At 38.6% G+C, this 144,179-nt stretch overlaps 1 long non-coding RNA gene across 1 annotated transcript; it reads left to right on the top strand.

Moving 5' to 3' along the window:
- The first annotated feature begins 36,657 nt into the window (after positions 1–36,657).
- LOC110286196 (uncharacterized) lies at positions 36,658–109,018 on the top strand. The gene is made up of 5 exons (XR_003835720.2): positions 36,658–36,809; positions 38,861–38,960; positions 41,402–41,491; positions 100,551–100,718; positions 108,516–109,018. It is a non-coding gene; the product is annotated as an uncharacterized LOC110286196 (long non-coding RNA).
- The last annotated feature ends 35,161 nt before the right edge of the window (positions 109,019–144,179 follow it).

Below are 144,179 nucleotides of genomic sequence, written 5' to 3' on the forward strand. Positions count from 1 at the left end.
ACAAACTTAGTTCAGAAACAATGATAACTCAATCCCTGGGTGCAACAAGTAAAAACTAATCTTGTAAGCCTTATTACAATCTGATTCCTCCATTGCAAATCCTTGTAGATCCTCCATGATACAGGGAAATTCTAGCAGCTACATCTTACCCTTATCCTCTCCCCATTCCAAAAAGACTTAACTCTCTCCTGCTTCCTTTCTTCCTCTGTCCACCCCAGAACTTTGCCTCCTCACCCAGTGATTGGCTCCTTTATTCATTAGGGGATTGGTTCACAAGAAGCCACCTGAGTACATGACTCATTCCTCATCCCAGAAACCCATTCCCAGGAGAGTAGTATTAACATAAATACACAAGCTGCAAAGAACCATTCACAACAACAGCTGTGACCAGTTTGTAAAAATACACTAGCTCCTGATAGCATCATAAAGGTACTTCCCCAGGTCAGAGAGGTCCCCCTCCTGCTGCATGAATCTGCCCTGCTGTCTGAACAAACATTATCAGGTTTGAAGGATGGCTTCCCCCTTGTCACCTCCCCAGTCATGTAACCCCAAAGCCTGAGGATTCCTGTTTGCACAAGTGCGTGTATAAATACTCCAAGCCCCTGGACATGGGCATTGCAATTCTAACCTGTGAAGTGGGAAAGGCTTGCAATCTGGGTCTGAGTCATGAATGAAGGCTGTCTTTGTTATTACAGCAGACTTGCACTTCTTGGGGGTCTTCTGGGGTTCCTGAGAACAGGGCATAACACTCTATAGAGAAAATGAAACTGGCTGAGAAACACTTAATGTTCAACATCCTTAGCCATCAAGGAAATTCAAATCAAAACTGCTTTGAGATTTCATCTCACACCTGTCAGAATGCCTATGATTAACAGTACAAGTGACAGCTTATGCTAGTGAGGGTGTGGAGAAATATGAACGCTCTTCCATTATTGGTGGGAGTGCCAATTTGTACAAACACTTTGGACATCATTATGTCAGTTCCTGAGAAGACTGGCAATTGACAAAGCCCAGCTATACCACTCTTAGGCATATACTCAAAGGATGCTCCATCCTACCCCCAAAATACTTGCTCAGATATGTTCTTAGTGGTTTTATTCACAACAGCCTAAAACTGGAAACAGCCTAGATATTCCTCAACAGAACAACAAATAAACAAAATGTGGTACATCTACAATACGGCATATTACATGAAATTTGCAGGCAAATGGATGTAACTAGAAAAAAGAAGTCAACTTAAGTGAGGTAACCAAGACCCAGAAAGACAAACATGGCATGTACTCATTTATAAGTGGATATTAACTATTGTGTTAATCACAATCATGCTACAATCTATAGACACAGAAAGGCTAAGTAACAAAGAAAACAAATGGATCTCCTTGGGAAGAAAAAATAGCATAGAATTGGTAGATATACTGAAAGCAGAAAGAAATGGTAACAAGAAGTATCAGGTGAGGGGGGTAGAGGGAGTGGGGATAAGGAGAAATGACTGGTGTTGGAGAACGTTTGGGGGGCAATGCAGAAGTATAGTAGAAACTCCCATCATTCTATAAGAGTGACCCTAAAGAGGACTGCTAGTAATGGAGAATATGGAGCCTGCACCAGCTATCTTCTGTAACCAGGCAAGGTTTCCAGTGGTGGGACTGGGACATGAATCAAGCCACATACCCTTCAACCTATAATCTATCCTGCCTACAAGATGTGCTGCAGCAATGGAGGCACAGAACTTGCTGGAGTGCCCAACCTATGACTTCTAATTTGAGGTCCATGCCAAATGAGGGAACCTATTTCTGACCCTGCCTGGATGGCCAGAAACCAGGATCTGTATAGTCCAGAGACCTAGGATAGATAATAATAATAATAATAATAATAATAATAATATTCTTAATGATATTCTGCTATACTCATAGCCCAATCACCATCAGAGAGGCTTCCTCTGACAGTTGATGGGAGCAGATGCAGAGACCCACAGCCAAACATTAAGCAAGAAGGGAGTCCAAATTTGAGATCTCTATGGGGTTCCACCCCCTTGGAGCTTTTGGAACCCTATAAAAATGGAGAAGAGCTTTAGAAGCCAGAGAGGTGAAAGACGTCAGAATATGGCCCGTAGAATCAAATAAGCAGGGCCCATTGGTGCTCACAGAGACTGAAGGGGCAGTCATGGAGCCTGCATGAGTCTGTGCTTGGTCCTTTTCATATATGTTATGGGTTTTTTCTTGTTGATTTTGTGGAAGTCCTAACAGTGGAAGTGGGTGGCTTATTTCACTCTTTTGCCTGCTCTTGGGACCTTATTTCTTCTACTGGGTTGGCTTGCCTGGACTTGAGTGTTTATGCCTAGTCTTACTATTCCTTATTATGCTGTATTTTGTTAATATCCTTTGGAGGCCTACTATTTTCCAAAGGGGAACAGAGAAGGAGTGGATCTGGGGAAAAGGAGAGGTATGCGCAGAAAAACTGGGAGTAGGAGGAGGGGAAATACAGTCAGGAAGTATTGTATTAGAGAAAAATAAATTAAAAATACAATTAAAAAGAAAATAAAAGGACATGTCTGTGTTCCACTGCAACAAATTACTGAGAGTCCTTGCTGTCAAAATGTACAAAGCCGTCCTTTAAAAATTATTATTTTTGTGGGTATATGTGTGTGCGTGAATCTGTGGAATCCAGAAGAAGACATTGGATCTCCTGGTACTGTTAGAGGTGTTACAGGTGGTAGTTAGCCATCATGTGGGTATTATGAATTGAACCAAGGAATTCTGCAATAGTAAGCGTATCCCTATTTCAAAGTAGTCCTAAAAAACAATGTACAAAATTATAACTGTTCTGTAACCTTTACAATTTACATTGAAATCTAAAAGGTAAAGAATACTAAAATTAAATATTTGTTTAGTATACTGTAATTTTAAATATTGAACACTTTGAAAATTAAATTAATTCCATTTCTTTATAAAAACATATTAAAAGATAGCTTGGCACAGAGATGTTCACCTATAACCCTAGCATGCAGGTGACATGATAGTTGGGTGAAGACCAGCCTAAGATATAGCCAAGACTGTCTTTGAATCAAAACGAGGGGTGGAGAAATGACTCAGCATTTAAGAGCCTCTTCCAGAGGACTGCAGTTTAAGTCCCAGAACCTATCTATATAGCAACTTATAATTAGTTTTATCTCCAGTCTTAGGGAGCTCTGGATTCCACTGGTATTGTGCTCATGTGGTATACATAAATACATGCAAAAATAATAAACAATAATAATAATAAATCATAATGTTATGCTCAGATTGTTAAAACCCCAAAGAGACCATCAGGAACCACAACTCCCAATGCAAGCATATGAGAGTCTTTATTCAAGGAATGGAAAGGAGAGTAACCCCCAGCTCTAGGTGAAGGGGACTTATAAAGGAAAATAAAAAACAAAAACAAAACACAGAATCAGGGGGTTTCAAGACTTGGCATTAATGAGAGGGTAAAGGAATGTTGATTTCTTTCCCAGAGCCCAAGGATGGGGACCATATCACTCCAAGGACAGCAGACAATAGCTTTCTAGACAGTGGCTTTTTTCAAGAACAGTAGCTTAAAAATAAAATTGGAGAAGATGGAATCTGTCCTGTTGCTTTTTGTCTCCTCAATAAAATTAAAATAAAACAAAATAAACATACAAAAAATAAGTTTACCAAATTTGTTCAAGATATACTTGGTACTTTCTTATGCAAATTACTATATGAAGCAGGACCTTTTCTGCCCACTGGTAAATTGGCATATTCTAAGACTGACCGATCTTTCCTACAACTTGCTTCCTGTACTTGTAGTGTTGTAAAAATATCTTACACGGTTTTGTAGTGATTACTTCCTTGCAGACATCTTTAATTTTCCATCATGACCACTTTGCTCATTTATAAGTTTGATATAACTCTGCTAAATATTTTGAAAATGGTAGTAGGACCAATATCCCCAAAGTCAGCTTTTTGCTTTGTAATATTTGTCAGTTTTTTTTTCATTTATGTTCACGTGGACTTAAATTCCAATATTCCCACTTTTCTTCGCTTCACTTTCATTTCTCTTAGACAACTTCCATGGTTTATTATCATATTTTACATAAGGTCACTGATATTTGTCACTAAGAGGCAACAAGGCAACACAAGTTTCCCATGCATGAAGTGAATAACAAATGCACGGAGACCAGTCACCAAGTTTTGAAAGAAGTGATCTGACTAGTTCCTGCTTGTGATACTCATCTCTTGTTTAAGAACATATTTGTGGTCCAAAGAACTAAGTACAAATTAATATTTTTTCAATTAGTCAGCATTAGAATTATCATGATGACTGAAATTTGAATTACATCATTATGGGATTAGTGTTACTTAACTAAACTAAAGGATCTGGAATGTTTGAGTGTTCAAACAAGGCGAGAATTGTCTGTAGAAAAGCAGAGAAGTTACATAGTCTCCCTCATACATGTTGAGTAAATCATCATTCTCCAAAAGTTTGCATCCGAAGTTAATCTGCACAAATAAGTTGACAAATTGAAATGCTCATGATGTCTCTCAACCATTGTTTTATAGCAGTTTCCTTGAAATTGATTCACTTTATCCTGTAGCAAAGCTCATTAAGACAGGAAATAAACAACTTAATATGGCTTTAGGAAGTCCCTGAAACTGACTAGATTCACTAGGCTCCTTCATCTCCCAAGAATATATAAACAGTTAAAGCTCTTGAGAGTAGTTTTCAGTCAAGTCCAGTTGCCTGGAAGAAACAGAGACCAGATTCATTGCCTAGAAGGAACATAAATCAGTCAAGTTGCCGGGAAGAAGTTAAGACCAACTGAGTTACCTAGAAAGGGCACCTTCCAACCTGTTGAGCCACCTGAAGGCTCTGTAGTTTGTTCCATATTTCCAGCTTTTTTGAGCTGCCACCCATGCTAGCATGGCCTTTGGTGGTCTTTGTGTTATTTTTGCTTTTATTATGCCTTACCCACATTCCTGCAAGTGACCCCAATAAAACTCATTGGTTCACCAAGGTAAACTTTGATAATATCCATATTTTGGTCTTTTGTGAAATCCCTATCTTGGGTAAATAGAGATGTGTGTTCTGTCTCCCAAGAAGTCTGTCACACAACACTGACATGAGTGTTCCTCCACCCCAAGAAAAAAGGAAAATGGCTGGATTTATGGCCAAGATCCTTAGACACCTGTAACTAAACACTCCAAATAGGTAGAAAAGTTAAAGGTTCAAAGCCTGTTCTAAATAAATTTTGGTAAAGTATTGGGGCCTACCTGAGTCAAGTCTCTGGTGAGAACTGTTACCCAGAGAAAACAGGTTTCAATCAGTGTTCAGAATTTGTGTTGCTCAGTGTTACATTCACCAACCAAGGGGACTTCCTGAACAGCTGTCAACTACAGATGTAGCTGAGAAAAGCACTTTGCACTGCCCAGCATCAGAGGGAGCTGGGCCCCTCTGATGATACAGAGAGTTTCAGAAAAAACAAAAACAAAACAAAAACAAAAACAAAAACAAAAATACAAAAAAACAAAAACATTGCTGAAAGGACCACTAGAGAAATCAGCTAGGAGAGGTTATTTGTGCACATCTTTGGCTAACATTTATTAGCGCACATGGTATTTTACATACCTTTCACAGCAATGATTGGCCTTCCATTCCACAAATTACTACCTAGGCTTGACATATGCAAGCAAGGTCCTTGCATTATTTGGGGAAAGTGTGACACCTCTCAGGAAACTGGCTACCTAATGACTAAAGACTCAGGTAAATGTGTCATTGAAACTAAGGTAGCAAAGTAAGTGCCACAGAAGAGATTGCGATGATGTCATAACAATGTAGAAAGGAAAAGAGGTGCCTCGGGGAAGAGTGTTTGATATTCACATTTGAGCTGAAATTTTTAATGACAGGCATGTTGGGTTTTCTGTAGATTGCCCCAAGATTTGCAGGTTTATGACTTTGATATACAAAACAACTCATTTTTTGCTATTCTTTTCTGGGTTAAAAGAATGCTGTTCATCTAAATTTTACATACTTAACACTAATTTTCAGAACCAAAGTTTTTAAGCCAGTATAGCATGCTCTGGACATGACTTGTCAGCTTTTCCAGCTCTAAGGTTTTTGTTTGTTTGTTTTAAATCATAGCAGGTACCTGCCCTGGTCTACTTGCCTGGCCCATAGTCTGACTCTCACAATACTTCCTCAGTTTTCTACTCTAGCCTTGACTTTCCTTATAGATTTGACATATCCTTTTTAAAATTTTCTTCGATTTATTCATTTCACTTTATATGTGTTTTGCCTGTGTATGTGTACCATTTGTGTGCTTGGTGCTTACAGAGGTGAGAAGATGGCATCAGATCCTATGGAACTGGAATTATGGATGCTTGTGAACCTCCATGAGGGCTCTAGGAATCTAATTCCAGTTCTCTTCAAGAATAGCAAGTACTCTTAACCTCTGAGCTATTTTTCCAGCCCCTTAACATATCTCTTGACAATCTCACTATAGCATTGGCTATCCTGAACAGTTTTGATTCTTTGCTTCAGTTCCTTGCTACCCTGAACTTGCATGCACAAGTGTGGTTGCCTGTGACTGACCACAGCTTCAGTGGGAGGACCAGAGTTTCTTAAGTGTATCCTATGTGAACTCCAAGATGCTCTACTTGAGTCATATTAAAACTGTGAAGTCCACAACAGCAAAGTCACCATAGGTAGAACTCTTAGTAAACTCTCTAAGAATTAGGTGGTTCTCTGTGAGTTTGAGGCCTGCATGCTCTACAAAGTGAGCTAGAGGAAAGCCAGGGTTGTTACACAAAGAAACCCTGTCTGAGAGTAAGAGTTGAATAATAAGGCCAGAGAGAAAGCTTAACAGGAAGAAGCAGTAGCTGTGCCAACCAAACATTATTAGTTCTACCCGACAACCTGCACAAAAAGCTAGATGTAGCTATGTATGTTTTTGATCAAACCACTCATATGATAAGATGGAAACAAAGCAGAAAAATCATCTGGAAGCTCCATGGGTCAGCTAGCTTAGAGTATACAGTGCAGCAGCAGAAACCACAAGATCCTGCCTCACCAAGGTAGAAGGTCAAAAACTGACTTCTGAAAGTTTTCCCTCCACACACTCACTGTAGCATCTGCATGCCCGCACTCACTCACACACATAGACACACAGAAGCACTCATGTGTATGTACACACACACACACACACACACACACACACACACCAAATAATGCATAATTGTGTTGTTATAACTCTGTTTGTCCTAGAACTCACTATGTAGACCAGGCTGGCCTTGAATTCACAGAGATCTGCTTGCCTCTGCCTTCCAAGTGCTGAGATTAAAGGCATGTGCCATTGAAACTGCTTAGTAAATAATATGTTAATGTATTCTAAAATATATGAGCAACAAACACAGTATCTCCCCTGTCTGGCAGTGGACACAGTTTTGAGATGTGTGCTGTGCAGTTTATGAAGATCATGAAGGGTATGAACCCCAGCTACCCACAATGACTTCATTGATGACATACTGTATTGACTGGTTTCACTTCTCTAACTTGTCTCCACACTCTGTTCTCAGCATTCCCTGGGACTATTGGTCAGACAGACTATTTATATATGAATCTTTTTCCCAGGATCAAATTCTGGAAAAAAAAGACTTGGTCAGCTGCCAATGTACAAGCTACTTTTCTGACAAGGTGCTAAGTATTTTATATATTTAATTTCAATCACCCTTCAAGACAACTTTAGGAGATATTTGAAGTATTTCTCTTGTCTTATAGATAATAAATCATGACTGCAAGTTAAGTAATTCCACCAAGATCACACAGAAAATTCTAACTGTGGAGAAAGGATTCCAAAGAAGACAATCTGACTCTAACACTGTGTCCTTAATGTCAACTTAAACTTCCATGTTTTAGAAGCACCCCTCCCCCAGCAATCAAGTAGCTTTATTAACTTAAACTGATCTCATCAGGTGCCATTAGGTCACTATTCATCAATATTTTCAAAATAAGATTTGCATTCAGTTTGCTTAGGTTTAAGAGCAATTCTTGCTGGGCATAGTGGAATATGTCTTTAATTCCAGCACTTGGGGAAATCTTAAGTTTCACAAAATCCAGAGTTCAAATAAATGAGTAAAGTTTGACTGTAGTTTGAAATTTGTGAAAGTAGACCCATCTATAAGTTATGAGTATAAATCATACTTCATTTTGGAAGATTGGGTCAATGAAAGATGGTTAAAAGGGAAAGGATATTTCCCCCCTGAAATACAGAAAATAAAAAATAAACAGAAGGAGACAAAACTCCAAAGACAATTGAAGAAATTCTGAATTATAACTCCCAGGGTTTTAAGTGTTGGGATGAGTTTTCTTCATGTGCAACAAAAGCCAAATCGGTTAATGAGACTGAAGGTGGAGTGTTACAAATCTGCAGAGAAAGCAAACTGACAGCTTGATTGGCATTTTGAAAGAGAGGAGGAGAATGAAAGGGAAATTTATCGTTACCAAATTTACAATTGCCTTTTAACCTCAGAAAATGAGCAAGAGTGAGGGAAGAAAAAATAAATACTTTTAACTTTAAAATAAATGACTAAGAACTATGGATTTTTGGACATAAAAAGGGTTTCTTTAAGTGATGTGAAATTTCATTGGTACAAGAATGAGATTTAATCATGAGAATAGAATATCCATAAAGAAGAACTGATCAATTTCTAATGCATTCAAGGTATCCACTAACCCCCACCCCCACCCCGCAGTATCATGAGGACTTTCCTGGAACCAACAGAAGCAGGAATAACTGTGTTCAAAGGTTCACAAACTGTTTAAGTTGGAGATTATTGCCCTTTCTTTGTGTTATTTCCCATTTGGAATCCTGATCCATAGACCAGGTGTTATGTACCCGTTCTGTTGGAATTAAAATGTTCCTTCCTAAGAGGAGCAGAAGAGCTCTCTCTGAGCTTATATAACTAGCAAACAATTGTTTGTAGAGCAAAAGGAATTCAGCGGAGCACCCTGAAAGATATGCTACAGTTTTTATGAACCATCAGCAATACCACAGTGGACTTTTCAGTGATGCTGCTTCATGGGACAAACTTATTTTCCTGTAAGTAATCTCAACAAACCCATCAATTCACCACACTGGTCATGGATGAAATAGTTCCCAAGTTAGAATGAATATGTGTTGTTGCCTTCTATATCTGGACTAAATAGAAATACACTTCCCAGGAAAACTCATACAAGCCTAGATTAGCTCTCAAATGTTCCTCTTTGATTTGTGAGCTGTTGTTCTGCCTCTGTCTCCTAAGTATTGGAACCACTAGCTCTATCACTATACCTAGATTCCAAGATAGAGTTTATTGTGTTTATTTATTCATGTTCTATAATTTTGTGCTTTTGTAGTGCTGAGGATGGAAACCATGACTTTTTGCATGCTGGCACAGCATTCTATTACTGAGCTATGTCTCTGGCACTGAAATATATTTGAAAGTCTCTTCCTTAAGGCATTGTCACAATTCCTCAACTACTCTACTTGGAATTTTTTTTCTCATTGTCTACTACCACTCAGCACAACTAAGTAATAATTTTGCATTCAAAGAAATTTTCACAATATTAATGTACTATAAAATAAGCATAATGGAAATGCATTGCTCTATAGTAAATAATTAATATAATCTTATTTCTGTCTGTGAATTCTTTTAAAAACATGGATAAATTTTCAGTAATAGTAAGTTGATGGCACATTAAAAATAAAACAGGAACCATTTATCTGAAGTATCAACAATATTATTATTATCATATGTTTTAAAAGGTCATCATTTATTTAAAACATAATTATAGAATGACACTATCCCATATAGAGACTTACTTTTTAAAGCACACATTACATTTTCGTACAGTGGTGGTTGGATTTTTGAAGGCAGGAAGCTCTATACCATTATTGCATGTGTTTCCTTTGAACAAATTTGGACCATAGGTCACTGACCTTCTAAAATCAAAACCAACAGAGCCCACATCAATGAATCAATAGTGTTAGATCTAATCTCTCTTCTTTTGCCCTAGATTCATGTTGTAGAAGTTATGTGAACTTAAGATAAAAGGGAGTATGAGGAAAATAACTGGGTTACCTGAAAAGATTCACCTGGAAACAGAGCAAAGCAATCCACAGCATCTAAAGAGCACCTTTCTTTCTGGTGCTACCTCTGCAAGATTATGATACTAATATGGAATGTGTTGGTGATTAACTATTGAAATGTGTGGATTATCTAAAAAAGATGTTTCTAAAAGTCTTTTTTACTTAGTATTATTGTCTTGTCAAGACAATTTTTTGACTGTGTTAAAAAAAATCGTCTGATTTTATCCTAGAAATAGTCACAGGCTTCTTGGGATATGCTATGAAGGAAAGATCCACGGATGCGATAGTTGCTACAAGAATATTTACCAATAAAAACCCAAAGTAAAAATTAGCATTAATATTATAATATCCAAAATAATAATATCCAAATAATAATATCCAAAATATATCTTGTCTCAAATTTCTCAGATAAGGGATACTCAGGTTGTAATGTTGTTTTATTTTTCAGTTGTTATATAAACAATTAAATTTCACATTAATGCAAACTCTAGTTGCATCTTTTGTCATTGCCACAGATAACTTCCTTGAATGTTACTGACACAGATGTTGCAAGTTAATTTCACACATTTTTTGTATGAAAAAAAATCTCTACCAAGAGTGTCATCTAGCAGCCCTATGGGAGGAACAACAATATGAGCCAACCAGTACCCCAAGTATCCCCAAGGACTAAAGCACCAACCAAAGAGTACACATGGAGGGACCCATGGCTCCAGTTGCATATGTAGCAGAGGATGGCCTTGATGGATATCAATGGGAAGAGAGGCCCTTGGTTCTGAGAAGGCCCAATGCCCCAATGTAGGGGAATGCCAGGGCAGGGAAGAGGGAATGGGTGGGTTGGTGAGCAGGGGGAGGGGGAATGGGTTTTCGGAAGGGAAACTGGTAAAGGGGATATCATTTGAAATGCAAATAAAGAAAATATCTGATAAAAAAAAGAATGTCATCTAAACCAGGCATTTGGAGCATACATACATTCGCTAGTGGTAACTAACCTTACAGAAAACAGATTATTCCCAGTTTATTGTCTCCTTTAAGTGCTATTTTGATCAAGATAATATTTTGAAAGAAAAATGTTGACCACTGAAATGTGAATTTACCTGTGTTAATTTTCATTTTTTCCATTAACCCAATGTGTTGAACACCATGGCTTAGTAGTACACACCTGCAATTTTAGCACTTGGGAGGCTGAGGCAAGAGAATGACAAGTTCAAGTACAGTCTCAGCCACAAAATGAGTTCCAGGACAGCCTGGGGAACATATTGAGTCCAAAGTTTGTTTTTGTTTTTTTTTCTTTAATGTATTAAGTACTTCACTATTATTCCAAGAATTGTCTGAGCCATAGGAAATGTAGAGTGGATTCAAAGTGGATCTGGGCTGCAAAAATTTAGACAACACTAAGTATTTAGTTTCTTTCAAGACAAACTGTTTTGTTGTTAATAGCAATTGTTTAAAGTCTTTTCGATTTACATGAGACAAAAAAAGTTATCTTTTAATTTGAAAGACTTGCATCCAATGACTTCAAACTTCAGCACAGTAAAAAAAAAAAAAAAACAAAAAACAAAAAACTGTTCTTATTTTTGGTTGTGAACCTAGCCTTTAATGGCTTAGCCAACCCCATAGGAAAAACAACAATATCAACAACAATATCAATCAGTGAGAATCCCCAGAGCTCCCAGAGACTAAATCACCAACCAAAGAGTACACATGGAGCAACAAATGGCTCCAGCTGCATATGTATCAGAGAATGGCCTTGTTGGACATCAATGGAAGGAGAGGCCCTTGGTCCTCTAAAGGCTGGATGCCCCAGTGTAGGGGAATTTGAAGGTGGGGAGGTGGGAGGGAGTGGGTGGGGGAGGAAACACCCTCATTGAAGCAGGGGGAGGGGGATGTGATAGGGGTTACAGAGGGGAAACCAGGAAAGGAGATAACATTTGAAATGTAAATAAAGAAAATATCCAATAAAAGAAAAGAGAAGAAAATGTTCTTATGAGATGTCCAACTCTGCCCTGAAATATTCTGATTTTAAATCTGGGCTGATGAATTTGACTTTTTGACAGCTTCCTTATCCCCTAACCAGGTGGTCAACCTGTGGTTGTAGGTCATAAACCTTTTGGCAAACCACTATCTCCAATTTAAATATGCATATATTAATAACAATTGTCAAATTATAGTTATGAGGTAGCAACAATTTTAAGGTTGGGAGTCACCACATGAGGAACTGTATTAAAGGTCATAGCATTAGGAAAGTTGAGAACCACTGCGGTAATTGCACACATTCAGAGAATTGGTTTGTAAGGTTCATATCATTCTCAGAATGGTTTGCAAGGAAGTGTTCTCTACTTATGGGCCTTGCAGTCTTGTCATGCCCTTTTAGAGGATGGGGAGACCTGATTTGTAAAAGGAATAAAGAATTAGTCCAAATGCTTTGAATATTATTATTTAGTTGATCAATGAATAACTCCTTTCTATATACAATGAAAATTTCCATCTTTTTTTTCTCTTTTCTTGCTTTACTGCTATTGGAGATGGAATCCAGGGCCTGAACCCTGAATTCCTCAGTCCTCAGCATACGTTCTGTTTTCTGAATGGATGTGCTATTTGCCTTCCTTGAAGAGATGAACAGTCTGCCCTGCAGCCAGGTTTTATTTGTTCTTTCCTTGCACTTGTTTATGAACTTCAGATGATGAAGACTTCATAGTCTACTATCTCTTCCCTTTTCAGTCTTACATATAAGGTATTTGTAGCAAATGTTCGTTTTATTGAATTAAGTGAAAAGGAACTTCAAAAATTAGAAGTGTATGTGCTTTTCTATTTCAAGAATTGCTTGGAACTGCCTGAAGATGATTTGCCTCCATTAGGGAGTAATAAACAGAGGGCCCCCAGAAAAGGTTCTTTCTGCCGTCCAAAGATGCATATGGAAAAAAGACAGCTTTAGAAGACTCCTTCCTATTTTACAGAATTCTTTTGAGCCTACTTTAATCACTAACTCTTGCTTTTGTAAAAAAAAAGCCATTGTGCCACATTCATAAGGAGCAGCTAATTTACTGAATCCATATTTTCCAAAACACACTTTTCTCTTGTGTGTAAGTCATCTTTCTTGGACTCAAATACAAAATGTTCACTGATAGAATGAACCCATTGTAAAGATTTTTGGTGAGGCTTCTGCATAAGTTCCCTGGACTGAGTTTTAAGCATTAATCACAAACTAACACACACAGCCCAACAGCAGCAAAAACACCCATGTACACCAGCCCATCACACCACACAAAAACACCAAAGAAAATGAGTTAAATAAAAACATGCAGCAGTGACTGTGTCTGCTGGGAGTGCTTCTTTGTGTTTTACATTACCACATCTAAACATTAAGTCAGTCCCTTAACTTTATTTTAATGTATTTAAGCAATAACCATCAGGGCACAGGACATTTTCTGGGAATTAATGATCAGCAAGAAGGTTTGATGGTCTAAAGTGGAACCAAGGACCGTTAACCCCAACTGGCTATTAATTCCCTAGGAAGTGGCTGGCAGTGAGCTTGGTATTGCGATTTATAAGGCCTTTGTATATGGAAAAAAGAATTACATACATTCCCCCTGCTGTGCCTTCATTTCACAGAGTGCTATGGGAAAGTGGGGAGTTGAATCACACTGTTGTTGCCACATCAAGCCTTTTTTACTAAATTAAAAGTAATAACCAAAATGAAGGCTTTGGCCCATGAGGAGACTCATGTAAAAGCCTCCATATTGCTCTCATCTTCCTTGTCTACACCACCAGCAAATTAAAGGAAGGGACTAATGGAAATACCTTCCTCGGACATTCATTGTTAATGAGATCCAGCACATGCAGGAGAGTGCATGAGTATAGTGTGATTCAGTTTTCAAATACATGTACACACAAATCAAGGTTTAGAGTATTTCCAGTATGCCCAAAGCCTTCCTCATGTCCTTTCCCAGGCAGCACCCCATCAAAGGAAATTACATTTCTGCTTGAGTTCCCTTAGTGTTTGCCTTTTTTTCCAAATGTCCTATGAATGAAATAACACAGTGCATATTCTTTTGTGCTATTTTTTCTCCACATTCAACATTATGTCCATAAGAAATTCACTAAAGATTTTTAAAAGTCAAGTCAAGCCTGAATGCTTGAATTTCTAGGTTCTGTTCTTGCTGGGAAAGCAAATACATGTTCACAGAAAACGCCAACAACCCTATGTGTGTGGAACTTAAAAATTCCACTAGTGGACCTGGGATTGTAGCTCAGTGGTAGAGCATGTGTTTACCATGTAAAAACTGTCCAGGTCCATCTCTAACATCAAAAATCAAACAAAAATCTTCTATCTGTGGTAAATTGAACATGTAGGGCTAGGAATGCAGCTTATTGGTAGAGCACTTGCCCATCATGCATAAGGTCCTCAATAACTCAAAAATATTTTAATTGTCTATAAATAAGCATTTATAAAAATGCAGTTTAAGTATCTTCCTTATCCCCCCTCCCATGCCATCTCTAAAGGAACTATTATCAAGTGTTATTATGGTAGATTCGTTATCTCTTTCATTCTCACAATACTCCATAAATATAGGTATTGTTATATCAGTATGACCATGGGGAAATGCCAAGTCCTGCTTGGCCATGTGGGAGGAATGGTGTGACATGGTTTTCTGCCCCTGGAATAGAGCCAGCAGGGCGTGGGCCTCCAGTACTATTGAAGGTTGCTGGGTGTGAGGCTTGTGTTTATATATATATATATGTATATATATATATGTATATATTCCTTTAGGAAATATTCTCCCTGCCAAGGTTATCAAGAGCTATTCTCCTTACCAAGGTTATCAAGGAATGTGCTCTCTGCAAAGGTTAATGACTCCATGATAATCAGAGACAGCAAAATGGTGAATGCTGAGACCTTCAGGACAGCCCTTAAAGTGGTGGGAAGGAAATCTGAAAATATTAGTTAAAATATATATATAATTTCTCAACTATGCAAAATATAAGGATGCAATATGAATTGAATAAGAAATTTCACAGACAAAAGAGCATAGGCAGTTGCACTGGTGAGTCAGTATGTGAGAAATATACAAAGGCAGGCAGATACAAAGGCAGGCAGATTCCTGAGTTCAAGGTCAGCCTGGGATAGAGTGAGGTTAGGCCCAGACATGGTAGGAATGGTGATCTCAGAGTAAGATACCACCCAGCTAGCTTATTGTCTGTACTTACAAAGGCAGGCAGATCTCTGAATTCTTTTGCAATGTTAAGAAAGGAAAAAGAAAAACCAAGAATGTGCTCACTGTTTTTTTTTTTTTCCTTCTAAGAATCAGGGGGGCTGGGGTCAGGAGATGCTGATTCATGGGATAATCAAAAGGAAACCTGAAGTAAATGACAGAATTGACATGTATATAAAAGACTGGGCCTTGGTTTGTGAGAACTGAGCTATCTGGAGAAGCTGTCTGAAGATCTCTAGACAAAGCTGTTTTGAGCAGAACACGGGCCATTTAACTTTGAGGCATTCTTTCCTCGCTCCCATACAACCCTTCCTCAGAAGCCCTCTTCAAGCTAAGGCTGTTCCTTGGCAGGAAAACTAGAAACCTAGCTAAGTTGGGAGTACTAATGGGCATAAGTGACAATATTAAGACTCATTCATCTTTCTCATTCCAGAACTGAGTGCTTCTATCATGCTCATAGCTAGGTGACTGGAGAGATGAATGACTTGGGATTTTGTTTAGATGTCAGCATGAAGCCTTTTGCCAAGCCTTTGTTTCTTTCTAATGAAACTGCTTTAGTCAGTATTTGCCTAAATAACCTATGCCTAACCTCATAATCACCCTCTCAACCATTTTTGTAATGGTAAAGTCTGACATTTATTAAGACTTTAGTATGTGTACTTTATCTGATGTGTGTCTCATGTAACCCCATAAACTCCCTCTGAGAAGGTAATAATAATAGTCTCATTTTTCAGATGAGAAGACATAGGTACAAAGTCATTAAGTAGTTTGCTTAAAGGAATACAACCAAAAGGGAAGGGGTCTGAGTCTAAATGTTGGTTCTAAGCTGCACTGTGCTTATGAATACAGTGCCTTACTACCTATGAAGCTAGGTTGGTTGCCTTCTGAAAGGAAATTAGTCTTTGTCTTGTACTTTGTTGCTTGTGATAATAATTGGATGACAAAGTCATTGACTCTTCTGATCTGGATTCATTTGGGGGAAATAAGGTGCATGACAGATAACAGCAATCTTACCTCTGAAATATGTTTGAGGGACACTCTGAGAGCAAAGATTTGACTTAAAAATTTAAATATACAATGTCTTACATGGATATAATTAGTAGGCCACATTTGTTGGTTAATATTCTGATTATCTATTTCTCTGAAGTGTATTAGTCATGCCTAACAAAAACAATAAACATTTTATTATGTTCATGATTCTATGGGTTAATAAGTCACTCTGATGAATGGGAGTGGCTAAGATAGTTGTATGTGGAATGACTTCCTCTTTTTTCTTAAAAGAACCCTTGTAATTACTTTGAACCCTCCTCGATGATCTAGTAAAAATCAAACTTACTATCTTAAAAGTATTTCAAGGGTAATACATTTCCAGGTTGAGGCATGAGATGTTGACATCTTTCTGTTTGCCATTCTATCTCCAGGGAAATGTTTTGAGGAGAGTGGATTGTCTGGCTTTAGAAGTTTAGAATTTTCAGGTTATTTTTGTACTGCATTTTGTAATATTGGGGGGTGGGGCTTGTGAATTGTAGGCTGAGAATAAACTCTTAAACCAAATAAAATACTTTCTCTCAAGTACCCAAGGAGCTAAAGGGATCTGCAACCCTATTGTTGGAACAACATGATGTACTAACCGGAACCCTGGAGCTCTTGTCTCTAGCTGCATATGTATCGAAAGATGGCCTAGTCGGCCATCAATGGAAAGAGAGGCCCATTGGACTTGCAAACTTTATATGCCCCAATATAGGGGAATGCCAGGGCCAAAAGAATGGGAATGGGTGGGTAGGGAAGTGGGGGGCGCTATGGGGGACTTTTGGGATAGTATTTGAAATGTAATTGAGGAAATTATGTAATAAAAATATTAAAAAAAAAATAAAAAAAAAAAAATAAAAAAGTCAAAAAAAAAAAATACTTTCTCTCTCTCTCTCTCCTATATCAATCTTCAGAATACTAGGATTATGAATGTAAGCCAAAATCTTGCTGGCATATGCAATAGTATCTGGGTTTGGTGGCTGATTATGGGATGGATCCCTGGGTGGCGTAGTCTCTGGATAGTCCATCTTTTCATCTTAGCTCCAAACTTTGTCTCCCTTTTATGGGTATTTTGTTCCCTATTCTAAGGTCTTGTATGAGGCTATGCCAGTGCCTGGCAAATACAGAAGTGGATGCTCACAGTCATCTATAGGATGGAACACAGGGCCCCCAATGGAGAAACTAGAGAAAGCACCCAAGGAGCTGAAGGGGCCTGCAACCCTATAGGTGGAACAATAATATGAACTAACCAGTACCCCCAGAGCTCGTATCTCTAGCTGCATATGTAGCAGAAGATGGCCTAATCGGCCATCACTGGGAGGAGAGGCCTCTTGGTTTGCAAACTTTATATGCCCCAGTAAAGGGAATGCCAGAGCCAAGAAGTGATAGTGAGTGTGTAGGGGAGCAGGGCAGAGGGAGGGTATAGGGAACTTTTGGGATAGCATTTGAAATTTGAAATGTATAGAAAGAAAATATCTAATAAAAAAAAGATGGAGGAGAAATCATGAAAGAAAAAATGAATGTAAGCCACCATGTTTAGCTAGCTTTTGAGATTCTTTTATTTTATGTTTTATATGTATTTACTTGTGTACATATATGTATACATAGGTCAAAGGGAAGGTGCAGCAAATTGAATGAGCTCAGTTTTCCAGGGTTGGTGGCAAATTCCTTTACCTACTGAGTCATCTCACTAGCCTTGAAATTAATCTCTCTCTCTCTCTCTCTCTCTCCTGCCCCCTTCGTGTGTGTGTGTGTGTGTGTGTATGCACATGTGCACTGCACATGCTGCATGCACACATACCCATGAGCACCTTGAAGGTCACATCCCCAGGACTGGTGGCTATAAGATTATAAGATACCTGACATAGATAATGGAACCCAAATTCTGGTTCTCTGCAAGAGCAGCAGGCACTCTAAATTACTGAACCATGTTTCCAACTCCATGTTTCTTATTAAAGTTGCATCCTATTATCCATCCCATGACTATCAGTTTAATTTTGGTTTTAGTATAGCTTGGTACAAATTCAAATTGTCAGACTTGTGAGAGATCTCAGATCCCAATTCTTAATTCTTCATAGCAATTCTAGGACAATTTTATTTTACAGGTCATTGACTGTCACAGAGTAAAATTTCAAATAATGTGTGTTAAATGAATTAAATCTCTGTATGACTTCCAAAAACATTAAATATGAATCCCTTTTGATCAAATGATGCCTTCATGCTGCAAATAGCAATCAACAATGGTTTCTTGAGAAAGTATTTGCTTTCTGTGCACAATCATTTGGTTAGTGAAATTGTTGAATGCTGTTGTCTGTGGACAAGCCTTCCTGTTTTTTCTGGAAGGTGTGTGTTTATTTTTTTTAAGGATTGTAAACATCTCATGACATGGTCCTGGTGTGATTTTGCAGAACCTCACTGAAACCCTTGAGCAGGACAGGCTAGAGTCATTGCCTCTCTTCTTATTTTTGTTTGTCTTTAACCTTCTTTCCAGCAACTAACCATAGTAGATAGTTCCTGTCTCACATTATGTTGAGCCATGTTGCATGAATCCATTCCCCTTTTCACATGATAGGGGATAAGTAAAATACAGTATTACATATAGCTGATAAGTGAATTATACTTTTCTCTTTGCCATTACACAAATTTAATAATTCATGTCTCAGCAGAAACATGATGGAGGGTTCTGTAGCTATCTATTCCCACTTCCTAATGGAGGGATACATGTAAAAAAAAGTGTTGTTCTCATTATTTTGCCCTTTAGAAAAATCAGACCCATTTCCTGCCTACATAGAAAAGAAGTTTATTGATGAGTCTACGTTCACTAAAAACATACAAAATTTAGCCTAAGTCCTTTCTAATAAATGACCCTCTTAAAAGCTAAGAATCCTCTAAGTTTGGGCACATGTACCATACTTAAGTTGGTCTACTTGTGTCTATAAAAGTGCCCCATTATTTTGAGTACTGAATTTTTAGCAATGGAACAACTGACTTCAGAGTGGTGGGGTGTGGCACCACAAACCTGAATCAACTGTGAAAAAATTTCTCCTAGAAACTTCCAGAAACACAAAATGAGAGTTGCTCATAGATATCCAGTAACCCAATGACAACTGAAGTGTAATAATCTAGGGAAAATGAAAACATGGGCCTCTGAGAGAAACAGCTTTCATTTTCATCAGATTAGCTGTGCCTACTTGCAAGAGACCATCAGGTGTGGACATGTTGACTGTTGATGTTTCCACAGAAGGTGGCGATGGGCTTTAGACTCTCACCTCAGATTCAAGTTCATCTCTTCTGCATCTCCTAGTCATTTGTGTGTAAGTGTGCCTTAATTGTACATAGGCAGTGGTCTGAAGAGATGCTGGAGAATATGGACCATAGGAAGATATCTGGGGGTAGGGTGGGGAGGGTCTTCATCTCTGTGGCTATGAGGAAGCCATCACCAACAGATGGAAACTTCCCTGTGCTGCAGCCGTAGGCAAACCTTTAGTTTTGCTCTTTAAATAAATCCAATAGATTCATAAGTTTCCCAGAGTGAACTTCAGTGGAATAGTACTTTAATTTGTCACAGGGACCTTATAAAAAAGGGATAAACATAGGAAAGGGATTCTGAAATAATGTCAGATCTAGAAGCAAGAGGAGGTACACAGCTAGGAAAACTGATGTTAAATAATAAATATGAAATATTCTGAGGCAAATTGCTAGAACAAGAGCTAGCAATTATCTATGGCTTGTTTATAATTGGGATCAAATGCCATGCATGGTGTAGGGTTTGAGTTATTGTTCAGTGTTAAGGTTATTTCCCACTTGCCCTTCCAGATTATTCTGTAGCCTTTCCCAATCTGATTTGGACTACTTTTAATTGTCACATTCAAGTCTCCTTGTTGTGTATCTCCTAGTTGTGTTTGCCCAAAGCAAGTCACTAGAAAGAGATCTGAGAGCAGAAAGACGAAATAGTGCTTATTTGTTGTACTTTCATTATGTCGGCAGTGATGATATTCTATTGGAGTCCCTGGCTCCTGTCTAGCAGCACTTTTTAGATTATAGGTTCCCATCATTTCTCTTCCCCCCCTTCCTCTGCTCTAGACCTAAGAATAATAACAGCTTCTCTCACACTTAAGAGTTCCAAAGTACTCGCCTTCATTGTTGGTCCTCATTTCCCCACCTCCACCTGCTTAAATATTCCTTTCTTAAGTTATCTGCAGATTTCCATCCGTCTGTGTCTTCTACTTTCTGTTGCTAAAACCCCAAATGATAGTCAGTGAGATGAATATTTTCTAGAGTTGGTGAAAGTTCTAAATATTTCTCAATGTTGTTATGACCCAGCATATAAACTGTGTTTTGTTCTGTTGTGTAAGGTCTTGTGATTCAGGGAGAAATGCTTTGTACCTGCCTTTAGTGCCTTTTAATCAGCCAAGATGACAATAACTACTGAGCATAAAAATTTTAAAACATCACTGTCTTAGTTCTATTGCTGTGAAGAGATACCATGACCACTTCAGTGCTTATAAAAGGAAGCATTAAATTGGGGCTGGCTTACAATTTCAAAGGTTTAAGCCATAATCATCATATAGTGGAAAGCATGGCATCTCATGGGCTCACACAGGAAGACATGGGCTGGAGAGGTAGCTGAAAGTTCTACATTAGGATGGACAGACAGCAGGAAGAGAGAGACATGGGCCTGGCTTGAGCATTTGTGATCTCCCAAAGTCCACCCACAGTGATGTACTTCCTCTAACAAAGCCACACACATCCAGATCTATGAGCCAATAGGAACCATTCTTTTTTAAACCACCACAACCCCAAAGGAATTGCCCTAGTGTTAGTTCACTTGGGGCTTAAGGAATATTCTGTTCTAGCAACAGGAGGAAGGAATCACTGCTGGACTGATGATCTATTATCATTCTATGACTTTGGAAAGTTGGGTGATGTTTTTCCTTCTCAACAGGCTATGGAAGAATCAGCTTACTTACCTGTGTTTTTACTGTTATTACATATGCCTTTCCTGAATCAAGCTCATGTTAGGTCAAATGCTTCAGAGCATGGGCAAGGATAAAAATGAATTTTGGTACCAGCTAATTATGAAGGAGTGTGTACGGAAACCAGTAAAGTAGTCTGGAGAAGCCAACAGTGGTGAGTTAGATGGTGTCCCAATCCCTATCCCATTCCCTGGTGCATTAGTTTCCTGGTTCCAGAGTCAAAATTCCTGACAGGAGTAATTAAAGGAAGGAAAGGCTTATTTGAATTGTATTTTCAGAAAGACTTAAGTCTATCAGAGCAAGTGGTTCCTTTTGGAGTGGGACATGGCCGCAGGAACCTGTGGCTATTCACATTGGTGACACTTCAAACTAGAACAAGACCTGGGTACAAGCTTCAAGGGTTGGCCAGCTCCTAGGCTTACTTTAGGTCCCATGTCCTAAAGGTTTCAGTCTCACCCAATAGAACCATCATCTAGGGAAGAAGCATTCAGACACAGACCTATAGGGAACATTTCAATGTGAAACTATGCATAGTTAGATAAGAAACATTAATCTTTACCTGAGTTTTGTTTCTCTTGGAATAAGGGTTTGCAGTTTTCATAGTTCTGTACCAGCCAGCTATTTTTTAAAGCTTTTTAAAGATTAGAGGGGATATAGATATGGACATACACCCATCAAGCCTTTCACAGGTTCAGTGAAATGAAATAGTCCAGTAGCCCAATGGAAGTTCCTCAAAGACAGCTACAGGTGTGAGGTATTTGGAGCAAAGCAAAGGTGAACAGAGCACATGTAGGAACATCTAGGACAGTGGTTCTCAGCCTGTGGGGATCTAATGACCCTTTCACAGGGGTCTCATATCAGATATTTACATTATGATTGATAACAGTAGCAAAAATACACTTATGAAGTTGCAATGAAAATTATTTTACAGTTGGGGGTGCATCACCACAACATGAGGTCTGTAGCATTAGGAAGGTTGAGGACCGCTGGGCTAGGGAATCTGGCCAGAGCACCAGCAGCAGCCTCCACAAAGCCCTTACTGGAAGCACACTAAAATCCCAGGGAAGAAGAAATCAGTAATGCTTTCTACAAATACCTGTCTTCAGGTCCAAGATGTAGCTGCAAGTGACATTCTGTGTCAAAGATGAGTGATAATATTCCAAGATGCTGAATTTTCACAGGGTCCTGGTCACTTTACTTCTTGTATCTGAATGGGCACACCATAAGGAAGTAATTGGATAGACTCATGGAAGATTTAGGTCAAGCAGAACCTACCTGTTGTGAATATAGAAACATGTCAAGCCTTCTCTCGTATAGCACATACTTGCTTCCAGAATTGAAACTGGAAACATGCATCATTATCTGTGAAAAAACTGGATTTCCATAGGAGAGAAAGAAGAAGAAAAGGGAAGGGGGTTTCAGTTATCTTCCAGGTATAACCATGACCATCCTAACTCAGGGCAGTAGGGAATATCTGTTCAAGATATAAGATGAAAAGGATCTTAGGTACCAGGACATGAGAGGGCACATAGATTCTTTAAGATGCTCAGGCTGGTTTGGGGGTTGAACCTTTCTTCCAGAAGAAATTGCCAGAGCAGTGTACTTGCTTCTCTTTCGAAGCTGGTTGACAGTAGTTTAATTTTTTAGGTATCATCATGAATTCTATTGCTGTGATAAAAAATTTCCATTTAGCAATAATTCTATTTAGCCTTTTTTTCAAGTTTCATATGAGTGAAGAGCAATAAAACTTCAAATTATATCAATTCTCTCTATGAGAAAACATGACATTTTCATGACATTTTTGGTTTTTTTAAATGGAATCAAAAGGTGATCCTTGACTACATTTTATAATGTATGTATGGGTTGAAAGACTTTCTTATGAATGTTGTCATAATGATTTCACCCTGGGGAGGCTAGAAATGTTTCAGAGGGTTTTGAGCTATTGCACTAGAACAAATTGGGATGCAGGTGTCAATTGCAATTGTAACATATCTTTTGTATTTTCTTTTTTCCTGTGCTAAAATCAAGGTTTTTAAACCTAACTGAATACAGAAAGTATTAGTGAATTTTAAACCATAATCAAACCAAATAAATACTGAATTTAGGGGGCATGCAGGGCTGTTGTCATGGACCAGAGTCCTGTGCAGTTACACAAGGGTCCAATTAGAAGGGGCTCTGCACTTGATTTAATACTCTGATATTTTGAAATTCTTAGTGAATTTTTCAGCAAACAACTCTGCTTTTCCATTTTGCACTTAAAAAAACCTTGGGCTGCCCCCCCCCCCCGATCTCCCAGAGACTGTACCACCAACCAAAGAGTACACAGGGAGGAACCCACGGCTCTGGCCACATATGTGGCAGAGGACTCTGGCATCAGTGTGAGGAGAGACCCTTGGGCCTGAGGGTGCTTGATACCCCAGTGTCAGGGAATGCCAGGGCGGTAAGACAGGAGTGGTTGGGTGGGTGGGGGAACACCCTCATAGAGGCAGGGGGAGGGGGATGTGATAGGGGGGTTTCGAACTGGAGACCTGGAAAGGGGAAAACATTTGAAATGTAAATAAAGAAAATATCCAATTTCAAAAAACAAAATAAAAAAACCAACAAAACAAACCAAAACCAAAACCCCTTGGGTCTGTTTATTAGGTTGTTTTGCTTTGTTTGTATATGTGTTGTTTTATTCCTTCCTCCTTCCCTCCCTGCCTCCCTCCCTCCTCTTTCTTTCTTTCCTTCCTTCCTTCCCTCCATCTTTCTTTCTTCAGAGATAAGGTGGCCATTAACCTATGTTGTAGATCAGACATAAAACCTTGAATCCCAGAGCTTCCTACCTCTATCTCCCAAGTGCTGGGATTGCAAATATAAACCACCATTTTTTTTTGTAATATGATTCTTCATTCAGGGCTGGCCTAAACTCACTATGTAGCCCAGGTTGGCCCCAAACTTGCTTTGGTCTCACAAATGTGTTTGTATCTCAGGTACTTTTTATGGAAGGAGAAGGAGAAGGAGAAGAAGAAGAAGAAGAAGAAGAAGAAGAAGAAGAAGAAGAAGAAGAAGAAGAAGAAGAAGAGGAAGAGGAAGAGGAAGAGGAAGAGGAAGAGGAAGAGGAAGAGGAAGAGGAAGAGGAAGAGGAAGAGGAAGAGGAAGAGGAAGAGGAAGAGGAAGAGGAAGAGGAAGAGGAAGAAGAAAAGAGCTAATGTTGGAGCCGTGGATGACACTACTAGTGGATAACAGAGGATATGTATGGATAAAAGGATCTGAAGTTCCTGAAGGCGAAAGATTCCCAACTTCAGTGATTGTGGGCTCCACTTTCTAAGAGGGTCCTTTTGCTCTGTAAACCTGCCATCTCAATAAAGACTTGCCAAGGGCCCATGTAGTGGGAGCCTTAATGGAGGAGGTGCCTAGCACACCTGCAGCATAGACCCAAGGTTAGAGAAGTAGGTATGCACTGCCTTTTCCTGCTTCATCTTCTGCAGTAAAATAGGCCAAGTGAGCAAGTGACTCTGGTCTCTGCATAGGTGTGAGAGATCTCCTAGTTGAGTGTCTACAGCTAGAGTTTAGTTATTTGTCCTGTTGTCTAGCAGAATGTCAGCTGCTTCTGTGTTCTTTGAGTCAAAGACTCCCTTCCCCATCTCTGTCACTGAATCACCTGGTGTTCTGGCTGGTTTTATGTGTCAACTTGACACAGGCTGGGGTTATCACAGAGAAAGGAGCTTCAGTTGAGGAAGTGCCTCCATGAGATCCAGCTCTGGGGTATTTTCTCAATTAGTGATCAAGGGGGAAAGGCCCCTTGTGGGTGGGACCAACTCTGGGCTGGCAGTCTTGGGTTCTATAAGAGAGCAGGCTGAGCAAGCCAGGAGAAGCAAGCCAGTAATGAACATCCCTCCATGGCCTCTGCATCAGCTCCTGCTTTCTTACCTGCTTGAGTTCCAGTCCTGACTTCCTTGGTGATGAACAGCACTATGGAAGTGTAAGCCGAATAAACCCTTTCCTCCCCAACTTGCTTCTTGGTCATGATATTTGTGCAGGAGTAGAAACCCTAACTAAGACACCTGGGTTACTGCACAAAACTGGTAGAAGAAGCCAGATTGTGCAAAGAGAAGGTAGATACTGCTTATCATTCAGATATTATCAGATAGATCTACATAATATATTCCTAAGTAAGAGCCATGTGTGCTTGCCAAATTACCTGTAACCCCAGCATTGAAAACAGGAGGATCAGAATTTCAAGGTTATCAGCAATATAATGAGTTTGAAGCCAATCTGGCTCTCTCCTCTCCTCTCCTCTCCTCTCCTCTCCTCTCCTCTCCTCTCCTCTCCTCTCCTCTCCTCTCCTCTCCTCTCCTCTCCTCTCCTCTCCTCTCCTCTCCTCTCCTCTCCTCTCCTCTCCTCTCCTCTCCTCTCCTCTCCTCTCCTCTCCTCTCCTCTCCTCTCCTCTCCTCTCCTCTCCTCTCCTCTCCTCTCCTCCTCTCCCTTCCCCTCCCCTCCCCCTCCTCTTCCCTCTCCTCCCCTCTCCTCTCCCCTTTCCTCTCCTCTCCTCTCCCCTCCCCTCCCCTCCTCTCTCCTCTCCTCTCCTCTTCCCTCCCCCTCTCTCTCTTTCCCTCTCTCTCTCCTCCTCCTCTTCTTCCTCCTCCTCTTCTCCCTCTCTATCTATATGCATGCATAAATATGAAGAAATATACATGTGAAAAGAGTACAACGTATTCATCATGAATGTTTATTCGTCATCATTATCAAGTCTTTGCTTCAGTAAGATAAAATTGGTCAAAAGTAAATTAACTTTTTTATCAATAAGTGGAGGAAGTCTGAACATTCCTTGGTCTGACTCAGTGTAACTTATGAACATACTGCATTTGTATCAGGACTGGTGAGCTAGTTCAGTGGGTAAAAGTTGTTGCCACCAACACTGACAATCTCAGTTTGACTGCTGAAACCCATGTGGTGGAGGGAGAGAACTGACTCTTGGAAGTTCCCATTGACTTGCACATGTGGACATCCACATATGTACACAAAATAAACAAATTTATTAAAAACTAACTTTCATACCAGTCAAAATTTCAACAAACACTTACAAATCATCTAGAATGTATCAGATACAACTCTAGGTGCCAGGTCACAGTTATAAACAAAATAATCAAAAGCCCTTTTCTCAGCAAATGGTTATTCTACTGGGAAAGGATGGATGATAAATAGGAATACTATAAAGGGTATTTGATGAAGATCAATGCTATCAAGAAATATAAAGCAGTGAATGTATTTTTTGGATATTGAGGATGGTGGGTGTCTTAGTCAGGGTTTCTATTCCTGCACAAACATCATGACCAAGAAGCAGTTGGGGAGGAAAGGGTTTAATCAGCTTACATGTCCATACTGCTGTTCATCACCAAAGGAAGTCAGGACTGGAACTCAAGCAGGTCAGAAAGCAGGAGCTGATGCAGAGGCCATGGAGGGATGTTCTTTATTGGCTTGCTTCTCCTGGCTTGCTCAGCCTGCTCTCTTATAGAACCAAGACTGCCAGACAGAGATTGTCCCACCCACAAGGGGAACTCCCCCTTGATCACTAATTGAGAAAATGCCTTACAGCTGTATCTCATGGAGGCATTTCCCCAACTGGAGCTCTTTTCTCTGTGATAACTCCAGCCTCTGTCAAGTTGACACAAAACTAGCCAGTACAGTGGGTGGGGTGGTTTGAATAAGAAATGTCCCTGAGAGGCTCAGATATTTGAGTTCTTGTTCCTCAGTTGGTGGTACTGTTTGGGGAATATTCTGGAACCTTTGGGAGGTGAAACCTTGTTGGAGGAAATATATACTGGGGAGAAGTACTGGTAGTTTCACATCAATTCCTATTCTGTTTCTTTGCTTACTACTTGCATTTGAAGATATGAGCTCTCAGCTTCCTCCTGCCATGTCTTCTGCTTGCTGCCAGGCTTCCCTGTTATGATGGAATCTTATTCTTCTGAAATAATAAGCCTAAAACCATTTCTTCTATAAATTGCTCGTATCATAATGTTTTATCATAGCAACAGAAAAATAACTGATAGGATAGGTTTGGGGTTGCAGTTAAGCAATATCTAATAATTGCTGTGCTCTTGGGTGATGGAGAAATTTTGTTGTGTCTCTTGTCTGATATTTGGTATCACTACGCTAAGACTAGGGAAGGTTTTATGAACTGGGGCCCAATTTCTGGGAAACATCTTCACAGATGGAGTCAGCTTTCTTACTGGTTTTCTGGTCGATTGGTTTAATGGTTGGTAGGATTTATATGCATGATAAAGAAGGATTCTTTACTAAAGATACCATATCAAAAGTCCTGAGCACATCCACACACCCTGGATGTAGCCCTTAGGAGATGGATGTAGTAAGATCAAGAGTTTAAAGTCATCCTTAGTTAAATATCAAGTTTGAAGCCATCCTTGACTATAGAAAAACAGTGCCTGAAAAACAAGCAAATAAACCAATAAATGAACAACCCTAAACAGCATAACCTATGAGGGCCGACCACTAAGTTTTGAATTTTTGATATTTTTCCACAGGAACTATTTTGAAAACAAACAAACTAATATCAAATGTATTTTCATTGTACTGCTTTGGATTGACTTACGGCAATAGTTGGAATACCTTTGTACATTTTTGTAAGAGTAAATCCAGTTAAGTTCCAAATGGCTCCTGACTGTTGCAAAGATTTTCACAAGCTTTTTAAGAGTTTAGGTACTAAGCGGTAACAATGGGCATACAGAGAATTATTTCCAGCTTCTTTCTTCAGAGATGTGATTCTTTCTAATTCTCCTAGCACATCTGTCTGAAAAGTCACATTAGTCATCTTCCAATGGTACAGACTCCTTGCAAAAACACTTGGTTCTCTTTTATGGGGAATATACCAAGGAGGTGGGTTTTACTCATTGCTTTTTGGTTTATATTGGGGTCTACACCAGTCATATATTTCAAAATGAATTCTCACTAACAATAGCAGCTCTAGCATTTTCTATTAAAGAAGAGCAAAGGACATAACATAGGAGCTGCATGTGGTTGAAGCTAAGATGTGAGGCCAGCAATTGAAAGTATGCTGCATTTGTATATCACATACCATTATCCAACTTAGATATTTTCGGAGGATGGCTGGAAAGTGGGCAAGAGTTGGTGATGGTTCTAAGAGAAGGTGAAACCTCTCCCTAATGCATACACTATCATGTTCACAAGTGCTAAGTGGATTGGAAGGAGTGAAAAGAATGAGGCTCCTAAGAGACCTCCTGCTCCCTTATTACAGTCCCATGTTTCTATCAAAATCAGCTAGACCTTGGTCTTTCTGAAAGCTTCTTTTATATAAAGCTCTAGGACCAAGTCTGCCTGCCTGCCTTCCTTTCTTTCTTCTTTTTTCTTTTCCATTTCTTTGTCTTCCACCCATGCATCCTCTGTGGTTAAAATGATGCAGTCTCCTCCAAAAATCCCCATTTAATACAAATCTAACAAGCAATAGTATTACAAGAGAAGAGCTTCAGGAGGTAGTTAAACCAGAAGAGCTATGCTCTCATGGATGGGTGTAGTATCTTATAAAAGGGGCCTGGGGTTGTAACTTAGTTGAAAGAGTACTTAGCATACATGATGCATGATCTCAAGCACCACACACACACACAAACCCCCAGAAATGATGGTATACACCTGAAATCCCAAAATCTGGGAGGTGTAGGCATGGGGACCTTAAATTCAAAGTCAGCCTCGGCTTGTCTGGAAGTTGAAGGCCATCCTGAGTTACAGACCCTGTCTCAAAGGGAAAGGGAGTCTAGAAAGCTAGTTAGGTTTTTTTCCTCCCGTTTGCATTTTATCATGGAAAGACACACAAGGTTTCGTATGTGGGCTAGGCCCTCATTAGATACCTAATTTCTCAGCACTTTTATTTTGGGCTTCTTACTTCCTAGAACTAAGTGGGGGAAAAGCCAGGTTCTTATAAATGATTCAGTGTCAAGTATTTTGTTATTGCATCATGAACAGACTAAGGCATACTTACCCTATCCTTCTGTCTAGTTCTTGCTAGTCTTAGCTCCTTAGCTAATCTGGCAGATATTTATGGAGGAGACACTATGTGCTGAGTCTCTTTCTTTAGGTATTGAGACGTTTTTGGTCTTCAGTAAAATGTCAATAAATCTGGAAGATTTCCCAGGCTAACTAATATCAATTGGCAAATTGAACAGTCCTTATTTCATAGTTATATCTCCTGTTGCCTAGGAAAGAAGCTATCACAATCCAGTAACTGGAGATGAAATTGAATCAGTAGGACATACTTTTGGTATTATACACTCTGGGAAGAGAACCTCATTCTATATCTTTAAAGTCATAAGCTCTGCTATGTGTCTCAAGAGAAGAGAAAAATCTCCCAAATCCTTTAAACATGATAAGATTCTGTGATTTTAAGACTCTAATGGAATCTCAGTTTGGAAGAGTCATTAGATATAAACTCTCAAGATTAAAGTTCTGGATGACTTAATACTGTTGCTGTTCTTTGTGAGCAAAATTGTCTCTGTGACTCATCCTTTTGTATGTGTGTGGTGTATACATATGCCCAGTGTATATACATGTATGTGTGCATATGAATGCCAGAGTCACAACCAGCTGCCTTCCTCTATTGCTCTCTACCTTTGTTTTTAAATATCTATCCCTTTAGTCATTAATTTTTTCAATCATACATGTGTTTATGAGTCTGTGCAAGTATATGTACACAATATGCTCATGATTGGGTGTCCTCCTCTGTTACTTTTTCCTTACTTATATTTAGGCAGGGTCTCTTCCTGAACCTGGGTTCTCATTTTGAGTAGGCTAAAAGACAGCAATCATCCCTTAGACTTAGAGTTACAGGATTTTCAGAGATCCCATGCTTATTTCATGAGTATTGGGATATTCATAACCACTGAACCATCTCTACAACACCTTTAGTTTTGAGAACCAGTCTTTTCTTTTAACCTAGTTTTCACCAACTCAACAAGATTATCTAGCCAGTGAGTCCCAAGAATTTTTGTCTCTGCATCCCCAGCCCCAGAATTATAGGTGCATGCATGTCACAGAAATTTTTGTTGATGCTGTGGATTCACATATGCTCATAAAAAGTCCATCTACTTCATTAACTGAGCCATCTTCTTAGTAGTTTACCTAGCTCACTCTTAAATGTGCTTCCCTTAAACTTGTACTGCAAACTGCATATAGATGATGGACAGGTAACACCAAGAGTTAGTTGATGATGATTCCCTGGTGTACTGGTTCCTGAGGGCTACAAACTGGGTGGCTAAACCTAGGAAATGTATTTATTGCTTGACAGTTCTGGTGAGTAGAAGTCTTAAATCAAGGTGCTATTACAGTTGTGTACCCCTAAAGGCTCTTTAAGAGGAGTATCACTTCTTGTTTGCCTGATTTCTGGTTATCTGGGATGTTTCTTGACTTGTGGCAATTTAATTGCAGTCTCTAGTGTTCCTTTGACTAGACATGGGAAACTTCATTCTGCTGCCTCTTTTTGTAAGAGCCACCTGTAAAATTGAGTTAAAGGACCATTTTATATCATTGTGACTTCATTTTAACTTATGCCATAATCACATCTTATATGACCCACTTTCTAAATAACATCACATTCTGATGTACCATAAATTATAATTTCAGTTTATCTTTGTAAGAGACAAAATTCGAAATGCTACATTTATAGACCAACAACACTTTTGTCAACCATGAAAAAGAATAAAGCAGAACTATCTACAAAGGAAAAAATCATAAGTTCATTAAACTGATAGTCTTTGCAGTTGTCCTAAGGAAACATACATGGAACCACAGTGTCACATAACTTTTCCTATGACAGATGAATAAACATGAATAAAGGTCTATTCACTTCAGAGAAGACATCCTCTTGTCTTTCACAATAGACCAAAGTTACAGTTACACCTAAGTCCAGGTTGCTGAAGCAATGAATTGGTTGATTTTACTTATGGTAGCATTCAAGAGGGCTTAATTACAGGAGACTCAAAAGGTAGCTTTATCACCAAAAAGCTCCCCCCTCCCAGCATTTTAAGTAACCCCAAGATATCTATCCTTGGATAACAGGGTGGGGCAGGTGTTCCCCACCCTGAGTTGTTTACCACTAGTATAACTTCAGGGAGGTGCATCTTATTCTTGTTACTTTTGGAGCTTCTAAATCTTGTAAGTTTCCTTAACACCCTGAGACTTTTGGCCTTCCTGTCTCCTGTCAGGAGATAATGTTTTAATTTGTAGGAAACCACTGTACAATGAATAGTAGTTCTCATTGGTCTCTTTCATTTTCTTCCCTTCCTCCCTTCCTTCCTTCCTTCCTTCCTTCCTTCCTTCCTTCCTTCCTTCCTTCCTTCCTTCCTTCCTTCCTTCCTTCCTTCCTTTTTCTCCAAAGCCAAAGAATAACACAGTTAAATGGTGGTGTGAATATAAAGAGGTCTAGATTTAAAAAAAAAGTTTTCATGTGAATAAGATAGTGCTGTATTCTTTAATTTGCCATGTGCATCAGAAATAACAATCAACAAAGAGAAGGGAGAGGAAGGGAAGAAAGAAGGGAGGGAAAAATAGCTTACCAAAGGTTTTATAGGTGAAGGATTTGTCAAAAGTATTTAAATTTACATTTATTTATATATACACCCACTCACACGCACATACTTATATTTTTACTTTAAAGTTTTGAATTTAGTTTTTGAGAATTTTATATGTAAGTACTGTAACTACATTATTTTCAACAGCCCATCCTCTCTGCCTATAATTCTTCTCATGCCCCCACTTGCCTTTCAAATTCATTACCTCAAGCTGGCCATGATAGAGCATACTGTATACCTTTAATTCCAGCAGTAGGGAAGCAGAGGCAGGAGGATCATTATGAGTTCGAGTCGAGTTTGGAGCTTGGTATACAAGTTGAGTTCCAAGAGGGCTAAGGCTACACATAGTGAAACCCTGTCTTCAAAAAACTACAAAATTAAAGCAAAATTCTTGCCCTCTTCTATAAATTACAAACATACACGTGCAAGGGGGGGCGTGTGTGTGTGTGTGTGTGTGTGTGTGTATGCGCGCGCACACGCACGCGCATACACACACACACACACACACACACACATTGATTGTAGCTCTTCAGGGGTAGCTATTGTGAGATTTCCTCCATCCATCCATGTTTGAATGTCATTGTGCAGGGCTTGCTTACGAGACTATATTGTAGAAATTTCATGTGTGCAACTTCCCTGTCACATATATAAGACACTATCTGTCAGCAGACTCCCCTGCTCTTTAGTTCTTAACAATCTTTCTGCCCCTCTTCCCATCCCCTGCCTTCTAAGAGCCTTGAATACAGGGATGGTATGGTAGATGTATCAGTTGGGGATAGGGTCCTCCATGGTCAGTTGTCCACATTCTGACCAGTTGTCAGTCTCTGTAGTAGTCTCCATCTGTTGCTAAAAGAAGCTTCTTTGATGAGGACTGAGGGCTACAATTACCTGTGAGTATAAGAATATGTATTTAGAATCCAGTTATGGAGTATACTAGTTTAAGAAATGGCAGTAGTAGGTTCTTCCCTAGGGTACATGACCTCAGCAACCACTAGTAATTGGCTAGGTTTACAGTGACAGACATGAATTACTTCCTGTTGAGTGAGCTTTAAATTGAATTGTTGGCTGTTGGCTGTTTGTTTGTTTGTTTGTTTTTGTTTTCGAAACAGGGTTTCTCTGTGTAGCTCTGCCTGTCATGGAACTCACTCTGTAGACCAGGCTGGCCTCAAACTCAGAAATCTGCCTGCCTCTGCCTCCCAAGTGCTGGGATTAAAGGTGTGCACTACCACTGCCCGGCCCTGTTGGCTGTTTTTAAGTTACTTAAAAGCAGTAATATTTCAGTTTTAGAATTAGATGGGTTACGGTATTGTTTCTATCCTCATTGTCTTTTGTGAGAACTGTTGACTTATTTTTCTAAGAAAAGGAGACCAATTAAAGTGATTGATATTCTGCAAATTTAAATCAGTGATGTTGCCCACCAATCCTAATCACCCAAAGTAAAGAAATTTAGTGCTTTTTCGCAGAGCCAGAGTGGCAAATGACAAAAAAAAAAATCTGTCCCATTGCAGCCTTGTAAATCAATTCTCAATTACATGGGATAGGTGGGGGGTAGATTTTTTTTTTATTATGTTCAGGTTAACAGCTTAAAAGGCAAATGGACAAAATTTGTTAAAATAATTATCACCTGACATCTTCTAAAGTGGGGAAACCTAACACTCTTGGAAACTTTGTTGGTTTGAGAACTAGAACGAGAAGATATCAGTGAGATGTCTTGTTTTAATCCATTGTTTTGACTGCAAGTTGAGCTCTTTTTCCAGAGTTCTATATGGGATGTTCACATCTGTCCTCACCTATGTTGGAGGCATGTTGAGAAAACTTCTGAAACCAAATGGGGGGTAGCATAGGATTCCTTGAGGACTGTGGAGGTGAGTGCCTAATACACATTTTTACTTAAAACCCAACAAAAATTCTACTGCATAGGAATTATGTAAGAGATATATAATGGTGCTTAGTTAGTGGGGCAAAGGCTTTCTCCTAGTGGAAGAAGACACAGGGAAATTTATTTGAATTGTACCCTTTACATATCATGAGGTCTTAGCTTAATTTTGGCCAGAACACAAGGGATTTGCTGGTGTATTTTTACCTTGTTTCCTTTTATTCAAATGGTCATGCCCTCTTGATTTTGAGAAATTCATCTGTTATCTCTTAGAACTATGCCTGAAGTACTCTCTCCAGATTTACATGTTTAATCATGCTGATGTCCTGCTGATTTTTTATTTTAATCAAAGAACTAAAACCTAAAGGACAAAGACAATTGTCAAGTGAGTTATACAGATCAGGGGTTAATTCCTGAAGATTCAATGGAAAGAGTGTAGGTAAATATTTAATAAGGTAGACAGAAAGAAATGAAAAGATGGCCTAGTAGGCCATCACAGGAAAGAGAGGCCCATTGGACACGCAAACTTAATATGCCCCAGTACAGGGGAACGCCAGGGCCAAAAAGTGGGAATGGGTGGGTAGGGAAGTGGGGGGGAGGGTATGGCGGACTTTTGGGATAACATTGGAAATGTAAATGACGAAAATACGTAATAAAAATATATTTAAAAAAAGAAATGCATTTCTGGAGAATAGACAGGGTCGCACTAGAAATTATGATAGAAGCAGCCAATGAGTAATTGAGAACCAGTATCTGATATATAACTTAAGATTCGAAAGTCACTTAACATTAACTTTCAGCAACCCACAACAAACTAAAGAGTTTGACTTGCAGTTGCTTAGTTTTATCTTAGATGATTTTATTTCTTAAAAGTGTTTCTTTGGAGGCATAAATAAATGTTAGAATAAAATTGAATTTATCAGAGGCATTTACTTGGATTAATTAGGTAATAAAGCATTTTCAAATTTCTAATTTACTAATCAATGTCACCAGAATGTTGAATTATTTTATTTTTATTATGATGATCAAAAGAGATAAATGGAGGCCTAGCTCAAACTGGAAGAAAGAAGAGGGAAGAGGCAGCAGTCACTCTTTGCTTAATCACTGGCATTTGTCATGCTTTCCACAAAAAGGGGAGCATCCATGTTTTTTCTAAAGACAGTTTTCTTCACTTCAGTTTCTCTTCTTTAGGACAGTTTATCATTCACATGGTCCTGATTTACCCAGAAACATGTATAGTAATAATATATTCCATTAATCAATTTAATTAACTTAGTTTGGATTCACAGTAGGAGGAAACTTGAAAAAGCAAAAACAAAAACAAACAAGCAACAAACAAACAAACAAACCAATTATTGGTTCTCTCAGGAGCAGGAGAACCCAGAGTTCAAAGCCAGGATGGGTAAACAGTCAGACCCAGTTTCAAAACAATTAGAACAGAAAAAACCTCGGGTTCCCAAGAATTAGGCTAAGTGAATGACTATAGTCTGGGTTGAAAATTCAGCATCATGAAATTCAGATGGATTTTGATAGTGAATGATCATGAATTTTCCTATCTTGTTTAAGAACACACATGCTTAAAAACATGTTATGTTTGAGGGAAAATTTTGGTGGGGAGAAAAGGAAGAGGAAAAAAAGAGGAAAAAAAGAAGGGATGTTTGCCTGAAGGAGGAAAAAATAAAATAAAAGCTATCAGATCAGCTATCCCATCATTAGAAATTTAGTGGGAATCTTAGTTTTTCTTGGCTTTAAAAACAATTTCATGCTTTGCCAGATCTAAACATACAATTAACCTGGAAGAAAAGAATTAATTTTCCTATATAATGGCATTCAGTAATCTCCATGAAACAGACTTTTTATAACTAAAGAGGAAATCTCTGGGGTTGGTAATTTCAAAATTCTGAGCCTGTTTAAGAAAATATTTCAAATATATACTTTAAATCAAGCCAATTAATATAATTACAGTGGGTTTAAATAACACATATACATTGGTTCTGTTTCTGTAAAACATAGTTGTTCTGTTATTTATATTTTGTTTTTTTAAATTGAGAAACGTGGCATATGTAATACATATAAGAAATGCAACTTTAAAATACAAAGGGAGAGCCTGTTGTCTTCTGCCATCACACGCACACATGTACACAGACAGACAGACAGACAGACACACACACACACACACAGAGAGAGAGAGAGAGAGAGAGAGAGAGAGAGAGAGAGAGAGAGAGAGAGAGAGCAGGAGCCCCAAATCAATTAGTATGGAAATCGTTAGATTTTCTCTGAACATTACTGGGGCTATGGGGCTATGAGGACGGCAGCATATCCAGGTAGTTAATGTAACAGAAACATGAAGCAGGCTGCAACTTGCATCCTTCCCTAGGCAGTTGGCAGGTTTATTTCTTTGCCTCTTCTCACAGGCTCATTCTACTCCTCTTTACTTGATTCCCAACCCCCTAATCCCCACCCCTCACTCCTGCTGCACGACCTACTCAGGCCCAGCTTCCCACAAAAGCATGAGGCAGTAACCCAACTGGTGGTGGAAGGTGCCTGGCTTGGAGTGAAAAGACTGCGGAAGAACAGGGCAGAGCATGCAGTGCCCAAGGCCTAGGAGGCCGGATGGGTACTGGAGGGTTAGGAGGGCAGGAGTCCGGGCTATCCCAGGGCCGCCCCGGAGTCTTCCTGGACCTGGAACCCCGGAACTGCACCGCCAGGCTCAGGGTAGGCAGCTCAGAGCCAGTCCCCGCAGCGATGGGCGGGCGGGCGGGGGCGGAGCGCAGAACAGTGCTGCGCGGGTGGCGGGAAAGGGGCGGGGATGAAGGCTCGGGTTGGGCGAGTGCGGACCCAGTAACAGAACCTGTGAGCAAGAGCTAGGTGAAGGACCAGTCAGTCCTCTAGCTCTAGGGAAGCTCTGTCCACTTCTGTAAGGAAGTGAGGCCACGTGTGGGGTACCGCAACCAATTCAACATTGCCTTCTCCAGCTTCTGGAGACAGGGCGCGGAGGGTGCACTCCACGTTCAGGTAGGTCCACCATCCGCCCCCCACTTCCCCCAGCAACAGTGGCGCACTACCCGCTTCTGGGGTTGCCGCGGCCTGGGAAGCAGGGCTGCTATGGCCAACGGGGATGAGAGCTGGCCAGGTCCCATTGCTAGAGGAGTGTTCTGGGCCCCGTAGGGTGCAGGCTTGGACGGTCGCTCAGGCTAGGTGGAGGAGAGGTGCGGGAGGACTGCCTCCTGTAGGATTCGCTCCTTCTGGTCTCTTGGGGTTGTCCTCACTTCGTCTCCTTCGTAAGGAACTGAACACCCATGCAGCTTCTGGAGACTGCGACCCACTAGCGATCTGGGTGGTAGTTGCCTGTCTTTCCAATCTTCCTGATTCCCATCCAACAGCCACGAGGACGCTCCTGCTCCTGGCCGGCAGGAACCAGAGGGACTGGGTGAGGAGAAACTAGTGGCATGGTTGACCAGGGAGTGCGGGGAAAGCTAGAGTTGCTAGAGTATTGTGTGCCAGCGCCATGCCACACCCGGGGGCTCCCTCCTGCTGTCCGAGCTAGGGTGGGGGCTGGGATTTTGGGTGTGCAGAACTTCCCTCCGAGGGCTGGCTGTGCACACAAGCCTTGGGAGCTCGTGCACTTTTGCACGAGGGCTTCTTGGAGGCATGTGGGAACAGTATTGGTCCTTGGCAGGTACTCAAAAAGGTCTTTGAGATGGCTCAGCGCACGTCCGGGATTGGGAAGTAAAGGGAGAAGGTTTTGGTCGTGTGTGTGTGTGTGTGCGTGTGTGTGTGCGTGTGTGTGTGTGTGTGTGTGCGCGCGCGTGTGTGTACGTACACGTACAGGTCCTAGAAAGGAGGAGGCGAGTGTCCCAAGGAGACTTGAGTTTCCAGGATTTGCGTAGCTTCTATAAACAAAACAAGCTTTCAGGCTTTAAAGTAAATTATGGGTAAGTGGGGTGCATCTCTGGTGTAGGTAAAAAAGCATGGGCTTGGCGAGGTAGCAAGCCAGGCTTCTGCAGGGTCTTCTGCTGTCTACAAGCGGTGGGCGCGGGAAGTGCTTCTAGTGTCTTTGGCTTAAGGCCACTTGTCTTGGGAAGACTGTGGTGATCAGATGAAGTCCAGCTCTGCAACGCAGCTGTTGGGGAAGGTGCTTCCTCTTATTTTCAATTAACTCCAGAATTCCAAGGTTTGTCTTTATCTTTCTCTCCGACTCAAATCCTTCTTTTATCTTATGGTTGCTTGGATTCTGGTGATTGCTTATGAGAAGGGGATTTTAATCAATAGGGTGTAGAGAAGATCTTTTAGGATTTGTATTCAAATAAGGGCCAGAGCACTATGATGAAGACAACCCACCAAAAATCTATTTAGATTGAACTAAGCTCTGTTCAGACTGGAATTATAGTTTTTAAATAGTCATCTTATGACCTTTTGATGAAATAACCCTAGCTTGGGTCCGTTATCTCTTTTTATCTGGTTAATTTATGGAATTCTTTATCCCCAGATTATCATACAGGGCAAATTGTTTTGTAATTTAAAAAGGTAGGTCTTGAAATGGCTGTTAAGTTATGCTGGCATGTGTTTTCTCTCTCTCCCCCTCCCCTTATTCTTCTTCTCCTCCCTTGATCTCTCCCTTTCAACCCCATCTCCCTACTCTCCCTCTTTTTTTGTTTTTGTTTTTTGTTTGTTTGTTTGTTTGTTTGTTTTATTCCTAGGCTAGTCTGGAACCCGATAGCCCAGGATGGTCTCAAATATTTGGTCATTTTCCTTCTCAACCTTCCTGAATGCTCTCTCTCTCTCTCTCTCTCTCTCTCTCTCTCTCTCTCTCTCTCTCAATGAACTGGGGAGAAGGCCATTTAGTTGATGACCTGGGACTTAGGAACATTTCAGTTTCTAAGCAACTTCTTTATCAAACCATTGTGGGAGGAAATGACTTAGGTATGTTACTTGGAGAGAAAGAACACTTGGCTCTTTTGGAGCAAATATTTTTTCACTTTCCCTTCCATTTTCTCTGTTAGATGCCCAGGAAAGATGCATTGCTGATGAATAATACAGGATTTATTTCTCGTTTATGTCTACAGGTGGCAGTGTTGAAGCCAAAAGCTTCTAAAGATGTGGTTTCGGGAAATTAAGAGTTGAATGTATATGAGTAAGCAAACACAAGAATCCAAAAAACCACAGGTATGTAGGACAATTCATCTATCTGGCTTTATAATTATTTCATTTCAATAGTGCTAACCCATTTGTTTTTATGCTAAATATTTTGACATTTCTATAGACTTTTTTGAAGTGAAACCTATTTCAAGGTGCTCTCAGAGGAAAAAGTAAGACTAATTATCTATCTCAGATAGTGCATTTAAATAAAAATATGCAGCATGCCAGGTTATTCCAGTTTACTATTCTAAAAGAGGTGTTATTTTTCCATTGTATCCAAATGGTATATTTTAAAGAGTGATCTGATCATTTCTTTTTAAAACGTTTATCTGCCAGCTGCTCCACACTTCTTTTTTTTTTTAATTACATTTCTGACTTGTCATGTTGAGCCAATATTAGAACTACTGCTGTTAATTCTATATCACATTGATCAGAATATGGCTACGTCACAAGGCTTCTTTGTACTTCACATTCTCTACCTCTGCCTCCCAAGTACTGACATTATATGTGTGTACCTCTCCTGGTTTATGCTGGGGCTTTGTGCGTGCTAGGCAAGCACTCCACCACTTAGCTCGGCCCAGGAAGTTTTTTTCACACTAGCTTCTCTGTGTTTAGAACCTTCTCGTTGCTTTGCAATTATTATCTGGCTGCTTTTTCAGCCCAGCAATTCATCCCTTTGACTAAAATACAGGCATGTTATATGCAATGCAAAGGCAATCAAGTTTGCAAAATTGTAAGAGCAGAAGGATTTGTCTCTGATTATTATTACAGTGTAAGATTTTGCATATGAAGCTCTTTAATATCCACATCATTACTAATGGAAGGAGCCAAGGGAGATGGAGAAGACATTACCTTTATTATTATTATTCTTTTCTTTTCCGAAGTAAAAGCTGTTGTTACATGTGCTAACTGACTGTTTACAGTTAGGCAATAAAATATCCCTTTATAAATAGAATGAACGTTTCTCTTCTCACATAGGTAGATAGCGGGTAGAAAGTATAGGTATGAGAAGGATGCCATATCAAATACTGGAGTGTGAGAACACTGTAACCTGACTGCAGAATTCAAGATATTCTAAAGAGACAATGTGTGTCTCAATCTGATTGTGGGACTATTGAAAGAATAGACCCTGAAGAAATGGAAATTTCCCCAAGAAGAAGAAGAAGAAAAAGCCATCAGCTAGAGGGATAGATTATCTCTGCGAAAGAGATTTCACACAGTTATAGCAATTTTTCAGAACACCTTTCAGTCCAGATCATGATGGGTCATTGGTAGGTGAGACCATACCTTGATCAAGACTGCTTAGATAGGTAAATCCTTGGGCCTATATTTAAACTTTGATTTTGCATTAGGACCTTGACTGGCTTGGGGGATAGTGAGTCTCCTTGTCCTTGTTCCCATTGTGGCTGCATTAGATACATTTGCCCCTTTTGCTTCCCACGTTTAATTTGGCTCTTTTAACTGGCTTTTTGAGGGTAGGTGGCAGGACCTAACTTGACATAGGTATGAACCACTCCAAAGTTTGATAACACCTTATAATATATAGACTCTTTTTGTCTCTGTCTGTCTCTGTCTGTCTCTGTCTGTCTCTCTCTCACACACACAGACACGTACACACACACATACATATACATATTTTCTGGGCATGGGGTGCTGCTAGGAATGGAACTCAGGGCCTTGAATTCATACCAGGTAAATGTTCTAACCCTGACCATCTCCAGTCTTGTGATTTTTGACATTATGCTTTTCTAGTTGGGGGAAGGTGACCATGAGCTAATGGGAATCTAAAATAAAATTCTGTGATGTTTTTGAAAATTAAAAAGGCCATGACTGTCATAGTGGTGTATGATTTTAATCCTAACTCTCAGGAAGCAGTAGCAGGTGAAATCTGTGCTATGTACTGAAACTCCGTCTCAAAACAAAACAAAACTAAACAAAGCACCAGGGCAGGGAGTGGTAGCACACCCTTTACTTCCAGCACTTGGGAGTCAAAGGCAGGCTTGGTCTATAGAGCAAGTTCCGGGACAGGTAGGGCTACCAGGGAAGCCCTGTCTCAAAAAACCACCCCCCCCCCCAAAAAAAAAACCGGAAAAAGGAAACATTGTTAAATTGGACATTTCACCAGTGAAAAGCAAATAGGAAGTATACATTCCAAGTATAGACTAGATCAAAGAAAACCAGGCAATTCTAAAAAGACCCAATAGATAAAGAGTGCTTTTAGGAAAGGGAACAGGAAACAGGTGTATTAGGAAACTGGGAAGTCCTAGTAGAATAGGGTCCAAACCTAAAGAAGGTTAAAAAAAATTAAGGTTATAATTTGTTGGCTTTTAGATCAGAGACTCCTGATTGAAAGACCTGAGATGTTTTACAAATAATTTACCTTTGAGGAATAGCAAACATGTAGTAAAAGGACAAAGTGAATTAATCTAAAGTATACTGCTCATTTAATGTTTCCTGTTTCTATTCAGCCTGTGACAGATCAAGCCTAGTACCTTTCCAGCACTTAAGAAGAGTTCATGTCCAATCTATTCACTATTCATCTTGATTCCATCATGAAGGTAAACTAAATTGCCATTAAACAATAATAAAACTCAATCTACTGCTTTGATCTGGTTTTAAGATCTATATCAATAATATCACACAATAGGAACTCTCTGGTGTATGTCTTGTTTCACAGGCAATTAGTTGATCCCTTGAATACATTGAGTAATAATTTACTTGTTTTTTGTTACATCTTTGGGTAGTATCCAGGATTTGGCTAAAATGAATGAAGCATCTTTGAACGTTCTTGCTTATTTCCTTTGGTGCACATTTCTACTCAGTTCTCCTGACATAAACATAGGATAGAATGTGATACTCATAGATTGATCTTTAGTAGATGTTGCCAAAAGTTTTCCAAAGTGGTAATACCAACTAAAATTCTACTAGTGCCATGTAAAAAATTCTAGTTCCTCTCTACATTTTAAGTGATACTTTTTTATTTTTTTGAGAAATGCTCTCTCTGTATTCTTTATTGCTAAGGCTGGTCTATAATGCTTGAGCTAAAGTGATCCTCAAATTTCTAACCAGGAAGCTGTAGTCACACATAATTTTTATTTGATCTTTACTTATGTTTGATAAGAGCACAGTTATATTTTTGTAGGTTTAAAAATACATACTTTAAAATTGTGGTTAAAAAATATATATACATGCAAATTATTATTTAACCTATTTTCTAGTATGTAGTTACTAACATTTGGTTTGTTCACATTGTTACATATGTATTTCTACTATTCACAAGAAAACCAAAGCTCTGATAAAATAAAATGCCTTATACCCCCTTGCTAATATAGTAACCAACATGCTAGTTTCTATGAATTTACCACTGTAGGTGCTTCGTGAGTAGAATCTAAAGTGATCTCAGTTATTGTCATCTTATTTCAGTTAGAATGCTGCTTCAAGGTCTGCCCACATTGGAACTTTTCTATTCTGTGTGTGTATGTAAAATAATATCCATTTACTTGTCCACAGACTCTTGACTAGTGCCATCTTTTGGCCGTTGTGAATAATGCTGCCGTATACATAAAGGTACAGATATTCTCCTTAAGACTCTATTTTCAGTACTTTCAATACACACACATACATGCACGCATACACACACAGAGAGACAGAGAGACAAGGTAGAGTGTCTGGAAGAATTTATTTTTATTGTTTTAAGGAACTGCTATACGGTTTGTGCTGTGTTTTAGACCCATTTTTACACTGCTGACAGTAGCATGAAGGTTCTGATTTCTCTACAGCCTGACCAAAACTTGTTCATTTCTGTCCCGCCCCCCTCTACTGAGTAGTACCCATTCTAATTACTGTGAGGTGATCCTTGTGAGTTTAAAATCCATTCTTGTTGAATGGTCATGCTGAATGGTAAAGATACCATTGACATTTTTATATCCTTTTTGAGTGCTGTTCAAATCTTCTGCTCCTTTTTTGTTTTGTTTTGTTTTGTTTTGTTTTGTTTTGTTTTTAAGGCAGTCGCACAGGCTGGCCCTGCACTTGGTATATAGCTCAGGTTGACCTCCAACTGTCCAACTGGTAATTTTCTTGCCCTAGACTCTCAAATGCTAAAATTAAAGTCATGAAGCACCATGTCCAACTATTTACTCACTTTTGAAAACCCTTATTTTATTGTTAGAAATATATTATTTTTCATGTGAGTCCATTGTCAGTGTATATGTATTAGCATTTCTGGGTTTGGTTGTAGTCACCTGCAATCCTATCACTCAGGAGATGTTGACTGGAATATTGTTAGTTCAAGTACAGCCTGAGCCACTAGTGAGACCCTGTTTTAGACGTAAAACCAAAACCAAAACCAAAACCAACTTTTTCTTCCAACCTGTGGTTTGTCTTTTTATTCTTAACATGTCTTTTGATATTTTTAATAAAGTCCACTTACTTTTTTTCTTTTATGGTTATTGCCTTTTTGTTCTACCTAGAAAATCTTTGCCTACTTCAGCGTTCTTTTTATTTTTAAATTTTATTTCTTGAAACAAAGACTGGCAGTATAGTCCTGGGCTTGCTTCTAACTTCAGCCAATTCTTCTGCCCTAGTTTCCTTAATGCCAGGTTTACCAGCATGCATCACCATGATGGCCTTGTATTGCTTTTAAAGCATCTCATTAGATATGACCACCTGTGATAGGAAGATCTGGATGTCAGCTGGCAGGTCATCAAGAGGAATTCTTTGTTTAGTGTTGAGATTCCTCTAGTGGAGTTCTTGGATTAACAGGTGACAATCTTTTGAAGTGGCAAGCTTGTTCCAGCAGAGTGTGTTCCCATTACTACCCCCTGCTACACAGAGGCCACACCCCCTAAGTCTGGTTTTGTTTGTTTGCTTGTTTGTTTTCTGTTGTTTTTTTTTTTAACTGGTGTCATCAGGATCTGGCTATAGACCCCCAAAACTCAGGACTTTTTATTTTTAAGTTCTTTTTTAATTGCAAAGGGCACATGAAGAAAATTTATTCAGTAGATGTCTTCTTACGCTAGCTATAGAGTTAAGTAGACCTTTATCTGAGATGCTTGAGTCCAGAAGTACGTTGGATCTTTTAGATTTTACAATATTTGTCCCTATCTAATGGGACCCAAGTTTAAGCATGGGTCTCATTTATATTTATATAAATTATCCATACTGCTTGGTTGTAATTTTAAATATTGTTTTTACTTTGTCTTTGTTTTGATTGTGTCACAAAGTGAGATCAGGAATAAAGTTCTTCAGATTTTGTAGCATTCAGATTATGGATTTAGAATGTTAAACTTATATAAGCACATTTCAAGTATGTGCCACAAATATCAAAGCTGATAGTCATTTTTGTAGTAGGTGGAATAAAGGTGTTTTTAAAACTTGTATATACCTCACCACCTTTCTTGGTCTGTTGAGTGTATTTATAATTCCAGTGTTTCTGAGGCAGAAACAGGAGGATTAGCCCAAGTTTGAGACAAGTCTGGTCTAATGTGTGAGGCTATATCTCAAAACCAAAATAAAACTATTTAAAATGATCGATATTTGCCTGGACCTAGACACTGTTACTCATGTAGTCTGCATTAATGTCATTGATATATTTAGGACCTGGTTAAGTGGGAGGAACCCAAGGGGAAGACTGACAGCTACAGAAGAGAATGAGCAAAGTAGATGCCTCAAGGTTTCCCTCTGTTCCTAATCACCATCACTGATGTTTAGAGTTACTTTTCTTTAGTCCCTGAGATTTTAGTTGGCCCTCCCACCCCAGTATTTTGTCATCTTTTAGCATTTTGTTTTCTGCATCTTTATCTTTCTCTGAATATTCTGCATTCATACCTTCACTCTCATATTTTGAACTGCCCCCCCCCAATGTTCTTAAGATAATTCCCCAAATTCTAGCATTAAAGAGGTCAAGGCATGCAATTCAGAAGTTTGAGGCCAGCCTGAGCTGTATAATGAGACCCTATCATTTTGTGGTTTTTTTGTTTGTTTGTTTGTTTTGAATCATGGTTTCTCTGTGTAGCCCTGGCTATCCTGGAACTCACTCTGTAGCTGGCCTCGAACTCAGAGATCCACCTGCTTTTTTGCCTCCTGTGTGTTGCGATTAAAGGCAATGTGCCACCACTACCTGGATGAGACCCTATCTTTAAAAGAAAACAAAACAGTAAAATTCGACCATGCAACATAAAAAAAAAAGATGTCCTTCTATCAGTTTCCCTACTCTGGGTCTGGAAGTGGATCATTCATTAATGGCCTCTTATCTGTGTCCCTAGGGATGTGCCTAGGGATTCCCTTTAGTCTACTCTTCTGTTCTTCCTTAATTAATGTACTTACCATGCTTCTATGGTTCCAAAGTAGAGACTTGTCATGGCTCCTTATCTTCCCATACAACTTTCCTCACCCTCCCAGCCCATACTTAGTTGGTTGTCAAGTCTCAAACTTCACTCCTCTGAAGCATCTTATAAAGATGTCTTCTTGCCCTTGCTTATGGACCCTTTTCGAGTGTAGTAACTGCTTTCCAGCTGCCCCCCTGCCCCTGAGTTGGACTCTGTCCATTAACCCATCTTCCACTTCTTATCAGGTTTCTTAAAACAGATCTAATTAGTCCATTTTTTCCCTTAGGACAATTTGTAGCACTCAAGTCCTACAAGACGGATTCAAATTCCACAGCAAGATGTACGACCCTTCAGAATTTGCCTTCCATCATTTGCTCTCTACACTTCATCTGTTTGCCATTCCTAGAACACTCCTTGAGTTCTTTCTTGTATCTTTGCTTCGCATCTCTGTTTTTGTTCTCACTCTCCCTTCTACTTTGTCTTCCTTTCCTTCTGCTGGAGAAGGAATCCAGATTATGTCTGTTTGGCAAGTATGCTAGAAAGTACCTTGTCAAAATTGTGTTTGGCTTTTGAAAACCTCCTCACGTGGGACCTTTTTTTGAAGTCAAGGTTTTACCTGGAATGTAGCTCATCCTGGCCTTGAACTCATCATCTTCCTGCCTCTCTTAAGTGATATGATTATAGATGTGTGATGCCACACCATTGTAATATGGCCTTTTTGGACATAGATCTTGTTAGCGCTACCTATTTGTGTGGTTAGAAGAAATCACTGGAATTCCAAGTTAATTTTTCATCTCCAGTAACCATCTGGTCAGTCCTTGAAATATTGAAGGCCTAATTCATATTTTGATGAAGAATCCATAATTTATGATCTGAGTTAGATTTTACTGCTTAAGCAGATCATCAAACTACTGAGTTTAGTTAGTAATTTTAGAATCACTTAATTAGATCCTGATTTTAAGAGTGGGCAATTTAATTAGGCTGCAGAGGCTGGGAGTTTTGGAGCTGGGCCTATTTTTTGATGTTCATCTGTGACTTGAGTGATTTGGAAGATGGCTCTTTTTTTTTGCCTCAACTACTTGTTCCAGCCACATGTTTTCTAGTCTATAACCATGCTTGTCCATACTCAAGGTTTAAAGATCATACCAAGGCATAAAAGACTTCCTTGGGCATGAAATCTAGACTTGAAAGACATTACTGCTGTCTGAATGAAGTCTGTTAGGCAAAGATAGTGCTGATAAAAGTGAGAAAATAGATTGACTCTCCTGATGAAGGGGAATGCAATCATGTTGCAAGAAACCTGCAATCAATATCAGGTATAAGACTAAGAGATTAGACCAGGCTGGGGCCAGGTGTTTTACTTCACTATTTTACTAGCATCATGAACAATTTTGACCTGACCCGTGGGTTTAAATTCAGCTCAAGATGGCCCTACTTTCAAATTCTCATCTTTTGATGTGAAACATATACAAAAATGTGCCTTTTTGGCCTTGATGTCCCAGGATGAAGTGGAATACCATTAATGCCATGGTATGGGGAAGGAGTTCCTTAGTATGGCATAACTTTGCACCAGCTCTCTTCTTGCCTCTACATTCTGGAAGCTAGTGGGCAGTCCTGAGAACTTTTCTGTGGTTGAGTGCCCTCTAATATAGGCCATTGATTTGCTTTCTTGAATTTGATTTAAAAGTTATCTCCTCGGAGAATGTCAGGGAAAGGTTTACTGGTATGAAAATATCTGCTGATGTTAGTAGTTTACTTACCTTAAACTTTTGTGTATTTTCTAGTCTGTAGAAACTGCTGAAACTTGACAGCATGAGTTTATATGTTCCTGATTTGTCTGATCCCCATTCAAGAATACTTTTGAGGACTAGGAAGTCTGCATAGATCTACCAGCATAATATGCTAAAGTATACATGAAGTGCATAATAGTTTTGCAGAGAGTAAACTACCCCTGGATAGTTTCTTCTAGGACTTCGCTTCTGTACTTATCTGTATACTTTAGTAGAATTATTGGAAGTAGTTAAAGAAATCAGATACTGGACTGGGATATAGCTCAATGGTACAGGACTACCTTGCATGTTGAGAGTGCTGTTGATTCGGCCTGTATTACAGATAAAAGACTGGGCATGGTGGTACAAGACAATAATCCAAACAATAGGGTGGTAGACATGGAAGGATCATGGTTTTGTGGTCAGCCTAGGCTACATAGAGAAATCCTGTCTCAGAAAAATGAAAACAAAAACCACATATAACATTTACCTCATCCACACCCATTTCTACCAATTGTAGAGATGTAGATGGATAATGGATGCCATCAAAAGGCATAAAGGAATGAGAGGCACATAGAGGGAGGGCTACTAGGCTTTTCGGCTGTAGGTAGTGACTCCACTACTCACCACTGGCATAGCAGGAGCCAAAATAATCCACAGCCTATAATTCTACCCAAATCACACACTGTGTTGCTTGTGAATGCATGTGGAATTTTAATCATGGCATGAGAGTATGGTGGTGTAATCCCGGAACTCTGGAGGTGGAGGCAGGAAAGTCATAAGTCTAATTTAAGTTATAGTGAGACTTTGTCACAAATACCAACAAAAGAATTGTAACTTACATTAACAAAATAATGTTTGCTTTCAAGATAGGATCTCTGTTCTCAGCTGCCCTCAGACTTTGCTATGAAGCTTTGGATGACTTTGAACTGATCTTTCCTGGGTCAATCTCCTGAGTACTGGTACTATAGACAGGCATCATTATGGTTAGTTTATATGTTCTGGATATCTAACCCAGGGCTTTGTGCATGCCAATTAGGCAAGCAGTATGTTAAATGAACTGCATCTCCAATCTTTATAATTTTTTCATGTATTATGCTTTTAATTCCATTTTTTTCCAAAGAACAAAAATTTATGGAATCATAAGTCTCCACACGTCCATTTAGAGGATCACAATAATTCAGTTGAAAGATCAGTGTTTTAGTTGATAAGTGTAACAAGTGAAATCAAAGTAGTTTAATAGACTGGAAACAGGGTATTAATCAAAATAGTATTTGTGGGTTCTATGCTGTACTTTTCTGAAAGAGCACTTTAACATGTTATATAATCAGAACTCTTTTTAAGTTATATTTATTGATATGCATATATGATGTATATGTACCTACTGACACTTACTTGTGTGGTCTGTAGGTACACATATGCAATATGTATTCTGCACAGATGATTGTCTGTATAGTTTCCATCTTTATATCAATTTCTTTTGTAATTGCGCCTTATTTTTCCTAGAGGTGAGGGTATGTAAGGAAATGTTTTTTCACCACAGAAAGGGCATCAATAGAATGCGTTTTGTGCATCTGAAAAATAAAAAGGACAGTTACTTCATAGGTAACCAATCAAACACACACACACACACACACACACACACACATACATCTGTTAGTGTTTTCCCACAGTCAGTTAACCTTCTACCATATATATATAATCTTATATACCCCAAGATCAGACACAAGTTGGGGTAGGCAGGAGGGAGTGTTGAATGGATTCTTAGTGGAGTGTCAGGTTACTCATTTGTCATAACCATAGATGTGTTCTACTTTTTCATTGTCATGAGTTAGAGGCCAGGGCATTTTGTAGATCACCACAACAGTCTCTTCCTGCATGATGGCAGTGATCATGTTATACCTCTAAGATAGCTATACCACAGCAGTATCTCAAAATTCTAGTAAATAGCTATGAGAAAATGGAGTGCTATTTGTTGGTCCATTCATAGAGGATCAGGATTAAATTTTATCAGAGATTAGCAATTTAGTTTTATCATTAATAGTCTCTTATCTACCACAGTCTTCCTTAAAGGTAACTATAAGAGAATAGTAATGAGATTACTAGATGAAGGTAGTAGATTCAGAAGGCACCTTTGTTAATACTGAGGAAGATTAGCATACTGTTGGCTCTTACATAGAGATTTAAAAATATACACTTAAGATGGAGTACATGCTAATAACTGTCCTATAATTTGAACACTACATTAGATAATATTAAGGATGGTTTGCATGTTTGGAACTCCTATTCCTGATTAACAATACTTGCAGTACGTTTCACCCCCTCCATTGGTGCTGTGTAATTGTCCATGTGATGGTTTTCTGGGAATAGGTTTAGTTCTGAGGCTGTATCTGTGGCTATTGAGTTGGCTTGTCTGCTGAGCATCACATTTATTGCTCTGGACTTCGCTATTACCATTTCTCACACATGGTTATAATCTGATCTCCAAAGTCTCTCCTGTTTCTAAAAATGTTGGTTTTAATGCTGTATTTTTTAATATGTCAGTATAAAACTACTACTGGGATTCCAAACATGGTTATAGCGATGATAACCTCAGTTGGTAAACTGCTGTGCTGACATAAGGACCTGAGTTGATTACTAGGACTCATGAAAAAAAACAAAAAACAAAAAACAAAAAAACAAAAAAAACCTTGTCTCACATCCCAGTGCCAGCATCATAAATATCAGTTATATTTTATTTCTGATGCACTAACACTAACAATTGTTCCTAAAGGAACCAAACTAGTTTCAAATTATGTCATCCTATAGAATGTCCTCCTTTTCTTCTATTGGGTGAATATAGTGAGGCTTGCACTTTTGTACTTTGGATGACATTTATACACCGTGGCAGAGTCATTGCTACCTTTTTGTAGCCTCCTGCCCACATACTATTGGATTCTTTCAATTAATCATTGACTTGGGGGGGGGGGGGAAACACTCATAGTAACATCTCTAGCCTAATAGCTCAGACTTTTTTTTTTAGCAGTTTTCCCTCCTTCCACTTCTCCCAATCTCTTGTCCCACCTCTCCTCTTCCCTAGATCAACTCTTTCTTCGCCTCCTAGGGAGGCTAATCCACAAAACATGGCCCAACAAGATACAACAAGACTAGGCACAAACCCTCATATTAAGGTTGGATGAGGCAACTAAGTGAGAGAAAAAGGGTCCCTGGCACAGACAAAAGAGTCAAAGATACTTCCTACTCTCACAAGAACACCAAGCTACACAGCTGTAAGGTACATGCCGAGGACCTAGTTCAGTCCCATATAGACAGTGTATTTGCTGCCTCAGTCTCTGAGCCCTATTAGATGATTCTGTCGACTGTGTTCTCGTGGTGTCTTCATCCCCTCTGTCTCCTACAATCCTTCTTCCTTCTCTTCTGCAGGGTTCCCATGGTTCCACCCAGTGTTTAACTGTGGAAGACAGGGTCTCTTACTGGCCTAGAATTTTCTAAGTTGGTCAGCCAGTGAACCCCAGGGATCTGTCCATTTCCACATACTATCACACCTTTAAAAAAGACAGGCTTCTAGGGATTAAATGCATGTCCCCATGCTTGCAAAGCAGTATTTTGCAAACTGTCTCCCTAGTACCTCACCTTAGCCCTTGTGTATCATAAAGCCTCATTCATTCTAGGCAAAAGGGAAGATTTACTGCAAATCTTTCCTTTTCTTGGCAGACAACAGTGTGAGCCTGGAATTCCCATATGCCCAGGAAGGAAGGAAGTAGAATTATCTGGTAGCCTCAGAAAGTTTTTTTTTTTTCCTGGTATTTGTGTCTTTGAGTGTTTCTGTAGTTTCATATCAACCTCATAGGATTTTTCTGCATAACTGTCAGATGGGATATGCAGTTTCCTAATATATGCAATTTGCATGTTCTTATCTGTCCCTGACTCTTCTGTTTAAATATTAAACAGTTTCTAGCTTCGTGATAAAATGTAATTTTGGTAGTTAAGCACCTGCTGACTCATTACAGTATTTCTAAAGGAGGAAAATAGGATGAATTAGACGGTATGCTTCTCTTCAAAATATTTTCTTTACATGATTTTCAGTTTCCCAGTTTTAATTTGTCTAGAAAGCCTTTATAGGTAGAAGCTGGTAATGAAGGCACTTGCCAGCTGATAGATTTCTTATCACATGCATTTATTCTCCTTAGTAGTAAAATGAGGCATGACTGTCATTACAAACCCTCCCTTTTGGGATCTGAATTTGCTCCTGAGAATAAGTACCACTAATAGGCAATGTGCATGATTTGCATGCGTGCAAAGCCAAGCATATGCCCTTCAGATCACTTAAATTTGAACCACTTCATTGTTGAGGAGCAATTATTATTACTTTCTGTCTTGAGATGGGATCTTGCTGTGCAGTTCTGGCTGGGCTCAAACTGGAGATCCTTCTGTCTCAGTTTCTGGAACACATAGTACAACACCTGGCTGTTAAGCATTTCAGTATTTTATTTGAGACTGGGCAAGAGTTGTCCAGGATAAGAAATGTTCAGAATTGGTGGAGGTTCTGTGTTTGAGTTTTTGACTCTGCTTCCCATAAGCCTTTTTACCTGAAAGGGGCTGCTGCTGCTTCAAGATGATATACACCCATATATTTGTTGATTTATGAAGTAATTTCCGAGAAATATGTTATTAGGTGACTTTAGTCATTTTTGTAAACATTAGCTACCTTATATGAAGCAAGGTGATGTAGCAAAGTATGATATTGTACATAGATGTATACACTATACTTTTAGACTGGTAGACAGAGGGTTGTTTACAGTAGCATTGCTACACATGTGAGTAATGCATTGTGTTAAACTGAAGATTGGAAGGAATTTTTGGCTTCTATTTTTGATATACACTTCTATGTAGGTCAAATGACTGGCTGATTCCTAATCCTAGCTTAGTCTTTCAGATTTCAGTGAACCATATATCACTTGGAAATTAAGGTCATTTTGGGATTTCAAGAAAATATATTGTCAGTATCAAATCAGAAAGTATTAGTATACCAATTAATTTCTTTAATTTATTTAAATTTTGTGAGATGCTAGTGGGAAACAAGGCAGGGTATATGGATGTCTAATAAATTTTGAGTATTCAGATTCAAGTCCTGGGCTTTTTATTCATCTGCTGTGGGATCTTTGGCAAATCCTCCACTCTTTTTGTATATTTTCTTTTCTTTTTTTTTTGATTTTTAATATTTTTATTACATATTTTCCTCAATTACATTTCCAATGCTATCCCAAAAGTCCCCCATAGCGCCCCCCACTTCCCTACCCACCCATTCCCATTCTGGCGAGGATGTGGAGAAAGAGGAACACTCCTCCATTGTTGGTGGGATTGCAAGCTTGTACAACCACTCTGGAAATCAGTCTGGCGGTTCCTCAGAAAATTGGACATAGTACTACCAGAGGATCCAGCAATACCTCTCCTGGGCATATATCCAGAAGATGTCCCAACCGGTAAAAAGGACACATGCTCCACTATGTTCATAGCAGCCCTATTTATAATAGCCAGAAGCTGGAAAGAACCCAGATGTCCCTCAACAGAGGAATGGATACAGAAATTATGGTACATTTACACAATGGAGTACTACTCAGCTATTAAAAAGAATGAATTTATGAAATTCCTAGCCAAATGGATGGACTTGGAGGGCATCATCTTGAGTGAAATAACACAATCACAAAAGAACTCACACAATATGTATTCACTGATAAGTGGATATTAGCCCAAAACTTAGGATACCCAAGATATAAGATACAATTTGATAAACGTATATTTTATTTTCTGTTTGGGTGTTTTGCCTGTATATATGTCTGTGCATCATATATGTATCTGGTGCCTGCAGAGGCCAAAAGATGGCCTGGTCAGAGTCTCTGGAAGTGGAGTTACAGACTCTTGTGAGCTGTCATGTAGGTGTTGGGAATCAAACATGGGAAAAGCAAGTGCTCTTAACTGCTGACCCAACTCACCAGCACCTATCTTCCACTTCTAGAAGCCTTAGTTTCTTCAACTGGACAAGGGATGGACTAGTTATAACAGTCTTTTGTTTCAGTGCTGCTGCTGCTGTGGGGATCAATTAGAACCTCTTCATGTGTGAAGTCTCTTTTTAAACAGAAAGCTGTAAAAACATTATCATTAGGCTTAATGATTCAGTCCTTATCAACAGCAGCCATCTATTTGTTCTGTCACTGACAAAAGCAAGATGTGAAAATGGCCCAAGGGTATTTCAATTATATATATACACACCTTGACTTTCATTCACACCTTAAGTTTTTTGTTGTTTTTTTTTTTTCGTAGTCCAGTTGACAAGATTCAATGAGCTGTCTCTTGGAAACCACTGAAATGTGGAATCATATTTTGCATTTTTTTTTCTCTTCAAAGATGCAGCTTAGAAAGTCTAACTGACATAAAGAGGTAACAAGGGCTGCTTCCAGACAAAGCCACCACTAAAGCTCCTGTGAGACCCTGATTTGTGTAGTTACTTAATAGTTTTTGTTTCTATTTAAGCCAGCATCTACATAACTCAGGACTGCCTTGAATATGTGCTCCTCATGCCTCAGCATCCCAGGAGTTTTAGGATTAATAGGCGTTCACAGCACTTACACAGTTTTGATCAAGGACCCCCTCCCCAAAATTCTTTAGTGTTAAAATATTAGGGTTCTCTTTCTTTCTCTCTTATGGCCCTTCTGCTGTTCTGATAACAGCACTTCCCTCTTCCTAAAGAAGACTGAGTTCTCCTTTTAAAAAGACATTATCCTAGATACCATACATGGGCTCAGTGTAATTATAAGGGTCTTTAAAAGCTGTCTGTGCTTTCACAGCCCTCCTGTCTGAGTGTAAGAACTGCTGAGGATCTTAAATTGCTTTGACTATTATCCCTAGTTAATGCCTCATTGATGTCCTTCCTCTAAGAGATATGATTACATCTGTTTTCTCTGATATTAAATATCATCAAAGAAAGATTATGAGTCAGGTGCTCTCTCTCTATTGCCTTGCTTAATGTGCTAAATGGGTTAAGAAGTAGATAGTAAATCCTTTTATGGATGAGGAAACACTACAGAGTAGTTAGCTTCCACAAGGTCAAGCCACTGGTAACCAATGCCACTGAGGTTTTATTGCACAATAAAAAAGAAAATTCTGAGGTGTGGTATTTGCACTTTTGCTAAGGCATGCTCACAGTTTATATGGTCTAAAGCTGTATTTTACAAAGTGTTCCACACTGCAATTTGAATTTGAAGACAAACGTATATGTAGTTGAGACAGTATGACTCTGATATACTTAGAAGAAAGGACAACATAAGATTAATTCCAGCAAATTCTTGATTCTATTTCATAATCTCTTTTACTGTTCTGTGCATGGGTATGTTGTAGTTTCCCCTGGCTGTAATCAGTGGCCCACTATTTAAATTTTACATTGTGTATTCCCTCGTGTTGTTAGGGGTCTCTGTAATTATTACCATAAGTAGCCCACTGATTGTTTCAGAGTTTTATCTGGCAAAAATGGTGCTGAACCAAAAGCTATCTGAGATATGCCATTTGGCCAAGAAAAGAGGATGTGAGGAGGATTCAATATAAATCAGGAAATGCAGTAGTTAAAGTAATAATTTCATCTGCTACCTGGGAGGGGGGATACAATAATTAGAGGCAGAAAATCAAAGTATAATTGAGTGATATCTGAGAGTGTAGTGACATGCATCTGTAATAACACTTGGGGTAATAAAGCAAGAGGATGGTGAGTTCATGGCTAATCTGAACTACATAGCAAAACTATTTTCCAAAATTAGAAGTAAAGGCTAGCAAGATAACTTAGCAGTAAAGGTGCTGGACATGCAAGCCTGGACTTGAGTTTGATCCTCGAACCCATGTAAAGGAAAAAGAGAGTCGAATCCCCAAGGTTATCCTCTAGCCTTTACACATACACCATCATGTACTTATATATACATATACTACTAATAATAAATAAAATGAAAATTGAGGCCTAACAGATGTTTCCTCACTAAAATGATTGCTGTGTAACTACAATCTTCAGTATCCACATAACAAGCTGGATGTGGTCACATATGCCTGTGATCCCAATGCGAGAGAGGCAGATTAAAGAGGCATGCTATCCAACCAGCCTAGCTGAATTTTCATGCTCTTACAGTTACTGAGAGACCCTGTCTGAAAAGATAAGAAGGGAACAGACTCAGGAAAGCACTAAACATTGACATCTAGCCACTACACATTTGTTTGAGTGTGTAAACACACATAACTATGAACAGGTACACATACACAGTAACCAATACAAAATAAGCTGTCCAGTTGGTTTGTTTTGAGGCAAGGTCTCAATATGTCACCCCAGGCTGGCTTTAAATTCCTGGAGAAAGTACCCAAGGAGCTAAAGGGGTCTGCAACCCTATAGGTGGAACAACAATATGAACTAACCAGTATCCCCCGGAGCTCATGTCTCTAGCTGCATATGAATCAGAAGATGGCCTAGTAGGCCATCAGTGGAAAGAGAGGTCCATTGGTCGTGCAAACTTTATATGCCTCAGTACAGGAGAATGCCAGGGCCAAGAAGTTGGAGTGGGTGGGTGGGGGAGCCTGTGGGGGACTTTTGGGATAGCATTGGAAATGTAAATGAAATAAATACCCAATAAAAAAAAAGAAAAAGAAAAAGAAAAAGAAAAAAATTCCTGGGCTTAGCCTCAGCTCTGCTCACTAACCTGTGTGTGCTTGCATTACACCTGGCCCACACTGGTTGTTTTTGAATCCAGATTCTGATCTTGAAATGGGGCTCTGTCCACAGGCACTTGCTGCCTCTGAAATGGAGGGAACAATGTGTGGGAAGTGTGCATTTTGCCTGACATACTGTGATAGACAGACTGCTAGCAAATGCTGGTTCCCTCCTGAGATGTAATTCTGCCATGTAATTGAGTGTGCTATTTTGGTGCTGCTATTTGGATGAAACTTTACTTTTTTTAGTTTTTTAACTCAAATGTACATAGTGCTGTGGATTTTTTAATTGTGAAAGAAAAGATGGGCTGAATTTGTAGGTTACACTTATTAAATCCTCTTTATTTTTTGCTGTGTTTTTGGAAATGACCTAGTGTCTCATACTTCTATGCAAGCCCTCAATCACTGAACTATACTCTCAGTATAAACCATTCTAAAAAGGACATAATAACTATTTGGGACCTTATATGAAATCCCTAGATCCAGGTTCCAAAATCTGGAAACAAAATACTGGATATTGGGATGGTGGAGACAGGTAGATCCCTGGAACTCATTGGCCAGACAGCTTAGCTGTTCCAGGTTCAGTGAGAGACTCTGTCTGAAAAACTAAAGTGCACAACAGTTGAGAAAGATACCTGGCGCAGGTTATCTGTGTTCCATACACACACACACTCACAAACACACACACACACACACAAATACGCGCACATACACTGGGAATTTAGTGGCGCACACCTTTAATCCCAGCACTTGGGAGGCAGAGGCAGGCTGATTTCTGAGTTCGAGGCTAGCCTGGTCTACAAAGTGAGTGCCAGGACAGCCAGGGCTACACAGAGAGACTCTGTCTCGAAAAAAAACAAAAAAAAAAAAAAAAGGGTGGGGGGATTTCTAAATAATAATAAAAAAAATGAGAAAGTACCCAAGGAGCTGAAGGGGTCTGCAACCCTATAGGAGGAACAACAATATAAACTAACTACCTCCAGAGCTCATGTCTCTAGCTGCATATGTAGCAGAAGATGGCCTAGTCGAACATCATTGGAAAGAGAGGCCCCTAGGTCTTGCGAAGATTATATGCCCCAATACAGGGGAATGCCAGGGCCAGGAAGCAGGAGTGGGTGGGTTGGGGAGCAGGGAGGTGGGAGGGTATAGGGGATTTTCGGAGAGGATGGATCCCCAAGTGGGATCTGGATGGTCATTCCTTCAGGCTCTTCTCTGAACTGTGTCTCTGTAACTCCTTCCATGGGTATTTTATTCCCCATTTAAAGAAGGAACAAAGTATCCACACTTTGGTCTTCCTTCTTCTTGAGTTTTTTGTGTTTTGCCAATTGAATCTTGAGTATTCTAAGTTTCTGGGGAATATCCACTTATCAGTGAGTGCATACCATGTGTGTTCTTTTGTGATTGGGTTACCTCACTCAGGATGATATCCTCCAGATGCATCCATTTGCCTAAGAATTTCATAAATTCATTGTTTTTAATTGCTGAGTAGTACTCCATTGTGTAAATGTACCACATTTTCTGTATCCATTCTTCTGTTGAGGGACATCAGGGTTTTTTTTTCCCCAGCTTCTGGCTATTATAAATAAGGCTACTATGAACAGAGTGGAGCATGTGTCCTTATTACAAGTTGGAACATCTTCTGAATATATGCCCAGGAGTGGTATTGCGGGATCCTCCAGTAGTACTATGTCCAATTTTCTGAGGAGACACCAGACTGATTTCCAGAGTGGTTGTACAATCTTGCAATCCCATCAACAATGGAGGAGTGTTCCTCTTTCACCACATCCTCACCAGCATCTGCTGTCACCTAATTTTTGATCTTAGTCATTCTGACTCGTGTGAGGTGGAATCTCAGGGTTGTTTTGATTTGCATTTCCCTGATGATTAATGATGTTGAACATTTTTTTCAAGTGCTTCTCAGCCATTCAGTGTTCCTCATTTCAGAATTTATTGTTTAGCTCTGTACCCCACTTTTAAATAGTTTATTTGATTTTCTGGAGCCCAGCTTCTTGAATTCATTGTATATGTTGGATATTAGTCCCCTATCAGATTTAGGATTGGTAAAGATCCTTTCCCAATCTGTTGGTGGCCTTTTTGTCTTATTGACAGTTTCTTTTGCTTTACAGAAGCTTTGCAATTTTATAAGTTCCCATTTGTCAATTCTCGATCTTACAGCACAAGCCATTGGTGTTCTGTTCAGGAATTTTTCCCCTGTGCCCATATCTTTGAGGCTTATGCCTACTTTCTCCTCTATAAGTTTCAGTGTCTCTGGTTTTATGTGGAGTTCCTTTATCCACTTAGACTTGGGCTTTGTACAAGGAGATAAGAATGGATCAATTCGCATTCTTCTACATGATAACCACCAGTTGTGCCAGCATCATTTGTTGAAATGCTGTCTTTTTTCCACTGGATGGTTTTAGCCCCCCTGATCAAAGATCAAGTGATATGACCCATAGGTGTGTGGGTTCATTTCTGGGTCTTCAATTCTATTACATTGGTCTACCTGTCTGTTGCTGTACCAGTATCATGCAGTTTTTATCATAATTGCTCTGTAGTATACCTTGAGGTCAGGCATGGTGAATTCCCCAGATTCTTTTATTGTTTTTTTGGGGGTTTTTTTTGGTGTGAATAGTTTTTGCCATCCTAGGTTTTTTGTTATTCCAGATGAATTTGTAAATTGCCTTTTTAAACTTGGTGAAGAATTGAGTTGGAATTTTGATGGGGATTGCACTGAATCTGTAGATTACTTTCAGCAAGATAGCCATTTTGACAATATTTACCCTGCCAATCCATGAGCATGGGAGATCTTTTCAACTCCTGAGATCTTATTTGATTTCTTTCTTCAGACTTGAAGTTCTTATCATACAGATCTTTCACTTCCTTAGTTAGAGTCACACCCAGGTATTTTATATTATTTGTGACTATTTTGAAGGGTGTTGTTTCCCTAATTTCTTTCTCAGCCCATTTATACGTTGTGTAGAGAAAGGCCATTGATTTGTTTGAGTTAATTTTATATCCAGCTACTGCACTGAAGCTATTTATCAGGTTTAGGAGTTCTCTGGTGGAATTTTTAGGGTCACTTATATATACTATCACATTGTCTGCAAATAGTGATTTTGATTTCTTTCTTTCCAGTTTGTATCCCCTTGATCTCCTTTTATTTTCGAATTGCTCTGGATAGGACTTCATGTACTATACTGAATAGGTAGAGAGAAAGTTTGTAGCCTTGTGTAATCCCTGATTTTAGTAGGATTGCTTCAAGATTCTCTCCATTTAGTTTGTTGTAGGCTATTGGTTTGCTGTATATTGCTTTTATTATGTTTAGGTATGGGCCTTGAATTCCTGATCTTTCCAAGACTTTTATCATGAATGGGTGTTGTATTTTGTCAAATGCTTTCTCAGCACTTAGCGAGATTATCATGTGGTTTTTGTTTTTGTGTTTGTTTATGTAGTGGATTACTTTGATGGATTTCAGTATATCAAACCATCCCTGCATCCCTTGGATGAAGCCTCCTTGCTCACGATGGATGATCGTTTGACATGTTCTTGGTTTCAGTTTGTGAGAAATTTATTGAGTATTTTTGTATCGATATCCATAAGGGAAATTGGTCTGAAATTCTCTTTCTTTTTTGGGTCTTTGTGTGGTTTAGGTATCTAAGTAATTGTGGCTTCCTAGAGTTGAATGGGATAGATTACATTCTATGTCAATTTTGTGACATAGTTCGAGGAGAATTGTAATTATTTCTTCGTTGAAGGTCTGATAGAACTCTGTTCCTGTGGTTTTTTTTTTTTATTGTTTTTTGTTGTTGTTGTTGTTTTTTCGTTTTGGTTGGGAGAATATTAATGACTGCTTCTATTTCTTTTGGGGATATAGGGCTGTTCAGATTATTAATCTGATCCTGATTTAACTTTGGTACTGGTATCTGTCTAGGAATTTGTTCATTTCATCCAGGTTTTCCAGTTTTGTTGAGTAAAGCCCTTTGTAGTAGGATTTGATGATGTTTTTGATATCCTTGTGTTCTGTTGTTATGTCTACCTTCTCATTTCTGATTTTGTTAATTAGGATACAGTCCTTGTGCCCTCTAGTTAGTCTGGGTAAGGGTTCATCTATCTTGCTGATTTTCTCAAAGAACCAGCTCCTGGTTTGGTTGATTCTTTGAATAGTTCTTTTTGTTTCCACTTGGTTGATTTCACCCCTGAGTTTGATTATTTCCTGCCTTCTACTCCTCTTCTGTGAATTTGCTTCCTTTTGTTCTGAAGTTTTTACGTGTGTTGTCAAGCTGCTAGAGTATGAACTCTCTAGTTTCTTTTTGGAGGAACTCAGAGCTATGACTTTTCCTCTTAGGACTGCTTTCATTGTGTCCCATAAGTTTGGGTATGTTGTGGCTTCATTTTCATTAAACTCTAAAAAGTCTTTAATTTATTTCTTTATTTATTCCTTGATCAATGTATCATTGAGTAGAGTGTTGTTCAGCTTCCAAGTCAACATTGGCTCTCTATCATTTATGTTGTTATTGAAGATCAGCCTTATTCCGTGGTGATCTGATAGGATGCATGGATAATTTCAATATTTTTGTATATTTTGAGGCCTGTTTTTGTGACCAATATCTGGACAGTTTTGGAGAAGTTACCAAGAGGTGCTGAGAAGAAGGTACATCCTGTTGTTTTAGGATAGAATGTTCTGTAGATATCTGTTAAATCCATTTGTTTAATAACTTCTACTAGTTTCTTTTTGTCTTTGTTTAGTTTCTGTTTCCAGGATCTATCCATTGATGAGAGTGGGGTGTTGAACTCTCCCACTATTATTTTGTGAGGTGCAATATGTTCTCTGAGCTTTACTAAAGTTTCTTTAATGAATGTGTCTGCCCTTGCATTTGGATCATAGATATTTAGAATTGAGAGTTTTTCTTGACAGATTTTACCTTTGATGAGTATGAAGTGCCCCTCCTTGACTTTTTTTGATAACTTTGGGTTGGAAGTCAATTTTATTCAATATTAGAATGGCTACTCCAGCTTGTTTCTTCGGACTGTTTCCTTGGAAAATTGTTTTCAAGCCTTTCACTCTAAGGTAGTGTCTGTCTTTTTCCCTGAAGTGGGTTTCCTGTAAGCAGCAAAATGTTCGGTCCTGTTTATGTAGCCAGTTTGTTAGTCTATGCCTTTTTATTGGGGAATTGAGTCCATTGATATTAAGAGATAATAAGGAAAAGTAATTGTTGCTTCCTGTTATTTTTGTTGTTAGAGTTGGGATTCTTTTGTTACAGCTATCTTCTTTTAGGTTTGTTGAAGGATTACTTTCTTGCTTTTTCTAGGGTGTTATTTCCATCCTTGTGTTGGTGTTTTCCCTTTATTATCCTTTGAAGGGCTGTATTCTTGGAAAGATACTGTGTGAATTTGGTTTTTTCATGGAATATTTTGTTTTTTCCATCTATGGTAATTGAGAGTTTTGCTTTGTATAGTAGCCTGGGCTGGCATTTGTGTTCTCTTCGGGTCTGTATAACATCTGTCCAGGATCTTCTGGCTTTCATAGTCTCTGGTGAGAATTCTGGTGTAATTGTAATAGGTCTGCCTTCATTTGTTACTTGACCTGTTTCCCTTTCTGCTTTTAATATTCTATCCTTATTGATTGCATTTGTTGTTCTGGTTATTTTGTGTTGGGAACAATTTCTTTTCTGGTCCAGTCTATTTGGAGTTCTGTAGGCTTCTTATATGTTCATGGGCATCTCTTTCTTTAGGTTAGGGATGTTTTCTTCTATAATTTTGTTGAAGATATTTACTGGCCCTTTATGTTGAAAATCTTCATTTTCATCTATACCTGTTATCCTTAGGGTTGGTCTTCTCATTGTATCTTGGATTTTTTGGTTATTTTGAGTTAGGATCTTTTTGCATTTTGCATTTCTTTTGATTGTTGTGTCCATGTTTTCTATTGAATCTTCTGCACTTGGAATTCTCTCTTCCATCTCTTGTATTCTGTTGCTGATACTCACATCTATGGTTCCTGATTTCTTGCCTAGGATTTCTATCTCCAGAGTTTTCTCCCTTTGCCATTTCTTTATTGTTTCTACTTTCATTTTTAGATCTTGTATGGTTTTGTTCTATTCTTTCACCTGTTTAGTAGTGTTTTCCTGCAACTCTTTAAGGGATTTTTGTGTTTCCTCTTTAAGGGCTTCTAGCTTTTTACCTGTGTTTTCCCGTATTTCTTTAAGGGAGTTATTTAATTCCTTCATAAAGTCCTCCATCATCATTTTGAGAAGTGACTTTTGATCCATATCTTGCTTTTCTGGTGTGATGGTGTATCCAGGAATTGCTATGGTGGAAGTGTTTGGTTCTGATGATGCCAAGTAACCTTGGTTTCTGTTGTTTCTGTTCTTATGCTTGCCTCTCGCCATCTGATTATCTCAAGTGCTTGCTGCCCTCAATATATCTGATGGAGCCTGTCCTTCCTATAATCCGGATTGATTGAGGACTCCTCAGAGTTCAGCTTTCTCTGTGATCCTGTGATTCCAGGCTCCTGTGAATCTGAGATTCTGGGTTTGTCAGTGTTCTTGGCAGTCTAGCTTCCTTTGAGATCCTGAGATCCTGGTGTGACCCAGCCCCTGTTATTCTGGGATCCGGGAATCCTAAGATCCTGGGCATGTTACAGTGCCTGGAAGTGGTGTCTCCTCTGGGGACTGTGGGTCTGTCTAGTGTGCTTAAAAGCAAGGTATACCTGCACTGATCAGAAGGAACCCAAGCTGCTGGTCAGGTAGGGCTCCCGTTTCCTTGCTCCTGCTGTCACAGGCCTGTCACAATTGGTTTGGAACAGATGTTGTGTGCCACTCACCAGTGATCCTAAGATCACGTGTAGAGTCCTCTAGGGACCTTGGGGCTGTCCAATGAGTTCGTGCACAAGGTGACCCAGAGGTGGTGCAGACTGGAAGGGACTTGAGCGCCTGGTCAGCCTCAACCAATCCTTTTCAAAGTCCTGAAGGTGATGCTCTTACCAGATACCAGTTTTATTGTATAAATGTGTAATTTTATCAGTCAACTATTTTCCCTTTCTATTTTCAAGTCACTAGGAATTGAACCTAGAGTCCTCCTATATTCTAGGTGTGTACTCTACTCATGAATTGGGTCCTTTTCGCAGGTCATATTTTCATTATATATTTCATAGATACACGATACTTCCCTGCAACACAGCCTATTTAGTATTTTCCTAGAGAACTCTATAACCTCAGATTCTTCCCTGGGGTGCCTCTTTGTGGTGGGTTGTGATATCTTCACAGAAAAACAGTAAAGCTTCCATACTGAATCCCATACTGAATGCTATCCCTGCCCAGAAGTCCTATCTTATAAAGATAGCTAAAGATAGCTAGAAGCTCATGGGTCATTAGACTGGGAACCTATTGATGGATACAACTTGGGAAAAGACTTTTGCCCTACTGATTGGCAGCCTTCTTTTTTTGTCCTTTATTGTCAATAGACTTGAGTGAGCATTAAAACAGAAATAAGTAAGTCATAGAAGTTTGGGAGACATTCATCATTAATTTACATTTTGGGTCATTCACTATTCAGTTTGTCTGCCTGTATATATTCTAGAATATATGCATTGATCTGAGTGTCTAATGTGCTCACACATGTGATAGCAGGGATAGCGATTATTTCTTTATTAGCACTTTCTATATTTGAATCTCTCACCAAACTGACCAGTTTTCTTTGGACAGGCATTAATACATTACTTAATAACTAGTTTATAAGCAGAATTTATAAGTAAGCAAATCTTTATGTAAAAAGTCACATCCATTTTCTTGATTTTCCACTTAAATTATTTCTGGGTAGAATATGTTAATACAGCATACCCATCTACCAAGAGTCCACTGATTTCAGTAGCTATTACAGTAATAGGTGAGCTCTTTTCTAAAGATCCTCTCAAAACCAAAGTAAGGGTTATACTGTGTATTTGTAATTATTGTCAGGAAATAAAGACAGATGCACTAAATAATCAGTCTTTAGGTATATTAGCAGGGAATTAATGGCTTTAGTTTTAAAATCCAGGAATAATGAGCTTATTTAACAAGCTAACTGCTGGAGCCTCTGTAGTCTATTTGAATGACGATAAAGAGATCTGGGATACATACAGCACAAGTAGTACGTTAGAGACATTCAAAATTGTGGTATTCAGCTAACTGGTCCCATAGCTTTAAGATATTCCCTAGATATTGCATGTCTAATGCTGTGAGCATCCTGGTACAGATTTATGTAGTTGCTATGTGCAAAAACCCCTAGAACAAATGAGTGGGAAATGATCCCAGGGTAGGAAAATATAGTAACAACTTTTTTCCATAGGAGAAATTTGGAAAATAAATCAATAGGACTTGAGAATAAATGGATTTTGCACAAAAATGGAGAATAAGGGAAGCAAAACTCACATGTTGTGCAAAACTTATTTCATAACGTCAGTAGTTTATTTCTTTTCTGGACTCCCAATGTTGGCTTTATTTCATTTTCTAATAATTTCTTCAAACTTTCTTTTCAAGTCAAGCATTAATCTGGAATTACCATTATGCAGTTATTACATTGTTCCTGAGATGAGAACACACAGCATGCACCTGGGCCATTAGGACTATGCTGTTCTGTGTCCCATGCCTCAACTTTTTAATTGTTTAATAATCAGTACATCAAGGAACATCTAGTTTCACAGAATTCACCAGAGCAGAAGGAGAAAGAAGAAAGTCAGATATAATAGAATAATTATGTACACCAAGGCCAACTGAAAAACAGTTACACACAAATGGAATCTATGCAGCTGTTGCCCAAGGGTAAGGTTAGAAGAAATGGGAACAACTGTTTTTTACAAAGAGCTGCCACGGGCTACTGAGATGTCTCCATCCCGGCCTACTGAAAGCAGTCCCTGTCATTGTATTCTGTCCCACGAAAAATAGGCACCATCTACAGCCTTTACTTGGCTAGCATCTCCACTTAACGCTTGCAAGGGTCACACCATCATAAGCCTCTCTACTTTTCCCCTCTTTCTTGTACTTCTGGGGCAGTGCTTTATATGTATTATAGTGGCAACAGATATTATTTCATTGACATTGAGGTAGAGCCAAAGCAAGAAGAATCATGGCATGCCCATCCATATATATCAATAAGCAAATTTTACTTCTCTAGTTTATTTTTACAATAGAGTATAGTTTATGGATGAGTGTGCAAATCAAAAACTAAGCAAATGCATTCCCTGTCTTGTTCATGGCTTTGCATAGCTGAATAATAAAATACATCTGGAGAAATCTGCTAGGGAGCATGTTTGTGAATCATTGTGAATCCCTGAGCTACTGGGAAACTGACTTATGTAGCACTTGTCTTGTGATTTCTAGGCCAGGATATAGAAATGTGCACCACATTGCTGTTATTGGAGTAACAGCATTGAGCAGATCGAAGCATCCCCTTATGTAATGATTTTAATGGTTGGTGGTTGAAACTGGGAGCTCTAGAAAGCAATTTGAGGTCTTGAGAAGTAAGGCCTGGGTGAGTTTGCTCTGCTTTCTTGCACCACCAGGCCAAGTTTGTTCTTACCAGTCTTCTTTCCTTAGAGTGACATGTATAATTCAGAGGAATGGATGATGGATCAGTGTTCAGAGTAATTAGAAAGTAGATAGAGGTGTGTTAGAGGGGAAACCCAAGCTGGAGGCAGTAAAAAAGTAGGACTGAGGCTAATAATTTTTGACCTGTCCTCCCTCTCTATCTGTAAGTGAATGAATGAATAAAATTGCTGCCTTTTTTATAATAGCCACAGTGTTTAGTTTCCAAGACTGCCTTGTAATATATCCTTTTATTTAAAGCCACATTTGATTTAGAAGCCAATTTAGGATACCATGCAAGCCATTTGGGAAGGATGTTCCACACAGTAGTCTCAAGTGTCTTATGATGATTTGTTTTGAGTCTTCAAAGCAACTTATTTCTCACTGTTTCATTTTTCAAAGATATTAACTAAATATCTGTTTTATTTTTAAATATCAAAATGTTGAACTGTAGGCTTAGTGATGGAGAATGAACGTGGCACTTTTTTTTTGGTTTGTTTTTTTGTTTTTTGTTTTGTTGTTGTTGTATTATGGCAGAAACAAAAAAGGTTTGATTTTTCATCTAAACTATAATTAATGCATATTATTTTAATGTTTTGGGCTTATCTTGATGTGCCACAGAACTCTATATAACTTTTTCTTGAAAAATCAAGTATGTACTTTAAACAAAGCCCCTTCCTCCAATCCCCTGGCAACCACATTCTACTTGAGTATCTACTTTAGATTTCCATTATAAGTGGAATCATGCTTATTTGTCTGTTTCTGACTTAATTGTTTTAATTGGCATGATGTCCTCCAGGTTCATTGATACTACTGAAAATTATGAGATTTCTGTCTTTTTAAGGCTAAGTGCATATCCCCCTCACACATACTCTACACATATTCTTAATTAATTTCTTTAGTTACCTTTTGCCAAATGTTTCTCTGGAAGGTTTTGTTTTTGTTTTGTTTTGGTTTGGTGTTTTGAGGGAGGAGGTAAAGCAGCCAAACCTCAAACAGGAACATCAAATCAGAGTTACACATGATAAGAAACAAAATTTCTCTTGTGGTATTGGTATTTAATATCAGACTTTTAGCCGGGCAGTGGTGGCGCACGCCTTTGATCCCAGCACTTGGGAGGCAGAGGCAGAGGGATCTCTGAGTTTGAGGCCAGCCTGGTCTACAGAGTGAGTTCCAGGACAGCAGCCAGGGCTACATAGAGAAACCCTGTCTCAAAAAAAAAAAAAACAAAAAAACAAAAAAACAAAAAAACAAAAAAAACCCCAAACAAACAAGCAAGCAAACAAACAAACAAACAAAAACCAAAAAACCCCAGACATTAGTACTTGGAAACTATGGAAGTCACTCAGCTGAGATCCTAGTGTAAGTAGTTTAGGTTTACATTGCTCCCCACATGCCTATTGGGTTCTTCTTAGAATTACATTTTTCCAGATTGTATCCTGGAGAGGGCAGCAGATGAAAGCAGTTCAAGTTGCTCACATGATAAATGGTGGCCTTTTCTACTCAAATTGTCTGGTCTTCCCTAGAATGTTTTGCGGCCAAATGGGGCAAAGGGGCAGGGCAAGAATGGGGCTGCTGTAGCCAGGAAAGGATGAGCTCATTGGGGTTAGTACTGGGTTTTCCAACATTGGGTGCTGTGGGGTTTTCTCACTGATCTATATGGATTTTATCTCCAACTCAGAGATGAGGTGGCCCTGCCTCTAGTAAAAGTACATGGGTAATAAACTCTGTGACCTGGCTTTAAGCCTGAAAAGTGCTGATACAGAGCCAAGGACAAGGTTTGACTTCAAGGAACCTACCCAGTCAGGAAGAATTGGAAGGATGTAGTGTTACTTTCACTGTTTCTTCACTTTGTTGTAAACTGGCTCGGCAGGCTCCTCTAGCAACTGGAGTTGGTGTTTGCCCAGGTGCTTCAGTGCCTAGCAGATAGAATCTGTGAGAAAAAGCCCCCATTCTCGTTCTCTGTCCCTCTGATGTTTGGGGATGCACTTTTGGAGTTACCAAATGCTGAAGGCCCACCTTTTTCTTGTGCCTTGCCCCTGCTGTACCTCTGAGCTGTGATCATGCTAGCATAAGAATGCCTCCCTCCTGCCTGGTTTGCTCTGCCTTCTCCTGTTTTGTCTTTGATGTCTTCCTAGGAAACAAATCAGGCTTCTGCCAAGTCAGTGAGAAAGAGGGAAGCAGTAAAATGTGTCCAGTGTTGACAGGTACACATATAGGACCTAGCTTTGGCACAATGGAAAGAGAAGGCGATGTCATACCAAGAGCAACATTCTGTGTCCACAGCACAGTTCCTGCCTCAGGTGATAGTGAGGAGGAGGAAATGCTTTCTTAAAGCCCTGACAGATGCTATCATCTGATGGTCAGTTGATTCTTATTCTTTTAAGTCAGATGAGGATCATCCTCCAAAGTGAGAGAGATGAGTGAGAGACATGGGCCTTATTTACTGATGCTAGCCTGTATTCCAGAAGAAAAAAAATTTGAGACAATGTCTTATTATGTAATTTAGGCTGGCTGTAACCTCTCAGCAACCATCCTACCTCAGCTCCCAAGTGTTGGAACTACAAGGATGAGATAATATTTCTTTAAAAGAAATATTTTAAAGAAACATTTCTTTTGAGGCAAAGTCGTACAATGTAGTCTAGACTGGCCTCAGACTTGATTTCTGTGGGTCCACTTCCTAAGTGCTGGGAGTACAAGTATGTGCCATCTCTCCTGGTTTAAAGAAGTATTTACCACATCCTTTTGTGTTATATTTCATGCCTGTGTCTGTCTTTCTGACTCTCCTTCCTTCCTTCCTTCCTTCCTTCCTTCCTTCCTTCCTTCCTTCCTTCCTTCCTTCCTTCCTTCCTTCCTTTGTCTTCTTCCTTTCCTCCAGTCTTTTGAGGGTTAGGTGCATCTTTTCTGACTGAACACAGACCTGGCAGTCCTCTGCTGTATCTGTGTTGGGGGCCTCATATTAGCTGGTGTATGCTGCCTGGTTGGTGGCTCAGTGTCTGAGAGATCTCAGGTGTCCAGGGACTGCTGGTCCTCCTACAGGGTCTTCTTCCTCTTCACCTTCTTCCAGCCTTTCCCTAATTCAACAACAGAAGTCAGCTGCTTCTGTCCATTTGTTGGGTGTAAATATCTGCATCTGACTCTTTCAGCTGCTTGTTGGGTCTTTCAAAGGGCAGTCATGATAGGTCCCTTTTTGTGAGTGCTTCATAGCCTCAGTAATAGTGTCAGGCCTTGAGGCTGATCCCACTGTGAACCTGTCGCTGGACCTTATTTACCTCATGCTCCTCTCTATTTCCATCCCTGCAGTTCTTTCAGACAGGAACAATTATGGGTCAGAGTTGTGACTGTGGGATGGCAACACCCTCCCTCATTTGATGCCCTGTCTTCCTGCTGGAGGTGGGGGTCTATAAGTTTCCTCTCCCTACCATTGAGCATTTCATCTAAGGTCCCTCCCTTTGAGTCCTGAGAGCCTCTCACTTCCCAGGTCTCTGGTGCATTCTGGAGGATTCCCCAACCTCTTAGCTCTCGAGGTTGCCCGTTTCCATTCTTTCTGCTGGCCCTCAGGGTTTCAGTCCTTTTCCCTCACCCAATACCAGATCAGGTTCCCCTCCCCCCCATATATACCTTTTTAAAAGATATACTTGTATGGTTGTTCTTTCCCCTAACATTGTAAATCTTTATCAAAGTTGAAAGAATATTTTTTTTTTTTTTTTTGGTTTTTCGAGACAGGGTTTCTCTGTGTAGCCCTGGCTGTCCTGGCACTCACTTTGTAGACCAGGCTGGCCTCGAACTCAGAAATCCGCCTGCCTCTGCCTCCCGAGTGCTGGGATTAAAGGCGTGCGCCACCACGCCCGGCTGAAAGAATTTTTATGAGTACAAATATGTCCACCACCTAAATGACTGTCATCTTAATACACTTGTTTTAACAGATGCCTGTGTATCTCACTGGATTTTCCACCCTTCTTTGTTATCTTACAACTGACCCTCATTTTGACCGTTACTGCAGAAAAAAGACTAGCAGTTAATTGAATATTTTTCCAAGGTTCATCTGAAAGGACGTCTTGCTTTTGCCTTTTGCAATTTTTTTCTTTTTTAAATCATAAGACATGTAAGGAGAAGCTGTCCTGTCACAGTATTTTATAACATGTAAAATTCCTCCTTTGGTTCAATATAGCATTTTTCTAAAGCCTATTTTAAAATTCCAGGGCAGTTAATGGTGGCATTTATTCATGTGGGATTAAATGGTTTCCTTGCAATAGCAGACTACCTTAGTATTATAAACATTAGGAAAATGTGGAGTTCTTGACAGTACATTTGGTTTATTACTGCTGGAGAACTTTCATTGCATCATTTGTTTTAATTGTCATACCTTTTCTGTTCCAGGCTGGTCATGGGTGTGAGTGGGTTAAGAAGCTGCTCCCAATCTCTCTGCTCTAAGGGAAGATGGGGCTTGGAGGAGATTTGACTTTGTATATAGTGCGTTTACATGAATGCTAGATGCTGCAGGTAAAATAGCTAACCTTAAGGATAGGGTCTCCAGAAAAGAATAGGATAGGTCCCTTAGAAGGTGACGATCCTGGTGCAGTATGGGTTAGGAGAGTAGAGAAGCTGGTAGGTAGCTTCCAATGTTAGGAGAGTTTCTCTTTAACATTCCTGTTTCTGGTGGAGCATCTGCTTTGAGGTGTATATACCCCAGAGAAGGGGTACCCTTAAGGTTTTCAGGAGTTAGTCATAGTAACGGCCTTTTTCTTTTAGTCCTAGTAAGCTGGCTATAAATCAAATGGAAGATTTGGGGAAAGCAGTACCAATGTAAAGATGTAGGAGCTGATTTTTGTTGGTCTTTACTTGACAGAAAATTTTAACAACAGGAAAGACCTGTATCTGGGATCATTTTTCCATTCCTAGAATAGGCCTACTCTTAACCCTCCTGTTGGAAGAATGATACCCATGTGCTTATTATGTGAAGAAAGTGATAAATCGTTTGAATATATAAGCTCTTGCTAATAAGGTTACAGAAAACAAAGGCCAAACAACACACTTGGAATAAAATCTTCAACCTGAATATTATTCCCTAAAATTTCATGGAGAAGCAATGTGATTGTGAAGAGTTGCATTCCTTATATTAATAGGGGTTAGGTTGCTTTTTATACCACAAACAGACAAGAAAAGCCCAACAGTGTTTCTTGGGTATAGTTGCTCATCCTCTTAAATGTTGCAAAATACTAGAAGGAAAGGAAAAGCCAAAAGGGGAGGTAATGGTTGGTGGTTTAAAAAACTTATGACTAACCAACTTGTGCTGACTAATACTGCTGAACTCATAATGAGTAACACTAATGAATTTAGAAGGGTTATAAGTAGAAGGGATCTATTTAAAGGTTACTTCTATATAAAAGGCAGCCAAATTGTTGGTCACAAGAAATTCGTTTTGGGGAAATTGGGAGTAATTCTTCTCCTTCCACAGCTAAGTTGTTTCCTTTGAAATTTTTACAAGGATAGAAATTGTGATCCTCCTGACTCATTCTTATGAGTGGACCATAGCCTTGTGTCACTATGACCAACTTTCAGTTCATTTCTTAAAAAAAATATTTTATGTATATGTGCTTTGTTTCCTGTATATATGGGCATCATGTACATGGGTGGTTCGCTGGGAGGCCAGAAAAAAAAAATGTTGAGTCTTCTCAAACTGGACTTACAGCTATTTGTGAGGCACCATTTGGGTACTTGGAATAGAACATGGTCCTATAGAAAAGCAGATTAATTTTTTAAGAACAGTTCATTTTTAAGAACTGCAATATCCTTTTCTGTAAAACTTACAAGATTGAGCAATTTCCTGTTTCATCCAAGTTTAGGTCTTTGAAAATAGAGAGATGAGCGGTGAGAGTGTTTGTACTTTGGTTGTGACACCCTGGGATGTTTGGATTTATTTTTTAAAACTATTTTGAGTAGAAGAGATCATTTTTGTCAGGCAGAGGTACCCTGCATCCAAGAGACCTGTAAACAAGGTGGAAAGAACCTGCTCACTGCTTTTCATGGAATTGCTATGTGGATGCGGTAGGGTTTTGAAGTCTGTAGAAGGACTAAAAGATCCCATGTTGATAAACATTAAAAGGAATGAGTTTCTTCAGATCATACAAAGGTTGGTAGCACAAAGGAATGCGTAATGTGCCGCATGCTTGGATGGATAAATCTCATCTTCGAATTTTGGAATGATAATGAAGTTTGAATACTGAAAGAAGACATTTCTAGGAAATCAAGCAGAAACCATTTTGTATAGTGAATGAAACCATAGAATCTATTATATAAAGAAGTTGCCTATTTACTATGCTAAGAATAAGCTAGATAAAAAACATTTCTATTTTGATGGATGAGGCCCTTGGTCATTGAAGAAAACAGACTGCCATCTAGTGGAGTCATTTTACTCGTGTGCACTGCAGTGAGAAGATTTAGGCATTTTGTTTTGTTTTATTTTGTTTTCCAAGAGTTTCACTGTTTAGCTCTTGCCTTCAATTCCCTATATAGACCAAGCTGTCCTTGCACCTGCAACAAACAGTCTTCCATCTTCGCCTCTAGAATATTAGGATTACAGGCATCTAGTCCTACACTGACACATGATTTTGGTTCTTAGTATAGCATGGAATACTTTATTATTTTTCTCTTGCAGTGTTCATTTTTAAAGATTGCTTAGTTTGAACTGATTGTACACTGGCAGAAGAGTTAAAGAAATAGTGGAGTGTTTCTAGCTCCCTCAGTTAACCATGACACACACACACGTATCACAACCAGGAATTTAACATGTTGCAAAAGTTCCAACTTCTAGAGTCCATGTAGACTCAGGAGTTTTTCCACTTGTGTTCTTTGTCTGTTCCAGGATCATATTCAGCATCTCACAGTACTTTTAGTCATGTCTCCTTAGGGTCCAGAATCTGACACAGTTATTCATCAGTTTAAAAGCTCTTTACTAAAAATACTTCTTGTGATTATGTCTGTTTTAAAATTCATTTGAAAGCAGCTAAAACTTAGAAAACTACAAAGGCCTATTAATGATACAAGATTTTGATCTAAAAATATTTATCCTACTTGTACACATTCCTCATATAAATAGTTTTTTATGTTTGTAATGTGTTTTCTAGGTTTTTCTTGCCTTGAAAAGTTAAGTCATTCATCTTTGTTAATTTTATCATGTTACTTAAAAGAAAATTGGGCCTTTGGGAGAGTTTAACATTATGCCTTTTGGCCACTAGTCTCATGTACCCCAGCAGGTTAAAAAATGGAAGATGAAAGATATCACAAAGTCATTGCCAAGTAAACCTCAGTTGGCCAACAGTTTTTGTTTTGGTGGTAACCAAAATTTGAAAATAAAAAAGAAATCTAAAAGTGACATGACCAAATTCATAAATTTGTTTCTTTTTAAAATTAAATTTATTTTCTTTTATTTTATGTGTGAGTGTTTTGCCTGCATATAGCTGTACCACTTGTGTACTTGGTACCTGTGGAGGTCAGAAGAGGGTATCAGATCTCCTGGAACTAGATGATTATGAGGCATTGTGTATACACTGGAAATTGAACCCAGGTCCTCTGGAAGAGCAGCCAGTGCTCTGAACCATTGAGCCATCTCTCCAGCCCTCAAATATTTTGTTAAATACTAAGCTATATGTTCCAGATATCTAAAATAATTGTAACATTTAAGCATATATATTGGTCTAGTTATTAATAGTTTGGTCCATGTAGGCTAATTTTCTAACCTTTAACTACCTCATATGTTGAAATATTTCCATTACAGTTTTTATCAAAAATTAGAAATGACTTTTGGTCATTACTTGTTTTTGTTGTCCCCATGCTGCGTTTCAGAAAATAGAACAGTAAATCAAGTAAAATACAGTTTTGTGGTCATTTTGTGGTTTGTGGCTTGATTCTTCACAATACCACATTTTGTAAGCCTTTAAATTTCCACTGAAGATAATAAATAATGACCATAGTGAACTCTCGTGTACCTGAAAGCTGGGGAAAAGCCTGGCATTTCCCAAGGAGATACTGATATCCTTTATTGTTCCTCACTCACCTTAACAAAATCATTTCCATTAAAGGTGATGGATGAAGGGAAACTGCCTCCCAGATAAAGAATAGCTCAGGAGAGGCCAAAGCTAGCAGAGACAAATTTGGAAAGCTTGCCATCAGTTAATGACTGTGAAGAGAAGGATGGACGCTCTCTGGCCCAAGATGCCAACAGGCCTAGAGTTCCATGCAGCCAAGTTGTGGGGGCAGAGAATTTTGGCAGTTCTCATGCCTCTGCTTTTTCAGAATGTTTTTCTTGACTGGGAAAATTCAAATGTCTTTCCATTTTAGAACTGTGTTTTTTCTTAGTATGCTTTTAATTTGTCTTAACCTATACACATAAGAACAGAAAATAGTAGGGGTGAATAATTAGACATCTCCAGAAATGTCCTCTCTGATATGCCCAGATGTGTGTATCTTTCTCAGAGATTTAAACCCAGATGTGTATCTTCTCAGAGATTTAAGTCTAGCCAAGTAAAAAATGCAGATGATCACACCCACCCAACAGTAGCATTCTCCTTTTCTCTCTCGTTCTGTGTCTGTCTCTCATTTCTTTTTTTACCAAGCAACCCAACTAGGTTAAGTTTCTTGCCACTTGCTCTTACCTTTGTAGGTATTTGTGACTGTTAACTGTTAGTCCTGTAAGCTGAGATGGAAGTTCACTGAATGACTGAGGTCATTCTGAAGCCCCAGTCTAGTGTCACCCCGTATGCTTTTGCATAAATACCCTGTTTGCTGTTGCTCCTAATAGCAGGGTTGACCCCTGCCAGTGCTTCTAATCACATGAAATAAACTTACAAAACCTACAAATTATAAAAATGGCCTTTTGAAACACAGGAAGCAAGCATTTTTTTTTTCAGGCCTGTGTGTGAAATACAGCCTCCCAAGTAAATCTGTTCATGCATATTACATCTTCTTTGCTATAAGAACATTCTGAAGAAATAAAAGAAATAAAAAGTCTGCCTTCTGTGCTTTATCCTGATCGAATGTTTAAATGTTTTCTTGAGTCTGGCTTCTTAGGAAGATCATTTCAATTAATGGTCCACAGGGATGTGATTATTTTTCACAAACCTTCATTTTATGTTGACAGTTGGTGTTTATCATTAAGCATTTCAGTAACATTTTGATTCCCTTCATATATTTCTCCTTTTTCAGTAAGTGGAATTTTTTTATTAGTTCTTGTGGTTGTCTATAATTAAAAATGGCTTTGTGTTTTTCTAGGCTAACCTTTTCAAAATGGTGTAAGTTAGACATTCTAGGGACAGTGTTGAGGGCCTAAGACATGAGTGAGATTATAAAAATGAGTTTGTGTTTCTCCTAAGAAACTTAAAAGGTGAAGTTTGGTGTGTTAATGCAATTCCTCCTAATTAAGTTTCTTTTGTTAACTCTCAGTGTGGGTGTTTTACTGATCTTTGGTTATACTGCCGTTTCTCCACTCTTAAAAAATGAATCTGTATCACCACAAAGCAAGAACATCATTGAGCAAAGCTATTTGGTGGAGTTAGCTGCTCTCAAGAGTGCTTGTTTTGATGTGCTTTTTTGGATGCTTTTGTTCTATAAGACAGCAGGTCACATCATTGTTATTCCTTGCAGGACTTAGTACTTAATAAATATTAAATACTGTATGTCTTAAATTGATTTCCCTAAGCATGTAATATTAAATTTCAGACCTATGGGATGAATTCATGCAGTATTTAGCAAATCCTAATGTTTCTCTAAATTACAGATTAACCTATTGTAAAAAGAAAAATCTGTTTTTTTTTTTTTGTTAAGTACCATGAATCTGTTTTTCTTATTGACTCAAAAGAACCTCTACTTTAACAATAGAATGGTTTTGGCTATACTTGGTTTTCATAACCTTCCTTTATTATTTGAGAATGTTCTCAAACAGGATGTTTGTTGGTTTGGTGGCTTAGTTGTAATTTTCATATATCATAAACACATGAATTGCTCATCAATACAAAATGATTCTGTAAATCCTCAGACTCTTTTGTTTTTTTTTTTTTTTTTACATTCCTTGGTGTGGTCTGAGCAAAGCTGTTCATAAGCTCTGAGTTCCTTTTACATCATCTGCAATGTGAAGCTACCATATTAATGGTATACTCACTGTAAGTGATTATAACAACTACATACTCAGCAAGAGAGTTACAGCCTGTAACTAGACTCATTCTAAGACCCACTTCTAATAGTACAAGTGGTTCAGTGCACATGAGAAATGGAATTAGTAGACATTCTGTTGAAAGGAGGAGTGGATAGTATAATGGACTGCTCTGTTTAGGGTGAACAAAGCAAGTAGAAGAAGCTTCTTTTTAATATGAATTATTTATTGTATATAATTTTAAAACCTGTTTCATGTCAGGAGTTATACATATATGAGGACAACCATATTTGATAATAAAATATCTGGCTTATGGTATGTACCAGTATTTCCTAGCTATCTGCTTCTTGATAAAAAACAATGGATAAAGTAGGCCCCAAAAGGTTTCATCATCCAGGGAATTAAGTAGTAAGAAGCAGTCCGAGAAAAATGCAAGGTTATACTTCTACTTGACTGACATCTTTTCAAAGATCTAGTGCTACTCAGCTTTGTGAGCATCCATCTGTATTAGAGGTTAAGGAAGGATGGACAAATAACTCAGGTGAGTGGTCACAAGCCATTTTGGTCTGAAACTGGTAATCTGTTTAACAGGATTTTGTTTGTTTATTTTTTTGATTTTTTTTCTTAATAAGGCTGATAGATATGAGTTTACCCTAGTTTGCACTATGGCTTAGAAGTGTCTAGGAATTTCTCCTTGAGTGGTTGCCTCAGCCACATTGTATGTGACTTGATTTTTTTTTTTTTCTTTCAGAAAGCTCTGAAAAAAAAAAGAGTTGTATACCAAGTTTTGTTTTTCTGTTAATAGTTGTCATTAACAAAGCTGGACATCCTTTATTGTTTTGAGGCAGGTTCTCACATAGTTAAGTTTGGCCTCCTCACTGTAGCAGTGGGTATCCTTAAATTCTTCCTAATCTACTAGAGCACTGTGATCAAAAGCATGAGCCACCACACACATCTTTGGACTGCTTGTTGTACTAGAATTATGGTTTATGGACTGCAACCTGAGGTCTTGTCTTCTTAAACTCTTTTTTGTAATAGTTTGCCCTACATAAATCTTCAGTGGAAGCCACTTGCATGTCAAATTTCAGATTCTGTGATGGGTTTGTTCCTTGAAAGCATAAGGGAACATGAGAGAGACAAAACATTTTCCACTGGGAGAAGGCCAGTCACTGAGAGCCCCTCCAGAGGAATAAATGTTACATCTAGGTAGAGCATTTCCATTACAAGTGTTAATTATATTAATTGTTTAGCTAAAAATGAGATGCTTTATCTGTGTACATTTCATCATGTCCTGTCCTTTTTTTCTCTTCCTGTGTTCAAGTAGAGAACTGTTAAAGAGTCCCTTTTGTCTGGACTGTTTTCTTGCTGGTGGCTGGGCCCTGTTCTCGGGCTTTCTTAGCTCCAAGATTACCTCCTCAGCAGTATCTGGCCCATAGTTGGTCTCAGTCTTAACACCTTGTCCGTGCCTAGAGTCATTGCTTCTTTGGATGGTCATTGGTTTGGGTCGAGCTCCTTATTCTACCACTTCAAGGCTCTCCTCTCATATTATGCTTTATATGTGGAGCAGAAGCATTCAGTGGGGTACAGAATTTTAAAAAGAATGATTTCCTACTTGACCACTAAAACGAAAGGCATATGTGTTCATTTCCCAAAGTGACTTCTTGGATGGGATAACTATGCCTGTGTTGATGGTGGTCAGCTAAGTCTTTGGAAGATTTGTTTCAATAATTTATTTGTTCTCTACGTTTCTCCTTAGTAATTAGCACTCATTTCCTTCTTACTTTTCTGTGTAGTAATTTGATATATGTATTCACTAAAATTAAAATTCTGTGGTAGTAGCATTCCCTCCCACACAGCATTTTGTTTCATATTTAGTAGCTGTCCAATCAATGCTTGCTTTTATTGTAGTGTAAAGGGTACTGTGTTGAGACTCTGGGACTTGGGTTCAATCTCATTTTCACCTCAACAAGGTATGCAGCTTTGGAGTAATCACTTCCTGTAGCTAAACCATAGTTTCCTCATCTGTGAAGTAAGGGCATGGTCAAGGAGATTTATGAGGTTGCTTTCAACTTTATGAGTCTCTGTTTGTGTCTGACTAAGTGAGAACTGTAGCCAATCAGTTGGCTAACATGATTTTATTTCCAAACCTCAGTTGACTCTATGTAAGTCCCTGCCTTGGGTTGGGAATGACTGGCCCATAGCTTTCCTGAGGAAATTATGCCAGAATTCCAAGTCAACTCCCTTGGGATATCTGAGAGCAGTACTTTTCAAACTTCTATACCAGTTGAAATCCCTTCAAAGGAATAAAGAATACAATAAGCTGCTTGGTATATATAGATAAAAACTATGATAATAGCTGGAGAGCTGGTGCATGGATAAATGAATAATTCCAAGAAAGTCTCAGAAAAAAAACAGTTTCTCTGATTTGAGAAGGTTTTGAGAGAATTCCTTGGTCTTAGCCTGATTTGTTCTTAGAACTGGAGCCTCTTCTAGCATAACCCATTCTTGTCCCTACCTTCAGCCACGCAGATTTTTATTTACTTCATAAAATATTCCCAATACTCTGTAGGGATTTGGATGGCTATGGTCATCATCACAGTAGTGTGTCAGTCCTCTTACCTTCTCTCCCCCAACTATCAGATTGCTATTAAAAGACTGGAAACTTTTCTGTGATAATTAAGATGATACCAGGTCAGGAGATATCTTCTTTAATTCATGTGGATCTTGTGATTGTTTCTTGTAGCTCCTTCTGATGAAATAGTGTTACACTTAGTTTTAATATCATACTGACTAAGTATATCATACTGATTAAGTACATGACAAACAACTTCAGGAAACAAAAGTGCACTTTGGCTCATCAGTAGACCAGTAACATGTAGGGACCAGGACAATATACTGCTAACAGGACACAAGGCCAATGTTATATTTTCTCTAACCAAATTCCACCTTGTCTAATCCTATCACCTCCCAATGCCCTACTTAGAATTTTTTTTATTACGTATTTTCCTCAATTACATTTCCAATGCTATCCCTGGTGGTTCCTTAGAAAATTGGGCATAATACTACCGGAGGATCCTGCAATACCTCTCCTGGGCATATATCCAGAAGATGTCCCAACCGGTAAGAAGGACACATGCTCCACTATGTTCATAGCAGCCTTATTTATAATAGCCAGAAGCTGGAAAGAACCCAGATGCCCCTCAACAGAAGAATGGATACAGAAAATGTGGTACATTTACACAATGGAGTACTACTCAGCTATTAAAAAGAATGAATTTATGAAATTCCTAGCCAAATGGATGGACCTGGAGGGCATCATCCTGAGTGAGGTAACACAATCACAAAGGAACTCACACAATATGTACTCACTGATAAGTGGATATTAGCCCAAAACTTAGGATACCCAAGATATAAGATACAATTTGCTAAATGCATGAAAGAATGAAGACCAAAGTGTGGACACTGTGCCCCTCCTTAGAATTGGGAACAAAACACCCATGGAAGGAGTTACAGAGACAAAGTTTGGAGCTATGACGAAAGAATGGACCATCTAGAGACTGCCGTATCCAGGGATCCACCCCATAATCAGCTTCTAAACGCCGACACCAGTGCATACACTAGCAAGATTTTGCTGAAAGGACCCAGATATACCTACTTAGATTTTTAAATCCATTAATAGGTTAAACCATTGGATCAATTACAAAGGCCTCTGTATAGATATACTCACAGACTCCCCCAGAGCTGTGCTTTGGTTTAATCTTATAGATGTTTCTCAACTCAGCCAAGTTGGTTATTAATCATAATTAATTATTGTATATACTTAACATGAATAGTCCTGAGTGTATTCATGGTTATAAATCTTTCAAAAATTGGATTTTCCAATCTTGATGTTGGGATTGACTAGTGAAAACATTTAAGGAAACAAGAACACCTATTTTAAACAGTCTGTTCTAAAAGGAGAGGGAAAATGTTCCTACTTATTTTATAAGGGCTGCAGTTACCTGACCCTGGTGGCTAAAAGAGAACACACAGAAGACCAATAACTTTCATGAACATAAAAAGAAATCATTAAGCAGTCTTAGTGAAATATGTAAAATTGTTCATAGTATTCCATTTTTAGTATCTAGAGATCTATAATGATATTCTCTCTTTGTTCTTGGTATTAATAGGTTGTGGTGTGTGTGTGTGTTTCCTTTCTTTCAAATAGAAAGATTTAATGCTATAAATTTCCCAGTATGCACAAGTTTAGCTGTATCACACTTTAATGTGTTATATTTTTATTTTGTTCCATTCAAAACAGTGGGTTTTAACCCATATTTTAGAAGCATGTTTAATCTCTAAATAATTGGATATTTTCCTCTCATTTTTCTGCTATTGATTTCTAGTTTAATTTCATCTTGAACACAAAGACATACTCTGTTTTAGTTTAATTTTAATTTTTTTTAAGGAATCATCAGAGCATAGTCCATCTAGATGAGGATTTTGTTTTTCTTTTAAAGAATGCATATTCTGTTTTTATTTTGAATATTTTGTAAGTATTTCATTTCAACTAATTGGTAGTCTTCTATTTCTGTATATTACTGAGTAGAATATTTTTCAGATAGAGTTGTGTAACAGAAAACTATCAGTTGTTTGCTTCATCTAGTTTTCAACTTGATTTTCTTTGGAATTATTCTAGATGTGTTTCATTCAGCTTTTGAGATTACTCTGCATAAGGTTGATTTGTACTTTTTGAAATTATGGGTTCCCATAGACTGTAAAATATGTTTTCACCCAATATGTTGTCAACCTTTTCTCCCTAAACTGTATCATTTCTCCCCACTGTTCTCCCATGCAACATGGCAGACCTTCTGTTACAGTTTTCTTGATATCTGAAGCTCTATGTTGCTTTGTTTTAGATCTTTTATCTCTTCACTGTTCAAATGAGCTAACATTTGGATCTATCTCCAAGTTTTGTTTGTTTGCTTGTTAAGTTCTCAGATTTCCAACAGTTCTTTATATTGTTCTTACATTTTGATTAGCCATTTTTGTGTTGGCATATGTTATCTTTGCATGTTAAGTAATATTGATTCTATGTGGAATATTTTGAGTATTATATTATGAGACTAGATTTTATTTAAATCTATGGAGAATTGGGTTTTATTTTTACCCTGAAGTTGACAGGGTTAGGCCCAGTGAGCAAGTACTATTTTACCTTCAGTAAGCTGTGGTTGCGATGTCATCAATTGTCAGTGCCATTTGTGTGCTTATTCCAGATGGCCAATCTGGAGTCTCAGCCCTTTGACTGCCATTTCTTTGTAGGTTATTTCTGAAGAGATCTACACATCCAAGCCTGTAATGTAAGCCTGGGAGTTTATAAACAATTAGGGGGTATATTTGTTTCCTAATCTCCTCCTTTCAATGATTTTTTTTTTTTTGAGATCCTTCAAGTTCTGTGGGACTTCTGTTTTTTTGTCATTTGGCCAGGAAACTTTGACATTAATGTTTTCTGTCATGAATTTCACAGCAATGCCTAAATTTCTGCAGCCAAATGACTGGTCAGCAAGCCATCATGGGAGTCAGCCCTACCTTCTCAGAACCACAGTTGTGATGAACCCAGAGGGAACTTTGGTTTTACCTTTTCAAGTTTCTCTTGTTGCTGACTGCCATATACACCACTGTGATACTTAGGCATGGTAACTTGAGATAACAGAGAGAAGGAGGGAAATGGAGGCTTACACACACACACACACACACACACACACACACACACACACACACAGAGAGAGAGAGAGAGAGAGAGAGAGAGAGAGAGAGAGAGAGAGAGAGAGAGAGAGAGAGAGAGAGAGAGAGAGAGGTTTCTGGTTTCCAACCAGCAGCTGGTATATGGTTAAGCCAGAATTTGTGCATGCTAGAAGAGACTCACTGCCAGTTTGCTGGTATTTCAACTTCTGGTTTTCTTTCCTAGGCTATCTGCTACTATTGACTCTGCAGAGTCCTCATGTAACTGCTCTTGGTTTTATAATTGTAATCCCTGGTTAAGATAGGAGACAGAGTGTGAAGACTCCATCCATGTCTGATTGTGAATTTTAAGATGAGGAGGGTGAATGATGGGGGCATGCACTGCTCCTTGACTGTAGCTTTTCCAAGCTTTACATCCTTGCTTGAAAAAATAATTTCTACAATCTACATTAAAATTTTGTAGGAAGATGTGGGTACTTTTGTCACTGAGCAGCCCTAGTTCTATCAGCTCATAAACAAAATCTTAATAACCACATTGGAATGGAGAAATTTATTAATTTTTTATGTTATGTCCCTTATTATTAAGGGAAATGGACTGGGAGTATTCCTCAGTGGTAGAGATTTTGTCTAACATGCAAAAAACCACTTTTGCTCCCAAGCAAGCAAGCAAACACACACACACACACACACACACACACACACACACACACACACACACACACACACACAGAGAGAGAGAGAGAGAGAGAGAGAGAGAGAGAGAGAGAGAGAGAGAGAGAGATTTATTTCCTCCCTTTCTTCTATCCTTATGCCTCATTGAATATTGAACCACTGAACTATATGCATACTGCTATTTTTTACTTTTTGTCTTGAGACAAGTTCCTACTCACTCTGTAGCCCAGGCAGCCTTTGAATCTAGGGTCTTTCTTGCTCAGCCTTGCAAGTAGTTGCAATTATATGCATGCACAATCAGGCCTAGGCAAACTAAAAAATTTGGGACATCTTTTCATTTCATCTTAGAAAAAGAACCATGGAGATAATGCTTCTGTGACCAATACAGCATTTTCACTTTCTGCTGAGTGAATAGGTACCTATTTTCATGAGTAGAGTTTTGCGTGTTTCATAGGGTCACATCTGGAATTTAGAGTGTTAAATATGTTTATAGTGCCTATAAAAGATGTTATAGCTGTAGTGGTTAGTGAGGCTTTGCAAACAAGCATCTCTGAAAATCTCAAGTAAGATGGAAATGCCTTTCTTGATAGGGACTGATGAAATGGTTTAAGGTGTTCCCAGGGTAGTGAGGATACTCAAAGACCTGTTGTGCCTGAGGAGTGGAGAGCAGGAAGCCCTGTTGTGGAATTGAGAATGGAATGTTTTAGGTAGCAGGGGTTTGCATTTCCTGGAGCAGGGCAAGCTACACAGTGAGAAGGTCTGGCTCCAATGTAAGCCCACTCACAGGATGTCAGCAGAAGTGTGATTAAGGTCATGGCCACACCATGTGGCAGGCCAGCTGGATTCAAAGCAGGGGCCTCTGGCCACACATCCTGAGTTTCCATGGTCTAATGTAGTAGGCTTGAAAGAAAGGATGGATGCAGGATGCTGGCAGGGCCCTGTGCAGTTCGTGGGCAGTAAGTCTTAAGTGGCAATGGGTGGAGATCACAGCATTTCATATGGTTCTCCTTTGACACCTTTTAAAGATATAAGCTACAGTATGCAAGAACTTGTGCCAATGTCTGCTTACAGGGATCGTTCAGACCTCTTAAATACTTTGGTGTTCATAGGAGCACAAGGGAAATTTTTATATTTGGGTGCCACTTACAACACATATAGAGGTGTAAATTTAGATTAAGAATTTGTGGCCCTGATCACATTTAGCAGTTTTATTGGGAATGATTTTAAAACCCTTTTGTAATTTTCAAATGTGGACAGCTATAAAACATTAGATTTCTTCCAACTTTTCCTTGGAGAAGGGCTGTTCAGAATGTTTAGCAGGTTAGGTTTCAGAATTTCAGCAGCTTTATGGTCTTATCATGCAGTTTGACAGACTGAATTTGCACTTCGAAGAAATGAAATGTATTTTTAATCATGGGACTATTTTGTACCCAGGGAATACAGGAGAGTATATGTCAGATTTCAGCAGTAGTTACTATTTCACTGGTGACTTTCTAACTACATGGCACGCTGTCACTTGAACAATTTCTAGTGTTTCCTGAGTGTAGAATGGGAAGGGTCTTAGAGCATCATTCTAGAGTTCATACTTATCCTTTATCCATTTATGTTCTTACAGAGGTTTCTGGCCGAAATTCTAAATTTTAAGAGAAAAATTTATTAGGAAAAACTATAAATGTTCAGTATTTTATATACTCCCAATAAATTATACAATATGCTAGAAGTAATGAGGAAGAGAAGTGAGAATCACCATAGAAACTTGGGTGGGAGTTCTAAGTACTGGGGGGTATATGAACTGCTATTATTAGACATCCTTGTTGAATGTTTTTATGACTGCCTGGGAGGGTTCATTGTAGTGGAAAAAGGACTTGAAGTATTTATTTAGTTCAGGTTCTTCCTAAAACTTAGGAATCCTTTCTGTGGTGAAAGATGATAGAAGGCAGCAGCATGGTCTTTAGTTGTAATCATTTTGTATATAGTGTCATTTTTGAAATGTATGAGCATGTATTGGAAATCGGGTGCCTGGAAGAGACATCTTAAAGAGTAGAAACTGAAGTTCACAGTTCACTACCATTAAAGATTTAAGTGTAAGCTCCCTTTTAAAACATTTTCATGTTTAGGATATACTTATTCTATTTTTCTCAAATTGCTTTTTTTGCCACCATTTGGGTGTCTTCCATTTTGCCTCATTGTCATGGAGGTGATAATGAGATGGTGGTCAGGTCTGTATGCACTATGAGGGTATGTAAAGGGCACTATTAAATTGCCTCTGAGCCTTTTAGTGACAAAAATCACTGAGGACCACTGCATTGGATTAGCAGTAAGGAGATTGTGGGTAAGCATAAAAACCAGTGAAATGACAAAGACAAATGTATCATACTATAAGGACACTGCTTTGTGAACATCAGATAATATTAATATAGGCCAATTGTTAAGATTTCTTATAAAAAGTTTTTTTTTTCATTTTTATTTGTGTATGTGTATGCCCATGTGACTTTACGTGCACCATGTGCATAGGTACCCAAGGGAACAGCAGAGAGTGTTGAATCTCTGGAACTGTTGCTATTGGTGGTTGTATACTACCTGGTGTAGGTGTTGGAGATCAAAAGTGGGTCCTCCAGAAGTGCTCTTAACCACCAAGCCACCTCTCCAGCCCCACAAAGTTCTGTTTTAAGTGTTTGGTTGTACCTTGGGTTGCAAGGCCATGGCAGGTTAGAGGCCCTGTGTGCTCATCTGCCCCCACAATACTTTCTCTTGTATAGTATCTTAAGTAGCCAGACTGTAAAACAAAACAAAACAAAACAAAAAGAACCCCCACTAACCATGAACTATGTTACAATCTTGTCATTATGAGACATTTCAGAATACTTATTGCAAGTTAAAACTTCACTGAAGATGCAAGGCAAAGCTTATAGGAGAGGAGAACCTTAGAAATCAAAGGTAAGATTTATGACAAATGGCACAGTAGGGAAGAGGCTCACATAGACTAATGGTAGTTTGTCGTGCATACTAGAAGTATCTTTCAGCACAGGAAAGTATACCTGGGATGCTGCAGATTAGGAACTCAGGAGCATTTTGTTACAAGTCTAGAATGTTTAAAGAAAGTAATTATGTTTTTATACAACATGAAGTTGTTTGTGCCACATTCGTGTTGTACAAATTCATCTAAAATTATTGAAACTGAACAAGATGAGGGAATGAATATGGGTTTCCTGCAGCCCCATTCAATATAGGGATTTTGAGCACTAGAAGAACTACTCTCTGCAGCATGCTATAGACACAGCATCCTCCTTTGGTAAGAGGACGGATTGTCACTGTGCTGAGTGAGAAGTGCTTAGTAGACAGGGATTTAGGAACTGTAAGAGCAGTGACATGGAAAGATGAGAGTTAATTAGAACTGAAGGCTGCTAGCTTTATACAAAGAATGCATGTTATTCTAGTCCTTGGAAAAAGAAATGGTAACTCCTTTCTTTAATTATGGCACCTGCTTTGATATCTGAAAAATGATCTGTGCTCTCTTCACATTATATTTAAAGAAGATGCCAACATGTCTCTACTAAACATATAAACAACAAAAATGTATAGGAAAACAGAAAAGAACGCAATTAAAAATAAATTTTCATATCTTTTCAGAAAAAATGTGGAACATGGACCTAGAGATTAATGATGCAATTAATTCAATTATATTAAGTTTTATCTGGTAATAATTTAAGTTTAACCATAAGATAGACACAAACACTCCAAAAATTATCTTAAAATTATCTCAGGTTGATGAGTTGGCTTATGCCTCATAACCTGAATTTAATCCCCAGACCCACAAGCTAGAAGGCCAGAACCAATTCCCACACATTTTCCACTGACATCCACACTCATGCCATGGCATATGTCCCCACATATATTACACAATAAATGAATGCAATTAAAAAAATTAAAAAAATATTTCACTGGATGTGATGAATATAGCTTATAACCCGAACATATATGGGGTGAACCAAGAGGAGTTCCATGAATACATAGTGAGTTCTAGGCTAGCCTGGGCTACAATATAAGACTTTGTCTGAAAAAAAATAAAACAAAAACAAAAGATAAACAAAACAAACATTAAACAAAAACTACTTGTTGGTTTGAAAAAGGTTTACATATTAGCTTGTTTATTTATTTCCCTACTGATTTTTTTTTAACCATCTGAATGAAGCCACATTGTTGTAGTTGTTATTATTAGTATACAAAAAAATGAAATTTATTTAGGGACAGCTGTACTTAATATACTATTCTCTTAACTTTTGTATGTAATATTAAGTTTTCTACCATAAACTATTTTTAAAAGAAGCAGCCAGGTGGTGGTGGCCAATGCAATCCCAGCACTCGAGAGGCAGATCTCTATGAGGCCGAAGCCTGTCTGAAGCATGTGAAGTCCAAGGGAACATAAAGAACACCTTCTACTTCAAATGACCTGGCTACCCACCCACCTATCCACCCCACTCCTTATCCCCCAGGTTATTTGGAGAAAGCATGTAGAAGCTGAAGGTGTTCTTTATGTCCCTTTGGATTTCACATGCTTCCTTAGAAGATATACAGTCTTCCCCTGATTTGTTTGCTGTGGTGTTAGAGATAGAGTCTAGTGCTTTTGTACACATTATACCATTGTAAATACTAGACCAGAGCTACATAACCTGTCTGGTCTTCCCTCACTTTTGTACTACGTCTCTATGAATCATGAATTCTGAAGGGCAAGGTTTCCACCATTTATGTTTCTCCTGTCTTAGATCCTAGCCATAGGACTGCACATTGTAAGGTTAAGAGAAAATTATCTTTGTCAAGAACAAGCCAAGTACTTCTGTGGTCTTCAGAGAAAATCATGTATAGGTGATACAAATACACAGGTTTATATGCTGAGACATCATTTCCCTTTGTTTGGGCACATCTATTCTTTGTTCAGTACTAGAATTTTGAAAATGGAAACCAGTTCATGCCATCTTGTTCTATTTAGTATCTAATACCAGTTTCTTTCCATCTGGGGTAAAAGAGGTAGGGACAGGCATGGCTGGATTATCACTTGGAATTCTTAGCCACCTTAGATAGGGAAGGCAGGAAGGGCTGGTATGTTGATCAGGTTTTGTGTGGAGACCACACTCCTCTTAGAATTCTCAGCTTATAGGGATGAGGATATAGTTCAGTGGTCAGACTCTTGCTTCAATATACTATCCGCAGCAACACTATGGACACATACCTGAAAACCCACAAAAGCAAATCAGTGACCCAAATAAAAGAAAGAAGAGAAACAAGAGGAAAGATCCTGTATCTATACAGCAACACAGCCTCACTAGGTAAGCTGTATGTCATTTCAAGGGGCTCCAAATTTCATGATAAGGTGCAAAGAAGGCAAAACTGAGGCTTGGCGGCCTTGCCTCACTTGCTTAGATCTCTCTCTTTTCATAGTGGAGAGCCTTCAGAGAGCCATTTCTCTGCAGGGTACAATGTCTTCAGTAGTCAGTAGACAGCATTTTATGCCATTGTTTCTCTGAAGTTCCAGAAGAGAAACTCAGAAGTGACCAGGACAAAAGGGGCCTGAGGCAAGCATACAATCTATTTCTAGTCTCTCCCTTCTAAAATGTGAATCATATGCTTCTAATCTTCACTACAGCTGTGTTGGAATGTTGAAACAATCTAAAAGTTAGTTTTGCAACTTAAGATTTTTTTGCCATCAAATTTTATAGTATAGTTGGTGTCCTAAAAATGTGTAACATTCTACTCAATCTGTTTTTGTGGTTTTCCTGAAAAGTTCTTTTGCTAATTCTTGCTAATTCCTAGGTTACACATCCTGTAACCAGTAAAGTTGGGTAGTGCTGACATTTGACCTGGACAAACTGTGTTCTGAACCCCATTTGCCTGTCCTTATCTGGCATAAACTAATTCATGTAACTCAGCTATTTGTATATGTGTCCTTGATAACACCCTAAGAATTTTGATGCTGCTGTTCACAGGCAATAGGGATATAGAATTCTTGCAATTAGTAATTGGTAATTTTTATGTGCAGTTATATTCTATCTAGTCCAAAAGATGCTTGGTGGTAGGCTATCATGTGCTCTTTTCCAAGAACTCTAGTCAGATTTTGGTGTATGGCTACAGATAGATATGGCTACTATCTGGTTCTTGTTAACTCTCTGGGAGGTACCCCATGGTGCTGTCCCTGCTTATTGAAGCCGTGTCATTCATGGAGACATGTTGTATCTTCAGTTTAGACAGAGATAGATACGAATAAGCTGTTTACTTAGGTGTTTTCAAGCAGTGTGAGATGCTACAGTTGTTGTGACTTTGGAGTAGTGTTGTAAAATATTGTTTAGATTTCTAAAGTATTGATGTACTTTTGCTCATAGTTTGTGTTTCTTAACAACAACAAGAAGCTAAACACTATTGATTACTCAGAGCTCTGCTGAACACTCCGAGTTTAAGGTTTGCGGGTATATTATCAACTAAGTCTTTTTTTTTTTTTTTTTTTTTTTTTTTTTGTTTCGTTGCCTTAATAGACATGGATTGAGGCTGTGAGTGTCCTTTGGCTAGTGGAGCAGCAACAATAAGTAGCCAGTCAAAAGATCAAAGTAACCCAACTCTGAAGAGAACGTCTTAAACAAACTCATGACTTGGAAAAAAACCAAGTGGGCTGTACCAATATACCCGCATGTGTGCTCTGAGCTACCTATTTTGCCTTACTGGAGTGAAGGCTAGCCTCATTAGGCTCCTGCAATTGACCTGTGTTTTTCTTGACATCTGTTCTACCACCTACTACCCACTTCCTCCCTGTCATTTCTCTTTGTCTGAGTTGTTTCTAAGGACTGTGCTCCTGTGCTCTGTAGGCCACTCTGTAGTTAAAAATGGTGCTTCTTCTTCCCCAGTCTAGAGCACCCAGGACTTTCACAGTAGAAATTCAGTGTGATGTACAGGTTTTAGTGTCCATCAGTTTGCCAGCTGTTCAAATGTTCTTCATTTTGATTCCTGATGCCACTGACTCCCTGAAGGGTATTCCTTACCACTCCCTTTTGTACCTTTTGTATTAGTTAGGGTTTTCTTTTTTCTGTGATGAAACATCATAACCAAAAGCAAGTTAGGGAGGAAAGGGTTTATTTGGCTTACACTTCCATATCTTAGTCCATCATTGAAGGAAATCAGGACAGGAACTTAAGAATAGGAATGTGGAGGCAGGAGCTGATGCAGAGGCCATGAAAAGTGTTGCTTACTGGCTTGCTTCCAATGGCTTGATCAGTCTTGCTTTCTTATAGAACCCAGGATCACCAGCCCACAGATGGCACCACCTAACATGGACTTGGCCCTACCCTACATTGATCACTAATTAGGACAATACCTTAGAGCTGGATCTTTTGTGGGGCATTTATTCCACTTAAGTTTTCCCTTTCAGATGAATCTAGCTTGTGCCAAGTTGTCAACAAAACTAGGGAGTACACCTTTGTTGAGCTCCTTATTGTTGCCCCAACCCATTCATATTTAAGGGCCTCATCCTCCACCTACCATCTACTTCTCTAACAGCCCTCATTCTCAGCACAGACCTAAAGAAATAGAACAAACTAGTTGTGGTCTAAAACCTCTAAATTGTGAGCCAAATGAAAACCTTTATGTAAGTTATGTCAGATAGTTTGCCGTAGAATGGAAAGAAGGGTGTTGTAAAACACCCTCAAAAGATCCTTGGATAACTCACATGATCAAAAACTTTCTATGGTTTTGTTTCTTAGAGCTAAGGATTGGTAACTGTTAGGACTGATCCAGGAAGCCCTGTATAACCTGCTTCCCTGTGCCTGTCCAGCCTAACCAGACTCATTTCTCTCTTCTTTCTATCATCGTCATCCTGCTGTGTGACACTAGACTTTGTACCGATCTAATCCCTGAGAAGATATATTTCCACCTCCAGTTCTTTCTTCTCTGCCATGCCCTCTTCATTTACTGCCCAGGTATTTATGGAATCTGCTCCCATGACAATTTAGTCTGCCTCTCCCTATCCCTCCCCTCTTCTCCCTGAGCACTTTATCACTAACTAGTCTACATTATATTTCTTTGATTCTATTTCTTTTCCTTATAGTTTGGAAACTCCAGACTATATTACCTACACCCAGCATAGTGCCTAGGAGCTAGGAAGAATTTTGTAAGATGTTGAATGACTTAGTGAGTGTACTGGGCAGTGAGGTCGGAAATAGATAAGAATGTAGATTCACTCAGTTTTAGAGGAAAATACAACATGCATATTTCACAGAGTCTAAGGGCATTTCTCTTGAACACTCCCAGAGATCTTACCATTTCTAAAACTGGGATGCATATGGCAGTTGTTGGGACATCAGTTGTTACCTGCTCAGCACTGATACAGCCAGTGTTTACCCTGGTATCCACAAGTTGGCAGTAAGTGTTCACTTGACTGTATATGTTGTCTGTGTTCTTAGTTCTGTATAGATTGACTATGCCTACTATGAGATAGGCTCTCAATATAATTCTTTTGAAAAAAATTTGTTGACTTTGGAACAGTAGTACTCATATATTCAAAAAGGCATGATGATGGTAGGGAGAGAGTTCAATATTAGTGAGGTTGGGAAAATGACTGGGACTCTACCTTTCAGAGCAACACCTTGGAAGGTAGAAGTAGTCAAAGCAGTTTTATGTCCCATTACCATATTACTTATAGACATGCTGTTCCATTACAAGTAGTGAAGTGAAGGAAGAGGATATTTCTCAATTCCTCAGAATGAAATAATGAAAAACAAGTTTGGCCATCACTCCTATCTGTCCTTAAGGAACCATGTCATGGTTAAGTGGCAAAGTGTGTTCCATTCCTAATGGTAATATAAAAGAATGGAGTTTAATTAAATTAGTAGTGTTTCAGCATAGATGAAATTGAATAGTAGAATTATAAAGTGAATTATGAATTTTAATTATTTCATTTTTTTGGTTAGAAATGTTCATATTTCAGTTTCCATGAAAGAAACTGTTGCTGTTGCACTACTCTGAGAAAGATAAAAGCTAATCAGGTGATTATAAGGGTTTCTTGGTTTCCCCATTCAACATTTTTTCTCGCATTATTGGGACCAGTTACCCATTGGCGAGATTCGACTTTACTTATTGTGATTGGTTTAAGGAAAACTCTTTTCAGACAGCTGCAAGTTTGCTTCTTTTGAAAAAGCTATAGTCTCTTAAGGTAAGAGGACATGGAAAAGAGTTGTGGAGTTTCCAGCATACAGTTTTTGACCTGTGGTGACATCTCTCACAACTGTTAGTTGCTGTGGCTAGGTTATCTCATTCTTTCTAATGGCTTGCTAGGGTGCAATAGAGAAAAGGGTAGTTTGGTCATAGCCAGTAGCTACATTACATTAGAAAATTTCCTGATTTTGAGGTCAGACTAGAAGTAGACATTATTGTCACAACATGTCCCAGCTACTCAGGCTTAAATCAGAGAATTATTCCTAGAACGAGAGATCCTGTCACAAATGAAGATTTGATTTTGGTGTACAGTGTTATTGTGTATGTTGCTGACACAGCAGGAGCTGAAGGCCGTTGTTCAAATTTTATCCAGAGGCAGGTACTCAGTTCACTTTTGCTTTTGTTTTTGTTAAGATTAGAACTCCAGTTGATGTGGTGTCCCTTCCCTCTTCATTTGAATATTTCTAAAATCATCCTCAGAGCTGAGTCTCCTAGGTGCTGATTACAAATTTAGTCAAGTTGTCAGTGAAGATTACCATATCTATGACATACAGGGACCTGGATTCCATACCTTGCCCTTCAAAACCAGGGTGGTGTGCCCCACCCCCCTTCATGCAACAGGCATGAAAAAAATAAATGGTGAGCTGGACTATATGCTGGATAAGCGTGAATTAGGGTAAATTAGGAGATGGGTAGAGAGGTACATTGTAAGAAAATGGAAAGTGGGGACTTTATAGGTACAAGATTGGGAACTAAACTTTATTATTAAAATGGAATTCTTCAAATAAGATAAAACCTTCCTGTTCATGTTTTTCTTTTCCGTTTTTTTTTCATGCAACAGGCATGAAAAGAACCTGTAGTTCTTTGTTTAGGAATGGAACATCCCCTTTCCATGTTAACATGTCCATTGATAATGACATTGTTCTGGCCATTTCTAGACCTCTGTACCACCCCCTGCAAATATCTCTTTAACCTTGTAGTAGTTTCATTTTCCAACACTATCCTGCTAGTTGCTTTTCCACAGGCTAAATGGTTCTGGTAGTTTGGTTATATGCTGGATAAGCGTGAATTAGGGTAAATTAGGAGATGGGTAGAGAGTTACATTGTAAGAAAATGGAAAGTGGGGACTTAATAGGTACAAGATTGGGAACTAAACTTTATTATTAAAATGGAATTCTTCAAATAAGATAAAACCTTCCTGTTCATGTTTTTCTTTTCCATTTTTAGTATATTTTTAATTGAAATAGAAACACATCCCTTTCCCCACTCCCTTTCCCCCAGCTACTCCCCCATGCCCCTTCATTCTTAAGTTGATAGCCTTGTTTTCTTTTATTCTTACATATATGTTTCTGTGTATGCACAACCATTTGTAAATAATATCTGCCAAGTCAGTTTTTGTTGATGGTGTGTATATGACTGCAAGTCTGACTACTCTGGATTGGAAAACCAATGAGGGGTCTCATCCCTGGGTGGGGCTGATTCTCCTCCCAGCGTTCATTAGTTACCTGTAGTTCCTTGTTTAGGAATGGAACATCCCATGCCCATTGATAATGACATTGTTCTGGACATTTCTGGACAAGCTTTTCACAGCAAGTTTCCTGGTATTCTGGCTCTTAGAATCTTTTCATCTCCTTGTCCTCTATGTTCCCTGAGCTGTAGATGCAGAAGGTGCGATGTATTCATGTCCACTGGGTCTAAGCTCTCCATCCTCTGTTGATCTCTGTATGGTGTCCAGTTGTGGTTTTCTGTGATGGTTTCCATTTTCTATAAAGAAAGGCTTTTTTGATGAGAGGTGGTAGCTACACTTACTTGTGGGTGTAAAGATAAGATTTAGAATGTAGTAAGGAATCATACTGGAAGTGGCTTGACAGAAGGTCAAGATAAACTCAGTCAGTTTCCAGGGCTAGTACTGAACTTTCTAGTACGGGGAATAATTTCACTCCTGTTGAGTGGGGTATAAGTCCAATTAGAAAACTGTTGATTGCCACCCATTGAATATGTACCATGCATAGATGTCACTACTCAATAAGACCATTAATTGCTTTCATCATTTGTCTATGAAGCTCTCTCTTTTATTTTGATTCATCCCTTGCACTGTTTTATTTGTATTTTCTCTACCTATCAAAGCCATATTTCTAGAGTAGATGTGGTTTGTTTTGTGAGGGGTGTTGGTATGCTGACCTCCCTACTCACCACTTTTTGCTTTGTGCTTCCATTGACTCCTTTACTTTGTCAATTGTCACTGCACATCCACTGTCCTTGATCAGATTCATGCTCTCCAAGGCATCTCTTTACTACTACATTTTCATCTCTTATACTTAGCGATCAACTATAAACTGGAATTCACTGGAATTCACTTCCACTTAAAAATCTATGGTGCCTCTGAAACCTGTGATTTTCAGCACTCAACAAATGCCTGGCAGCTCCTATACCCATCCCAGTTTCCACTCTGAATGCTTAGTGTAGTAGAGAACAGAAAGTACCTAAGCAGACTGTTCAATGCCTCTTTTGTTTAAGGTGCTTTTACTCTGGGGATTGATGAGATCTGTTTTAATTTTTCTTCTCACTGTTTTTCCTTTGAGTTAATATTTAGAAGATCTGCATGTGTGTGTTTATGTGTGTGCACATGCATATGCATGTGTGGAAACCAAGGGTGGCCTTGTCCATTTTTTTTTTTTTTTTGATACAGGGCCTGTCACTAACCTGCAGCTCACTAAGTAGGCTACAGCAGGCTGGCCAGTTTACCCTAGGGAGCCAGTTGTTCTGGTTTACCCAGCACTGGAATTAAAGATTTGTGTAACCTGTTTTACATGGACTCTAATGATTGACATTAGACCCTTGTGTTTGCAAATGAAGTACTGTCCAACTGATCCATCTCCTCAGGTATAGAAATTTCTTTTATCCATTTATAGCAGGATGTGGAAAAGTTGGGTTTGAGAGTATTGTTTCTGTTATGTAGGAAATTTGAGATTATGAGTTTTGGAGAATACTGACTGAAAAATAAGTCATATAAGCTTGGCAGAGTTCTTAAGGGCTGAGGGTGTAGCTGGCTACATCGCTGAGTCTGAGAACAGATGTGATTCATTTTATATAAACCCAACAGTGATAGACAGTATATCTTGGCTAAGATTTGTTACAGTTATTCAGACAGATTTGCAGGTAGGTAAACTTGGGCATTCAAATTGTCATCCACAAAGAACTCATTGTTACTAACTAAAATTTCTAAATCGAGGAAAACAAAGAACCTAAGAAACTTAAAAGCCTTGGCATATTCAAAGTTGTCTTGAAATAATTTATTAGAGACTCCATTAAGAGCACTAATACAAAACTACTATCCTATAAATAGAAATGAACTTTGGAAAACCCACAATGTGATAAAAAACACTGTCCTCTTTGATCTTTGTGGATCATTCTGTAAGGAACTGGATTAGTATAAAACACTGTCTTGTTAGCTCCATTGTTAAGCAAAAACAGCAAGCATAGCTAAGTGGTAGAGTACTTGACTAGCATGCCTGAGTACCTGGGTTCCAGATTCAACACTGTCAAGGGGGGAAGGCCCCTTTAACTCCTTATTTATATTTGCCCAAGAGCAGAAGATATTAACTTGGTTGGTTACAAGCTTTTCTTTCAAGCTAGCCACTTTTCACTTAACAAAGGGTCTCACATGGGCTGGCCTTGAACTCACCAATCCACCTGCCATTGTGTTCATGTACTGGAAGGTGTGGGACTGCAGAGGAATGATCCTCTTCTACATAATGCTCCTGTGTATATTTCGAATAGCTTAATTTGTATTTGATTTGGGTCTACCTTCTTCTAATTATTCCTAGTAAATACATGAGTCCATGAGTCCTGAGAACTCATGTGTTTGAGTCTAAGGTTCATGTGATAACTTTCTTCTTGCTACAAACTATTAGGACAGAGATACCCACTTTCTCCTGAGTAGTTGTCCTACTAATATAGTTATCATTTCCAGTGGGATGCTTTTGAGAGGTTAAAGTCATTTTCTGAGTAATAGATCTTACAATTCTGTATTTTGCCCTGATCTCTACCTAGTATTACCATTGTGTGCTTGTCACTAACCTTCAAAGGCCAAAGACTGTCTCACAGTGGACTATGAAGTAAGTCTTGTTTCTGAAATATATGCAAAAGGAATTTTATTCTTTTTAGAGAAGAGGATTATAATTGAGTTGAAACTTGAAGGATGCTTGTCAAGGATTATATTGATGAACAAATACTCTTGCATCTTTTGGACAGCTTGTGAGAAAGCAATGATTGTAGTTAATTTATAGTGAGTGTCATGTAATTGATAATTGTTCTGATTCATGATATTATTATATTCTCTTTCCTTCACCCACAGCAAAACAAGCTTAATTTGATTTATAGCCTTAGGAAGAAGAAAAAAAATCCTAAGATTACTCACATGGCATGAGTCAGCTTTTGGCTCTTTTCTCTTTCCTTCTCCTCCTCCTCCTCTTTTTCTTCCTCTTCTTCCTCGTCTTCCTCTTCTTCTCCTACCCTGCCCACTCCTGTATTCACTTCCACCCACGATATTGTTGTCATCAAAGAACTGAGTCAGTTTGTTCTTTAAAATGGGTGGGGGCAAGTGACAAGTAATAAAAAAATTTCTGAGCAAAGTATTCAGCTTCTGTGTGAAATCACTGCAAAAAGACAGGCAGCTCCTTCTATGAGATGAAAAGCTTAGAGCACAGTCCAGTTCTCTTAAAGACATGTTCCCAGTGTCCTACATAAATCTGTATGTAGTTTGTGTGCATGTTTGTCAAGGCATTCATGTAGCCCAGCCATGGAGGCATATTCCTAATTTTGATACTAGAAATTTTATGTAAACTATACATGAAGTTAATGTGCTCTGAAAGTATAATATTTTGCTAAATAAGAAATTATTTTTTGGTGTTTTGTAGCCATGATCTCACTCTGTGGCTCAGAGTGAACTTGTATTCCTCCTGCCTCTGCTTCCAAAGGCAAGATGGAAATTATAGACATGTATTGTCATATTTGACATTCTCTAGATTTTTGATTGTTACAAAATACAACTGATGAAGTCACTTTATTTGCATGAATGAACAGTGTGAAATGGAAGCTTGAGGCTCTTCTTGCCTCCCTTAGAATGGAAGAGATCTATTGGGGGTGGCTGCTCAGCCTTGGTAATGTGGTAAGCATCACTGAAGCAGAGTTTTTATTTCTTCCTTGTATTTTCTTGTTTATGTCTATTCTCCAGGTACTGAAAACCAGAAAGGAAGTGACTCTCCCATTTCAGGGCCAGTATTGGATCTTGGGCTGTTTGTGTTTACCTTGACCTATGGTTAGGGTTTCTAGAACTGAAAAAGTCAGATTGTTTTGTATTTTGGTTTCTGGCAGAGCTAGAACTCGGTACTATTTCACTAAAACAACCTTTTAGTTCAGAGTTGAACCAGATCTCTACCTCTGTCTCAAGCTGCCACTGAAAGGGGTGAGTCCTGGAGCCTTCCACAACCTCATCCTCTCTCCATTTTGCTATCTTACCTCCATTATGTTAAAGACAGGTTAGATCACTTGCTTACCCTTTGCTCTTCAGCAGAGCACAGTATCTGAGGATCTGCATATTTATAAAGTATACTTATACCTCAGAGATGTTTCCCTGCTATGTTGATTTTTTTTTTTAAATCATCCATCAACCATGTCACATGTTGATTGGAAACAACTGGCTTTTGTTACCATAGGGCTTGTAGGATGGTTGAATTGCTTCATATAGCTTTCAGATGGAACCAGAGTTTCATGTATTCAGAGGAAGTAAAATTTCTTAGTGAGAGATAATTTAACAGAGAACATACTGGTTCTTCAACTAACTTATAGGTTAGTTGAGGTTCTTTACCCAACAGCCTCAGCTTCCCTTAGGGTAAAAGTCATAGGATTTTATATGGTGGCCTTATGGAGGAAAACAAAACAAAACAGTAGATCATGGGTCTACTCTGTGTCTGTACTCTTTATCCCTTTTGTTAGGAGCTGTTTGGAGGTGTTCTGCACTATGCCCATAACAGTGCTCTACTCTAAACAGGGCTATAATGTTCCTCCACTTTTTTCACTCATTTATCTTTTTCTGGCTACAGACATTTCTAATGTCTCGACCTATCTGGGCCAACTAGAATGAGAGTTCTGTTTTGTTGTTGTTGTTGCTGTTTTACTTCATTTTGTTTTATTTTAATTTTGAGGCAGGCTCCACCTAGACTGGCCTTGAACTAACTCTTTATCATCTTGCTACAACCCTACACAACCTTACATGTTCCTGTGTGTTCGGGAAGGCAGGCTTTTTGTCACAATGCTTGGACTGCTATGGGAGTTTCTGAATATCTTTTCTGACCGGTTCCATCTGGTCATAACTCTCTCCTGTACTGACCTTAAGAATACTCCAGAAAATGTGATGGGAAAAGCTCAAACAGATTCTGAAATGCTCTATAGAAATGATGGCTTAGTCAGGTGTTTGCCATCACTAATAAAGTAGTTTCAAATGTTATTTTAAGTGATAGAATAACTGCTGTGTGTGACTCACTGTGTCAACCCTTTTCAGTTCAGGTGCAAAGCTAGGAATGGAGGAACCAGGATTGAAACACCAACCACTCTCCAGACTTTTAAGAGATGTTATATGTTTCTTCAGATGCCAGAATTTTGATTCTTTGATTTTTATTAAAGTCTGCTTTCATACTCTGTGTTAGTTTCCATCAAAAGCTAAGTAATTATAGACTTGATATTCCCTGTGTAACATGGGAAGGTAACTATCTTTAAGCTAATAAAGCTCTACTTGGAAAATGTCATCGGCTAGATTAATATATCTCTGTTGAAATATGAACAGGTTTTAATAACTAGTTGAGAAATATGTGCATGTACTTAAAATAGAAAAACTTAAAGTTTAATTTGGAAATGCACTTTCAAGTAGTTTTTAAATTTAATTTCTGAAAACTAATTCTCTATGAAAATTTAGAGTAGTATTTATTCTAGTAAAAAACTTACAGGGGAATTTTTTTATATATATTTATAAAGTGAATGATCAAATTCTAAATTAGCTTTTAAAATAATATTTCCGTGTGTGTATCTTTTCTGTGTCTTCCTCTGTGAGTTGGAGAATTAGCTATTTGCTTTGTGTCATAAAAATAGAAGGTATATCCTACATTGTAACATAGCTAGTTATCTATCAAGGTTTAATCAACACTAAAATCCCTCGTCAAAGCAGTTGCTGACTTTGCTCAAGGTTAAAGGAAGTATGCCGAAAAGAGATAACTATAGTATGACTACTTGTCTGAGCCATTCAGTGTGTGTGTGTGTGTGTGTGTGTGTGTGTGTGTGTGTGTGTGTGTGTGTGTGTATTGAGGGGGATTGCACTTATTATTCCATTTCTTCCTATATCTAAAATACCTGAGAATAATTGATTCTATGCATGTAGTGCCACTCTCATCATGGTAGTTAAACATCATACTGAATAGGGGAATTGTAAGCAGTTGATTTGACTGCGATTTCTCCAGAGACTATTTTTTTAAAGCTTTTGTCTTCAGCTATTAAACCATTGACTTCAAAAGACTATGCAGATGTTGGGTTGTGGTGAGGCCATTGTTGAATTTGTGATTCTATGTGAGTGACTCAGGTTAGAGTGCAAACTGCAGTACACGCAAAAGTGAAAGCCTGTTACACGGCTCTGCTTTCAGGTCCCTGACCACTTCCTGAAGAACCTGCCATATGGGCCCCAACAAGAGATTTAAAACTGGATTCCTCCCATAGTAAAGACATGAGGCAGACCTGCATGTAGATAACCTTTTCACCACTGTTGTGTGAACTTGATTGTTCAGTGGCCTTAATTGTAAAATTTACAGCATATGGTTCTGAAACACTACTGAGGCTTAAAATATAATCTTGGAGCTTTCTTGTTTACATGACTGAATGCTTTGAAACCCATTAGAACATGCATTCTGATCCTTAAATGCACGAGCTAGAAAAGAAACAAAAAAAAGGAGCTTGTCAAATCAACTACAACCACCAGTCTAATAAAACTGAGTCACATCCAAATGGGCTGTACTTACACTACCCTCCCATTCTGGGGAAAATTTGGCCAGGGGAGGTAGTGTGAGTCATCACCTGGTTTGTTTGACATATGCTTCCTTCCATAAATTGGGAATGGCAAGAAGCACAGTTCTTTGGGCTTGCCTTGGAGAAAGAGTTATCGCAGCTTTGCCTGAGAAAAATTGGGTGTCTGGTTTGGAAAGAAGAGATTGAGCCTGTGTTTTGACTTTAGATGTCGGTAAAGGGGGAGAATAAATAGACAGATCCAAACAAGGAACATTGGTAAGTACCATTTTCAGAGAATTAAGAAATGATAAGTGTGTGTGTGTGTGTGTGTGTGTGTGTGTGCGTGTGCGTGTGTGTGTGTTTTCTTTTGAGGCATAAGTGTTATTTAAGAAAAATTGGGGGCTGGAGAGATGGCTCAGCCATTAAAGACTAGGCTTACAACCAAAAAAGAAAAATTGGGGGTGTTAAAATAAATTGGCAGCTACTTCATGAAATGGGCTTTTTTACTTAGCAAAAGTGTTCTTTATATGAACAAATGAAAATAGAAGGGGGCATGATTTGTAGTTAGCAAAAAGATTTGTCCCAAGGATGGTTAAATTTGCTTAATTTTTATAATTGTCTTTAAAAGAAATGTGTTTGACTTAGGAATTCTCTCTTGGGGCCCTTTGCTGGGAGGGAAGAGAAGCTTATGCACCTCTCCCATCTGCAAGCCTCTGTGGAGCTGTACAGAACGAAGCTTAGAATGTGCAATTGTCCAGGAGACCGTCAGAAGCGGGATGAGCAGCTCATTTATAGTTGAACTGAGTTTTTAAACTCAGCCTCTGCTTTGGGATTATTTTTTAATACATGCCAGACGTTCTTCTGATTCCCATCTTGGCTGGGTTTCAGCTCCTTCTTTGACTGGGTGAGGCTAGGGTGTTACTTGTTTTAAAGCTCGAGTTGTCGCAGCCGGGGTATTTTCTGTTTCGGCTTATGACCACCACCCCCCTTTTCCTGAATGAGTGTCCTTTGTATAACCCCAGTAATTCAGAAATTCTACAGGCATAGGGACTGCCCTGTCATGTGACTTAGGTACTAGGTGTTGGTTGTGATTGGTCAGCTGCTAATTGTCAGGTCCCTATAAGAATTCCCGTGTTAGGCGACTATCCACTCTCCACTCTCCTGCTGGCTACTGCTCATCAGGAGCAGGATGGGGGTGGGGACTGTCCAATGATTCCTCTGTGTGATAGATGACCAAGTGGCTGCAGTCGTGGGGGTCTACACACCAGTGCAAGATTGTTTGTAGCTGATTTGATCAAACTCTGGCTTCCTGAACTGGTAACTGTTACTTTAATGCAGCTTACTGATTAAACTGAGAAAAATGTAGCTGAAAATGTGTGCCAAGAACTTGTGTGGACTTATTCCCTGTCCCCCTTTTCCCTTTTGTCTGATTCATTTTGTCACAGGAATGAAATGCAGATAACTCGTTAGCAAACTTTTGTGGGAAAAAAGTGCCTTGTGGGATCAGAACAAAGCCGTTTTATAATCAGATTTACCAAGCTGAGAAGAGGGAATTTCAGCAAATGGAAGCTTCAGCTTTCTGTCACCAGGAAACACTGCATTATCCAGAATCGGTAAGTGAAAAATGGCATTGTAACTAATAGATATCATATGGTGTGTGGGAGAATTGCAAAATTGTTCACAGACCCCTAACAAGTGTGTAGAACAGAGAATATATATATATATATATATATATATATATATATATATATATATATATATATATATTTTAAAGGTAGGGATTTTAAAAGCAGGCAGCCCTATGGTATAACATAAAAGCTGAGAAGTTACCAGGTAATTAACAAAACGAGATGTGTGTTACTAGCTCAGCCAAACATATGTAATAGAACTAGATCTTACTTTTTGAACATGGTTTCCTTTTCAGTGGGACAAAGCATGAAATCAAAATGGGCTGTTTGCTTGAGTTGCTACATTAACTTTCCATGGATAGAGATTTGCATTCAGTCTGACTAGCAAGTTGAAATTTGAAGAAATACTTTCAGAATTAGTCGGTTCCTTCGCTTCCCCATTGTGTCAGATTTTATCTAGATCTTTACAAAATGAAAGTAGAAGCAGTGTACCAAAAAAATCTGATTGTGAATGGCAGATTATGGTGGTCCTAGAATTTGTTTTGCATTCATGTCATGATTTTAAGATTGTTCTGTTTGATTACAGTTCTGTTCTTGTTTTGATAAAGCAAAAGGGTGCTGATTTCCATACAGTTCATAACTTTTTAAAGATGGTAATGAGCAACTAACTCTTAATGGTGTGATACCCGTGTGTCTGCCTGTCTTTCTTTCTCTGAAACCTGAAATTCAGTTTTCTTGTTTTGAATCTGAGCTGCTCCTATTCCAGAAAAAGACAGTAAAGCTGTGACTATCTGTGTTCCAAAAGACACTGAGATAGCAGTTTTATATTAGTGTGAATGTTTGACTTCTCTGAAATAAGATTGCATAAAGGTTGTGCCCAACAAGCATATTAGGATAGTAGGTGGCTGCTTGATTTTTGTCTGTTTCTTTTTGGTCAGTAGTACTAATCATGTGATATATACTTACTAAGAGTTAGATGGAAATATTTTAAGTGTCAGTAATTATATAGGTGTTCTGGGCAATCTCCATTTATGAGTATAAACATGCAATTATGACATGAATAGAATTGGGCTTTGAGTTATAAAGGATATAATATTATTTATTTTGCTTTAAGTAGCCCCAACTAAATTAAAAGTTAAATGTACATTCTTCACTTCTGGCTCCCACTCTGTTCCTTTTGGAATCATAAAATTTCCAGCTTAAAAAAAGAACGCCATAACAGGATAACAGAGCTGCGGGTTTCTGTTAGTTGAGTGTGCTGCAGATGGGAAGAGAAAGATGAATATGTTGGAATCTGTAAATTGTGCCCCCTTACACACACCCTTTAAGGGTTTGAAGATCATTTTTCTTAGGGTAATAGCTCCCAAGACTTTAGTTTCAATGAAAAGACAAGCATGGCTGTGAAGTGCAGATCTAGCTGCAAATTTGTGTGAATGTCACATGTCATTTGGCTTAATTAAGGTGTGCCCTCCTGACACACATGAATTTATAGGTTTGAGAAGGAGACAGAAAAATCGAGAGAAAACATGATAGTATTTTTAGCTAATTTTTATCCTACTGTTAGTGTATGTTCAGTGAATAATAATTATTTTCACCTCTGTATTTCATCTAAATGCTTGGATAAAAAACACAGTAATTTAATATTGAGCTAAATACATGCAGGATAGGAAAAAGACTATATGAAAACTTCAAATGTTCTTCAAACATTTAGAAGCCACTGCCTTGAGTGATTAAAAATAGGATATAATATAAATGGAAATAGTAAATGCTAAGAAGTGTGTCCTAGAAGAATAATCCAAAAGCTTCATCTTTAAAATTTAGTTTGTCATTCTTTGTTCTGAGTTTCTTATTTTTAAATGTACATCTAAAAGCATTGCTATGAATTATCTCCCAGAGTTACTGAAGGTATTGCTATTTTGGCATGTTTGGTCTTTGTGGATTTTCAAAACAACAAAGTGAAAGAAGCCATTTGAGAGACATATCTCAATCATTTCTACCCAATAGTATTTGATAAGTGTACTGTACACCTTCAAAATTTGATGTGTGTGTGTGTGTGTGGGGGGGGTGGTGGGTGTAGGTGTGTGTGTAAGCTTACTTTGAAGGTGGGTCTTAAATCAACAACAGCTATTTGTTAGAACCCAGATAAGCCTCGGAATGTGGTTCTCTGGCAACCGAGTAGTTAGGCATTGAAATGTAGCTTTAAGGTTTCAGTTCATAAATGGCATTCAGATCTCCTGCTACAGTGTCATTGAGTAGAAGGCTAACAAGAAGGGGAAAACCATGAAGCATTATAATGATCTCCATTTTTTCGGGCCTTCTTGACTTGCTTTTGTATACAGGATTACCGTGGAAGTGGGAAGCATAGGCCTTGAAGGAAGCCGTACTTTAGTACAAAATCAGTATGTGAAAAATTGGGAGAGATAAGTACCAACATATGGAGTAATGAGTAAAAGTCAGCTTCCACAAGGCTCTGTATACCATTTATCCAGGGCTGACCAGCCGTGAGAAGAACATCTTGAACCAATTATTGTAGGCTCTTGAAGAGCTGCAAATATTTCCTTCAAATGCAATGTGGAGAGAATTCCTTTGGTAGCAGCAGAATGGCTTACCAGTTTGCTATAGCATTTATTTCTATCCCTACTCCCCCTGAGAACAACTACAGAGGCTTTGGTGTTCTTATGAGACACATGCTTTCCAAACAACTGTTCATTTGCCATTTCCTAGTTTTGTCTTCTTTTTCCTATGGAATAAATAGGAGTATATTATTAAGCAGTCAGTCATAAGCCCTAAGCATTTTATCTTACATTCAAAATTTACTTTTAACATTCTTTAAAAAGAGACTAAGAGGTGTTTATGGAATGAATTGGCAAGCTGAGAACTTAGGAAACACAGTATCAGAGCAAGAAAATGTTTAGACTCATATGTACCATAGATTAATTATGCACTCTTCCATTTTCCATGCCTGAAGGTATTTTCTATTTCACAATGGTTTTAGCAATTTATTTTGTCACTTGTACCTTGAGAATTAGTGAAAAAAAGATTTCAGTTGAAGTTATTCCTTACTTCATAAGTAGAAACCTGGCAATTCTTCTAAAGTCCAAATGATTCTGAAAAGTTAAAAAAATGTTCATGTCACAAAATGATGGAAAGTTCTGACCTGAGCTTACATGAGTCCACTTGTAGTCTTTATTTAGCTCACTAACTCTGTACATTTTATCAGAGAAATATCCATGTACTTGATTCTGGAATACAGCACCAACTTTCCCTGGAGTTATGTATGTATGTATGTATGTGTGTACATTAAATAGTCACTCTCCTTATAAACATTTATAATAGCATGAGTGTTGGAGTGCCAGATAAGGCTTTTTGACTCTTGAATTAACATTTATTGAACTCGTGATATGTGTTAGATATTTTTCTAAATATATCCCTGTCATCTCGTTCAGTGCCAACCAGTTCCTGATAGTTACCCAGGAGATAGGTCTTAATATATAATGCTTTACATGTATTAACTGTAAACCAGTATGATTGTTACTTCTTTTTACTGTAGAGAAAGCAGTACACAGAGAAGTGAAACTAACTGCCCAAAATGACATAGAAAGGAAATAATGGAGCCAGGATTTGCAAGCACTGAAACTAGACTGAGTCAAAGGGGTGTGTCACCCGCTTTCTGCATTCCTGCTTACCCTATGCCTAGTGTCATGTGAAGGTGATAGTGATATCACCACTCTGGTCATTAACAGGGTCCACTCCTCCTCTGTGTGAAATGTTTGTTCACAGGTTTGTGGTGGAATGGACTATGGGAGTTTCAGGGATCCAAGCTCCATCTTGATGAGTCAACCTGGCTTTATTAATTGAGAAAAATTAAGACAAAAGAAATAACATTTTGTTTTCAACTCCAAAGTAATTTTTGTATACAATTACAAAAAGTCCTTTCATATTTATTTTCTGGAACTTTATACCCAGACAGGTCTAGGCTGTTAAGGGAGAAAGGGACACCTTAGAGGGAGTAACACTCTGACACAGGAGTCATGCTGGGCACAGTAAGTGCCTTTGGGAAATCAGGCAGCCCAGGAAATTGAACTGCATTATTGAATCTAGAAAAGATTTCTAACAGTGCTTCTCAAAAAACACAAAGAAAAGATGTATAAGCTGGCTCTCTGGTCCCTATGTTTCTAGTCATTAAAAATAAGTTCTTTCTAAACTTCCCAGTTTATGTCCCTGCTCCTCCGTCCCTGCTTAGTGATTCAGCAGTTACTTCCTGTTGGCATGTTGTGCAGTTTATGTCCTTGCTTGCCATTTTAGTCAACCACTTCTGTTATTGTTGGCCTTGAACACACTTAAAGATTTCTGGATCTATATTTTGATCTCTGTCTTCACCTTAATTTCCTTATGTTCATTTCAAAATGCTATTGACAAGAAAAATGTTGGTGACTTTTTTTTACTGTTACATACTATTTTTTAGAGTAATAGTTTTGTAAAACTTATTTCTCCTAAACAAACTGTTTAGGTTACATGGTCGAAATTTGGAGGATAGGTGTTTTTATTCAGATGAAAAAAACCTAACCAGTTTTGAATGTAGTTATTGTATATATAAGTTATCCCATTTATTTTCTTGATATCAGGAAGAATAAGAGTTAAAGAGGGTATGCAAAGTAATTCTATTTTGTTAACTACTTTCAAAGATGAGCAGCTGAATTAGAACATATATTTCATCTAAAATATCTTACACTTATCTAGTAAACTACCCTGATTTTTTTGAAAAAAAAAAGATCAATATAAAACAATTGCTATACAGACTATATATTTAAAATGTCAGTAATTTAATCTTAGCATCTGCTAGCTCAACTTCTTAGGGTTCCAAGCTGTAACTTCTTCTCTTACTCCCCATTTACTATACATTTATTATACATTCTAAAGTATTTAGGCAAATTTAAGATATAAAGAATAGTACACGTGTTGTTAACTGTAAACTATGTTATGTAAATACATTCCTACTGCTTATTTCCTTTAGTTTTTCTGAAGGAACACATTTGATGCATACAAAAGTTGAATTTGATGTCTTTGTAAGTCAGCATAAGAGTCAAAACATTTGCTTTTCTTAGCTATTGTAAATAGCTATTCTAAGTAGCACCTATTTTGTTTAAAATCGCTTTAAAATATTAATCTAAATATAGTAAGTAATAACTTTATATGTAAAAAGTAATGTAGCTCTTCTGAGGTATAGGGTGGAAATATCTCTAATGAAGGCCAGGCTAAGGTTTCATTTTAAAGCATATCCCCTTATTTCCATGAAAAAAATTGATTTCCTGAAGTAACTGTGTGTTCTTCTAGAGACTTTGACCTTGCTTTTAATGTTATTGAGATTTTTCTGCTTTCAACATTTTTTAAAATGGATAAAATATTTTTTAAAAAGATAATCCATTGGTACCCCCACAACACACACACACACACACACACAAAAACACTAGAGTTCTTAACTAAGAAAAGTGGGTAGCCATGCTTTGCTGCTTGCATTCATAGATCTGAATACCTGCATACAAAATCATCTCCAAATCTGAACTATTTATTTTGTAAGAGGCCCAAGCTTATGGAACAAGTGTGCTTGTGTTTTCAGTTTACTTTGCCCCTTGGTAGTCGAATGAGTCTGTTAGTTTCTCTAAATCACAGAGCCTGGATAGTGAGTTATGTCACCTTATACTTGGACCTGCATAAAAAGTACATTAGGGAACCTGGAGTAATGGTTCTCTACTCACTTGTATTCCCCAAACACTTTCAGCTTAGTTCCAGGTCTATGTGTTTGTGGTAAAATGTATATGACTGTTGGCATGGCAGATTAACTAAAATAACAAAAAAAGAAGAAGAAATTGACTACCATTCATTGAACATTTAGCGTGTTTTGGGTAGCTGCTATTGTAGGTAGTCAAATGACATTGATCTGTGGGATCCTCATATCAAGCTGTTGGTACTATTGTTTTGTCATAGATAAGAGTCCTAAAGCACAGAGAAACAGAGGAACTTACTTTGGGCCACTTGTCTGTTGTAGAAACAAAATCTGAATCCAAATAGGCTGTTGGCAGAACAGATGGGAGTAATTTGGGTCCAAAGGCAGAGTAAAAGTTGGCTGAAGCCAAAAGTTTCAGTAGTGATCATCTCAATTCTGTTGTAGAAAGTGTAACATCTTACAGGCCCGGGCCTGTCAATACTTAAATACACATTTGACTTTTTCTGCTTCTTATTTCACAAATCAGTGGGAACTGTCTTAGTCACTGGTATTTTATGAGTTTGAATTAGGCCACTGAAATCCAGGAGGGGGAATTCCTTGTTTTCAGTTGATCTAAAGCACTAATGAATTTACTCATCTAACTTCCCCTATTTTTTCCTCTCAAGTTTTCACTTGAAGGTGGGGGTGGAGGGAAGAATTATATGAGCACTTCAATCGTTGGGTGAACTTTTGGTAGAAAGGTACAGGGAGGAGGGAATCTGTATTCATGAATATGTTTCCTTTGCCTCCATCTAGTTCTGAAGGCTTTCTATAGGAACAGCTTAGAAGCAACCACCAGTGCCCATGAAAAACAAAACTTCCTGTTTGTTCCAGGAGTTTAGTTTCATATTATGGAAATGCAGCTTGAAGTTTGATAACTTCCTCTCACTGTAAATGCTAAGAATTCAGTGTAGAACGCAGGTGAAGGCTGCCTACCCAAGGCCATGGATTTAAAGGACTTGGAAATCTCTAAAATGTTTCATTGTTCTTGAACTGATCCTACCTCTAGGAGGACATGCTAATAAGGCTTCCCTTCATTCCATTATTTTTTTCTGTTCATTCATTCATCCTTATTTTCTCTTATTCAAGCTCTTCCTGAAGAAAGAAAGACAGAAAGAAAGGGATAGACTAATAGTCTATAAAATGGGGTTGGGGAGAGGAGTATCTGTAAGCTATAAACTTACTTTGTCCCTTTTCCCTCAGTAAAGGTCTTTTATTTGATACTTGTCATTCGGGGGCTACTATACCTCTCACAGACAGACACACAATATTTAAACATTTTCTGTCAATCAGATTCCTTGCTTAAATGGAGAAGAAAAGATTTGTGAGGGAAAACTATGCAGCAAAAATGGCTGGATGGACCCGCTTTTATGGCTAAATTATAAATATGATTTCATACCACTTAAACTTTCAAATCATTTCTATACAGAAAAGTAAATGTTAACAGAAGCCTCCCTAAAGATATCTTAGAAAATAGTTTAAATAAAAAGAATTCTCAGAAGAAAGAGAACTGCAATGGACACATGAAGATGGATTATTTAGGAAGCTGCTTTCCATAGTAAAATGCTTCTCGAAGGTAGGAGGTAGTTACTAAGTAGAAGAGGGATATTACCAAGGATATGTGTGATAGTCATAGGTAACCTAAAGAGGCGAACCTCCATTACACTGTATAAACCTAGGGTGGGTACAAATTGTAGGAGGTTTTCCTTTCGTAAAATGATGGTTTCATGATTCTAGTTATGATGATGATTATGAAGCTTCTAGTAAACAAAGACAAAGGAGCTCAATGTAGGTAGTTCTTCCTATCCTGTGTATTCAGAGAGGTGAAGAGCTTGACTGTTTAGCAGTGCCATATTTTTAGTTATGTTTACCTGTAATTCTCTTCTCATGCAGCATGTCTTTGAACATTTTGTTTATAACTTGAATCAGCTTAGGGTTTTCATTAATTATGTTCTATATTCAGTTCTCTCTAATATATATATATGTATTTAAACATAATTATGTTTCTCACAATTTAGGAATTGTTAAAGCATACTGACTTTACAACTGGAGACAAAAATGGAACCTAAGAAAATAAAATCAGCTGGGAAGGGTGTGAATTCATATATCTTTTCTCTTAAAGTTGTTTTGAAAAGTAAGTACTTGCCATTCCTTATTGTTTTTGTTTTGTTTTGTCTTTGTAATCTGATACTGAAAGCATTGATTTGTGCATAAAGTATATATAGTTACTGTCATCTGGGAGTTTGCATTTTAAGTGACATGGCATGGGTAAGAACAGACATAAAACATATACACACCATTATATAGACAACTAGACTAGATCTGGCCTGACAACAAATGGGGCTTGATATTCATAGATCTTACCTGAGTGGATGTTATTTCATGATATCTGAACCCTTATCCAAACTCTATATCATCTGGCCTGACTAGCTAGTGATGTGTTCCTGTTAACCTTTATATTCTTGTTTAGCAAGGGTCCCATCTGCATAAAAGAGTTACTTCTTTTGTCATTTTGGTTTGGTTCAGCTGGGAGGGATAGCATCATTGCTTCAGGCTGAAACTGACTAATCTGTTTCACTTGTGAGTAAGGAGAAACGAATACTTTGAGAACAGTGTGGTGTGGGGGAGAAAGGACACAATTGCTGCCTTTCATCCTTCCCTGACCTGACTCAGGATCCCAGTGTGGAAATGGGGTTCTTAGGACTTAATGAGCACATTTATTTCCTTGGATGAGTTGCATAGGGAACCAAGAGGAAGATGAAGAAATGGACATGTAGGAAGTAGGGAAGTCCTAGGGGAGTGAAGAACCCGCTGCTTTCAAGCCCAGGTGTCAGCCCTTTATTCTCCCTGGTGTCTGGGACATGCTGTCCCACCCCTGCTTCCATCCTATGAATCAAGTGACTGCTTAGAACTGAGCACCACTTTGCTGAGTAACTGAGGAGGGTGAGGAATTCAAGAATGGCCTTTTAAGGCACCATTTTGTATGAATCATCCTGTGTACATCTCTCTACTGAATCTACTTCTAGAAATAGAGAACTGGTCTACGGCCATACCACCCTGAACACGCCCGATCTCGTCTGATCTCGGAAGCTAAGCAGGGTCGGGCCTGGTTAGTACTTGGATGGGAGAAATAGAGAACTGCCTTCTTGTCTTGAAGACAGCAGCATACATTGTCTGTAAGCATTGTGTTGTGCTCACTCCTTCCTCCGAGGCCTAATCTCCTGACCTTGGTCCTTCTTGTTTGTTCCCTGAAATTTCCCTCTCCTCCCATGTAAATCCAGACAACTTTCTGCCTGCATTCTATTTCTGCCTTTGAATTGAGTCTCTTCGAAACAATTGTGTGGTGGCTGGGCACTGCAAAATGAGTCAGTTCCTACAGTTTGGTTACAAGTTCTCAAAAAGTATTTCAGAATGTGGATGTGGTCAGCAGAGTCATTTTCCAGGCATCTAAAAGGAAACCCACATCAACTGTAACAATTGAGCTCTGACCGGATGGTGCCATACAACAGAACCAAGGCCTATTTTCCCTTAGAGCAATGCCTAGAACCATACACGAATTTATCTGCTCCTAACACATCTTCAATGGAAAGTCTTGTTCTTGTTTGCAGGTCACATTTTATTTGCCACCATTTGCAAAAACAATGTGACACAGGTTTTAACCTTATTTACTTTTGGATGTTGGTCTGAATTTGAATAGGAAAAATTATTAATTATTTTTGTAAACTAGAATCAGTGAGACTAGAGTATGATTAGTAGACGACTTGAAGTATGACTTATGGATGAAAAGTGGGTAATTTTTCTGAGGAATAACCAAGGGGCACTTTTAGATATCATGTAGTACATAGGATTACCTCATTTCCTAATTATGTTCTGGATCTTTCAGCGTTGGTCATATAAATAATTAAATTCTTTTCAAGCTTTGAAGGTGTTTCAAGCTAATCAACAACAGAATATTTTAGCTTAGCATGGGCTTTAGAAAAATCTTTTGTGGCTATGTATTTACTTGTGTACCACAAGTTCTATAAAATCTGATTGAGCTGGTCTTCAACCATTCATGAAAACTGATGACATTTTCAATAATTAAAAAAAAAAAAAAGCAAGATTAAAACATGAGCAAAGGATCTCCACAGACCCTTCACAGAAGAAGATACCCATATTGGAGATAAGTGCATGAAAGTGTTCTACATCAGTATTCATTGGGGAAATATAAGTAATAACTATATACTGTTTGAATGGCTGAAATGTAAAAAGACTGACCAGCAAGTAGAAGTTGAAGATGCAGAGATTTGGGGCTCTCAGTGACATTTAGGAAGAAATGTGAAATGGCAGAAACAATTTAGAAGACAATTTAGCAATTTCATAAAATGTCAGACACATACTTACCATGTGACCCAGATGTCCTATTTAGAGAGACAAGAAAGCAATGTTGTATGTGAATGCCCATAGCAATTTTATTAGTTATAGTCAAAAACCAGAAAAGCACAAATGTCCAACTGCAAGTTAATGGGTAAACAAATCAACAGTGTACCTCAATGGATACTGCTCAGTAATGTAATGTTACTACTTTAAATAAAAGGAAGAGCCCTTACTTATGAGAACATACTCTATGTAATTCTTCTTACATCAATTTCTAGAAATGCTTTGTGGAAATTGCAGGAGTGATTGTATGAAGTGGCAAACAGAGGGGTGGGTAGCAAGAACTCAGGGTTGCAAAAGGGTAAAAGGAAACCAGATCTAGTCAATAATTTCACTTTATTATTTATGTCGATGTTTCATGGGTGATTCTGTTTTGCAAACTTCCCAATCATCTAATTTAATTATGTGTGGTTTATTGTGTGTTGGTTATTTCTCAGTTTTAGAAAAATCGGAAGAAAACAAGCTATCATTGTTACAGTAGATAGAGGGTTTAAAAATGTCCCTATTTGGCAAAATCAAGATTATCCTGTCTTTGGAAAGTAAAACTTGTTAGAGTTTTAATGATTTGAGTATTGAAATACCGAACTTCTAGTGTAGAAGACCAAACAAAGTTGAACAGTGAATATAATCTGTAACTGTCCTATCTCTCATTACTCCTTGTCATTTAAATTCATTTTCAGGAAGTGTTTCTTTCCCCCAACACTGGTGGAACAGCCATCTGCTGGCTTTATAAACATGAACTTACCCACCACTGTAGGGCTTGCATGCAGCAAGGCTGCAGCTTCTGAAGCTAGCCTGAAGTTATATGGTATCTATCTCATTGTGTACAAGCCTTTCCTTGCTCACATGGATCAGAATTGTTTTCTTTTGTTTGAAGAGTAAAGGGGCTCAGAAAGGCCAAGCTGTTTCCTGAATCACGGGAAACCTTGTGTTTCTTTCTCTGGTCAGAATTGTCTCCATTTTCTCTAGCTACTTGCTACATACACCTTGCTATTTTCCCAAACTTGTATCAGTGACTATTTGATCAAGACTCTTAGCTCACTGATCTTTAAGAGTTCTTTTTATATATGTAAAAGCCCTAAAAAAAAGACCCCTTGTAAGCCTCAGTTTCCCCATCTATAAACAGATAATACCACAAGTGCTTAGTTTTCAAAGGTTCTTATAAGATTTGGAGACTCAGAGAAAGCCCAGCTCTATGTACATCAGCATTGCCTGTGTAATTACCCACATCAGTCTGTATTACTGGAACAGTACTGAGTAAAGACTAGAGTGGACACTCTGGGACATTGAAAGTGAGGGACATTGAAATGGTAGTCTAATTCCATGTTGTACCCTATGGCTTTATTCAAAACTGGAATATAACACAGTGAATAAAATCCTGTAATTATTTCTAGCTCTTTCTAAATGGATACTAAATAATAAATAATTGGCTGACAATGACTCACAAAGCCATAGGTGAAGGCAGGTACTGTTTGAGTTTTTCTCCTGGAAAATTGGTCCATGTATTGGTATCCTCCTTTCTCACCTGGCGTATGTTGATAGCATATTTCTTCTTCAGGTACCTGTCACTTTCAGTGTTCCTCGCTATCTCTTTTACGTTTTCTCCTATTTGGTTTTGAGGAAATTGCCTCCAGAGAACTTCTTACATAATTTGCTACCCAAACTTGTTGATGCTCATGTGATAAACTCTACAGGGACCAAGTACTCTGAGATGGTACTTAACAAACATGTATTGAGCGAGTATGTGAAGAGTTCTGTGGGCAAGCAAATTTAAGACTCGGAGAGGAAAAAACAATAGTCTGCCTGTCTGCTAGGTTTCTCAGAACCTTTTTTATTTAGAGGGAAATAATGCTGTGTGCATTTTTTTCAAATGTAGTAAAGTCAAAGAACTGTGGGGTTGTTTGTGTTTGTTTTTGTTTTGTGGCTTGTATCCTGGTTTAGAGCTCCAGTAGAAACACTGTTTTGTAGCTTCTTTGGTGTACTGGTAAATAACAGTTTTCCTAATTTGCTTTCTGTTTTTTCCTATTCTCATGTTGAAAACAAAACACAGCTTGTTTTCTCAAATCTTGAGAGGTCTTGTCTCTTAGTGTTGTGTCCATGTTTGGAGAATCACTCAGCTGTGTTTTAGCTTGAAAAACATTAGGGGCTATATTAATAAAGGTGAACAAGGAAGGTAATATTCTGTCTGGAAATGAAACTCAGTCAGTGAAAAGTCTGTTCCTTTGTTTCATTTTGGCCAAATCATCTGCTACTGCTTGTTTATCATTTATGATTCTGTTCTTTGCCAGTTTTTATAGGGACAGGAAGAAATGTGGTGATGGGCATGGCAGCTCCCAACAGTCTGTGTAGGATTTCTGTATTATTACTACCACTGTTAAAGTTGGAAAGTGAAAGAATGGCCATGTCTGGGACTTTTTTTTCCACTTTGTTTCCAAAACTACAAAGAGTTTGATCGTCTGAATAAGGTTTACAAGAGAGAACTTGTCAGAAAATGAATAGTTATTTCCCATGAAAACCTGAGACAGTCTTTATACCATAGGAAGCAGGAGAATAAACTTGGACTTTGGGACCTGGAGCCTAAACTTCAGCTGTGGAAAAAATACAGAGCCTTCTGTTGGGAGAGAAGTAGCTTGCTATAGATGCCAGCACCTCACACATGATAGGTAGCCACTGAGCTACATCCCTTCCCTCTTAACGCCTCTCCTTTTTAACTGATAGTTACATTCCTGGAGCATATTGGCAGTCCCCCCAACCCCACCTCACTTTCAGCTAAGTCTTTCAAGGCATACCTCTTCTGGCCCCTTCTTTCACAGAAAGAGGAACCAGATTTCCCCTGTGTTACTTACCATCAATTTAAACAGCATTTTTATTCCTGTCATTTCCCCCTTTCAACCTAGTAATGAAGTTGGCCACTGTTTCTCTGCACAGAAAGAAAGACTTCTTTCCTTTTTCTCTTGCCTTCCTCCAAGCTTAGGGATAGTCCTTGCTTTTTTGTGTGTTCTGGACTCTAACCTTTTCTAACTTTTTAAATTATGCCCACAAAAATTACTTTCCTCCCTTCCCAACCTTTCAGATTTTCTCCACCTGGTAATCCTCATCTTCTACAGAGCCATTCAAGAAGCTGATGTCTCTACTGAGGAACGTCAGGGCACTTGTCTTCTCCTACCTATATATCTAGTTTTGTTGTAGTGGCTGACATTCCCTGTAGTTCGTCACTAGTAGTGACCCTTTTTAGTATCCTCTTTCCTTTTTATATTGTATATTGTATAGTATAACAATAAATGATCTCCAGTTGAAAGTAGATCTTTCAATTTTTTTTTAAATGTTTACCTCTTGTGTGTGGTACATAGGCCAGAGGTCAATCATCAGTGTTGTCTTTGGGTACTGTCCACCTTGTTTTAAGACCTTGTCTTGTTGGAACTCATCAATTAGAGGAGGCTCCCTGGTTAGCAAGCCCAAAGAATCCACCTGTCTTCATCTCTCTCTCAATTGCTATTATTATAACCAAACACTTTGTTGTATGTTTTTCCAACTTTGGTTCCGTGAACCAAACTCACATCCTCCTGCCTTTATGGCAAGCACTTTAGAGAGTTTTTAAAATAGCTTCCCAGCCCTACCCTTCTCAATTGTTAACTTTGAGTTCTGACTCACTTCGTGGTGTTTCTCTAAGTAATTGTTTTTGATTTCCAGAACTGGCCATGTACTGGGAAAACCCTTCCAGGGTCAGTATAGGCACAGTTCAGCATCTACAACTAAACTAAGGCCAGAAGGAGAATGCTATTGTCAGGATGTGGCATGGTCCTTGGTTTATACTAAGCTGTTTCCAACAAAATACTTGTTTTTAGAGCCAATTTTAAAAAGCAGATTTGCAGGGCATGGTGGCGCACGCCTTTAATCCCAGCACTTGGGAGGCAGAGGCAGGTGGATTTCTGAATTCGAGGCCAGCCTGGTCTACAAAGTGAGTTCCGGGACAGCCAGTGCTATACAGAGAAACCCTGTCTCGAAACCCCCCCCCCCAAAAAAAAAAGCAGATTTATTTTCACTGCATGGCAACCAGCCTTAACAACTTTGGCAGCAAACATTTGATTGTAGGTGAGAGCTATATACTGCTGTCTTTCTCACATTCTCTAAAGGTTATATAAAGCAACTGGTATCCCCACTGCCTTTTATGAAATACACTTCAGACCACTAAGTCTTACTTACCTTTTCAATTTTCTCCTTGTTACACTAGTAGAATCCAGACTTTTCTTCCCTCTTTCTCTTTGCTGAGCACTGCCTCTTATAGCTGGTAGCTTTATCAAATAGAGTCTGCATGTACAATGATATACATGTGGCTTTTTATTCTTTTAAAATGATCAGAATTTGGTGCTTCCAAATCTTCACACTCCATCTGTTAGCTTGTCTTTCCCTCTTTTCCTTTGTGGTATGAGCATTTGTATAGTCTTAGTTAAAAATAAATTGTCATACAACCACAGAACTCTTATCAGTGGGTATGGTACACAGTGAGGTTTGCTTTATAGTAGACTTCTTGTGAGACAGGCAGACTGTAGTGAAGGTTAAAAGTCTTCCTAAGAGTGCCCTTTGCCCTACCTTAGGACCCTTTTGTGCTGTTAAGTGGATAAAGACATACACAGGTACTATCCTGAATGGAGATGTTTTTCTGTTGTGGTTTTGTGTGTCTTTGTATGTCTGTGTGTGTCTGTGTGTCTGTGTTCTGTGTGTGTTGAAGTATATTATTATAGGTGCCCAGGCATTTTATAATTGATTGGCCTCTGGTAAATTTAGGTGACCACTGTTTACTAGATGCTTCTGACACCTCAAGTGCCAAGAGTGAGACTTGATTCTTACCTCAAAGCACCTGTATCACAATTCTAAACCAGTAGTGTCACAGCAGTGTAACTTCGTTTCTGACCAACATAGACTAAGCCATCACAGTGCCAGCCCTAAAGAAACATCCTTCTTACCAACTAGGAGGCCTAGAAATGGGCCTTCCTTGGGCTGAGGGTTCTGTGTAGGCAGCACCCAGAAGACCTGCTACTTGCTTTCTTTTTAGCTTGTCTGAGCTGAGTAGAACTTGTCTGGAAAGAGTTACAGAAGAACTAAAAATTCAGTATTCTAAAAATAGTGGATGGCGTAAGGAGTCATAGTGGCAGCAAAAGAGAAACTCTGTGGTTAATACATATAAATGAGACCTACAGCCTATGATATTAGGCTCATGTTAATACCTTCAGAAAACTGCACATGGCTCAGAAGTGAGTGTGAATTTGTAAAGGCCAGCAATAAGTTGTGATTGAACAAAGTTCAAGCTAGCAGTTTTTGAAGGAAGTGACTTTAGTTTTTTCTATTATTTACAGGTTCAGAAAACAATTATTTGATATCCTTATTTTCTTATCATTAATGGGATGCAAATAATTTTATTTCCCCCTTTTAAGGACAGGGATTCTTCACTGCCTTGAACACTGCTGATATTATATCTAGAAACTGCCTTACTTCTTCCAGAGAGGAGGGAGGAGAGAGAAAGGGGGGAAATGGATTTGAGGCAGTTGATTTCTAGAATTTCTCCACAAAAGAGTGTGTGTCACTCAGGTTAAAACTATCCTTTCTCTCTCTCTCTCTCTCTCTCTCTCTCTCTCTCTCTCTCTCTCTCTCTCTCTCTCTCTCTGTATTTAGTAAGCAAAAATGACTTATGCTCTCATCAAGTAATTATTTTAAAATGATTTTTTTATTCAGAAGGATTAAAGGCATGCATCTAATTGCTAAATATTATTTTCCAAAACTAGTCTGAGTCTGTCTTTATTAGTTGGAAGAGGTTTCACCTTCAGAAGCCTGTTTTAGGATCTTGTGCCAACCTGATTCCTTCCCAGACCTGTTCAGGCTAGACTAATTTGGCAGAAAATGTCTTTTTAAAAGTGTCTTGAACAGGAATGTCCCAGAAACTGTTCACCTCAAACTTCAAGCTGACTTGTAGAGCAATTTACTAAATAGAGAGATGTGAGGATCAAGTGACCATCAGCTGGTATAAATGTTTTGGTCAATATAGTCACAGGACCTCAGGTATGCAAAAGTTAGACAGGCTGCCACCATTTGTCTGGTTATGGCGATAGCCTGATTCAAGTGCTCTAACGTAATGCAGAAGGAATCCAAGTTCACAGGAATGTTCTTTAATTAGACACCTGTATTTAAAAGGTTGGTTTATGCTCCAGCATAATTTAACTCTGGGCATACTGTGTGTATATGAATGAATTGCTTTCCTAGTCTATACTTACTGTTAATTAGACTTTTTATTCTTCACCATTTGAGTCGTGTGTGTGTGTGTGTTTGTGTGTGTGTGTGTGTGTGTGTGTGTGAACAGCTTTATTGAAGTATGATAAGCAAAAAACAGTACATACTTCAGGTGGACAGTTTGATGGGTTTAGACATATGTAACATCTGTGATGATATCATAATTCCAATCACCCATGATCAAGGTAATCACTAGCTTAGTGCTTCCCAAAGTTTGGTTTCCTCCTCATTCTGCCACCTCCCTTCCCCTCTCCATGCATACGTTTACATTTTAAAAGAATATTTAAGATGAAGTCCTCCTAGTGGGAGATATTTTATTTAAAATAATGCTGACTTTGTTAAATTTATGAACTGTCTTGTGCTCTTTCAGATCCATATATGTGTTTGTGACAGAAGTTGACTGCATTCCTTAGTTAATGGAAGACTGCTAGCACATGAATCAAAGACTCATTCACACACACACACACACACACACATACACACTTGGGAGTCCCTTAAAATACTAAACTGAAAGCTATAATATGTATGCAGAGAACCTGGGGCACACCTGTGTAGGCCCCATGCTTGCTACTTCAATCTCTGTAAGCTCATATGAGCCTTGATTAGTTGATTTAGAGGGCCTTGTTCTGCTGGTATCCTCCATCTCATTTGTCTCTTACATATTTTTCTGCCTCCTCTTCTGCAAGCTTCTCTGAGCTCTGAGGGGAGGAATTTGGTAGAGACAGTCCATTTAGAACTGTGTGTTTCAAGGTCTCTCTCCATGTTTAATGTCTGTCTGTGGATCTTTGGATTTGTTTCTGTCTACTGCAGGAAGCAGCATCTCTGGTAAAAGCTTAATAAAAAAGGCACTGATCTATGAGTATAGCAGAATGTAATCAGGATTCATTTTGTCACAGTGTTTTTTCATTTATTTTAGACCAGGGGTATTTGGTTTTACCCTAGGTTTCTGAGCTAAGTCTCTGGTTCTGGTCACTCAAGTAGTATGAGACTTGGGTACCATTTTATGGAGTAGGCCTTAAATCAAATCAAACATTAGTTGGTTACTCCCACAAGGTATGTGGCACCACTGCCTTAGCATATTTTGCAGGAAGAACAGATTGCAGATCAAAGGTTTGTGGCTGGGTTGATGTCTATGTTTCTTTTTTGGTAGCCTTAAGAATAATGTGTTATAGACACTAGAATATGGGGTGATGGTTCTATGTAGATACTAGCTTTACCTCTCCATACTCAATGAGTTGTGTAGGTATTGTCTTCAGCAATGGGGCCTTGCCATCGGGTTTTTTTTTTTAATTTTTTATTAGGTGTTTATTTCATTTATATTTCCAATGCTATCCCAAAAGTCCCCCACACCCTCCCATACCCATCCCCCCACCCACCCCCATTTCTTGGCCCTGGCATATACCTATGCCAGTTCCCCTATACCGAGGCATATAAAGTTTGCAAGACCAATGGGCCTCTCTTTCCAGTGATGACCGACTAGGCCATCTTCTGATACATATGCAGCTAGAGTCAAGAGCTCCGGGGGGTACTGGTTAGTTCATATTGTTGTTCCTATATTCTTGGCAAAAGCCTGGACTCTTTTGTATGAGGATTGTATTTTCCCCTTTGGCCAACAATTCAATTGGATGTAACCTGGTTCCAGTACTGAACGCTTTGTTTGGTAACAAGAGATGACCACTTGGCACTGCATCTCCCCCCATTATTTGGAAACTGCATTTGGATTGCAACACTGCCCCTCAAATGCTCCTCAATTCAAGCTGTTTCTCTCTCCATATTTTGTCGCTCAACCATGCACTCCTTTTCCTTCCCCACCCAATCCTCCTGTTCCTGCCCTACCCCCACCTCCAGAACATCCATTGAGTCTACTCTAATTCCTGCTCCTAGGGAAATCCACACACCCCTGCTAGAGTCTTCTGTGAGTCTACAGGCTGTAGCTAAAATGGACTAAGATTTATAAATGATCATCTGTTTAACTGTGGCATTAGAAGTAACCAAACTAAACCCATGTCTCACTCGGTTAGCTTTATGTATAAAAGATGATTTAGGCATAGTTGTATAGTGTTGTGAGTATGCATTTGTGTGCTCTACAAATGCTATATTTTATAGTAAGGGTAAAAGCTTGCCAAAACTGAACAAATGTTCTTCCCCCTCCATCTCATTATGCATGCTCTTTTGTAAAATATAGATAAGATTAGTTTATAACTGCTAAAGAGGGGGAGCAATCAAACAAAAGTCTACTTCCTTTGTCAGTCCCATTTCTGTCCTCCCTCAAAGAGTGGAGCACACTGTGACTCCCACAAAATTGCTTGTGTTTCTTTACTGCTAACAATTTTGTTCTGAGCCACTTTTCTTTGTAGTATGTGTATGTTTGATTATCACTGTATGATCCAGTGGCAAGTCTATTGAACTTGTACTGTTTGAAAGTTGTGAGCCTTTCTGAACTTCCTTCCTGATAATCCTCTTAAATTTTTCTAAGTGAATGTTGCAGAATTTTAAACCACAAGAATACAGAACTTTAAGGTGTATATGCTTAGAGCAAAGTCATATGGTTATTTATATTAGAAAATGATCCTAAATGTAGGGTGGGGGGCATTGCCCATAGAAGTGAAATGTTGAGATCAAGTTGCTTTTTTCAAATCACACATTTTCCTGCTTTGGTTTTTTTACAGTTGCCTCGTTCACTCCCCTAGGGTCCTTTCTCTCCCCCAGGTATGTGTATGCTTCTTGCATACTGCATGAATATCAGACACACATTCCTCAACTACCTTCAAAACAGTACAATTACTCTCAACTATTTATAATGTTATGGAATGACTCGTGTCTGCTGGATTAATTTCTTATTTTTCTCTACCCTTTTTGAAATCTGATTCTCAGTCTCAAATGTCAGGGGCCTAGACAAAGATTCATAAAAGTGTCTCAGTAAGTATTTTCAAGTATTTCTAGGAAAAATTAATGACTTGATCAACAAGGAGCTTACCTAGCTAGTGACTTAGACCTGTATTGTTTTGTAGAGGGACAGCTTAGAACAGACAAACTAATGAAGTGCTATTTAGAATAGTTCCATAAATGTTACCTTTTAATAATTGTTTGTGTTGTCATCTATTGGATGGAACACAGGGCCCCTAATGAAAGAGCTAGAGAAAATACCCAAGGAGCTAAAGGGGTCGGCAACTCTATAGGAGGAACAATGATATGAACTAACCAGTACCCCCTACCCCCAAGAGCTGTGTCTCTAGTTGCATATGTAGCAGAGGATGGCCTACTTGGCCATCAATGGGAGGAGAGGCCCTTGCTATAGCAAAGATCATATGCCCCAGTACAGGGGAATGCCAGGGCCAGGAAGTGGGAGTGGGTGGGTTGGGGAGCAGGGTGGAAGAGGGTATAGGGGGCTTTGGGGATAGCATTTGAAATGTAAATGAAGAAAATACCTAATAAAAATAATTGTCTGTGTTTTAGAAATTTAGGAAGTGAATCTAAAGGTAGTTAAGATTTATATATATTCAGAGCACAAGAAAAACATGCAACTGAAAACGCTTGTATTGTTTCATTAATTTCTGCAATTGACATCTTTTTTTTTGTTTCCCTTCCAGAATCTCTCCTCAGAAGGCTACAAATTGTCTAGCTCTCAGAAGGATTAGGGTGCCCTCAGTGGCTCAGTAGCCAGTGTAGATCCTGTTTTTGGTAATCAGCAGCTACATCTGGCTACTGGGTCTCTGGTGGCATCATCTAGCTTCAGTTATGGTACCCATAACAAGGTTATTGAAACTATAGCTTTCTGTAGAGCAACATACACATGCACATATAGGCACACACAGTTTTCAGATCATCTAATTTTCCATTATTCATTCATTCAGTTTTGGAAGTCATCCATAGTTTGATGAAGGATGAAGTATTTGCAATTAACATTACAGAGAATATTTGAGCCATTGATTTATTTTACTTCTTGTCCTCCTCTTTCCCCCATGAAGATATCATTTTCTATCCAGCTGTCTATGCATCATCTTTCTAAATGATATCTATCATGTCCCTATCTGTACTTCCATACATCTCTTGTCCTTTAATAGTCATTTTAAAAATAGCATGATGAATGACCACCAATCGAATTATTTGAGGAAATTTCACCTATTGGTAAGTCACAGCAATTGTGACTTCTGTTTTCTTTTCTTTATGGTAAATAAGACACATACCAACTTTGACATGTTAATCTGTATGGATAATTTGCAGGCTGAACATCCAGGTCTGTGGCATGAACCTGGCATACAATGTAGATTTCTGTGTTTGTTAGGCAACAGCTACATTGTCTGCTGGGTTTCAGGCTACCTGGAGTCATTTCTTCATTGGCCCACTTATCAATGTTTTATCTCTAACATTTGTGAGCCAACTTTTCTAGGAGCCATAAATGAATGTGACTTATCTCATTGAAAAGAACAAAAGAAGGACCTCTATGAAGCTGAGCATCATAGCAATTAATGGTCTCACTGTGATTTCATCCAAAACAGTCTTACATGCCAGACTTGTCAACTGAAGAAACAGAAGAGAAGACAGGTCATATTATTATAAAATGTTTGGTTTTGCTATTTGTTATTGCTGACAGGAAGTAAAGCATCTTAGCATACTGCTTCCGACCTCAGCATTCGTCCTCACTCTGGCTTCTCTTCCACCTGCAGGAGCCTGGTCTGTTTCTGTCCCCCCTCTGTCATTGTTCCAAAACTTATATGAAGAACTCTCCAGTCTACCTAGTCTCTGAACATTTTATTATGTTGCAACATCTGACTACACCGTTTGTTCGCTGAAATCATATCCCAGAATTTGACTGTCCACTACTGATGACCATCACTTAGGAAAACAGAGCAGCAGCTGTGTGATGGAATGACAAGCTTATAAAGATCTCAAGAATGGTTTTCGATGATGAGAAGAAGGGAATGGCAATTGCTTCTAAGAAACACAAGTTTTCAAATGTGGGTTTTCTATTCTTTTGGTAAATAAATGGAAACTTAGAAATAATTTTAGACAGTAGCAATTCAGGATAAAATTTTCAGTGGATGAGTGGAAGTTTCAAGGGGGAATTTATTGTTATGTTATATATACTAGAGACTTTCATTAAGAAATTAAGCAGTTTACATTAATAGAAAAGGAATACAAGTGATACAAAGATCAATGCCTGTATATAATTGTTTAATAATCAATTGTCATAATGTAATGAATTTTTGTCACCTAGTGCTGAATTTAATGAAAATAAAGCAGATTGTACTGTCTGTTCTGTATGAGTTTTAGCTTTCTACCAGTTCATTCCATCCCCTGCCCAAGCCAATGGCCTTATAAAAAGGACCTTATAGTTTATGTATTTGACAACTTTTGAAGTGTGGTAGATAGCTCTACACATCACGGGTCTATTGAATTAAACTCATAGCTAACAAGTAGTGCTTTCTTTCATCTCTACACTCATGAAGCTCTTTGAATTCCTTTGTCTGTCACTAAACCAGTGTTGAGTGTACAGCCAGATATAAAGAGAGACCCAAGGTTTCATTCCCTTCTCTGAAGTGACACAGAAATACTTGATGGATTCCCAAAGCATGGCCAAATATAGTGATATAAAAAGAAATACATATTCAGACTTCATGTACAGTCCCCAAGGTCCTCATACTTTACTGAGTGACAAGGATGTAAGAGGATCTTTTGTTGCATTCGATTTAGTCCTGATACAAGAACATCCTAGACCACTAGAGTCTAGAATACTGATTCAATCATTTCATATGCTAATAAACAAGTAGTGGCACTGGTGGTGGTGTAGTTACCTTCCAGTAGTTGGCTAGATGCCAAAACCACCAAGATATGGTTAGTGGGTTAGACCCTTGTGCCTTCTGTTCTTCAGACTAAGTAAGTGACAATATTTTCCATATTTGTAGTATTGGGTATGTAACCTAGACATGTTTCCAAAATACACTGAGCAATTATTACAACCCCCAGCTCAGTAATCATTTTTAGTCCATTTTTGTACAACTGTAACAAAATATTTGAGACTTAACAGTTATTGAACAAAAATTATTTTCTAAAACTCTGGAGGATAAGTCCAAGTTTAAGACATTGATATATATATTGTCTGATAACTACTTTCTTGATGTTTACTCATGTGGTAAAAGGGAAAAGTGAGTTGAACACTTATCACATTCAGTCTATAAGGGTGCAGTGCTTACAACACCATCTACCTTCTACCTTACATAAGTATGTCCCATGCAGTTTCATCATCAATATTTAAAGGGCACATATTTACTCTTCTGTCCCCATAACCCATTCATGTTCTTTTTACTTGTGAAATAAACTTAATTTGCCTCAGTAGCTTCTGAAATATTGATCCAACGAATCTAACCACTTCTTTAAAGTCTTACTTATTACACTTACACTTCTGATCACAATTTCAACATGAATGGGTGAGGTACATTCAGATAATAGCAATCATTAGTGCCTGATTAACCATGAATGTAATGGAATGTCCTCCAACTATGAGGTTCAGAAATCCTCCAATAAATATGTGAATATGGTACTAAGTGAACAAATATGTGAATATGGTACTAAGTGAATATGGTACTGAGCATGTGGCCTAGGGTGGGAATGAAAGCCAGATGCCTTCCAAAACATCTTAACACATATGTGACTTCAGTGAATTGTACCTCACCTCAATCCCTTAAAATAAATGAGTAATGGTAAGTAAATTTCCCTGAGTTCCGTGAGGTATGCAACAACTTACCCAGCATGAGGGGGTCGGAGGATATATACATAGATGGACGGGCAAGTCTGAATGGCAACAAGCATTTGGCATTTGAAGTAGGACTATTTGTGAGATTGTGCTCTTCTGCAGTATGGAGGCATCAAAAGTGAGATAAATTGTAGACACTCAATTGATGTCATGAAACTCCTTGACTATGGAACATTTGTCAAAATGGTCTGAATGAAAACAGAACTGAAGGTTACAAATGATCAGGGACTCACTTTTTCCAAACCTTCTCTTGTCTCTATGAGACAATTGGAAAAATAGACCAATGTTTAATGGTTTTGTCTAGAAGTGAGAAGCACAGCAATCTGGAGACAGCTATATATCTGTAAATCTCCAACCCAAATATGGCCCGGCAATGAAAACACAACTCAATACATGTTGTGCTCCTAGATTGGGCATATCTACCACTACATTACCATCTTTCACATCTATGAGACCCCTTATAACTTGTGGTTTCTCCAGGCCATGTGTTTCTGCTCTGCTTTTCTTCTTCCTCCTCCTCTACATCCTCTCCTTTTTCCATTTTGTCCTTCCTCTCTCCCTCTCACCTTCTGCTCCACTCTTCCTTTTTCTGCCCAATCATCAGCTGTCCTTTATTTTACAAATTAAGGTGGGAAGAAGGTTTACAGGAAATCATCTGAGTATTGACTCATTCCTTGTTTGCAACCCCTCACAGGAGAATGAAATTAACAACAAATATAATTAGCTCCAGGGCTATCCACAACACTTCCCCCTTTTCTGTCCAATTAAAATACTATTTTATCTCAGATATAATTGAACTATTACTATTTTGTAATTTATAAAGTACAAGAAGCATAACACTCAGTCCATCATCTTTGTTCATTAAATAGAACTTCTGTCATCTATCCTTGCTTAAAAGACTTATAATTCTACACCTGGCTATGTCTTGTCTTTCAATTGAATGGTATCTGAAAAACAACCTCTCAAATCTGTTCTTCTCAAAGCAAAAAGCCTTGGTTGGCTAGGAGACTGTGTAGTTTTTCAACCCCATCAGAAATCCCCACTGATATTAACTGAAAATATATAGGAAGCCTAACACAGCTTCCAAAACTTAGCCAATTTATACAGACCAATGATCACTTGGACAGCCCTTTACTTCAACAGGTTGGAGCATCTGTCTGGGTCATCTGACAGACATAGAGAAACAGAAATATTAAGGAATAGCCTACTCTGTCTCAGCAGAATCAAGCTGTCTTTATGTGTAATTGGGTCCTTTCTTTGGACAATATTATGTCTGTAGATGAAATGAGGCAATTCTTGCCTAGTGGCTGTTTCACCACAACTGGAGTGATTCAGAGATGCTCAGTTTCTTCTTTGAATCCAAGACAGGGAAAGCTGTCAGGAGCAGACTAATCTCAACAACAGGTGAATAAATAACATTAAAGGTCACATTCTGTGGACTTCTGATGTTTTTGAAAAACAAGTATCTATGTGAAGTAATCTGGACTGTTCTCTGTTACTTACTCTCAGCCATTTCTGAATAAAATAACCGAAAACACCCTAACAATAAACTCAGAGCCATGAATTTCCTATTTGGCCCTAAACTCACAGGCTTAAGCATCTCAGATCTGTTTATAATAACAACAATAGAAAGACTGGGTCTAACCCCTGTAGTTCAAAATTTTTAGTATCAAAGACAACCTATAATAATCACCACAGATCCCCAAACTAGGGAACTGGGATGATGACTCTTCAAAACTTCTTCAAGCTGAATATGGGCGTTGAGATATTTTGAAGGGAGGGGGAAGGGTAGGGAAAATGGGGGAGTTGGTTGGCCTTAAGAAGGCCACACCAATGATTGTATTAGTCTCTGATGTCTATGTCCTGACCAGATCCAGATGAAAAATCAAGACATCAGGAGTTCAGGCATGTTAGTTCATCCTGTCTGACGATGAAATTCACCACGGCTGTATATTCTGTAATATATAAATCTCAAAACAAAATTTTGGTGTCATCAAGAAAACCTTTTTGTTTGATTCTCTGGAATCTAGTTCTCAGGGTGTCTCCATCTATCAAATCTGATCCCTATAACTCTGGAAGGTGTAAAGATTTTAATCACCTTTTCCAAAAACACAAAGACAAAACCTTTTCCTCAAATCAGCTTATCCTTCAACTGGTAACAAAGAAAACCTGTAGCTTGGCCTCTGTCCCAGAGAAACGATAACAACCAAAATATTCAAAATCACACACAATTTAGCCTATTTAGGCCTTTCTCTTTTTTATATATTTTCTTTACTTAAATTTCAAATGTTATCCCCTTCCTAGTTTTCCCTCCAAAAATCCCCAATCCCCTCCCCACTTACCCTGTTCACCAACCCACCCACTCCCAACTTCCTGGTCCTGGCATTCCCCTATACTGGGGCATAGAACCTTTACAGGACCAAGGGTCTCTCCTCCCACTGTTGACCAACTAGGCCATCCTCTGCTACATATGCAGCTTGAAGCCATGAGTCCCACCATGTGTCAGGGAACTCTGAGGGTACTTATTAGTTCATATTTGGCTTAGTCAGGGTTTCTATTCCTGCACAAACATCATGACCAAGAAGCAGGTTGGGGAGGGAAGGGTTTATTCAGCTTACACTTCCATACTGCTGTTCATCACCAAGGAAATCAGGACTGGAACTCAAGCAGGTCAGGAAGCAGGAGCTGATGCAGAGGCCATGGAGGGATGTTCCTTACTGGTTTGTTTCTCCTGGCTTGCTCAGCCTGCTCTCTTATAGAACCAAGACTACCAGCCCAGAGATGGTTCCACCCACAAGGGGCCTTTCCTCCTTGATCACTAATTGAGAAAATGCCTTACAGTTGGATCTCATGGAGGCATTTCCTCAACGGAAGCTCCTTTCTCTGTGATAAATCCAGCTGTGTCAAGTTGACACAAAACTAACCAGTACAATATTGTTGTTACTCCTATGGGTCTGCAAACCCCTTCAGCTCCTTCGGTACTTTCTGTAGCTCCTTCATTGGGGACCCGTCCATTGGATGACTGTGAGCATCCACTTCTGTATTTGTCAGGCACTGGCAGAGCCTCTCAGGAGACAGCTATATCAGGCTCCTGTCAGTGATAGAACCTAGTGGGGAAACCCCCATTAAATTCCAGATTCAGCGTGCACCCAAAAAATCACGAAGGACCATCTTGATGTAATTACATGAGGTCGTTTAATAACGGAGCTCTGGACCGACATGCATTCCACACAGGAGATAACGGATGTCGGCCACAAGGCTCGGAAGCTAGGGGGTTTTATGGGGTAAGGGGCTTAGGGGTGTGGAATTCAGCATAGTGATATACTATTGGCTTATTAAAACATCAGCAGAAAAATTACATGTGAGCGCAGGGTGTCAGAGTTTTGTGAGTTGTTGACTCAGCTTAGATAGCTCTGTTATGTCTTCACATTCCCCTTTATCTTATGGTCAAGATGTTCCCAGGAATGCTTTAACTACGGGGCATACCCAGGTTTGTTTTTCTCTTTTCTCAGCCCCAGGCAGTCTCTAGGCTCACAAACAACCAGCAATTTCTGAGTACTTTATATGACTTACAGGTCTTGAAATTTCATCTTTCTTTCTTCAGCAAGCTCTTGTTGGCATCTGCAATAGTGTCTGGGGTTTGGTGGTTGTTTATGGGATAGATCTCCAGGTGGGGCAGTCTCTGGATGGTCATTCCTTCAGTCTCTGCTCTGAACTTTATCTCTGTAACTCCTTCCATGGGTATTTTGTTCCTTTTTAATTTGTCATGTCAGGATATTAACCCAAAATTCCTGTGGAGTCCAAGTTAGAGTATATGAGTCTCCTGCAGGCATTATTATACCATCTTTAAAAAAATTGATTCACACTTACACCTATACCTTCTAAAAGAGGCAGCTTGTCAAACCAGTATTTAAACCCAAAATTCCCATGGATCCCACAGTAGACAGAATATGAGTATCCTGTAAGACTTGTTAGAGTAATATATCTTTGTACTATCTTTAAAGGAATTTATTCAAACTCCCATTAATATTTGCCTATAAAAAGCAGATAGTTTTTAATAGTTAAGCTCTCTGCCTAGAACAGCCATCTATCTGTTGTGCTCTCTACCAGGAGCCACAGACATTTATTTAATACCTATTATATCTATCTGTTATGCTCTCTACCTGGGGCCACAGACTTCTATTAATTATACCTGTTCACAGCAGGCAATTATCACTGCTCTCTCTACTTGGAGTCAGTGACTAACATTCCTTATCTAGTTCCAAACAGCAGGTAAAATTTGCCAAAGTATCAAAGGTTATATTTTTCTCTTTATATCAATGAATTACCAGGTCCAGGGCCCTTTGTACCTTTGTTTCTTGATTCTTTATTCATAGGGAGGAGCTGAGTGTAGAAAGACATACATTGTTTTCTTTCCATCTTGTTTCCACTCCTGTCCCTGTTTGGGGATGGGGGAGGCAGGGTGGGGAGCTAGGGATATGGGGAAGGGAACACAGAAAGGCTCTATCCCCTGTAGATGTCTCTCTGCTGTTCTCTGTACACCCCACTAACCCAGGCAGCTTCAAATCCACCTTGCTCCAGTCTATATCGCTGCCCAAGCCCCATTCAGGGGTTGGGGGACAGTGAAATTTTATCTCAGGTTAGTTGAGTTCAAACCAATACTTGGATGCCATTTTGTTGCGGTAAATCTCCAAACCAAATATGCCCCGGCAATGAAAACACAACTCAATTAATATGAATACATGCTGTGCGCCTAAATTGGGCAGATCTACCACTACACTACTATCTTCCACATCTATGAGACCCCCTTATAACTTACGGTTTCCCCAGGCCATTTGCTTCTGCTCCACTTTTCTTCTTCCTCCTCCTCTGCATCCTCTCTCTCTCTCCCATTTTCTCCTTCTCTCTCCCATACTTCTACTCCACCTTCCCTTTTTCTGCTCAATCATCAGCTGTCCTTTCTTTTAAAAATTAAGTTAGGAAGAAGGTTTTCAGGAAATCACCTGAATACTGACTCATTCCTTGTTCGTAGCCCCTCACAGAACAACGAAATTAACAACAAATATAATTAGCCCCAGGGCGATCCACAGCGCACACACACACACACACACACAGACATTTTATTTATACATATATGCATATATGTATATACATATATGTATAACTATTAAATGTATTGTGAAATACAATTATGAAATAGTTGGAAAGTGCTAGTAGGAACTTAAAATGGTACACCTTTGCTAAAGTGGTGATTCATTAATAATAAGCAGTGACCACTCAGAATGGAAAACAAAGTCAAACACATACATGCATATTCTTAACATTGCTGTTAGTGTTTACAATCCCAAGTGATGGAAAAAACCCCAATGCCCATCAATTGAAATATCATTTATTCATAAAAGAAAGTATAAGATGGGTCTGATAGGAATAGAGAGTGGAGACAAGATGAGTTCAAGGGCAGCCTGGGCTACATGAGAATCTCACATTAGAAAACAAAAAGAAAAGAAATTTAGACTAATATGTAGGTAAACTTCAAAAAGCCATACACTTCTACAGTTCTACAATGGTACAATTGTACAATTTCTTGTACAATTCTTTTGACAAGAAATGGCCAATAGGTAACTATTCGTCACATAAGGGTTGTCAGGAGCTGGAGATAGAAGGGAGTGAGGGGAGCCTGTTGGAATGATAGAAACTTATGTAATTAATGTTCTGGTAAGGGTTGCAAAGTTTTGTGAATACAGTCTTGCCATGTGTTTCTGGTAGTTCTGGAACTTAACATCCCTCTTGCCTCAGGCTCCCAGTGCTTAGGGAATTAGATATTTAGAGCTGATGATAGTTTGTTAATTTTTTTTTAAGATTTATTTATTATTATTTTTTAAGATTTATTTATTTATTTATTTAATGTAAGTACACTGTAGCTGTCTTCAGACACTCCAGAAGAGGGAGTTAGATCTCTTTACGGATGGTTGTGAGCCACCATGTAGTTGCTGGGATTTGAACTCCAGACCTTAGGAAGAGCAGTCGGTGCTCTTACCCACTGAGCCATCTCACCAGCCCAGTTTGTTAATTATATAAGAACTTTTAGAATAGATAGTTCCTATATGTTCTGAATCTTCCAGATGCCAATATCCTGTGTAGATTATAGAAAGCAAAATTAATATAGAGATGCTATACTTTGTCTATGCTCATGTCACTTGTCCTACTTGTCCTGTTTCCATTTTAAAATCTCATCTGTAGCCCCACTATTAGATTGCACATCTCTAGCCTTGAACTTAGAAGAGGTTTTCATCCTTCTTTGTCATGACTTACATTTTGGAAGAATAGAAGACAGTTATTTTATAGACTACCCCTCATTTTGCATTGCTGAGGACTCCTGCTTAGCTTTGGGTAACACATTTGGCAGTACTACAGAAGGTATGCCCTTGAGTGCATCATATCTGCAGGGAAATTTATATGAATGTGTCTTGCCAGGGGTGGTAACCTTGACCATTTGCTTAAGGTAATGTCTGCCTGATACTGGCTTCATCCATCATAACCTCCTTTTCTGCTTCCATTTTGTGATGATACTGGGAGTTGAACTATGCCCTCATATGCTAGGCAAGCACTGTATGACTAGTTATATCCTGAGCCCTTTACTATTTTTTATTTTGCTGTTCTGAGAACTTAGGTCTTCAGGCCTACTACAGGTGAAGTAATAGCACTATCCCTGAACTACACACAGTGCCCTAAATTTTTCTTTCATTTACCACTCTATTTCTATTTCTTTCGCTCTTCAAAATTAATTAATTTAATTTAATTATTTATTTATTTTCTATTATATATTTTCTTTATATATATTTCAAATGCTATCCCGAAAGTTGCCTATACCCTCCATCCACCCTGCGCCCCTACCCACCCACTCCTGCTTCTTGGCCCTGGCATTCCCCTGAATTGGTGTATATAAAGTTTGCAATACCAAGGGGTCTCTCTTCCCAGTGATGGCCCACTAGGTCATCTTCTGCTACAGATACGAGCTCTGGGGAAAGGGCAATTTGCAAATTTATCTGGAAATATAAAAAACCTAGGGTAGCAAAAACTATTCTCAACAATAAAAGAACCTCTGGTGGAATCACCATGCCTGACATTAAGCTGTACTACAGAGCAATTGTGATAAAAGCTGCATGGTACTGGTACAATGACATGGTACAATGACAGACAGGTAGATCAATGGAATAGAATTGAAGACCCAGAAATGAATCCACACAGCTATGGTCAATTAATCTTTGACAAGGGAGCTAAAACCATCCAGTGGAAAAAGGCAGCATTTTCAACAAATGGTGCTGGCACAACTGGCGGTTATCGTGTAGAAGAATGCGAATTGATCCATTCTTATCTCCTTGTACAAAGCTCAAGTCTAAGGGGATGAAAGACCTCCACATAAGACCAGAGACACTGAAATTAATGTTTATTCATGTTGCTTCAAATGTTATGTTGGGGTCCATGAGTGTTGCTATCACGTTCTACCTATGCTATTTCCACGGATGGAGACTAAATCTCATTTATTGAATCACAAACAGCATTAGGTGAACATTCAAACACATGTCTATTTATGACTCTGCTTAGGAAATGGTTTAGAGTTAGTATAATTAGGGAAGAACTTGTTGGATTACCAGATTATCTTGCCTCTCCATGGCCCTCTCTGTTATGGCCTGTCTAATTTGTGTTCCAAACATTAGTGAAGCGTCCAGTGACTGATACATAATGATGCTATTTGAAACTCAACCTTTATAACTGCCATCTGAGTTCTAAAATTAAGACCATTAGTGAAGTTTCTGGAAGTAAAATTATAATATTTTTGTTGAACATATTTTGCTGAAAAATATTTGTGAAATGGGCAAATTGGTGGAGGCCTATAATCTTAGTTAATTGAGAAACTGTGGCAGGAAGATTGCAAGTTGAAGGCTAGTCTGAGGACCCTAGTGAGAAAATGTCCCAAAAATGTAAGTGAGGACTAGTGATTTAGCTCAATTTTTAAAGTACTTGCCTAGCATACACAAAGGCCTGGGTTGTATCCCTAAAACTGCATAAAACTAGCCATGATTTCAGCTCACTCTTGTAATCTTAAAAATAAGGAAGTTGAGGCAGGTAGACAAAACCTTGAAGGTCTTATGCTAATTAAGTTTAGAGGTTGAAAAGCAGGTAAATCTTACCCAGCTGTGAAACATGCAAGTTGCAATAACAACCTAACAGACAAGATGTACATACTAGTACAATAGTAGTACGATTTTTATAGGGGATCACAAACAGCCTTTTGTTCAGATCTAAGGCTCTCCTCCCAAAATACCTCAAAAGACTGCTTGGCTCTTTAAAATTAGGCAAGAGCTTGTGGCTTCATTAAGTTATTGTCCCTACAGTTGTATCTACTACCACTGTTTCTTGCTAAAGTACAGAAAATAAATAATGCTGGAGAGTTTGGCCCTGAATGAGATATCTATATTTCCTCTACCAAGGCTCAGTGGACACATCAAAAGAGGGCTTAGGGAAAAATATAAGAGCCAAAGGATTGGGGAATTATACAGACAATTTTGTCTTCTAGATATGGCATAGGTATTGCACTCTGAACTCTTTGCAGCTGGGGTGGTCCCAGGAGGGAACAGGTGGCTAGGATAAGGTGTAGGAGGAGACAGGGGAAGAAGTACAGAGGGTCAGGAAATTGAATGGAGGTGTGTACTTCTGGGGACTGGGGAACTGGGGATAGCCACTAGAGAGTCCCAGATGATAGAAAAGCAAGAGACTACCAGGATCCAATGGGGATGACATTAGCTGAAATACCCAACAAAGGGAAGGGAGAAACTGTAGAGACCATATCCAGAGGTTAGGCCCAGCCCCTGGTTGAGGGATGGGGCCACACACCCATCTCAAAAATATTAACCCAGAATTCCTCCTGTCTAAAGGAAATACAAGTACAAAGAATGGAGTAAAGCCTGAAGCAAAGGCCATCCAAAGACTGCATGTCCTACCTAGGGACCCATTTCATATGCAGACACCAAACCCAGACACTACTGCTAATGCCAAGAAGGTCTTGTTGACAGGAGCTTGGTATAACTGTCCCCTGAGAGGCTCTGCCAGAGCCTGATCAATACAGATGTGGATGCTCAGATGGTCATCATCAACCAGGGAAGTGAGCATGGGGACCCCAATGGAAGAGGAAGGACTGAAGTAGCTGAAGGGATTTACAACCTCATAGGAAGAAGAAAATCAACCAACCAGAACCCTCAAGAGCTCCCAGGGACTAAACCACCAACCAAAGAGATGTGGAGGGACCCATGGCTCCAGCTGCATATGTAGCAGAGGATTACCTTATCTGGCATCAATGGGAGGGGAGGCCCTTGGTCCTGGGGAGGCTCCATGCCCCAGCATAGGGGAATGCTAGGGCCATGGTGAGGCAGGAGTGGGAGGGTAGGTGGGTTGGTGGGTGGTAGGACACCCTCAAGAAGTAGTGGGGAGGGGTGATGGGATAGGGAGTTTGTTGAGGGGAAACTGGGAAGGGACATAACATTTGAAACATAAAAAACTAAAATAATCAATAAAAAATAGCTTTGGGAAAAAAAGAAAAAGAAAATTTCCTCATGCATGGAGAAGGTCCCAGGAGGCCCCACCCCTCCCTGAGAGATGGCTGATCATTAATGGTTGTTCAGTGAGGAGAATTATTTTATTTAGTGATGTAGGTACAGATTAGTTTACCATATTCCAGGAAATAACCTCAGGCAAACAACTCTAATTAAATCAATGTGTCATACAAAAATAAAATGTGTAAGTAGGAGGAGGACTTACTGAGAAGAAAACTTGCAGTAAGAGAGCAGGAGGATAAGAGAGGGATATAAACAACTAAAATTCATCATATACATGTATGCAACTGTCAAAATGAAAGTAAAAATAAATTAATGATCATTCTTGACTATCAGTGATCAGCCTGAACTTCATGAGATTCTGTTATGAAAAAATAAATACATAAATAAGTGGGGAGAAAAATGCAAAGAAGTTTGTGGATAGAAATCAGAGGCCAGCATGTGCCTAGCATGCTCAAGGCCCTAAATTTAATCCCCAAGTACCATAAAAAATAGTTTTAATTTAGAGGTATCTGTGAGGTTTATTCATATTGTGTGTAGATATAGCTTCCACATTTTCATGCTTTCATTTTAATCCATATAATAATATATTAAGTTTTTTGAAGTGCTGGAGATGGAATGCATCAGACACCGACTGGGCAACTCTCTATCACTGAGCTACATCCACAACCCCATGTTAGGAAGCTCATGTTTTCACTCTCATGCTTTCTTCTTCTTCTTCTTCTTCTTCTTCTTCTTCTTCTTCTTCTTCTTCTTCTTCTTCTTCTTCTTCTTCTTCTTCTTCTTCTTCTTCTTCTTTTCTTCTCCTTCTCCTTCTCCTTCTCCTTCCCCTTCCCCTTCCCCTTCCCCTTCCCCTTCCCCTTCTTCCCCTTCCCCTTCCCCTTCCCCTTTCCCTTCCCCTTTCCCCCTCCCCCTTCTCCTTCTCCTTCTCCTTCTCCTCCTACTCTTCTCCTTCTTCTTCTTTGAGTAACTTTGATACAAATATGATTTAAGATGATGCTTAATGGCATGTGTGCCCTCATTGTGTTGCATTATACCTAGAGGCAGAATTGTTATGTTATAGATAATGGAGGAATCAGCCTTAGTATATAATTCCAAACAGTTTTTCATGATGATAGGTTGATTTTACACTCCAAGAAGCTGAACAGGGGAGTTCCTATTGCTCCATATTCTCATCAGCACCAAATATTTCAAATATTTTAAATTTTAGCCATTGTGATAAATGTAGTAGTATTTCATAGTATTTTAAATTTGAGTTCTTTCAATATGTGTATCGGCCATTTAAATATCTACTTTGGCGATTTGTTTGTTCAATTCTTGCTGATTTTTTATATTGGGTAGAGTTGTTATGTAGTGATTATTCATAAATTCTCTAGATATAAGACTTATGTTATTTTATTGGAAAATCTTTATGATTTCTCTTTTATTTTTCTAAATTGTTTCAATTACCAGGGAAGTTTATATGAATGTGTCTTGCCAGGGGTAGTAACCTTAACCATTTGCTTAAGATAATGTCTGCCTGAAACTGGCTAAGGGTTTATCTATCTTGTTGATTTTCTCAAAGAACCAGCTCCTGGTTTGGTTGATTCTTTGAATAGTTCTTTTTGTTTCCACTTGGTTGATTTCAGCCCTAAAGTTTGATTATTTCCTGCCGTCTACTCCTCTTGGGTGATTTTGCTTCCTTTTTTCTAGAGCTTTTAGGCGTGTTGTCAAGCTGCTAGTGTGTGCTCTCTCTAGTTTCTTTTTGGAGGCACTCAGCGCTATGAGTTTTCCTCTTAGGACTGCTTTCATTGTGTCCCATAAGTTTAAGTATGTAGTGGCTTCATTTTCATTAAACTCTAGAAAGTCTTTAATTCTTTTTTTTTTCATCCTTGTCCATGGTATCACTGTGTAGAGTGTTGTTCAATTTCCATGTGAATGTTGGCTTTCTATTATTTATGTTGTTATTGAAGATCAGCCTTAGTCTGTTGTGATCTGATAGGATGCATGGAATAATTTCAATATTTTTTGTAACTGTTGAGGCCTGTTTTGTGACTGATTATATGGCCAATTTTGGAGAAGGTACCTTGAGGTGCTGAGAAGAAGGTATATCATTTTGGTTTAGGATAAAATGTTCTGTAGATATCTATTTAAATCCATTTGTTTCATAACATCTGTGAGTGTCCATGTGTCTCTGTTTAGTTTCTGTTTCCAGGATCTGTCCATTGGTGAGAGTGGGGTGTTGAAGTTTCCCACTATTATTGTGTGAGGTGCAATGTGTGCTTTGAGCTTTACTAAAGTTTCTTTAATGAATATGGCTGCCCTTGCATTTGGAGCATAGATATTCAGAATTGAGAGTTCCTCTTGGTAGATTTTACCTTTGATGAGTATGAAGTGTCCCTCCTTTCCGTTTTTGATAACTTTGGGTTGGAAATCCATTAAATTCGATAATAGAATGACTTGTTTCTTGGGACCATTTGCTTGGAAAATTGTTTTCCAGCCTTTCACTCTGAGGTAGTGTCTGTCATTTTCCCTGAGGCATGTTTCCTGTAAGCAGCAAAATGTTGGGTCCTGTTTGTGTAACCAGTCTATTAGTCTATGTCTTTTCATTAGTGAATTGAGTCCATTGATGTTAAGAGAAATTAAAGAAAAGTAATTGTTGCTTCCTGTTATTTTTGTTGTTAAAGTTGGGATTCTGATCTTGTGGCTATCTTCTTTTAGGTTTGTTGAAGGATTACTTCTTGCTTTTTTTTTAGGGTATCGTTTCAGTCCTTGTATTGGTGTTTTCCCTTTATTATCCTTTAAAGGGCTGGATTCGTGGAAAGATATTGTGTAAATTTGGTTTTATCATGGAATACTTCGGTTTCTCCATCTATGGTAATTGAGAGTTTTGCTGGGTATAGTAGCCTGGGCTGGCATTTGTGTCCTCTTAGGCTCTGTATAACATCTGCCAGGATCTTCTGGCTTTCATATTATCTCATGAGAAGTCTGGTGTAATTCTAATAGGTCTGCCTTTATATTTTACTTCACATTTTCCCCATAGTTTTTAATATTCATTCTATCTTTATTTAGTGCATTTGTTGTTCTGATTATTATGTGTCGGGAGGAATTTCTTTTCTGGTCCAGTCTATTTGGAGTTCTGTAGGCTTCTTGTATGTTCATGGGCATCTCTTTCTTTAGGTTTGGGAAGTTTCCTTCTATAATTTTGTTGAAGATATGTGCTGGTTCTTTAAGTTGAAAGTCTTAATTTTCATCTACTCCTATTATTCGCAGGTTTGGTCTTCTCATTGTGTCCTGGATTTCCTGGATGTTTTGAGTTAGGATCTTTTTGCATTTTGCATTTTCTTTGATTGTTGTGTCCATGTTCTCTATGGAATCTTCTGCACCTGAGATTCTCTCTTCCATCTCTTGTATTCTGTTGCTGATGCTTGCATCTACGTTTCCTGATTTTTTCCTAGGGTTTCTATCTCCTGAGTTGTCTCACTTTGTGTTTTCTTCATTGTTTATGCTTCCCTTTTTAGGTCTTGTATGGTTTTGTTCAGTTCCATCACCTGTTTGGTTGTGTTTTCCTGTAATTATTTAAGAGATTTTTGTGTTTCCTCTTTAAGGACTTATACCTGTTTAGCATGTTCTCCTGTGTTTCTTTAAGTGAGTTATTAATGCCCTTCTTAAACACCTCTACCAGCATCATGAAATATGATTTTAAATCTGAATCTTGGTTTTCAGTGTGTTGGGGAATCCAGGACTGGCTAAAGTGGGAGTGCTGGGTGCTGATGATGGTGCGTGGTTTTGGTTTCTGTTAGTAAGATTCTTACATTTACCTTTTGCCATCTGGTAATCTTTGGTGTTAGTTGTTATTGTTTTCTCTGGCTGGAGCTTGTTTCTCCTGTGCTTCTGTTAGTCTCTGTCAGCAGTCCTGGGAGTCTAGCTCTTTCCTGAGTCTCAGTGGTCAGAGTACTCTCTGTAGATAATCTCTCTTCCTGTAGGGAAGGTGCACAGAGTTCTACTGCTCAGGCCTGCCTACTGGATGAACATGAAGGCCCAAAACAGGGCCTGTCCCAGAGGATGTGTTGCCTCTGCAGTCTGCGTGATCACCTGCACAGACTGGTCTCTGAGGAACCCTGGACACAAGATGGCTCCCTCACCTGCTCAGGGGCAGTCAGAGCCCTCCCAGGGGGCTAATTCTCCTCTGGCAGGGAAGGTGTCTGGATGTTTGGCACCCAAAACAGGGTCTGTCCCAGAAGCTGTGTTGTTTCTGCAGATTTCTCGCTCACCCCCCCCCCCCCCCAGTCCCTGCGCAGACTGGTCTCTGAAGGACCCGGGACTAGTTTTATTGTTTTTAATCAGAATGTTTTTGGGTCTGAATTTTTAAATTGGGTTTTAGGCATGGAATTTAATGTAGTTATTTAATTCAACATTTCCGTCAAAACAATTTCACCAACTGCTCTGTACTACAACTTTCATTATAAGTTTGATACTTTTATCTGTTTATATAGATTTCTGAGATACCTCCTGCTCTATTTGGTTTTCTTATGTCAATACCACATTGTATTCATTACCAGAACTACAGAAGTTTTAACAGCTACTCTACAATCAGTGTTGTATGGCATTGCTTTGAATATTCTAGGACCTTTACACCTGTACTACAAATTTATACTCTATTGCCATTTTTTATTTGAAAGTTTGGATTTTAATTGGAATTTCAGTAATCTGAAGAAAATTGGTATTTGGTTTTATCAGACCTCTGATATTCTATTAGGATCTCTCAATTGGTGCAGTCTCTCTCTCTCTCTCTCTCTCTCTCTCTCTCTCTCTCTCTCTCTCTCTCTCTCTCCAGCTTTCTGTATTGAGTTTTTATAACTCATTCATTAGATTAAATTTTAGGTAGTTAATCTTTTGTGATGCTGCTGTAAAGGGCATTTACTTAAAATTTCACTTGTATGAATTTTCCTGATCTATGAATATACTGAGGTTGGGGTTAAATTGATATCACTGTTGATAAATTTACTAGATAGATATCACTGTTGATAAATTGTTAACTGGACCTTTTCTACAAATACAAATATATAGGTTTTATTTCTTCTGTTCTAGTCATGTTCATCTTCTTTCCAAATGAGATTGATTTGCATATGTAGTACAACATTAAAGGAATGATTGGACAAAAGTTTGGGCATCAGTCCCCAAATGACATCAACATTTCACTAGTGAGATTTTTGCTTTTAGGTTTTCATGAAACAGAATTTTCAGTGTAGTTTATCTTTTTGGAGGCTGATAATTTTTACTATGGATCAACAGTTAATTTTGTCTAATGCTTTTTCTACATTGCTGAAATAACCATCTTGTTTGGGCTCATTTGTTCTGTTAATGTAGTGAATTACATTGATTTTTTTAAAGAGAATCAACTTTATTGAGATATATTTTGCATATATTAAAGTACAGCCATTTAAAGTATATGATTTAAAAAGTTTGATAAACAGTTATCACAAACACAAAGCATTTTATCATCCTGGAAAAATACCCTGTGCTCTTTTTAGGTCCATTCCCTCTCCCCACCTGCACCCCTACCCCAGATTGCATACACATTCATGTACAAGACACACTGGTCTGTTCCCTATGTCTTGTCTGGCGTTTTATGTAAATGTAGTTTTACAATATGTAGATTTTAAATTAAGCTGAATTGAATTGACATATTTCTTTTTGAGATTCATTCATGTAACTTGTGTCTGCACTTTGTTTATTTGTCTTGCCGAATGGGACTGTGTGTATGTGTCTATCACAACTGGCTCATTTAGTCCCATTCCAGGAGACATTTTGATTGTTTCAAGGTTTGATTATATGAATATTTCATGAACATTCACTGTGTTTGGACATATACTGCCTTTCTTCTTGGGAAACTGCCTGTGAGCCATAAGCAGGTAGCTTCTCTTGAATTTTATAAGAAACTGTTTGACAGTTTCCAAAGTGATTGTTCTACTTTATGGTCTCATCTATATTGACAATCATTTTTTGGTTTAGTTGCACTGGTGACCATGAGTATTTTTCTTTTGAAAAGACTTTTTTAAATATGTTATTTTTATCTTTGGTGTGTGGATATTTGCTTTCATGTATGCCTATGCTCTATGCAAGTTCCATGGCCACAAAGACCAGAAAGGGCATTGGAATCTCTAGAATTAGAATTCCTGATGGCTGTTGGCCACCATGTATATTATGGGACTTAAACTTGGTTCCTCTTGTAAGAGCAATAAGAACTCTTAATGGCTGCACCCTAGTTTCATCCATTTTCTGTGATTTTAAGATACATTTCTCTAATGATTGAGGTTACTGACTTTCTATTATTATCTATTTATGTAACATTCATGTATATTTATATCTTTTCCCATTTGTAATTAAATTGTTCCTCTTCTCATTGTTTTCTTCAGGAACTGAAGATGCAAACATGCATGAAACCCTAGGTTCCATCATTAGCACCCAAAAATGTGCACACCTGTGGTTACAGTGTTTAGGGAACTAAGGCAGAAAGATTGGGAGTTCAAGCACAGCCTGAATGACATAACAATATTCTACTTCAAAACAAAACCAAAACACCCAAAGCCCAAGAGCTAGGAATTCAGCCCAGAAAGCATCTGTATGACATGAATACAGCTTTGAGTTCATCTGCTAATATTGCAGAACAGAGGAAAATACATCTTTATATGTCTGAAATAGAGATATTTTAATTTAGGTATGTATTTTCCTTAGTTGGAGCAACCTCTTCTTTACTTTTCCTTTTATCCTATTATTTTTATTTTTTGTAACATCTCACCTTGTAGCCCAGGCTGGCCTCTAACCTATTACCCTTCTGCCTCAGCTTTCCATCTATTTTTTTCTTTTTCCTAACAAAATTCAAAGAACAGTCTTTGTAAATTTTCCTTTTTTTTGTTTTTTATCATATTCTTTAAATTTTAAAAAATATTGTAACAATAAAAATGAGTATTATAAAAGATGCTTGATATAAAACAATAAACAATTGAACAGTCTTATGTAGATATTTGTCTACAGCAATACTAAAAATACATACATTTTTCTCAATATAAATTTTAAATAACTCCAAATATATTAACTGTATGATATTTTAAAATAATATATCACTATTAGTTTGTTTAATGAACATAAATAGATAAAGTATTTTTTTGTTTGTTTTGTTTTTAGTAAAGCTTAAAATCTTGGCTCTTACTTTGGTACAAACACAAAATAAAAACAGCTTTTGGATATTGTAGTTCATTGTATTAAGGCTGTACTTCAATGTCCCTCAAATCACTAAAGGATTTTACCTCCATAGTAGATAAGCTAAAACTTGATAGTTCTACAGTACCAAGGGATGAATTGTAGGCATGATTTTTGGATACAGATTTCCTGTTATGGTCAAAGCTATTTGACATGAGTGATTGTCATCATTCTCAGCCCACAGGGAACAGGTTACATTCATTTAAGAAATGGTTTGTGTCTATACATGAAGCTGGTCTATCAACAGTTTCAATGAAGAGTTCTGCTTGGAGGACAGCACAGACATTAGGTGAGGTAAGATTCTGGTTCATTGGCTGTGATGATTTTGAAAAGCATTCATCTCAGAATAAGAGTAACTTATAAAGTCTTTTCCTTCAAAATTGATACAATAATTATAAATATCAAGCAAAGCCTTCACTCTCACTCTTTGCTGTTCTCTTACAAGCCACCTTCTAAATTTATTGTCTACATTTTTTGGCTGTATAAATAATTTTGAAATATGTAAGCTGATTTGAAAACCATAGTATAGTGTAAAAACATCATATAAACAATCCTATTGAAAGGCTGAGATAGGAGAGGTGTGATTTCAAGACCTTTATGTGGCACAGAGCAGACAATGTCAGGCACAAACAAGCAGATAATGTATATGGATTGTACAATATTGGATCCATTTCTCCCATTACCAAATTAGAGAGACCACAGGATGACAGCCAACAAATTTCTAATTCCTCATATTTTTGAATTTCAATAGATTAGGATATGTTGGCAATATTATTTTCATATGAAGAGATATTAAGAAAAAGTGATTGTTACTACTTGTTAATTTTCTTGTGAGAGGTGGAATTATGTTTCTGTGGGTTTGTTGAAAGGTTACTTTCTTGCTTCTTCTAGGGTGTAGTTTCAATCCTTGTGTTGGTGTTTTCCATCTATTATCCTTTGTAAGGCTGGATTTGTGGAAAGATATTGTGTAAATTTGGTTTTGTCATGGAATACTTTGGTTTCTCCATCTATGGTAATTGAGAGTTTTGCTGGGTATAGTAGCCTTGGCTGGCATTTGTGTTCTCTTAGAGTCTGTATGGCATCTGCCCAGGATCGTCTGTCTTTCATAGTCTCTGGTGAGAAGTCTGGTGTAATTCTGATAGGTCTGCCTTTATGTGATACTTGACCTTTTTCCCTTACTGCTTTTAAAATTCTTTCTTTGTTTAGTGCCTTTGGTGTTTTTATTACTATGTGATGGGAGGAATTTCTTTTCTGGTCAAGCCTATTTGGAGTTCTGTAGCCTTCTTGTATGTTCATGGGCATCTCTTTCTTTAGGTTGGGGAAGTTTCCTTCTATAATTTTGTTGAAGATATTTACTGGCCCTTTAAGTTGGGAATCTTCACGCTCTTCTATATCTATCATCCTTAGGTTTGGTCTTCTCATTGTGTCCTGGATTTCCTGGATCGTTTGGGTTAGGAGCTTTTTGCTTTTTGAGTTTTCTTTCACTGCTGTGTCAATGTTTTCTATGGTATCTTCTGCACCTGAGATTCTCTCTTCTATCTCTTGTATTCCGTTGGTGATGCTTACATCTATGACTCCTGATCTCTTTCCTAGGTTTTCTAACTCCAGGGTTGTCTCCCTTTGTGATTTCCTTATTGTTTCTAGTTCCACTTTTAGATCCTGGATGCTTTTGTTTCTTTCCTTCACCTGTTTAATTGTGTTTGCCTGTAAATCTTTAAGGGATTTTTGTGTTTCCTCTTTAAGGGCTTCTAGCTATTTACCTGTGTTCTTCTGTATTTCTTCAAGGGAGTTATTTATGTTCTTCTTAATGTCCTCTATCATCATCATGAGAAGTGATTTTAGATTTGAATCTTGCTTTTCTGGTGTGTTGGGATATCTAGAACTTGCTATGGTGGGAGAAGTGGGTTCTGATGATGCCAAGTAACCTTGGTTTCTGTTGCTTATGTTCTTAAGCTTGCCTCCTGTCATCTGGTTATCTCTAGTGTTACCTACCCTGGGTATATCTGACTGGAGCCTGTATTTCCTGTGATCCTGGTTGTGTCAGAACTCTTCTGAGTCAAGCTATCTCTGTGATCCTATGATTCTGGGATCCTGCCATCTTGCCATCCTGAGATCCTGGGTGTGTCTGAGCTCTTGGGAGCAAGCTGCCTTTGGGACCTTGAGATCCTTGTGTGACCAGGCTCCTGGAATCCTGGGAGTGTTAGAGCACCTGGGTGTGGAGCTGGCTCTCAGCGTTGTGGGGCTGGTGACAGAGTTTGCAACCAAGGTCTGCTCAGGGTGCCAGCCCAAAGAGACTGGAAGGAACCCGTGCCACTGGTCTGGTGGAGATCCTGCATGCCTGGGTCCTAATGGTCCAAGTTACTCCCAGTGTTGGGGACAGATGTATCCTCCTCACCTCTGATTCTCTGATCCTCAGTGTGTTGGAGTGCCTGGGAGTGGGGCTGCTTCTGGGGGTTGTGGGGCTGGCTGCAGAGTTTGCCGTAAATTGTTCTACCAGATTTGCTCAGTTTTAGATTTGTTCCTTAGATTTATTTTTTTAAGTTTTCTTTTTAGTTGACAAACAATAACTGAATATATTTGTAGTGCACAATGTGGAATGATTAATCTGGCTAATTAATAAATCAATTGTTTTACATACTTATCTTTTGCTTGTAAAATACTTTAAAATTTCACTTTTAGTGTTTTTGAAACATATACTGTTATTGTATTGTAGGCAATAGTCTGCTCAGTTGACTTTTGTCCTTTGATCAAAACTGCTGCTTTTCCCAGCCTGCCTCCTCTACTACCCTCTACCATCATCCTACTCTGCTTCCATGAGTTCAGTGGTTTATAGTTCTTATGTAAAAGAATCCCTGTGCTTTTATATATTTTGTAGCTGTGTATTTCACTTCAACAATGCCTTCCTGGTTCATTTCTGTTGTTAAAAGCCACGGCCTCCTTTTACGTTCGAATGGGATTCTATGGTGTCCACATGGCACATTTTCTTTGTAACTTTACTTCTTTTAACATTTTTGGTGTCCTATTAAAGAAATCACTTCTTTTTTCCCCAATTTTTATTAGGTATTTTCTTCATTTACATTTCAAATGCTACCCTGAAAGTCCTCTATACCCTCCCCCCAACCCTGCTCCCCTACTCACCCACTCCCACCTCTTGGCTCTGCTGTTCCCCTGTACTGGGGCATATAAAGTTTGCAAGACCAAGGGGCCTCTCTTACCAATGATGGCCGACTAGGCCATCTTCTACTACACATGCAGCTAGAGACATGAGCTCTGGGGGCACTGGTTAGTTCATATTGTTGTTCCACCTATAGGGTTGCAGACCCCTTCAGCTCATTGGGTACTTTCTCTAGCTCCTCCATTGGGGGCCCTGTGTTCCA

Source organism: Mus caroli, unplaced genomic scaffold, assembly GCF_978045245.1.
Source record: "Mus caroli unplaced genomic scaffold, Mus_caroli_1 scaffold_5, whole genome shotgun sequence".
Classification (NCBI taxonomy): domain Eukaryota; kingdom Metazoa; phylum Chordata; class Mammalia; order Rodentia; family Muridae; genus Mus; species Mus caroli.